This window comes from Sciurus carolinensis, chromosome 17 (assembly GCF_902686445.1).
Source record: "Sciurus carolinensis chromosome 17, mSciCar1.2, whole genome shotgun sequence".
Taxonomy (NCBI): Eukaryota; Metazoa; Chordata; class Mammalia; order Rodentia; family Sciuridae; genus Sciurus; species Sciurus carolinensis.
The window spans coordinates 35,736,229-35,880,407 of NC_062229.1; the positions used below are offsets into that span (position 1 = coordinate 35,736,229).

Here is a 144,179-nt window from a genome sequence, read left to right on the forward strand (position 1 = left end):
GGGGAGGGGAGACAGGGGAGGGGGTTCCAGGCAAACAGGAAACATTAGCCCTCTCGGCACGGCCAGCTTTTGTGTGCTCCCTCCCTCCTCCCACCAACCTCCTCCCTTCTCCAGGCCGCTGGGGAGATGAACGCCCCCAGGCTTCAGTGTGACGACCTTTGAAACCTTCCGAGCGAGGAGCAGAGAGCGACTCTTCCGTTTATTTAAAAAAGAAAAGAAAAGACTTCATTCTGAATCCCTGCCTCTACGGAGGCTGATATCCACTGTCCCAGGGATCTGGGTTTCCCCCTTACCTTTTCTTTTTTTCGCTTTACATTGTCTTAAGGATTCTATATCTACATCATACAGTCGTGTGCATTTGGATGCGTGGAATTAAACGAATCAGAATCCCGATTTTGAGTTTTAATGGGGGAGGGGGCAGCTGTTAAGGGGAGGCGACCCGGACGGCCCCACAGCCATCTGGGTGGTGCCCAAGACTGCCTGGGCGGTTCTAGGAAAGGAACTTGCGTGGCCTTGGAAGGAGCCTGACGTGGAAGGGCCAACAGGGCCACTTAACCAGGATTTAGGTAGTGTCTGGCCCAGAGACCAACAAACAGAACAACTGTCCTGTCTTCACACTGTCTCGCTGTTAGTGACATCTTGGTCCTATTTAAACTGGCGTAGGCAACAATCTAGATGAATTTCAAAACATCATGTTGGGAGAAAAACCAAACACAAAAGAGTTCATACCCTATGATTTCATTTACGGAAAAATTCTAGAACAAGCAAAACTAAACTATGGGGAAAGGTACCCTTGAGAATGACGCCTGACTGGAAGAGGATATGAAGGTACCTTCTGGGCTAATGAAGTAAAAATACATCGGTGTATACACTGGGCAAAACTTATAAATGCCATTTAAGATCTATGCAAAATTTCACTGTAAATTATTTCTCAATGAAAACAAGTTTTTATAAAAATTTGGTTTTCAATCTGAATCACCCTGCCTGGAGCATAATGATGGGGTAGAAATACAATATATAGACCTCTCTGATTTTGTCATCAGAATCCAGGTATAGATCAGTCTGGAAAGAACCCTTAAATCAACCCAACTAAACAAGTGTGCTGAAGAGACAGCCCTGGGAGGGGCCCAGGTGCAGAGGATAAAAAAACCTCCCCCTGCAAAGAACCTGGCAGCCCCTCTATAAAGGTGCAAGTCCTCTGCTGCCCTCCGGAGCACCCGCGTCACCTCCAGAGCAAAGCAAAGATCAGTGCCCATCTGCAGTTATGTGTGAACAGTAAACTTGACATAGTAAAGCCACAATAGAACTCCTTCTCTCCCAAGTGAAGAAAACTTTTTTTAATTTAAAAATTAGGGACTGGAGGGCTAAGCTCAATGGCACACACCTGTAATCCCAACTACTTGGGAGGCTGAGGCAGGAGGATGGCAAATCCCAGGTCAGCCTGGGCAACTTAGCAAGACTATGTCTCAGAAATTTAAAAAATTGGGGTCTGGGGTTGTGGTTCAGTGGTAGGGCTAGCATGGGTGAGGCACTGGGTTCGATCCTCAACACCACATAAAAATAAATAAAGGTATCGTATCCGTCCATCTACAACTTAAAAAAAAAAATAAACTTTTTCATTTTTTTTAATTTTAAAAAGGACTGGGGATATAGGTCATTGGTAGAGTGCCAGTACTAAGAAATTAATAAATACAAATTAGAGGTTGGAGGTATAGCTCAGTGATGGAGCTCATGCAAGTGAGAGTTCCTTAAAAATAATAAATAATAAATAAGAGAAGCCCACCACTGTGGCCCATACCTGTAATTCCAACAACTCTGGAGGCCAACCTTACCAACCTAGAAAGATCCTCAGCAACTTAGTGTGATCATGTCTCAAAATAAAAAATAAGTACTGGGGATGTAGCTCAGTAGCTAAATGCCCTCAGCTTCACTCCCCGGTACCAAAAAAAAAAAAAAAAAAAATCTCATTCCATCATCTATTTCCAATACAAGTCTCTTTCATAGTAATTTGAGACCTGTATGTGAACAAGTTCCCACTCACAAGTAAATCTATGCACAACTCTAATTTTCTACCATACTAGCTTTACTCCAGAGTTTTTGTTTGTTTGTTTTCCGTTTTTTCCTTGTTTTTAATTCTTTGTTTTAAATAAGAAGAAAACAGATGGGGGGAGAGCATTGCCAGAAGGAAGATGGCCCCGAGGGTCAGAAGGGAGAAGTCTCAGACCTGCTGCCTCCCTCTTGGCTTGGCCCCACCCACCACCGAAAAAATCTTAAAAGAAAGAAAGAAAAAATGACAAGAGAAAAAAAGAACTAACAGTCCTCCTGATACGAAGACTCAAAATGTCTTGATAGCTGAGGTGAAAAGTCAGCAGAGCCATGAAGGAGGAGCAGGAAGGCTGTAACTTCAGAAAGAGGAATCAAACTTGACAGCTGTTGGTAGGCCAGTTTCCTGGGGACAATTGCTCAGAATAAACCAAAAAGAAAAGAGATAGAGAGAGAGAGAGACTCTGCTGCGGGAGGTTTGATTTCTCTTCATGAAGTAGCTTCCCTTCTCTGTTTTCTTGAATTAGCGGCACACTACCAGAAAGCAAATCTGCAGCGTAAATTGTTAAATTAACACATTCCTATTTTCAGTGATTCATCACAGATAGGAAAGTAGAAAATCTTTACATTGTCAAATTTAACTCCAATTATATAGAAATACATTTATCATGATCTTTTTCAATGTGGTATTGTAGTAGATAAATAATAAATTAGTATTAGAACCTAATAAGGATTAGCTTATCCATGAGTAGAGGCAGATCTTCAGATCTGTGCATCCAGGGGAAAGGCCAAAGACACAGTCCCCTGCTGTAAACTACCTTGTATTAAAATTTTCAGTACCATCTTAGCCATAAACAAGCAAGAGAGGAATAAGCAGCCTCCTGTTTTTCCTTCACTAGTTTACATTGGAAAGGGAGTCTATATACCTTCCCAAATCCTGAAAATAAATCACCTTGTATTTTAGTAAATAACCACTTTTTAAAGGAAGTCAGTCCTGAAATTACATAGGCAATAAATTTGCATTCTTTCCTGAATGCATCTGTAATCTTCTTTTTTATTTTCCAAGATGACACCGGAACCAGCCCCTGACATCCTTTCAGACCATGGGTTGGGGGTTAGGCTATATTTCCATCAGAGTGACTTGAATCAGCTTTTTCATCATCTGATTCTTTAATTAAATATGTGATGCATTTGCCTTTTTTCTTTTTTTTTTTTTTCAGCAGTGCTATGGAACCCAGGACATCTTAGGCAAGCAGTCTACCACTGAGCTGAGCCACATTCTCGTCTCTACCTGCTTGTTTTCATATCAAAATCATACCTTTCATTGTCTTTCTCGGGGTACACTCCCATAATTTCTTTTTTTTTTTCTTTTTATTAGCAGAAATAAAGTGTTTTTATACACAGTTTATACACACTGCATTTCCTTTTTTTTTTCCTTCCCCCCATCCCTCCCACCCCTCTTTTCCCTCTATACAGTCCCTCCTTCATCCATTCTTGTCCCCCTCCCACCCCTCATTATGTGTCATCATCCACTTATCAGTGAGATCATTCGCCTTTTGGATGTTTGAGATTGGCTTATCTCACTTAGCATGATATTCTCCAATTTCATCTATTTGCCTGCAAATGCCATAATTTTATTATTCTTTAGAGCTGAGTAATATTCCATTGTATGTATATATGTATATATATATATATATATATATATATATATATATATCACAGTTTCTTTATCCATTCATCAATTGAAGGACATCTAGGTTGGTTCCACAATCTGGCTATTGTGAATTCAGCAGCTATGAACATTGATGTGGCTGTATCTCTGTAGTATGCTGATTTTAAGTCCTTTGGGTATAGGCTGAGGAGTGGGATAACTGGGTCAAATGGTGGGTCCATTCCAAGTTTTCTAAGGGATCTCCACACGGCTTTCCAGAGTGGTTGCACTAATTTGTAGTCCCACCAGCAATGTATGAGTGTACCTTTTTCCCCACATCCTTGCCAACACCTATTGTTGCTTGTATTCTTGATAATCGCCATTCTAATTGGGGTGAGATGGAATCTTAGGGTAGTTTTAATTTGCATTTCTCTTATTACTAAAGATGTTGAACATTTTTTCATATATCTGTTGATTGCTTGTAGATCTTCTGTGAAATATCTGTTCATTTCCTTAGCCCATTTGTTGATTGGGTTATTTGTATTCTTAGTGTAGAGTTTTTTGAGTTCTTTATAGATTCTGGAAATTAGTGCTCTGTCTGAAGTATGAGTGGCAAAGATTTTCTCCCACTCTTCATATTGATGATAGTTTCCTTTGCTGAGAGAAAGCTATTTAGTTTGAATCTATCCCAGTTGTTGATTCTTGCTTTTATTTCTTGTGCTATGCACTCCCATAATTTCTAAGTGCATAAATCACCAGAGTGCATGTTTTTTAAAGTACATTAAATAAACTTTATGTCATAATTTCTATTTCTTTTCTTTTCTTTCTTTTTAGTACCACAGATTGAACCTGGGGCACTTAACCAGTGAATCACATCCCCAGCCCCTTTTTGTATTTTATTTAGAGACAGCGTCTCTCTACATTACATCAACTTAGGGTCTCTAAGTTGCTGAGGCTGGCTTTGAACTTGCAATCCTCCTGCCTCGGCCTCCAGAGTTGCTGGGCTTACAGTCACTTTCTTTGGGGAGTGTTGCAGGGGAGGCTGGTGCTGAGGATTGAACTCAGGGCCTCATTTATGCTAGGCAAGCCCTATACCACTGAGCTGCACTCCCCAGCCCCACATATTTACTTTTTAAAGAATCATTGGCATTCAGCAGAGGGATTTACAAACTGCCTGACTACCTACCCTTAGGTCTGTCTTTGCCAAATCACTACACTCTGCTGGACCACACCAGGGATCACATCCGTCCTGTCCTCCATGAGAGAAAGTTGCAGTCTTGCCTCAGTCACTCCCAGCTCAAGCCCCCATACCTGTTGCTCCTATGGTTAAAGCTAAGATCTCAGTCTTTATTTTTTAAAATGTAGCCTGTGTCTTTTATGATCAGGGGAGAAAAAAAAAATCAAAGTTGTTTTTAAGATTAATATGGTGGAAAAATCAAATGATAAATAAATCAAGACAGGTTCAGTTCTGCACACCTGTAATTCCAGTGACTCAGGAAACTGAGGCAGAGAATCGAAAGTTAAAAGGCCAGCCTCAGCAACTTAGGCCCTGTGCAATTTATCGAGACCCTTTCTCAAAATAAAAAATAAGGGCTGGGGATATAGCTCTGTTGGTAGAGTGCTTGCCTTGCAAGCATAAGGCCCTGGGTTCAATCCCCAGCACCACGAAAAAAAAAAAAGAAAAAAGAAAAAAGGGCTGGGAATGTGGCTCAGTAATAGGGCACCCCTGGGTTCAATCACCCCAGTACTAGGAAAAAAAAATCACAATAAAAGAAAAAGAGTTAGGGATGTAACTCAGTCATAGAGTGTCCCAGCATTCAATCCCCACAACCAAAATATACATATATTGTGTATGTGTGTGTGTGTGTGTATAAATCAATACATGCTGTTAATGCCTTACTTCAAATGTTCTCTGATTTTGCAGCTGAAAAGCTATGTCTTGTGTTCATCTGTCTCTCAGCCTAACTCTTTCCCTCCATCCTTCTACCTGTTCGCACATGCAAGGACTCCCTCTTGTCTAGAAAAGCTGGCTCAAGCTGCTTAATCCAATCTGCCGAGGATTTCTCACCTCTGCCCCAACATTTTTCCCAATGTTACTTTTCTACATAAACCCTGCCCACTACCAACCTATACCCGGATTAATTGCTCAAGACCCCTTGTAGCTTCTGCCTGGCAGCGCCCACTCAGTCTTTTCCAGGCTCCTGGGCTCTCGTTGGGAGGTGAATTCTGTTATACTTCCCCTAAAATCTGGACTGGTCTGTGACCACTTTGACCAAGGAAATATGGCAGAAGTAATGCTATGCTAGTACCCAGCCCAATCTTTAGGAGGACTGGTGGCTTCCACCTTGTACTCTTCTATTCTTAGCCATCATGTAAGTTGGACTTCCCTTCAAGACAGACCCCAGGAGAAGGCCCAGAGTCTAGCCTGCGAGTTGTCCATGCCAAGGTGACAGATGATGAGTGAAACCATCTTGGAACATCCCAACCTGAGTACAACGCAGCCCAGTAGTCTGAATTCCTGATCCACAAAATTGTGAAATATAATAAAATGATTGTTGTTTAGAGCCACTAAATTTTGGAATCATTTGCTAAATAGCAATAGATAATTGGAATACCCCTCTACTCCAGCCTATCTGATCTACTGTGCTAATTAATGCCCCCAGTTTCTTTCTTTTTTATAAACAGCCTTCATGGAAAAATAATTGACATATAATAAAGAAACTTTGTAAGTTTTGGAAAATACTTTAGTTGTAGATGGACACAATACCTTTATTTTGTTCATTTACTTTTATGTGGTGCTGGGGATCCAACCCAGTGCCTAAGGATCCGTGCTAGGCAAGCACTCTACCACTGACCTACAAAGCCAAACCCAGAAACTGCATCCGATTAAGGTACAAGATTTGATAAGGATTGTGTGTGTGTGTGTGTGTGTGTGTGTGTGCGCGCACGCGTGCGTGCTGGGAATGGAATCTAGGGATGCTGTACCACTGAATCTCACTCCCAGTCTTTTTTTTTTTAATTTTTAATTTTTTAGTTGTCAATGGATCTTTTATTTTATTCATTTATTTATATGTGGTGCTGAGTATGGAACCCAGGGCCTCACACATGCCCAGCAAGTGCTCTACCACTGAGCCACAACTCCCGCCCACTCCCAGCCTTTAATATTTTTTATTTTGAGACAAGTTGCCCAGGATGACCTTGAATTTGTGATCCTCTTGCCTCAACCTCCAGAGTAGCTGGAATTACAGAAAAGCACCATCACACCCAGTTTGATAAATTTTGATACAAGGATACTCCTGCGAAGCATTGACCACAACCAAAGGAATGGAAAAGTCATCACTCCCAAAGGTATAAGGTCCTCCAATCCACACCTTTCTGGGCACCCACGGATCATCACCTTTCTGTCACTATGGATTGGTTGGCATTTTCTAAAGCTTTATATAGGGTTAAAAAGTCTCAGCTCAGTGGTAGAGCTCAGCATATTTGAGGTCCTGTGTCCAATTCTTGGCACCCCAAAAAACAAAACTCACAAAGCTTTATATAAATGGAACGGATTTACATAATCCATAGTCTTTCATACAATTTGCCTTTGGGGGCTGAGGGGGGTCCCACTGTCACTCAGGATAATGACATTGTTGCTAATCTGTGCGTTTGTGTGGATCAGTAATTCATCTCTTTTTATTAGATAAAAATGAGTAATTATTAGTAATATTCCATTGGGTGGACACTACAATTTGTTTATCCATTCAACAGTTGGTGAACGTTTGTGTTTTTAAATCTTGTCTATAACAAATAAAGTTGCTATTAACCTTTATTTTATTGCGGTGCTGGGGACTGAACTCAGTGCCTTATGCTTGTGAGGCAAGCATTCTACCAACTGAGCTATATCCCCCGCCTTTTTTTTTTTTAACATTTATATACAAGTATAATACCTAAGACTAGAGAGGCAGGATCATATGGTATTTGAATGTTAACTTTCAAGAAACTGCCAAATGCTTTTTGTTTGTTTGTTGTTGTTGCTGTCGTTTTGGTACTGAGGCTTGAACCCAGGGGCCCTTTCCCACTGAGGTACATCACCAGTCATTTTTATTTCTTATTTTCGGACAAGGGTTCGCTATGGTGCTAAGGCTGGTCTCCAGCTTGCGTTCCTCCTGCCTCAGCCTTTATCATTGCTGGGATTGCAGACGTGTGTCATCAAGCCTGGCTTGTTTGTTGTTGTTATTGTCGTTGTTTGTTTGTTTGCTTTGAGGTGTTGGGAACTGAACTCAGAGCTTCTCCCCTGCTAGGCAAGTGCTCTGTAACTCAGCTGCATGCCCAGCCCCTGACAAAGGATTTTGAATAGGCTACCCCACACTTTATACTTTACTAGGCAGTGAATGATAATTCCATTTTGTTCACAAGGCCTCCAACTTACATACTCAGTTTTTTCTTTTAGTCATTCCAATAGGTGTGTGGTAGTATCTCATTGTCTTTTAATTTTTGCATTTCATTAAAGTCTAATGATGTGGAGCTTCCTTTCCTGTGTTTATTTGCAAATCATAGCTTTTCTTTGGTGAGGCTTTTGTTCAGAGCTTTTGCCCTTTTTTTAAAAATTGAGTTTGTTGTTGCTATTGTTTGCTTGTGATATATATATTTAGGGGCCCGCAGGGGGAGTAGTGGTTTGGGGTGCTAGGTATCAAACCCAGGGCCTCTATCACTGAGCTACATTCCTAGCCCCTAAATAATTAAAACATTTTTCCAGTTGTATTGAGATATATAATTGATAAATAAAAATTGTAGCTGGGTTGCAGTGGTGCATGCCTGTAATCCCAGCAACTCAGGAGGCTGAGGCAGGAGGATTGTGAGTTCAAAGCCAGGCTCAGCAACTTAATGAGGCCCTAAAGAACTCAGCCAAACCCTGTCACCCTGTCTCTAAATAAAAAAAAAAAAATACAAAGGGTTGGGAATGTTGCCAGTGGTACAATCACCCCAGTACCAAAAAAAAGCTGTGCATGGTGGCACATGCCTATAATTCCAGAGACTTCAGAGACTGAGGCAGGAGGATCATGAGTTCAAAGCCAGCCTCAGCAAAAGCGAGGTGCTAAGCAACTCATTCTGTCTCTAAATAAAATACAAAATAGGGCTGGGGATGTTGGTCAGTGGTGGAGTGCCCCGGAGTTCAATCCCCAGTACCAAACAGATAGATAGATAGATAGATAGATAGATAGATAGATAGATAGATAGGACTGAGGATATAGCTCCATGGTGAAGCACCTCTGGGTTCAATTCCAAGTAATTAATTAAAATAAAACTTAAGACTGGGATGTAGCTCAGTGGTAGAGAGCTTACCTAGACCCCGAAGGTCCTGCACCACAAAACAAAACAATAAACAAATAAAATTTTAAAAAATGATTGGGCATGTAGCTCACCAATAGAACACTTGCCTAGCATTCACAAAACTCTGGGGTCAATCCCAAGTACTATAAATATGTGTGTGTGTGTGTGTACCCGCCTACACGCAGACACACACACACACACACACACACACACACATTATGATACACAACGTGACTTTGTGTGTGTGGTAGGTAGGGTACTGGGGGTTGAACTCAGGGGCACTCTGTCACTGAGCTCTTTTTTCTTTTTCTTTTGAGATAGTGTCCCTAAGTTGCCCAGGCTGGCTTCAAACTTGTGATCCTCCTGCCTCAGCCTGAGGGCCACCATGCTCTTTTAAAGCCATTTTTGGGGGGAATGGATAGATCCCAGGGCTTTATGCATGCTAGGGGAATGCTCTACCACTGAGCTACATCTCCAGCCCTTAGACATGGTCTTGCTATGTGCCCAGGCTGGCCTCCAACTCCTGGGTACAAGCAGTCCTCCTGCCTCAGTCTCCCTAATAGCTGGGATTACAGGTATGTGCCACTGCACCAAGTGACAGTATGACATTTTTCTATATCTATATATTGTGAAATGATTTCCAAATCAAGCTAATGAACAATATTCACCACTTCACGTACTTACTTTGTTTTCTCCCTATGAGAATATTTAAGACCTACTCTCGGCAAATTCCAAGTATACAGCACGGTGTGAACTGCAGTGGATTAGGGATGTAGTGCAGTGGTAGAGGGTTTGCCTATCGTGCACAAGGCCCTAGGTTAATCTCCAGCACTGAGGAAAGAAAAAGTAGCTGGGTGTGGTATGGCAGCCAGTAATTCCAGACCCTGGAAAGATCAAAGTTCGAGGACAGCCTCAGCAATTTAGGAGACCCTGTCTCAACAGAAAACAAAAAATACAACTAGAAGGTCCTGTGCTTGATCCCCAGTACTGCAAGAAAAGAAAATAGTAAAACCATGGCTGGGGATGTGACTCAGGAGCAGAACACACCTAAATATAGTCACCATTCTGTATATTAAATCTCCAAAACTTTTTTTCTTTTTTTCGTACCAGGGATTGAACTCAGGGGCACTTGACCACTGAGCCACATCCCCAGCCCTATTTTTCTGTATTTTATTTAGAGACAGGGTCCCTAGTTGCTTAGTGCCTCACTTTGACTGAGACTGGCTTTGAACTCTCGATCCTCCTGCCTCAGCCTCCCCAGTCGCTGGAATTAAAGGTGTGCACCACCATGCCAGGCTCTCCAAAACTTTTTTATCCTGCATAACTGAAAAAAATATATAATGATAAGTGACTGTGCTCACTTAGGCAGCACATACACTAAAATTGAAACCATGTAGAGAAGATTAACATGGCCCCTGCGCAAGGATGACATGCATATGTAAAATAATAACTGACCGACATCTTCCCTGTTCCCACAGCCCTGACAACTATAATTCTACTCTGCTTCCATTAGTTCAATTTTATCTTTCTTTTCTTTCTTTCTTTTTTTTTTTTTTTTTTGGCATTGGGGATTGAACCCAGAGGCCGTTAGCACTGAGTCACATCCCCAATTCAGAGACTTATCTCACTAAGTTCCTTAGGGTCTCACTAAATTGCTGAGGCTGTCTTCAAACTTGTGATTCTCCTGCCTCAGCCTCCTGAGTTGCTGGGATGTAAACAGGTGTAAACTCAACCTGTCCCTGACATTTTTCACCAAGCATGGTGTCCTTCAGGTTCATCCACTTTGTCACAAATGACGGCATTTCCTTTCCCTTTAAAGGCTGGATAACATTCCATTGTTTGTGCATATTATATATTCTTTAGTCATTCATCCCTCAAGAGATACTTAAGAGGGTCCCATATCTCGGCAGTTATGAATAATGCTGTAATGACATGGAAGGGTAGAAACACCCTCAACGTGCTGATTTTCTTTCTTTTGCATATATACCTGAAGTAGGATTACTTGAAACGATAGATCTATTTTTAATTTTTCAAGGAGCCACTATAATGTGTTCAATAATGATGCTACAGATTTGTACTCCCTCCAACAGTGTACAGAGGTTCCCTTTTCTCCATATCCTGGGGTATGTTTCTGGATGGACCCTGCCCCTGGGACTTCAGGCTGAGCCCTGATGTGGGAGCATGCAGGCTCAGGTGAGAGGCAAAGCCCTTGCACAATCCCACCTTGTGCTCTCAGGCTCCGGGCTGTTTACCAGCCCCTCACCTTGGGCTTTGCTCATTCCTGACCTCTGTGCTTTGTTCCCCACATTCCGGCTCTCTATCTGTACCACGTGACTTTCCCCGCATCCCTGGCAATCTCCTTCCCCAGATCCCATCTCAGAAACCCTAGCCTTCTCCAAGCCTTTCTGCAAAGACTCACCTGTCCTGTCTCCTATCTGATGTTTTTCAGCACCCTTTTTGCACGATATGTTTTTGCTGAAATGTTGCTTGGTAATTGCATATGGTCTTCTCCCTCCACGGCTTTGCAGACTGTTCCCTGTTTCATTGCTCACAACTCCCTCCTTGGATTTCCACTCAGTCTTCAAAACCTACCTCAAGGGCTGGGGATATAGCTCGGTTAGTAGAGTGCTTAGGGCTGGGGATATAGCTCGGTTAGTAGAGTGCTTGCTTTGCAAGTACAAGGCCCTGGGTTCAAATTCCCAGCACTGAGGGGGGAAAAAAAGAAAAAAGAAAAAAAAAAAAAAAAAAAAAACCAAACACTTACTTCAAGCAGGGCCAGGTGGCTCATGCCTGTAATCCCAGTAGCCCATCAGGAGGCTGAGACAGGAGGATTGCAAGTTTGAGGCCAGCCTCAGCAATTCAGCGAGGTCCTAAGCAACTTAGTGAGACCCTGTCTCAAAATAACAAACGAAAAGGGTGTGGGATGTGGCTCAGTTGTTAAGCGCCCTGGGTTCCAACCCCAGTACCAAAAAAATAAAATAAAATAAAATAAAAATAAAAAAGGGTTGGGGACCCAACATAAAAACAAAAAAACATTTTAACACTTGCTTCAAGACTGGTGATGTGGCTCATTGGTGGAGTATTTTCCTACCATACTTGAGGCCCCTGGGTTTGAACCCCATTGCCACATATTAAAAAAACAAAACAAAACAAAACAAAAAAACTGCTTCGAGTGTCACATCTTCTGGGAACTAAGTCAGTCACTTCTGGGAGGTTCCCTCCCTGGTCTGAGAATCACACTCCCACATTCATATGGCCATCACAGTTCCTGTGGATACTTCCCCACAGTAATTTTCACACACACACCTCTCACCCCATATTGGGGAATGAATCCAGGGTTGCTCTGCCACTCAGCAACATCCCCAGCAGCCCCGCCCACCTCATCCCACCCCAGTCTTTTCTCTTTTTTGCTTTTTTTTTTTTTTTTTGCAGTACTGGAGATAGAACTCGGGGCCTTGTGCTTGCAAGGCAAGCACTCTACCAGCTGAGCTATCTCCCCAGCCCTCTTTTTTGCTTTTGGTCCCAAGGATTGAACCCAGGGGCGCTTAAGCACATCCCCAGCCCCTTTTAATATTTTATTTAGAGTCCGGGTCTCAGTGACTTCCTTAAGGCCTCACTAAATTGCTGAGGCTGATCTCCAGCTTGCAATCCTCCTACCTTGGCCTCCTGAGTCTCTGGAAGCGTGCCACCACACCCAGTAACAGAGGGGGGGGGCTTTCAATAATATTGAACGCTGGTAGTTGAGTACATGGATCACCACAAGTTTTTAATTATTGCCAGCAAATCCCTTAGGTCTCCCCACTTTGGTTACAAGCCTCTCTTGGAGTGACTTCTACTTCTTGTGCAGTCTGTGAGCACCTATCTTAGTACATGACTTGGCAGGATGAAACCAACAAATGCTCAGACATGAACTTTTATTTCCCTATCTGCCCCCTTTCCTTCCTTCCTTCCTTCTTTCTGATACGGGGGATTGAACCCAGGGATGCTCTACCACTAAACTACATTCCCACACCTTTTTATTTATTTATTTATTTTATTTTGAGACACGGTCTCACTGATTTGTCCAGGCTGGCCTTGAACTTGTGATCCTCCTGCCCCAGTCTCCAGAATTCCTGGGATTCCAGGCAAAGTTCAAAGAATTCCCATATACCCCTACCTTGAATACCCATTTTGCCTGATTTACCTTATCACTCCTTCTCCTTCCCCCACCTATTTATGTACATATTATTATACATACACACATAAAATGTTGATATTACATGCCCATGATATAGATGCATTAGGCATGTGTATATGTGTGTGTGTCTATACACACTTTTTTTTTTCTCTCTGAACCATTTGGGAATCAAGTTGTGGATATGATGCCCCTCTGTTCCTAATCACTTCCTCGTGCATTTCCTAAGACCACGAACATTATCTTATACAACCAAAGTCCAGTTATCAAATCAGGAAATTTAATGTTGTTACAATACTATTATCTAATCCACAGCCTGTATTCGCATTTCACCAGTCCCCCCAATAATGTCCTCTCTGGGCAGATTTGGTTTTCCCTGGCAGGGTGAAGCCCAGGATCACAAGCTCTGTCCCTGGTCCAGTTCCTGGGGTCTCCAGGGGCCACAGTTCCCCAGGCCTCCTTTGTCATTCAGGACCCTAACATTTGTGAAACCTTCAAGCCAATTGTTTGGTTTCCTCACAGATTTAAAAATACCCTCCTAAGATTCTACCTCTCACCATGTTGTTGCCAAACTCTCTTCTCCTCCAGACTTAGGGGAGGGACTCTTTGCAGGGCCTTGTAAAACCTTAAATAAACTGCAAGAACAAATTCCACTTTGACCACTATCTTGTTAAAATTCCTTAAAAAAGTTAACTCATTGGGCCCAAAGTACCTTAACAAAAGCCAGGCTGTACTTCTCCTGGGAGTCACTGTTCCTCAAAGGGTTTTATGTGCTGTTTAATGATTTTTCACAAATAGTTTTTCTTGCCCTTAAAGTTGGATTAATTGAATTTTAATTCGGCAGGATCACTCTCTAAAAAGAGAAACACTGACTGTGCAGGTGGAGTTAGGGTTGCTCCACCTAATTAAGGCCTTTCCCAAGCACAGTAGGATTCTTCTTTTCTTTCTTTATTTTCAGTAGTGGGGCTTGAGCCCACGGGTACTCTACTACTGAGTTACACCCCGGTTCTTTTTATTTTTCATTTTCAGACAAGGTCTTGCTAAATTGCTGAGGTTAGCCTCGAATTTGCAATCCTCCCGCCTCAGCCTCCAGAGTCTCTGGGATTATAGGAGGGGGCCACTGCATCCAGCCAGAGTAGGATTTAAAAAGTGGAAAATTCCGTGTCCTACATATGACACCTTAAAGTCACCTTTACTTTGGATCATAAAAGTCCATTTTATGCCAGGCAGAGTGGTACAGGCCTGTCATCCCAACAACTTGGGAGGCTGAGGTAGGAGGACTGCAAATTCAAGGCCAGCCTGGGCAACTTAGTAAGACTCTGTCTCAAAATAAAAAATAAAAAAGGATTGGGGATATAGCCAATAGTACAGTGCTTGCCCAGTCTGTGTGAGAAAAATCAACCAAACAAGCAAATGAAACCCCAAAAAACTCTTTTTTCGTTGTCTGTAAAGTAAAACCTGAATGATCTAAGGAAATCGCCACTTTAGCTTTCCCTGGCTCCATCTACTCACACTCTCAAAATGGGTTATTCTTTCTACCCATGATTCAGTGGATTTAAGAATATGACCCTAAGCTAGGCACAGTGGCCCATGCCCGTAATTCCAGTTCAGGAGACTGAGGTAGGAGGATCTTGAATTCAAAGTCAGCCTCAGCAACTTATTGAGGCTCTAAGCAACTCAGTGAGACCCTGTTTCTAAATAAAATATAAAAAAGGACTGGGGATGTGGCTCAGTGGTTAAGTGCCCCATGGGTTCAATTCAGGTAACTTCCCCCACAAAAAAGAATATTTCCCTATGGCCCAAGTTACCCCCATTTGCTCCATTTTCTTCCATTTATTCCCCCTGAACCTTTCTGAACTTCATTCTCATTAAAAACAGTAACAGGGGCTGGAGACATAGCTCAGTGGTAGTGTGTCACCTAGCATGCCTGAGGCCCTGGGTGTGATCTCCAGTACTGAAAACAAAGTACTTTATCATTGTTATTATTGTTATTATTTTGGTACCAGAAATTGGTACCTTAATTCTGTTTTTGTTTGTTTGTTTGTTTGTTTTTTAAATTTTGCTCTCTCAGGTTTCCAGGGGCCTTGGATTCTTTTGTCCTATACATTTTACTGAATGAGTCAGTGAATGAGGGACCACCAAATTTATTTCTTCCCCGAATTCTGTTTCTATGATTAGTCTAACTAGATTTTAGTAAAACGTAGAGAGAGTAACCCCTACACAGAGTTATATAAAACATCAGCTTTTAAGTGGAATGGACGCTTATTCTAGAAATACTGGTTTAGCCAACCATTCACTGCACTTCTGTGGCCTGTGCCGGGCTGCTGACTGCATGGAACTTCAGATTCCTGATCCCTGAGGTCTCCACTGAGGTTTTCACACTGTTCTAAAAGTCTCTCTCCTTCCTTCCTTCTTTCTCCTTCTCTCCTCTCCTTTCCTCTTCTCTTTCTTTTTTCACCTGCAAGAAAAGATCTGGAAATGTCTAGGGCAGCAGACTGGGGAGCGGATACAGGGAAGCCACTTCCTACCTATTCCTGTTACCTATAGCTGCTACCATCCCTAGCAGGCTGGATTTTCACAGGGAGAAATAGAAAACTCAGGAAACCGTTCCCACAACATTAGGGGCCATTTACCTTGCAGCCTAGGCTAAGGAAGCATTCTTCTGTCCCTCTGCCTTGCAAAATGAGTATTACCTTCATTTTACAAATGTGAAAACTCAGGCTCAGAGAGGCCAAGTAGCCGACACAAGCTACATAGTCACGAAGTGGCAGAGTGAGGATTTGAAACCAGGTATGTCTAACTCCAAAAGCCTGTGTCTTTTCCATTGATTCGTCCTATTTCCTTTCCAAGGATGGAGGAGAGGGCTGGATTCAGGATTTCTGTGCAGCATTAATAAAGGGCTTCTGGATGTACCTAATTTATCTTCCACTGATCTCGTATTTACAAGGTGCCAGGAATTTTTTTTTTTTTTTCTATTACTGGGGATTGAACTCAGAGACACTTAACCAGTGAGCCACATCCCCAGCCCTATTTTGTATTTTATTTAGAGACAGGGTCTTGTGGAGTTGCTTAGCGCCTTGCTAAATTGCTGAGGCTGACTTTGAAGTCGATCCTCCTGCCTCAGCCTCCAGAGCTGCTGGGATTACAGGCATGTGCCACCATGTGCTGCAGGAAACACTTCTTGTACCACATTGAGGGCTGTGAGCCTGTGTGCGGAATGGAATCATGCCTGGATAGTGTCATCACTGGGCCCCGTTGCCAGCCCTTCTTGGTCAATCATTTCCCAGATCCTTGGCCATCCCACTTAGGAGGGCTTTTGGCATGGCAGCATGACTCACTGGTCCAAGGACGAGTTTTTTTTTTCTTTTTTTTCTGGAGTGCTGGGGATGGTCCCTGGGACTTTGTGTATGCAAAGCATATTCTGTACCACTGAGCTACGCCCCCAGCTCTTTTAGTTTTATTTAGAGACAGGGTCCCACTAAAGTGCCAAGGCCAGACTGGAACTCTTGCCTCAGCCTCCCAAGTAGCTGGGATTTCAGGCAAAGGACCCTCTTTCTGTGTGTGTGTGTGTGAGTGTGTGTGTGTGTGTGTGTGTGTGTGTGTGTGAGTGTGTGTGTGTGTTACTGGGGAGTGAACTCAGGGGCACTCTACCACTGGACAACATTTTCCGTCCTTTTGACTTTTAGTTGTAGAGGGTCTTGCTAAATTGCTGAGCTGTTGAGGATGGCCGGGAACTTGTGATTCTCCTGTCTCAGTCTCCCAGATTGCTAGGATTACAGGTATGCACCATGGCACTCATCTGAAAACCTGCTTTTTATCTAAATGCGAACACAGAAATTGAATGGGTCTTACCCAGCATGCACAAAGGGCTCTTTTTTATTATTTATTTTATTTTTGTGATACTTCGATACTGGGGATTGAAACCAGGGCCAGGGACCTTGTGCGTCCTGGGCAAGAGCTCTACATCCCTATCCAGGGCGCGCTCTTTCTTTTTTTCCTTTCTTTTTTCTTTTTTCTTTTTTTTTTTGTGGTGCTGGGGATTGAACCCAGGGCCTTGGCTTGTGAGTTGTGAGGTAAGCATGCTACCAACTGAGCTATATCCCCAGCCCCATCTCGCTCTTTTTTTCTTTCTTTCTTTTTTTTTAAATACTGGCGATTTATCTCTGAGCTACATCCCCATTCCTTTTTATTTTCTATTTTGAGACAAGTTCTCACTAAATCGTGGAGGTTGACCTCAAACTTGTGATCTTCTTGCCTTCTGAGTAGCTGAGATGACATGGGCGTGCCAGGGCCCCCTTTTAGATAAGAAGTTAGGGATGGGGCTATAGCACAGGGGCAGAGCACTTGCCTAGCACGTGTGAGGCACTGGGTTCGATCCTCAGCACCACATAAAAATAAAAATAAATGAATAAAATAAAGGTATTCTGTCCATCTACAACTAAAAATATTAAGAAAGAAGAAGAAGAAGAAGTAGTAGTAGTAGTAGTAGTTAGGAATGAAGATGTGGCTCATTGATAGAGTCCTTGCCTAGCATGCTGTGCCCCAGCACAGAAAGAAGGGGGAAAAATATATATGTATGTAAATTTATATGTATGTAAATATACATGTAGTATATGTACATATATATTATATGTTCACGTATGTGTGTATACATATAAACACACACACACATACATATATGTTCTTTTCCCCAGTAAAACCCAGAGGATCTTCCAAGTTTTTCATGCAGTCATTTACAGAAAGAAAGAAAGGGGGGAAAAAAAAAAGGAAAGAACAGAACCAAGTATGTATTAATGTACTGCATGAAAGCATTTTTTTGGAGGGACAGGTACCGGGGATTGAACTCAGGGGCACTCAACCACTGAGCCACATCCCCAGCCCTTTTTTATATTTTATTGAGAGACAGGGTCTCACTGAGTTGCTTAGTGACTCACTTTTGCTGAGGCCAGCTTTGAACTTGTGAACCTCCTGCTTCAGCCTCCAGAGTCGCTGGGAATACAGGCATTCGACACTACGCCCAGCTGCATGAAAAAAATCTAACCTTTCTTTTTTCGTTTAAATAAACTCCAGAGGAACTGGGCTTCTAAAGCACCTTTAATGTTTGCCTGATATCTGTTTTAGCAATAATTTATTTTACAACCTTCTGACTCAACAAAGTAAATAAAAGTATATTTTATCACTGTTGAAAAAACCACCCCACTGATGGTTTCTGAGGAGGGGTCCTTCAGGTGCAGGGAAGGGGCTTGTGGATGAAAACAGTGGGCTCTTCCCTGTAAAAAGCAAACAGTGATCCAGAATTCATCAAGAAAGTTCCGGTGGAAGAAACTTCTCTAAGGCCTCTGGCCTGGAGCCCTCAAAATGGTCAGTATCACGGACGCCAAAAAGGTTGAGGAAAAGGTTCTGAATTAAAGACTACATAAAACTTAAGACAAGCACTGAGAATTTGGGATCCTGAATTAGATTCTAGACCAGGGGAGAAAACAGCAACAAAGAGTATATTGAGGGCTGGGGATATAGCTCAGTTGGTAGAGTGCTTGCCTCTCGCACACAAGGCCCTAGGTTCAGTCCTCAGCACCCCAAAAAGAAAAAAAAAAAAACAAAAAACAAAGAGTATATGGAGCCTGGTGTGGTGTCACATGCCTGTAATCCAGTGGCTCAGGAGGCTGAGGCAGGAGGATCCAGAGTTCAAAGTCAGCCTCAGCAAAAGTAAGGCGCTAAGCAACTTAGTGAGACCCTTTCTCTAAATAAAATACAAAAATAGGGCTGGGGATGTGGCTCAGTAGTCGAGTGCCCCTGAATTCAATCCCTGGTACCAAAACAAACAAACAAAACTTTGTGTGATGATTTATGCCTGTAATCCCAGCAACTCAGGAAGCTGAGGTAGGAGAATCCTGAATTCGAGGCTAGCCTCTGTCTCCAAACCCAAAATAAAAAAGGTCTGAGAATGTAACCCAGCGGTACAGTGCCCCTGGATTCCAATGTCTAGTAGCACGAAAAAAAAAAAAAAAAAAAAAAAAAAGATACAAGTGTATTTGTGTACAAGACAGAAAGAAGAAACCAAAATATGCCAAACTCAATGTTGGCAGAGTCAATTGATGGAACTGAAAAGAGTGTTAATGTGATTTAGGGCACTAAGAGGTTCATTAAGCCACTTTTGAATCATTTCTATATATTTAATATTTTTCAAGTAAAAAGTGTGAGAAAATAAGGTGAAAATTTAGATATGCAATTCATAGTGTATTTTGGTACTAAAAGTACTGTGCTGCCAAATTTTATTAAAAGGTGAATCATCTTCCCCACTCCCCAAATGACGCATAACACCTACCATACCATGCCATGCTTGGTCTTTTTTTTTTTTTTCTTTACTAGAGGGTTGAAACCAGGAGTGCTTTACCATTGAGTCACAGTCCCAGCCCTTTTGTATTTTCTATTATGAGGCAGGGTCTTGCAAAGTTGCTGAGGCTAGCCTCAAACTTGAGATCTGCTGGGGAGATAGCTCAGTTGGTAGAGTACCTGCCTTGCATGCACAAAGCCCTGGGCTCAATCCCCAGCACCACAAAAAAAAAAAACCAAAAACAAAAAACTCCATTTTGGGCTGGGGAGATAGCTCAGTTGGTAGAGTGCTTGCCAGGCCCTGGGTTCGATCCCCAGCACCGCAAAAAAAAAAACAAAAAAACAAAAAACAACTTGAGATCCTCCTGCCTCAACCTCCAGGGTCTGGGATTTACATGGAGCCTGATCGTATGGTATTTTCTTAGTGATGTGTGTTTGTTACGACTTCTAACTAAGGCCCTTCCGTGGAACCCACAGAACCATAGGGTTTGGGACTTCCCTGACAAATGACCCCCTTGCCCACTTCAAATTGCAGACAACTCCCTCCAGCATGAAACTTTGCAGTTTGGCAGATCTTTCTTGTTTTTGTTTATCTGGAATATGCCCTCGTAGTAGTCTCTGGTCTTCTCTCTCTGCCCCTGAAATGATACCTCAAATCTTTGGGTCCTTGTCTTCATCCCTAGGAAATTTTTTGTTTTGTTTTGTTTTTGCAGTGCTGGGGATTGAACCCAGGGCCTCATACATGCTAGGTGAGCGCTCTACCACTGAGTTACATCCCAGCTGTGACTTGGAGTTCTAGAAGTTAGGACCCTATGGTCCCCTCTTGACTTCTATCTTGTTTACTGGGCAAATACGTCTTGCTCAGAACACATTGGATGAGTTTTCAAAATCTGATTGACCTAACTTATTTTTTGACATTGTGTCAACCGGAGAAATATGCAATAATGATATTCAGTCAATTAACAGATTCTTTCCTGGCCCAATGATGACCTAAATCCTTGTCTCTGACTTTTGGATGCTTCATGCTTCAAATTTAATTGTAGAGATGAGACAAACGCCATGGATAAATAGCTGACACGACTTGCTTCTGCCATTTGTCAAAAGTCAGAGGCAGAAAAATATGCAAACTCCAAAATAAGATGAAAAATGTTACATTTTTCTATCGCCCACAATTAAAATAAATTAAGATATAATTAGTGAAACCAATTAATTAAAGGAGGAAGAGTAAAATTTTAATTAAATAATGGAAAAATAAAAACGAAATGGATCAATAAAACAAATTCAAGGGCTGGGGAGATAGCTCAGTCGGTAAAGTGCTTGCCTTATAAGCACAAGGCCCTGGGTTCAATCCCCAGGAACCCCCCCCCCCAAATAAATAAATAAATAAATAAAACAAATTCGATAAAATGAAATAAGTGAAATAAAGTGAAATAAAACTAAAACAAAATAATTAAAGTAAAATAAATAAAGCGAAATAAAAAAGAAAATGAATAAAATGCAAGTAAATGAAAGTAATGAAAGCAATCACTGGAAGCAACAGAGTATTGGTGGAGCAGGATTCTGCTTTTCTGTCCGGCGTCTCTGGGACCCGAGTGTTGGCGGCTCAGCTCCAGGACCCGATGGCGCCCGGAGCGCGGTGTCCCTGGTGTGGGGCGGGTGGTCACGCCCGGCGCTCTGGAGCCTTGTTGCAGGGACGCGGCCCTGGGCTTCACTGCATCCCCGGGTTTTAAAGCGGGGATCGCCGAGCCGACCGTGCAACCGTTAGGTGGCGCCCTGAGTCCCAGGTCCACGCGCGACGCTGTGCGGCCGCCAGGACGGCCACTTGTCAGCTGAGCATTTGCGTTTAGGGTGGCCTTGTGGTGGGGCCACGGACGCCCCCTTAGCCCTTTGGGTTGTGTCTCTTTCATTAAAAATGTGCGTGGTACAACTTCTCCCTTCGCCGCGGCCCCGCGGCCTCTCGGATGCCCACCAAGAGGATGGACCCTGTGTTGCTCAGTTTGGAGGTCCCGGTAAGTATCCCAGCAAACCGCACGGTGCTCGCCACGAGAACTGAAATGGGGATGGTTCATCGAACGCCTTGCTCTTCCTCGATGGAATAATCCTACGTTGTTTCATATAAAATAACTCCAAGTGTCCATATCTTAAGTATGCATTCACCTGCCTGCTGCCTCTGGAGAATCCATTCAGAGAGTAAGCTACCTGTGGCTTTATTGGGGATTAAGTGATGGCAGAGGACATTTGCAGGCGGCCTTTTCTTGTGTCCCAGAAGTCCCCAGCAAAGCTGGGCTGGGGGAGGGGAGATATGGGGGTGGGGATGGGGACAAGGGCCGCTCACATGCAAATGCAGCTGTGACAATCCGGCCGGGCGCCTCTGCGCCTCCGGGAGGCCGAGGCTGGAACAAAGCATTAGCATTTTCTACATGTGAAAGGCCCGCATTCCTAGGCCCGGAGGCCGCGGGGGCACCGCCCCCCTCCTCCCATTCACACTCGGGACCACACAGAGCGCCTCTCGCGCCAAATGCTGGAAGGTTCGTTTCAGCTTTTCTTTTGACCCGGGCGATGCATACGAAATGTAGATATTTCCCTAAACGCCGGCTTTGACATTTAATGCGATCCTAAGTAGTCTGAAATGTGGACGGGATTAGGAGGAGGCTGGGGGCCCACAGGGACACTTGGCCAAATCCCCCTAAATCCTCCAGGACAATTGTTTGTCACCACACGGATTCTCTTAGCCCCAAATGAGGGGGCTAATGAACTTCGCTGCCTCCTCCCGTGGCAGCCCCACTCCCACCCCAGAGCTAGCAATTCTCCCCTGTCCTTCCCAGAGAGAAAGGGAAGATGAATGTGTAAATTGCTGGCTTTGTGCAAGGGTTTATTTACTTTAGGCTGGGCCAGCTGAGTTTGACCAGTAACTAACCCACCCATCCTGGGCTGCTATTTAACTCTCACTCTGTAAGGCTCAGAGGGTCAAGGGTGCTGAGGCCCTGTGAACCTGGGGGTTACGTTAATAGGCCATCTCCACCTTAAGGTCCTGTGTAACATTGCCAGACTTGGAAACACCACCAAATATTCTGTGCAGCAACCTTTATTGTTCATCTAGAAAAATCCACACACTATAATGCACAGCCTGTCCTGAAAGGTAGAATCCAGGAGGGAAACAGTTGACAAAGAATGTGTCATGAAGGATGGGCTGTAGATCCTGCTTGCAGATTTGCCAAGTTACTACTGGGTCTCAACAACAACAACAAAAAAAATCTTCACTGGTCCTCAGTAAGCATGCGTGAAAGGAAGAGCTAGTGCACCAGAGGACTCTCTTTGGCGGAAGTTAGAACCACGGAGAGGCAGCATGAGGTGACTGGGATGCTGACAAGTGAAACTGGGAGAAAATAGTAGACTGAAACAGTGCCCTTATGGTGGGAAATGGTGACTTCTTTTGGAGATGGCAGAGAATCCAGTTTGGGGAACACATGGGATGTAACAGAGCTAAGTAAGCTAAGGTGTCTTAGAAGCTAAGTAGGGAGGGTGATGAGTTACCCTGTAGAGACCTTGAAGGTCACCCTATAGGAACCCTGGGCAGGAGTCACAGCTGTGCTACTGGAAGTTACAGACTGGCGAGGAAAAAAGGAGGGGAGATTCAACCTGAGGCTGGGAGACTTAGGACTTTTTGTCCTCAAAGAAGATGGTATGTGCAAGGCAGGTAGGAATAGGATGAGAACATAAGATACTGATATAGTAGCCGGGTGCTGTGGTGCATGCCTGTAATCCTGGCAGCTCGGAGACTGAGACCCTGTCTTAAAATAAAAAGGGCTAGGGATGTGGCTCAGTGGTTAAATGCCCCTGAGTTTAAACCCTGGTACCCAAAACAAACAAAAAAGCCAGTATATACTAGCAAAACTATCATGCACCAGACACTGTACATAAATATCAAAAGTGAAGGATGGGACTGGGGTTGTGGCTCAGTGGTAGAGCACTTGCCTAGCATGTATGAGGCACTGGGTTCAATTCTCAGCACCGCATATAAATACATTATTTAAAGAAAGGTCCATTGGCAACTTAAAAAAAAAAAAAGGTAAAGGATGTAGTAATTTATTGCAAGGATGACCCCTCCCCAACCACCAGTCCCCATTGCAGTGGTTCAGGGAAGTCCCTTGTTACCACTTTTACATCACACATGAAAACTATGGAGTTCTTTTTTAAAGATTTGGAGTTCAAGGCACATTGGGCAATGGAAACCACGGCCAGGCCCTTAAACTTCATTCCAACCCCATGAGGTAGGTACACTTAGTATCCCCATCTTTGAAAAGGTAGGCTCCTGGGTGCAGTGGTGCCTACCTGTAATCCCAGTGAGTCTAGAGACTGAGACAAGAGTATTCCAAGTTCAAGGTCAGCCTCAGCAGTTTAGTGAGACCGTGTCTCAAAATAAAAAAATAAAAAGGGCTGGGGTAGAGCTCAGTGGTAGAGTAACCCTGGGTTGGTACAAAAAAGAAAAAAGAATGAAAAGCAGGCTCAAAGAAACTACTCTACCCCAAACTTGTCCCAGTGAGCTAGTCATGGTGGCACACACCTGTAATCCCAGTGGCTAAGGAGGTTGAGACAGGAGGATGGAGAGTTCAAGGCCAACTTCGGCAAAAGCAAAGTGCTAAGCAACTCAGTGAGAGGCTGTCTCTAAATAAAATACAAAATAGGGCTGGGGATGTGGCTCAGTGGTCAAGTGCCCCAGAGTTCAATCCCCAGTAACTGCCCCCCCCCCCCAAAAAAAAAGCACAGACTGAGTTAACAGGTTCTGCTATAGGCAGTAGGAGGGATAAACAAACTCATCTGTATCATTTGCCTCAGCCTCCCTAGTAGCTGGGATTACAAGCATGCCTCACCAGGCCCTGGTGTGAAAAATATTTTAATTCAGAAGTTCTACATATTTTTCCATGCATGAATGTCACTCCCTAAGTCTCTCTTATTGATTTCAGGGGTACACAATCACTGAGCCACATCCCCAGCTCTATTTTGTATTTTATTTAGAGACAGGGTCTCATTAAGTTGCTTAGTGCCTCACTTTTTCTGAGGCTGACTTTGAACTCGAGATCCTCCAGCCTTAGCCTCCTGAGCTGCCAGGATTATAGGCATGTGCCACCTTGCCTGTCTTCTCTTATTTTTTTGGTATTGGGGATTGAACCTAGGAGTGTTTTACTATTGAGCTACATCCCCCCAGCCCTTTTAAATTTTTATTATGAGATAGGGTCTCACTAAACTGCTGAGGCTGGTCTCAAACTTGTGATCTTCCTGCGTCAGCTTCCTGAGTTGTTGGGATTACAGGCATGTGAGACCATGTCAAGCTCAGGGCTAGCTATCTGTTGATTAATGAAGGCCACGGTAGCCTGAGGATCCTGAGAACTGAGAAGACCAGAACCCATCTTGAAATCACTGAACTGATACAAACCTTTCTATACCCACCCCTCACCAAATTTCCTTTAAAAGAAGAGCTGAGAACCCCAAATCCATGTCTTTCACTCTGGAGATGACTTGTAGTCTCCCTTGAATATGTATTCCTTGCTTTACCCTTAAAGGCACCTCTCTCCTGAGTTACCCTTTCTCCCTTGAATATGTATCTGCTTTCCTAAATAAAACTATCCCTCCCACTGGCATGTACTGAAATTCTATTCTGTCACTTAAGGCAAGGACCCTTTTGGTCCTCAAGTTCCTCTTTCTCTCTGCAGACTCTTCGGGTCCTTCTTTGGAGACACCTCTTCCCCAGTGACAACACAAAACCTTTTTTATTGCCAGTTGTGGTGGTTCTTGTCTGTAATCTCAGCTACTCAGGATGTTGAGGCAGGAGGATCACAAATTCAAGCCTAGGGACTTAGCTTAGCGGTAGAGCATTTGCTGTCAAGCAGGCAGCCCTGAATCAGTAATTAAACAATGATTGTTTTTCCTCTCACTTGAGATGGGTGTACAAAGGTAGCTGCTGGCCTTGTTTCTAATGCATATATGCTCCTGTGTACATATGCACATACCCAGTACTGCAACAACAAAAAAGTATTGAATAGCTCATATAATTTAGTGATCATTGTACTCAAAGTGAAAAACAATAAAATCTTTATTATTTTAAGCCATCATTCTCTTTTTTTTTTTTTTTTTTGCACCAGGCTTAAACCTGGGTGTGCATAACTACTTAGCCACATCCTCAGCCCTTTTAATATTTTATTTAGAGATAGGGTCTCGTTGAGTTGCTGAGGCTGGCCTTGAACTCTGATCCTCCTGCCTCACCTCCCGATTATTGAGTGTTTTTTACATTTTTCCCCCCTGTAATGCTTGGCTAGGAATGTAACCCAGGACTTCCTGCATAAGAACTGTCAGCTTTTTATTTCCTGACAGTGCAGGAGAGGGAACTGTATATACTGTGTATATTAGGCAAGTAATCTATCACTGATCCTTCAGCTTTAAATAAATAAATAAATAAATGCCAGCCTACACCTTCATAAAGCTGAAAAATTTTAAGTAGGACTTTTGTAAATCAGGGACAATCAGGCTGTTTTGTGTTGCTGAGCCATGATGCTCAGTAGATTAGGTGTTTTAAATACATTTTGGACTAAAGATATTTTCAACTTCTGATGGGTTAACTGGGATATAACTCATTATAATTTCAGGAGCACATGTGCACACTAGAAATAAAGCCAGCAGGTACCTATGTACACATGCCTCAAATGAGAGAAAAACAATCATTGTTTAAATTATTGATCCAGAGCTGGGCATGGTAGCATATGCCTGTAATCTCAATGACTCAGGAGGCTGAGGCAGGAGGATTGCAAGTTCAAGACCAGTTTCAGCAACTTAGCCAGGCTCTAAGCAACTTTGTGAGATCTTGTCTCAATAAAAAATAAAAAGGGCTAGGGATGTAACTCAGTGTTGTAAAGTGCCTCTGGTCAATTGCCAGTATAAATGAACAACATTCATTTTTTGCTACTTAGTGCCAGATCACCAAATGTATTTTTGTGTGTGTGGTGGGGATCAAACCCAGGTCCTCATGCATGCTAGGCAAGCTCTCTACTGCCAAATCACATCCCCAGCCCACAAATGTATTCTTGTATAATATGGGGCTTACCCAGTCCTTCATAGGTATTCCTGTTTCCCCATAAACCAATCAGCAAGTAGAACAAAATTCTAATTTCCTAAGATTTTTCCAAAATTTTCATGCATCAATTACAGGCCTTTTCCCAGTTCAGGAGGACTCTGTGGGGTACCAGTACTTTATGAAGTCTGTGCACTCACTCTCTAGCCCAGGCTAAGCTACTGTCCCATCATCCTGCAGCATTTGAGAGGGTCCCACAGTGCTGTTGTCAGTCAAAGGCTAGGAAAGCCAGGCTGCAGACCTGGATCAATACTATCCTAAGGGTTTTATTAGCTTTGTATTACTACAACAAAACACCATAAAAGAAAAAAGGTTTATTTTGGCTCATGGTTCTGAAGGTTTTAGTTCAAGATTGGGCAGCCCCATTGCTTTGGGCCTCTGGCGAGAGTGCTGAATGACAATGGTGGGGAGCACGTGAAGGAACAAATTGCTTATATCTCAAGAGTGAGCTAAGAAGCAGGACAGATTGGGGAACAGTGGGGTCCCACAATTACCTTTGAGGGAACCCCCCAGTGTCTAAGGACCTCCCATACCACCATCTCCTAAGGGAGAAAAACTGCCACCTTTCAACGGTGCCTCCCCGGGGGCCAAGCCTTCAACACACTGACGTTTGGTGGGGGTTGGGGGGTCACTCTCCGTGTTCATACCAAAGCAAAGGTCCTACCTATTCTCATCTTATTTGCAAAAGACTTTAAGAAGCCTAAGGAAGCTAGGTCATCTCTGTTTTTCTTTTTCTTTCTTTTTTAAAATTAAAAGACAGAGTCTTATTAAGTTGCCAAGACTGGTCTCAAATCTGTGATCCTTCTGCCTCAGCCTCCTGAGCATCACTATGCGTGGCTGTGATTTTTAAGCAAATGATTCCTAACAGATCAGTTATCTCTTTCTAACTCAACTGTACAAGTTCTAACCAAGCGCTGTCAATATTGTCATCATCCCTCCCCACCACTGCCTTGCAGTTCTGGGAACTGAACAGTCTCACACAAGCTAAGCAAATACTCTACCACTCAGCTATACCCCAATTCCTTTCCATTTTGAGACAAGGTCTCACCGAATTGCCCTGGAACTTGTGATCCTCCTGTCTCAATTTTCCAAGTAGCTGGGTTTACAAGTGTGTGCCAGTTTCATGTTCTTCTCTGTCAGTATTCTTTTTTTTTTTTTTTTTTTTTTGGTACTGAGGATTGAACCTAGGGGCCTTTAACCACTGAGCTACATCTCCAGCCCTTTTAAAAAATTTTTTTTTTTTTTTTGCGGTGCTGGGGATTGAACTCAGGGTCTTGTGCTTGCAAGGCAAGCACTCTACCAACTGAGCTATCTCCCCAGCCCCCTTTTTTAAAATTTTAAGACAAGGTCTCACTAAGTTGCTGAGGCTAGTCTTAAACTTGCAATCCTTCTGATTCAGCCTTCCGACTTGCTGGGAATACAGGTGTACACCACCGACTCTGACTCTGTCAATTTTTTAAACTTCAGTACTAAATCTCAGATGTTAAAGTACTCTTTTTTGTTTTTGTTTTTTTTTGGGTGCTGGGGATCGAACTCAGGGTCTTGTGCTTACAAGGCAAGCACTCTACGTTAAAGTACTCTTAAACAGTTGCAAGAAAGACTACCAAGACTATTCTGATAAGACCATGTTTTAATTGCTATGACACAGATACATCATATAATGGTTCAAAATTAATTGTTTGGCAGGGGTTAAAAGAAAATGGCTGAAAATGAGTTTGTGAATCCTTAATTTTAAGTGAGTGGCTGCCAAAAATTTCAGGGGTAGAACTGTCTCAAAATTGTATCTTCAAAACTAGCACCCGTTACCATCTGTCTTTCATTCATTTTGTTGTAATACAACTAAGAAGGCCATAAATGCTCCCCCTAGTCTCAGGTAACAGTTTCCCAAAAGCAAAATATCACTTCCTCTGCACAGTGGTGAAAGCTGGCATTTGGATGGGCTGGATCGGGTGGACAGGCTGAAACACTGGCTTCTTTCTCATTTCCGAGTGTGTTTTCACTGTAGGGAGCAGCTGATTCCTTTTGATGATCTGTAAGGCCAGCTGGGTATTACCTGTAAAAACACTTTCCATTAAAACACACACACACACACACACACACACATATATCAAAGTACCACCACTCCACACAAAGCAGGTCATCAGAATCCCACAAGGGAGGTAAAAGATGATCTATAAGTGTCATGGTCTGCAGCCTTGACTGGATACTGGTATCACACATCCATCCCATCCACAGAAAAAAATGTTTTTCAACAATTTATTTTTTTGTGGTAATGGGGACTAAACCCAAGGATGCTCTAGCACTGAGCTAGATCTCCAGTCCTCTTTACTTTTTATTTTAAGACAGGGTCTCACTAAGTTGCTCAGGCTTGAACTTGTCATTCTTTTGCCCCAGCCTCCCAGGTAGCTGTGACTATGGGCACGCACCACCATATCAAGGCTCCATCTCCAGAAATTCTGATTTAAAATGGGAGCCTGTAATCCCATCTACTTGGGAGGCCAAAGGAGATGGATTCCAAGTTTGAGGCCAGCCTCAGCAATTTAGCAAGGCTATATACAACATAGCAAGACCATGTCTCAAAATAAAAAAATAAAAAGGATTAGAGAATGTGTCTCAGTGGTTAAGCGTCCCAGGATTAAATCCCTGGCAGAAAAATAAATAAATAAAATAAAAATAAAAAGGGCTGGATGTGTCCCTGGGTATCATTAAAAAAAAAAAAAAAAAAAAAAAATTACAGAATCAGGCCTCGAACTCTGATCTTTCTGCTCAGCCTCCCAAGTTACTGGGACTATAGGTGTGCATTACCACACTTGGCCTCTCAATGGACTTTTTCTGTAGTATTGGGTATTGAATCCAGGGCTTGGTGCAGTTCTGTATTTTCACAGATAAAAGGAAATACTCTTAATCTGTAAGATACCACAACTCCTTAACTATGACATTTTCACTGGAAGAACTTGATAGGCAACATCTTTAAGGAAGGTATATTTTCTCCCCCTGGTACTAGGGTTTGAACCCAGGGGGAACTCTACTACCACTGAGCTACATGCCCAGTCTTTATAATTTTATTTTGAAATAGGGTCTCATTAAATTGCAGATGCTGGCCTTGAACTTGCCATCTAACTGTCTCAGGCTCCTAGATTACAGGCAGGCACCACTATGCCTGGACAAAGTTTTTTTTTTTTTTTTTTTTGTACTGGGGATTGAACCCAGAGGTGTTTAACCACTCAGCTACAACCCCCAGCTCTTTTATTTTTTTTATTTTGAGACAGGATCTCACTAAGTTGCCTAGGACCTTACTAAGTTGCTGGGGCTGGTTTTGAACTTGTGATCCTCCTGCTTCAGCTTCCTGAGTCATTGTATTTATAGGTGTGTACCACCATACCCAGCCCAAAGTCTTGATTTTTAAGAGAAAAAGCAGACAAAAATAACCTTGGGCTCTTTGAGGGGATACAGTCCTAACTATAGGGAAATACTCACCATTCTGCAGTTCGAGGTAGACTGCCAACAAGATGGCCTCAGGGGGCACCTCTTTTGGATGGATCATTGAAGCTGCCTTTGTTCAAAACAGAAAGACACCCATGAAAACCAGTAACTTAAGATACAAATTCCAAGCAACAACAACAACAACAAAATAATTTTTAGTTAAACTTTGTCCTGTAGAATCCACTATTTTTTTTTTTTTTTTTTGGGGGGGGCGTGGTGGCGTGGTGGTGGTAACCAGGGATTGATCCAGGGATGTTTTTACTACTATCCCCAGTCCTTTTTTTTTTTTTTTTTTTTTTTTTTTTTTGGGGTGCTGGGGATCAAACCCAGGGCCTTGTGCTTACAAGGCAAGCACTCTACCGACTGAGCTATCTCCCCAGCCCCACCCTAGCCCTTTTTATCTCAAGACAGGGTCTTGCTAAGTTGTTTAGGGCGAGGATTTTTTTGGTACTGATGATTGAACCTAGGGGTGGTTTGCCACTAATCCACGTCACTGGCCCTTTTTATCTTTTTTTTTTTTGGTAACAGGACTTGAACTCAGGTTCTTAATTATATATCTTGTCTATAGGGGACACCCCTGACTCTATTATCACAGGTCCAATGTCTGCTGGCTGCTCTGCACCACAGATACAGCTGTATTTACATGAAAATCTGCATTCCCATGTTTTCCTAAGTGAAATTTCAATACTATAAGCTGCAAGTTGCCAATGTCAGGAACAAGGTAAAACTTAAACAGCTGACAATACACAAAAAATGCCTCATTTAGACTGTATAATGCCCAACACCAACACCCCCTACCCCTGTACTGAGGCTGGAACTCAGGGGGTACTTTTACCACTAAGCTATATCCTGCGTCCTTTTTATTTTTTGAGATAGGAGGATCTTGCTAAAATGTTGAAGCTGGCCTGGAACTTGCCATCCTCTTGCCTCGTCCTGAGTCACAGGGATCACAGGCATGCACTACTGCACCAGGCGATGTTCTCATTATTAAGGACTAAAACCTCACAGAAATTAGTCAAATAAATTCAGTAATAAGGAAGGAAAGCCTGGGTTGCTCTGGTCCAAGCATTATAGTTTTCATTACTCAGTTGGGTTTCTTTGGGCTGCAGTCTTTTCCTCACCTTATCAACTTATATTTCCCCATCTAGTGTCAGTTGCTTACTGCTTCCAGACTGTTCTGCTTCTTCCCTTAATCTAAAAGGATTAATAGTACTTCTACAAATATTTATTGAGCAGAGGTAAATGTGGGATAAGACAAAGGCTTCCTTTGACAATAATGCATGGAAATAACGACCAGATTTACCTAATGCTAGGAAGAGAGGCTAAGTGAAATGTGCAATGAAAATGAAAAGAAAAAAAATGCCCCCTCCCCCTCCCGGGGGTTATAGCCAGGATGTTCCACCACTGAGCCACATCTCTGGTCCTTTTTATTTTATTTGAGACAGGGTCTTGCTAAGTTTCTTAAGGCCTCGACAGATTACTGAGGCTAGTCTCAAACTTGAGATCCTTCTGCTTTAGTCTCCAGAGTCATGGGGATTGCAGGTGTGTGTCACCATACCCGCCTCGAGAAAGATTTTTTCCCAGTGCTGAGAATTGAACTCAGGGCCTCACACGTTATAAGCAAGCACTCTACTACTGAGTTACTTCCCCAGCTCTCCAGTCCTTGAAGAAAGGTCTGTTTTTTAAATTAAATTTTTTTTTTTGTGGTGTTGGGGTCTTGTGCACATTGGTAAACACTCTACCACTGAGATACACCCTCAGTCCTAGAGTAAGTCCTTTTGAATCAGGAGATGTGGGAATAAGGGAGGTCTGTCTTAGTGCTTGCAGGTAGGGATCTGGCATAAAATGGGGGGAAATGGTATTTATTTATCACAGTACTGGGGACTGAACCCAAGAGCACCTGACAACTGAGCTACATTCCCAGTACTTTTTGAGACAGGATCTTGCTAAATTGCTGAGGCTGGCCTGGAACTTGTGATCCATCTGCCTCATGTTCCAGAGTAGCTGGATTACAGGTGTACATCACCATGCCCAGTTCATGGGAAAATGGCATTGAAACAGGAGGCCTGAATGCAGGGTTTTGTGAGGGGACTAGAAACTTGCATTGGGTCAGTTCCTGGCATACTAGGAGAAATCCCAGGCTAGGGGGGAGCCTCATATAAAGAGCTTATGACCTTACATTGGGGTAGGGAGCCTTTTTTTGGTGTGTGGGGGTTACTAGGGATTGCACCCATGGGTACTATACCACTGAGCTATATCCCCAGCATGTATGCATTCATTTATTCATTTATACTAGGGACATAACCCAGGGGCGCTTTACCACTGAGCTACATCTCCAGCCCTTTTTTATATTTTGAGACAAGGTTTTGCTAAGTTGCTTAAGGCCTCAACAGATTACTCAGGCTAGCCTCAAACTTGTGATCCTACTGCCTCAGCTTTCTGTGTGCCACTCTGTGCCTGGTGTAAAGAGGCTTTTATTCATCTTACATCATTGAGATATAACAACTTAGTCCAGAAAAGATTTCTATATTTATAGGCCTACCTTTATTATAGGCAAGAGCATGGTCACCATTTTGTGGATATTAAAAACTCTTTCCCTGCAAGTGGCTAGTAAACACAGGATGTGCTATTCTTTGCATTGACCACAGTCTGCAACTTTTTTTTTTTTCATAAAATACAAGAATCCAAGGCTACAACATTATGAGGTTTAATGGCATTTTGCCTACTAGTGGCTCAGAATGGTCAGTGGTGGGCAGGCTATCTTGGAAACATCTACTTGGAGGCCTTTCCAACTCCTCATGTCATTGTTCTGTCCTCCTAGGCAGGGTGGGCCTCCCAATTAACAAAGATCCAGTCACTGGATTAACCTAAAAACCAAGGACCAAAACAAAACCCTCTCAGACCTCAAACCAGGCCTGACCCCATCTGTCTCTCCCAGCGTGTCAGCAGCCATGGCCACCTGCTATATGAGAACCTGAACTGGACTGTACACACTGTAACTTTAGATCAAAAGCCCTGTTTGCTGTAATTAGGGTGCAGGGGCACTTCTATTTTTTAAGTTACTTTTAATATTTTGTGGCGCTGGGTGTCAAAACCCGGGTCTGTGCATGCTAGGCACATACTTTATCCCCAAGTCCCAGGGACACTTTTAAAAGGGTTGTTAAAATACCTTAGCCTTGCTACTGAGAACAGTGAGACATCTTAACTTTTACCGGTTTAATTCATACACTCAATTCCTAGATAATATCAAACATGCTTCCCTGGATTGTGTGTCACTTTTGTGATTTTGGATCAGAAATGCTCACTAGGGTTGGGCATGGTGGTGGTAGCAAGCCTGAAATCCCAGCAACTCTGGAGTCTGAGGCAAGAAGGGTCACAAGTTCAAGGCCAGTCTCAGCAACTTCGTAAGACCCGTCTCTAAAGTAAAATATGAAAAAGGGCTGGGGAGGTGGTTCAGTGGCCAAGTGCCCCTGAGTTCAATCCCTGGTACAAAAAAAAAAAAAAAAAAAAAAAAAAAAAATGTATATACATACATACATACATCAGGCTGGGCTCAGTAGCCCATGCCTATAATCCTAGCTGTCTGGGGAGGCTGAGGCAGGAAGATCATGAATTCAAGCCATCCTCAGCAATTTAGTGGGGCCCTAAGCAACTTAGCAAGACTTGGTCTCAAAATAAATTATAAAAAGGAATGGGGGGCTGGAGAGAGAGCTCAGTCGGTAGAGTGCTTGCCTTGTAAGCACAAGGCCCTGGGTTCAATCCCCAGCACCTCCCCCCCCCCCCCCCCCCAAAAAAAAAAAAAAAAAAAAAAAAAAAAAAAAAAAAAGGAATGGGGATGTGGCTCACAGGTTAAGCACCCCTAGGTTCAATCCCTGGTATTACCCCCTCAAAGAAAAATAAATCATCAGGAAACACTTTCCATGAAATGTGTATGTTCATTTGCAATGCTGATCAGTTATTTACCATTCAAGAGTATTTGTTTTTGGTACTTGAAATTGAACCCAGGGGCACTTAACAACCGAGCCACATCTCCAACACTTTTTTGTATTTTATTTTAGAGGCAGGGTCTCTCTTGCTGAGTTGCTGTGTGTCTTGTTAAGTTGCTGAGGCTGGCTTTGAACTTGCAATCCTCCTGCCTCAGTCTCCCAAGTCAAGAATATTCTTAAACTTGAAAATAAGATTCCAATTTAACAAACTGACCAAAAGCCTCAAACAAACAAACAAACAAACAAAACAAAAACAAAAAACAAATGGTAATTCTCAAACCATTTGCTGGCTGCTTTACAAGAAGGTTCAGCTTTACCCACTGTGGCCTTACCTGGTGCAGACATTTTCGTGCTTTGTCATATTCGCTCCTTAGGCAGTATGCACTGCCAAGATTGAATAGCATCACTGTCCTGGCAGAGTTGACAGAACTGGGGTAGCACTGAGGGGCCCGCTTCCCAGCTGTGGAAAGACCATGGACATAGTGAAGAGTCTGTGCTCAGGCCGAGGGAGCAGCCCAATCTACAGCCCTGAGGAGCCACTCAGTGAAGCACAGCACTACTTCTCAGGTAGGCAAAGGACAGAAGATTTAGGGTCTAGAACTTGGGGATGCAGGACAGGCTATTTAAATATTTACATAGCTTTTTCTTTCTTTTTTTTTTGCAGTGCTAGGAACTGAACCCAGGGCCTCATGCATACTAAGCAAGTGCTCTACCACTGGGTCACACCCCCAGCCTTCAAAACTTCTTACTTACAGGATTCCATTGCTTCATTTTCGCCCTTGTCTGATCCTACAGAGACATGAAAATAAATCTAAGGGACAGGGCAACAAAGCATATTTTTTAAAAATCTAAGTCTCCTTATAAAGTAGCAACTTAATATAAAGTAATTAGTCACAATATTTACTATTAATGTATTGGAGGTTCTATTAAAATATGTCAGAATGCTACCATCTACCACCCCAATCCTGAGAGCTCAACTCAAATAAAGGAATGCGGGCCACATAATTTCACTTCTTCAAAAGCTTAATCACAACTTAAAATTAACTTTTGAAAATATTTTCCTTCCCTCATGGATTCGAGATCTGCCCGAAGTAAAAATACAGACTCAAAATCAAACCCAAATGAATCCTCTAAGCTGGGTGTGGTTGCAGGAGCTTGTAGGTCCAGCTACTCTGGAGGCTGAGACAGGAGGATCCCTTCAGTCTTGGTTTAAGACCAGCCTGGGCAATGTAATAAGACCCCATTTCTTGAAAGAAAGGGAAGGAAAGGAAGGAGGACCCCATTTCTTTATAAAAAGAAAGGAGAAAAAAAATCCTCTTAACATCAGTCTTTCAAAATTAAGAATTTAGACCAAATGACCAACTCATAGGATCACTTAACAAATATTACAAAGTAAGTATAACCCAAAATATAGAAAGCCAGTCTGATACTTTCTTCCCTTTACAACCATACCCTTAAGTTTCTACACATCCTGAATTACGACAGGAAGGAAGTAAAAACAGTGACCAATTTTGATCGAATGTGTCCTCATTAACCTTGGTCCTGCTCATTTGAAGAGATCCCTAAGGAGACATCAGTGACATTCTCTGGGTTCAAGTGAGTAATAGCATCGGATATTCTGTCGAGAGAGATGAGGGCTTCTGCAGCATATAAATGGCCTAAAAACCTAAAATGAAAAAACATATTCCAAACTGAAAAGTAGGTCATCACCAAAATGCCCAATAAGTAATATTACCAGGTGTATTATATTACTTTATAGTGAGTATGTTTCAAATATTTTATATCCTTGAATTAGGAAAAATAGATCAACTGAGGGTTAAATTTTCTCCTTAAAAACACCTTAAAACTTACAGTAATGTTTATTTTAGTCAAATGAAACAAAGCACACATACATCAATTAAAAATGCAGTTTAAACTGGCCAATTTGTGCTCTTTTTTTTTTTTTTTTTTTTTTTCAAGAGAATATTAACACAAGAAGGTAATAAAGATCCAAAAATGAATGCCTACTGTGTGGAGCATCAGAATCAGATTATCAGATTTCTGCCAGGTACAGTGGCGCATGCCTGTAATCCCAGCAACTTGGGAGGCTGAGGCAGGAGGATCAAGAGTTCAAAGTCAGCCTCAGCAATTTAGTAAGAACTTAAGGAATTTAGCAAGACCCTGTCTAAAATAAAAAAAATAAACAGGGTTGGGGATATTGACTCAATGGTTAAGTGCCTCTGGGTTCAATCCCTGGTACCCCCTCAAAAAAAAATCAGATTCCTTCAGTCTCTGCTGCTGGAAAACTAGAAAGTACCAGGGTTCCAGATCAGACATTTGCTAGACAAACTTTACCTCTAATCCAAAGATTTTCTGCTTTCCATGCCACCTATTTTTATGCCCACTAATGTGATATCAGAAGAACACCTGCCTGGCTTATAACAGTCTGCTTCTTCCAGTTTCTTACTTTGAGTCATTTCCCGCATCATCACCTGACTGATTTTATAAAGCCTTAGATATATAATACTGTAGCTCAAAAAAAAATTTTTTTTTTGTGTGTGTACTGGGGATCAAACCCAGGCCTTGTACATGCTAAGATGCTGTCCCACTGAGTGACACTTGCAGCCCCTGATCAAACTTTTAATGACTTTTCCTACATGAGAACAAAACAAAACAAAACTAAGCTGTTATAGTTTCTTTGGTACTGGAGATTGAACCCAGAGGTGCTTTATGACTGAGCTACACACCTAGCCCCCACTGTACCTTTTTTTGGATACTGGGGATTGAACCCAGGGGTGCTTAGCCACTGAGCCATATTCTCAGCCCCTTTTTCAGTTTTAGACAGGGTCTCACTAATTTGCTTAAGGCCTTGCAGGTTGCTCAGACTGGCTTTGAACTTGAGATAGGGTCTCCCTAGTGGGGTGAGCTGGCACATGCCTGTAATCCCAGTGACTCCAAAGGCTCAGGCAGGAGAATCCCAAATTTGAGGCCAGCCTTGGCAACCTAGTGAGAACCTGTCTCAAAAATAAATAAAATAAAAAAGAGTTATGGAAGTGGCTCAGTGGTAAAGTACCCCTGGATTCAATCCCCAGTACCAAAAAAACAAAACAAAAACAAAAACCTCAAAGACAGGGTCTTTTTATATTGCCCAGGCTGATCCCAAACTTGCAATCATCTTGCTTCAGCCTCCCAAGCTGCTGGGATCACAGGAGTGGGCTACCACAGCCAGCAGTTGTATTTCATTTTGAGACAAGGTCTTGTTAAATTGTTTAGGGCCTTGCTAAATTGCTGAGGCTGGCCTCGAACTTGCAATTCTCCTGCCTCAGCCTTCCAAATTGCTAGGATAACAGGTGTGCAACACTGTGGTGGTTTAAATTTCTTTTTTTGCGGATCTTTTCTCTGAGGACTTGCTGTATTTTGGGGCCTAATGTGTTCCAGTCAGACCTAGCAGCAGATAGTCCCAAGTTTGGGTTTTTTAATGTTCAGTACAGTAAATGCCATTTCCATTAATCCTTGAGGTGCAATAGGTTAAAAAAAAATACTGCTAAGAAGTAAGAAAAATTGTAAGCTGTTATTTTCTCCACAAATATATATTCCACTGGAGGAGTAAAAAGGCAACATGTACCAGAAACCTTGAAACAAGACAAACCAGGTACATGTAGGGTAAGTCACACTTACTTAAGAGATCCTGACAGTTTAGGCTGCTGAAGAAGTTTATCTGCATGATTCAAAGCCATAAGGTTATCACCCAAAGCCAGAGCCACATAAGCACTGCAAGCAAGTATGGAACACCTGGAACACAGAAGAGAAGGGACAAAAACCTGAGTTAAAAAACAGACAATGGTTATATTTGCTAAATAGCAAACAATGTCTAATTACAGCTGTAACAAGCTGGGCATGAGAAGAGAGAAGGCCATGACATTAATGGTAAGAATCAGAATGATGGATAAAGCTACCATCCAAAGCAGTTTGATTACTATGTAAATATCATCTTTACTTTCCATCCAACTGACTCCCATCCACCAAATATAACCAAATAGTTACTAAAGAATTCTCTTAATTTAGCTTAGTGTGTGGTACTGGTTTAAAAAAGTCTGGTATTAAAAAGTCTGTAGTTCATAAAAAGAAAAAAAATACATAAAAATACATATGTGTGTATATATATATTTTAGTTGTATAGACAAAATACTTTGTTTTTATGTGGTGCTGAGGATTGAACTCAGTGCTTCACATATGCTAGGCAAGCGCTCTACTGAGCTACAATCCCAGACCTGTAGTTCTTGATAAGTAGTAGTATCAAGAATAATTTTAGGGCTGGGGAGATAGCTCAGTCAGTAGAGTGCTTGCCTTGCAAGCACAAGGCCCTGGGTTCGATCCCCAGCACCGCAAAAAAAAAAAGAAGAAGAAGAAGAAGAATTTTAAAAAGTCACTTATACAATTATTATCTTAAATGAATATTCAAGAAAAAGAACCCAGTTTGAATAAACATACATGAAGATAAAATTTAAATTACATTGATTTTGCTAAGTTGGGGTAGAAACCTAAATTTGCTTGGTTTTCAACTTAATGGGCAGTTCATTTAAAACGGATCTAGCTAAAGACTTGACACTAATAGATTGCTTGAATGTTAAACAACTGTTCCACAAAGCAATCTTAAACCCTTGTCAAATACAAATGAGGTCTGAATGGCCAACCACAAATGACCAGACTCAGAAGCAGGATTTTGAGTTATATTTACAAATTACAAAGTGCATCTTCTTATTAAATAGCTTTTTTAGTTGTCAATGGACCTTTACTTTGTTTATATGCGGTGCTGAGACTCAAACCCAGTGCTTCACACATTAGGCAAGCGCTCTACCACTGAGCTACAACCCCAGCCCCTACAATGTATATCTTATCATTAAAGTGCATTCATATAATTTCAGTCTAAGGAAGAATATAATGATCACAGCATCAGTTTCCTAATGTTCTGAAATCCTCTGACTAGAAATGGTCCTATTAGTGAAGCAGCAGAACTGGGCAAATTCAGAAGTAGTCAGGTGTTTACTCTTCACTAGCTGATAGCTGGTTGCTAGAATCTTAGAAAATGATCCACTAAAGGAAACAGTCTCCCAACACAGAAAAATAGATTGGTCCTAGAGAAGGCACAAGGAAATTAAGATAATGGCCGTGGGCTACTATGGCAAGGCTGAAGACTGTCTAATGCGGTTCCTGGTTTTATCAATCTAGGAACTGAAATTCAAAGTGGTCAGATATATTCTCTAGCATGGAGTGTGAAGTTAGTCAGGACTATCATTCAACACTGTAGACGCCCAACCCACTGCTCTTCCAGTCCTACCATAAGACTGCTCTAAATATAAGTATTTTTGATTATGACTTTCCTAAGTTCTAGGTGTGTGTGTGTGTGTGTGTGTGTGTATACTCTATCCAATCCTTTTATGAAAAACAAAATAAAATCCAAATAATACAGTTTTTTATATTTCAATATTGTGCATGTGATTTCAAATCTGAACTCTGAACTCTGTTCGCAAAAGAGTAATTTGAAAGCAGGCAAGAAAAACCACTTCCAAAGGGATTTTCCTGATGAAATACTATCAATATCCTGCGGTATCCAAAAACTGGAGTCACTGCAAGCCTGGGGCGAGGGGGGAGCTCTCCCTGATGGAGGACTCATGGGACCAGAAGAGGGAGGCATTGGATAATTAGCTATCTCCTATCTTTGCCAGTAGTTAGGCCTGTATGACAAGATTAGGTGACTTAAAATTTCTCCTATTGCTGTATTTGTAGTTATTTTAAAATGGAAATGCAGCCAAGGTGCAGAAGTGCACATCTAAAATCCCAGCAATGTGGGAGGCTGAGGCAGGAGAACTGCAAGTCTGAGGTTAGCTTGGGCAACTCACCAAGAACCTGTCCCCACCAAAACAAACAAAAACCAACCAAACAAAAACCCCAAATGAAAACAAAACAAAAAAAATAAAAAGGGTTGGGGATATAGCTTGGTAGTAAAACACCTCTCTGGGTTCAATCCCCAGTATTAAAAAAAAAAAAAAAAAAAAAAGTTCAAAAACAAACTTAGGTCCTACATGAATGACAGCCATGATGTTTAATCATCCACTTTCATCTGTGACTTTGCTAAGAGTCAAGGCAAAAAAAAAATAAGCACCCTAAAAGCAGTAGCACCTACTGTTTACTAGACTCACAGCCATTTTTCAACATTCTGTAGTAGTTGCTTCATATGTACTTACTAAAGAACACAGGTTTCAACCTTTTAACTTAGGTTCTGCAGGTACCCAGACCCCAAACTTTCCTGCTGGTAGACCTGCCCTGTTCCTGGCTCCCACAGCCAGGGAACTGCATACTCTAGGTCCTAGGGTCTAGGACAAGGCCCACCTCAGTCAGGCTTGCTGGGAAAAGTCTGCCCTGGCTTCTCCTGACAGTAGGTGGGCTATTACTGCTCCAGTCCACTGTCAAGCCCACTTTGGGTCGAGAAATCAGTCATGTAAGATCTGCAGCAGGATTCTATTTCCCAGTAAGCGCAAACTACAATGATGAACAAGCAAGTGAAAATCTGTTTTCTTCAATTTTTTTTTTTACTGTAAAGTAGTACATTAAATCATAACAGGATGAAAGGCTTTAATAATAATTCTATTTTATAATACCTAAATATGTGAATACAAAACATTGGGGGGGTAGGGGTTATAGCTCAGTGATAAAGTGCTTGCAAGTCCTGGGTTCAATTCCCAGTGCAAAACAACAACAACAAAAAGTCTAGGTTTGCACTTCATTCAAGGGCCACTGAGATTAAGCGACTTTTATTAACCACACGCACACCAACATTTATGCTCCTTCTCTTGGTGCCCTCCCCCCTTTTTTTTAAACAGCTTCTGGTTTTCAGCATTGGCACTCAGATGGCTCTTTGTGCCTTTGTAATCCATCCCAACTCACCTCTTAAGCACCCTCTCACAAACAGCCTCCTTTTCCTCTTAGAAAATAGTAATTCCTGCAGACTGGGAACATTAGAAACATACATGGTTCTATCTATAGGGCTGTGGAGAAATCACTTTACTTTTGATTATTACCGGTTAATATATCACCCCCCCACCACTTCCTGGAGTCACTGTCCAATCTGCTTTACCAACCACTCAGTGGATCTGACAGTTCATCAGACTGGAAGAGCTATACCTCAAGGGAAGAGACACACTAGCTTCTCCCCCCTGTGGAGGACCTGACAAAACCCCACATTCTCCCCCTACATGCTGGACGAGCTAGCTGTAGGTCCGCAGAACACCAACCGATAAAAAAGAAGAGAAGAAAGAAAGAAAAGACAGGAATGGGGATTCTATTTTTTCCCCGTTTAAGTACCAAATTACAATAAGCTACGCAAGACTGGGCATTAAAATTTGTCAAGTCACATATTCTATGAATTACATGAATCTATCCAAGTATCTGAAATATTAACCCTTATTAAAAGAAGCTAAAATGAGTGAAATGCAATCAGTTACCGTTTGTCGGAGGAAAATAAGTCTACGATGAAATCTCAAAGTAAAAATTATTTGAAAAACTGGCTAGCCGGGCGCGGTGGCACACACCTGTAATCCCAATGACTTGAGAGGCTGAGGCAGAAAGATCGCAAGTTCAAGGCCAGCCTGGGCAACTTAGCAAGACCCTGTCTCAAAAAAATAAAAATAAGGAGGCTGAGGCAGGAGGATTATGAGTTCAAAGCCAGTCTCAGCAAAAGTGAGGCACTAAGCAACTCAGTGAGACTGTGTCTCTAAATAAAATATAAAACAGGGCTGGGGACGTGGCTCAGGGGTCAAGTGCTCCTGAGTTCAATCTCCAGTACCCACCCCCACCAAAATATGAAGAGGGCTGGGGATGTGGCTTATTGGTAAAGCACCCTTGGGTTCAATTCCTAATACCAAAACAAATAGGGAGGAAAAAAGAAAGAGAAAAGAAAATCTTAAAAGTTTGATTTGTTTTTCACTTCCTGTCTTCTATTAACATTTTGCTTTCTTTGCTCATTTTACTTTCTAGAAAGTTTTGTGGGCTGGGGATATAGCTCAGTTGGTAGCGTGCTTGCTTTGTAAACACAAGGCCCTGGGTTCAATCCCCAGCACCGCAAAAAAAAAAAAAAAAAAAAGTTTTGTACAAAAGGAATTTTACTTCCAAACACATTCCAAATCCAACACAAATAGAAGTTCAGCCCAAGGAAGCTACAAAAGTATCTTCAATAAATCTAGTATCCCAAAGAGCTCAGTCCTATTCCATGGAGCAAATAAAATACAAAGTCAAAGAAATTTCACATTTTATAGATGGTCAGGACCTTGTTATCATCCAATGCAATTCCTTTATTTGACAGAAGAGGAAAGAGAGGCCTAGAGTTAAATGATTTGTCAAAGGTCAGCTGCAACCCTGTGGGATTTCTGTGGAGCCATGGAGAATTACTTTAACAGGGGCTTGTTATCAATTTGATCACCAGTTCATCTAAATCAGATCCTCAGAGGCAAATGTGAATCACACCAAGGTGAACACAAATTACTTTTTTTTTTTTTGCGGGTCTGGGGATTGAACTCAGGGTCTTGTGCTTGCGAGGCAAGCACTCTACCAGCTGAGCTATCTCCCCAGCCCACAAATTATTGATAGTATGAAGGTGGGACACACAGGACCGTCCTTTGGTAAAGCTTATTAGATGAAGTTTCAGTAGGATCACCCTCAGTCAAAACACTGAAATGAGGTTGGGTCCTGAAAAAGTGAAAAGAGGTACAAAAGATTTTGAGACATCGTGTATGTCTTAAGAATTATAACATCACCACGGGGGTAAGACCAAAAGAAATATAATTCCTGAAGTACACTAAAACTGGTTAAAATTTGTTATCAACTATTTGTTTGCTTCATTATCTTCTATAAACACTAGACTACAGAGGGTCCCTTTTAACTAAGTGGGAAATAATTCACTGAGTGTCACATTAGAGTCTGAAGGAACTAATTACTTTTCACAATTTATACTTGAGAAGTAACTTAGCAGGGCTTAATATATTTGACCCCAATGTTCCCTTTTACCCATTTTGGGGGTCTCCTATTAAAAAAAAATTAAATAAATTAAAATTTCATTAAAAAAAAATTATAGTTGTCCATGAACCTTTATTTATTTATATGTGGCGCTGAGAATAGAACCCAGTGCCTCATGGATACCAGGCAAGCGCTCTACCATTAAGCCACAACTCCAGTCCCTAAAATTTCATATTTATTTGGAATGCTTTAACTTCTGTGTACATATTTCCCATGTTGGTCCAACATTCTTTTTTTTTCTTTTAAACATTTTTAGTTGTAGATGGACATAATGCCTTTATTTTTTTAATGTGGTGCTTGGGATCGAACCCAGTGCCTCATGCATGCTAGGCAAGTAGTCTACTACTGAGCCACAACCCCAGCCCCCAACATTATTTTCTGTCATTTTTAGTTCTGCTGTACTCTTCTAGATTCTGGAGTGTTATGGTTTAGATTTGTGGTGTCTCCCAAAAGCTCATGTGTTAGAAAATGCAACAAGGTTCAGAGGTTGAAATGATTGGTTATGTGAGAGCCTTAACATCATCAGTGCATTTGCTGATAGGGATCAAGTGGGAGGTAACTGAAGGCAGGTGGGGTATGGCTGGAGGACATATAACTGTGGGTATACCTCTGGGGGTATATATTTTGTCTCTGGTGAGTGGGAGCTCTGTTTCCTGAATGTTATGTCCTGAGCTGCTTTCCTCCACCAAATCCTTCCACCATGATGTTCAGTCTCACCTCCAGGCCAGAGCAATGGAGTTAGCCATCTGTAGACTGAGACCTCTGAAACTGAATCCCAAATAAAAAACTGTTCTTGTCAGGTCTTTTGATCATAGCAGCAAAACAGCTGACTAAAACAAGGAGTATCCTTCATTTAAACTTTATTTTTTATGTTGTGCTGAGGATGGAACCCAGTGCCTTACAAGTTCTAGGCAAGCACTCTACCACTGAGCCACAACCCCAGTCCTAGAAAATAGAATTTTTAATATCAGCTATCCAGGAGGCTGAGGCAGAAGGATTACAAGTTCGAGGTCAGCCTGTGCAACTTACTGAGACCCTGTCTCAATATAAAAAAATAAAAATGGCTGGGGAGATCCTTCTGTGGTAGAGCATCCCTGGGTTCAATCTCCAATATGGAAAGAAAGGAGGGGGAAAAAAAAAAAAAAGGCACGTTGGGTTAAATACATTAAAATCAATTTCACCTACTCCCCCCACCCCGCCACTGGCCCCCCCGCATACTGGAGCTTGAATCCAGGTGTGTTCTACCATTGAGCTACACCACCAGTCCTTTTTACTTTGAGAAATGGTCTTGAACTTGTGATCCTCCTGCCTCAGTCTCCTGAGTCTGTGGTATTACAGTCAGGTACTAACCTGTGAGAAATGGAAAGACTGGTGGTCCACTTTCAGAATACAGTATTCAGCCTAAATTGTATCCGAATGAAGCCATTTTAATTATAGTCCTTCCTTTTTACTCACCCTAATTTTAAAATTAGCCTATCGCATAGATTATACTTAAGTCCTCCAATCAGGATGAAGGACAGCGCATGGTTAGGTATAACCAAGGGACTGCCCCCCAAGGGAAGTTTGCTAGTCAGGTTCTGTAACATGCCCTTCTGTCAGAAGTAAATGCCTTGCCCACCAACTTTTGAGCATGTGTTTGATTTTTTGTGACATATCAATATTTCCAACAAGCCGAACATAATCATCCAAAATATCATTTCAATCCTAATCAGAATTAGATATATTCCATTTGTATGTCAAAAAATAAAAAAATTCAACATATAATCAATATAACTTATTGATATATTTTATTTTAATAGTAAGTTCTGAAAATATGGCATGTATTTTACACTTGAGCAACACAGTTAAGTTCTTACTAGGCTTTTTTCTTTTTTTTAATGTGTGTTATTGGTGATTGAACCCAAGATGCACTCTACCACTGAGCCTTTATTTTATTTGGAGACAGGGTATCACTAAATTTTTCAGGCTAAACTACCTCAGCCTCTAGAGTAGCAGAGATTGTAGCTCATGCTGACCACATTTCAAGTGCTTAGAAATTACATGTAGAAGAGGTAATGGATAGTGCAGCCTGTGTGAGAAATATATGTCAAATACAAGTAGAGTTTCTTTTGGGGGGAGAGGACCATGGACTGAATCTAGGACTTTGGGGGTCTGCCACTGAGATACACCTGTTCCTGAGAAATTTTTTATTTGTTCTTAACAAACTAAGTTTTGATGTCATGCCACTTCATAAATGAGAGATACATGAGACACATGATACATCAATTATTCATGGTTATGTTCCATATATATATATATATATATATATATATATATATATATATATGAAGATTGCCCCCAAAATATTTTATAAAGTTTTGGAACTCAGTATTTTACCACTGAGCTAGAGCCCCAGTCCCCCCTTTTTTGGGGGGTACAGGGGATTGAACTCAGGGGTACTCAACCACTGACACACATCCCTAGGCTTATTTTGTATTTTATTTAGAGACAGGGTCTCACTGAGTTGCTTAGTGCTTCGCTTTTGCTGAGGCTGGCTTTGAACTCCCAATCCTCCTGCTTCAGCCTCCCAAGCAGCTGGGATTGTAGGTGTGTGTCACCAAGCCTGGCTAGTCCTAGTTCTTTTTGAGACAAATTCTCACTAAGTTGCTGAGGCTGGTCTTGAACTTGTGATCCTTCTGCCTCAGTCTACTAAGTTGTTGGGATAACAGGCCTGCACCACAATATCCAGCTGCCAGAAAACAAACAAACAAACAAAAATGTGTGTATGTATGTGTGTGTGCACACACATATATAAAAATACACACTCCCTCCACCCTCTGGGTTGTGTGTGCTGCTAGGGATTGAACCCAGGGCCTGCACATGCTAGGCAAGTGCTCTTACCACTGAGCAACATGCCCAGTCCTTTTTTATTTTTTTGAGACAGGGCTCATTAAGTTGCTGAGACTGCTCTAGAACTTGGGATCCTCCTGCTTTAGCCTCCTGAGTCCTGGGATTACAGGCATGTGCCACCATATCTAGCACCTTTTTTTTTTTTTTTTCTTAATTTAAACTTTTCCGTGGTACTGGGGATTGAACCCAGGGAGGGCCTGGAGGCTGCCAGGAGAGTGGGCTACCACTTAGCTTACTCTGTCAAAAAATTATTTTAAATCATTAATTTTGCAAAATTTCAAGAAATTTGATATTTTTTTCTTAAATTTTCATTTTCTTTTCTATTTTTTAGTGGATTTGGGAGGTGAGGGTAGGACTTTGCATATACTAGGCAAGCTCTCTACCACTGGCCCTTGTTAGTTTTATTTTTGATAAATAGTCTTAAGCTGCTTAGGTTAGCCTCAAACTTGTAATCTTCCTGCCTCAACCTCCTAAGTAGCTGGGCTTATAGTAGTACACTACCATGCCTGGCTACCTTAAACTTCTAACTGAGGTATACTAATGGAAATTAAAATTCACCATTTAAGGTGTACAGTTTTGATGTGTTTAAATATATGTTGTATATTTAACAACCAACCCATTTAAGACAACTATTTCTATCACTCCACAGTTTCTTCCCAGTCATTTCCCCTAATTGTTGTTCTGGTTATCATTAACATAAATTAGTTTTGTCTCTTCAATAGTTTTGTTGTATAATGGGATTCACAGTATGTGCCTATGTTAAGACATAAAAATGTCTGATATATACCCATGTTAAGTTGTACATTAGTACTTTGTTCCTTTTTAATAGCTGAACAGTATTCAATGTATAGCCTCCTGTTGCTGGATATCTGGGATAAGTCCAGTGTTTATCTACAGTTCCTATGAAATTTTTGTGTGGACAATTTTTCATTTCTCTCATGTAAATACCTAGTGATATAATCACATTAAAATTTTAAAGTCACAACATTTATTTAATAACAGGTAGGAGAGGGACAGGGAAGAGAGGAGAGGAAAGAGAACGAGAGATTCCTAACTGAATGACATTCATGGCTTGGAATAGCTTTAAGTGGTTCAGGAACCAAAGCAATATTCTAACAGTGTCATTATGTACATATACCTTTCCTGAACCATGATTTTGATTGATTATAGTGCCAGGGATTGAACCCAGAGTCTTGCATGTGCTAGGCAAACATTCTACCACTGAGTCACATTCCCAGCCCTATTTGGTTGACAAAATGGGACATATTTCTAATTTGGGGATAAATTTTTGTTTCAATTGTGAGGGTATTTTTTTTTTTTGAAAGCTTCTTTAATATAGAACCTCACAACTGCATGAGTTGTTACCTGCCTTCAGAAAACATACTTTCACTTGGTTAGAATGAATTCAGACTCATCTTCATTTATGTACAAATGAAATAACTATAAATACTCAAAGAAACGATGAACTCAGATCATAAGTGGCCATCAGAGGCCAGGTGCGGTGGCAAATGTCTATAATCCCAGTGTTTCAGGAGACTGAGGAAGGAGGATTGCAAGTCCAAAGTCAGTTTCAGCAACTTAGCAAGGCACTACACAACTTCTGGAGACCCTGTCTCTAAATAAAATATAAAAGAGGGCTGGGATATGGTTTAGTGATTAAGTGCTCCTGGGTTCAAACTCCAGTAACAGCCTCCCCCCACCCCCCGAAAAAAAAAAAAAATCACATCTTTAGTCCTATTTTTTATTTTTTCTGGTGGTACTGGGGATTGAACCCATGTCCTAGTGCACGCTAGGCAAGCACTCTACCAACTGTGTTATATCCCCAGTCCTCTTTTTTTATTTTGAGGTAGGGCCTTGCTAAGTTGCTGAGGCTGGCCTTGAACTTACCATCCTCCTGCCTCAGTCTCACAAATTGCTGGGATTAGAGCTGTGCACCACTGTGCCCAGTTCATTGTGAGTTTTTAGTTTTAATAGCTTTGAAAATTATGACACAAATCCAGCACCCCTTTCCTTCATTATCTGTCCCTACATTACCATTTCTATTATCTTTTTGTGGGGAGGGCCAGTATTGGTAATTAAGCCCAGGGCACTTTACCACTTGAACTATATCCACAGCCCTTGCCACCTTCCTGCCTCAGCTTCCTAAATTTCTGGAATTACAGAAGTGTGACACAGCTCATTACCAACTGCCCAGCAAAGCAATTTTTTTTTTTTAAACCAATCTACCCTAAGGCAGCTTCTACCTGTTTCCATTTCCTTTCTCCCATCTGCTCCATAAGAAAAACAAAACAAATAAACAAACAAAAAAAGTTAATATGTACCAGAAAAGCCATCTTTGCCTCATTTTATGATGATGGAACTCTCTATGAAGATTTTATGCCACTTTCTACAGAAAGAGGAAAGTAATTTTATTTTCTTTGAAAATCACCAGTTTTCTTCCTAGGACACATGGAAAGCAATAGTTGTGCTTTGAAAGTTGCAAGACTTTATGAGAGGAATACCCTGTCTTATACACACCTTGCTTCAATGTCATTCTCAGAAGGTAAAGTTAAATTACACCACTACAAATGTTCAACCATAATGGGATAACATACTTAAATTGCATGCATAAATGAAGCAATTTCGTGGTTAGCAGTCATTCAGATAAATTTGTAAAAATCAAATCAAGTGCCCAGCTAGATGCAGCGGTGCATGTCTAGAATCCCAACTACCCAGGAGGCTGAGGCAAGATTGCAGGTTCAGGACATCCTTAGGCAACCTGGTGAGGCCCTGTCTCAAAAATTTAAAAAGCGCTGGTAATATATCTCAGAGGTAGAATGCTTCTGGGTTCAATCCCTGGTACTGGGTGGTGGGGAATCCAGTTTGCAAATTTGTTTCAAATACTTTCTTCATTAAGGATTCTACTTAAATGCATACAACATATTCACTGTAGTATGATTTGTAACAGCAAAGAATGAAAACATTATGAATTGCTAAACATAAAGGAATGCTATACAAATGTCATTCCATATAATGAAATTCTATGAAGCCAACAGAAAGAATGACTCAGAGCTTTGTACTGACAGATAATCTGTAAAGGTATTTTTAAAAAATTAGCCAAGCATGGTGGCAAACGCCTGTAATCCCAGAGACTCTGGAGGCTAAGACAGGAGAATTGAAAGTTTGAGGCCACTCTCAGCAATTTAGCAAGACTGTCTCTAAAAACCAAAAAGGGTTAGGGATACAGCTCAGTGGTACAGCATCCTTGGGTTCAATCCCCATTACCCCAACCCTCACAAAAGACATGCTATTAAATAAGAAAAGGTAATAGAGCAATGTGAATGATATGAAATAGATGGTGTAAAAAAAACCACTACACAATGATGCTGGGATAGTCACCACGACATACAAGAAAACAGTCAGTGGTTGGGCACAGTGGTCCACACCTACAATCCCAGCAACTGGGAGGCTGAGGTAGGCAACGTGCAGTTGGAGGCCAGGCTCAGCAATTTAGCAAGACACTTTCAAAATAAAATTTTTACAAAGAAAGGACTAGGGACATAAGCTCAGGGGGACAGGACAAGCTACACTTTATATTGTATAACCTTTTATACTACTGTATTTGGACAAGATCTGAGCATCATGACTTTACAGCTGAAATTTGACATTTTTTTTTTTTTTTGGGTACCACGAATTGAATTTAGGAACTTAGGGGGGCACTCAACCACTGAGCCACATCCCCAGCCCTATTTTGTATTTTATTTAGAGACAGGGTCTCACTGGGTGGCTTATCGCCTTGCCATTGCTGCTGGGATTACAGGCATGCACCACTGCACCTGGCCAAATCTGAATGCTTTTTAAGATTCGATTATATTTAACTCATAAACAACATTCTTCTACTGTATATTTTATTTTCTGTCACTATTTTACTGGTAATTTGTCAGTATTTTTCATTTCTTTTTTTGGTACCAGGGATTGAACTCAGGGTTACTCAACTGAGCACCCCCATCCCAACTATTTTTGGGGACAGGGTCTCACAAAATTGCTTGGGGCCTCACTAAATTGCTCTGAGGCTGGCTTTGAACTTGCAATCTTCCTGCCTCAACTTCCCAAGCTGCTGGTGTGTGCCATAATGCCTAGCTCTCTCTCTCTTTTTTAGTGCCAGGGATTGAACCCAAGGTCTTGCCCATGCTGGAGAAGTGCTCTATACCCTCAGGGCCCATTTTCTTGTTATTTTATAGTTCATATAAGAAATAAAAATTCAACCTATAATTCCAGGATTTCAGGAGGATGAGGCAGGAGGACTACAAGTTTGAGGCCAGCCTGGACAATTTAGTAAGACCCTGGCTCAAAAAAAAACAAAGTGGGGGGGGGGGGTCAGGGGTACTAGGGATGTAGCTCTGTGGTAAAGCATCCCTGGGATCAATCTGCAGTATTCAAAAAAAAAAAAAAAAAAAAAAAAATCAAGAAATGTTCACAAAACTGAAGATAATTTAAATAAAACATTTTGGGAAAAGTTTAAAAATACTAAAATACTACTTTCAAAACAATAAAATATCTACCATATTTCTAACTAAATTTGAGATGAGTCATTTCCTTCATATCCAAGGTTAACTCTTTTCTTTTGGCTTCAGTGGGGGACTACATACACAAAACCCAGTATACAAAGGATAGTACAGAAAATTGGACTTATGGTATTCTTTGACAGAAATAAAATACGAAAGAAAAAAAGACATTTTGTTGAGCAGGATGCCTCGAGGTCTGAGCCTGCTGACAGCAATGTGAACACAAGGACCTGACAACACATGATCAGTCAAAGGCACGTGTGCTGGCCAGCCTTTTCCCCAAAGATACCAAATTGTGTAACAAAGAGCACAAATAAAGACAGGAAAAATATATCTGATAAGAAAATTAAAATCATTGGGGAATTCTGCTCTTTATGGACAAGAACTATGAAGGTTTTGACAGATTTTGCCTGATACTTTATGCATACAAAAATATATGTTATAAAAATGAAAAGCTAAATTGTTTTGACATAAGACCTTAGCATTTTGTAGTTGCCTGATCTGTATTTTCAAAGAGTTAAATGAATTTAACCAAATATTACAAAATAAGGATAGATTTCTAACTTATTTGCTTATATAAAATATAGAGGAAACAAAAATTTAAATTGATAATTTTGGTAGTATGGCAGTGAAAGCACTAGAAAACATGCATAAATTATTTTTAAAATCTTGAGTCTAGAGGTGTAGCTCAGTGGTAGAGTGCTTGCCTAGCACACATGAAGCCCCAAGTTCAATTCCCAGCACTGCAAAAACCCAAAACCCAACACCCAAAACTCAAACCCAAACCAAACAAAAAAAGACATTCTTTTGCTGGTTGTGGTGGCACACACCTGTAATCCTAGCAACTCAGAAGGCTGAGGCAGGAGGATGACAAGTTTGAGGCCAACTTAGGCAACTTAAGGAGATCCTGTCTCAAAAGGGCTGAGGCAACTCTGAATGGGTATAATCCCAGAGGCAAAAAACAAAATAATAACAACTATAGGTGAATGATCAATGTCGGTATCAAACTAAGCACCTTTTCATTAAAAAAAAAAAAAAAAAAAAAAAAGTTGTAAGAGATAACCCCAAATCTCACCCCATCAACCTAATGATGACTATAATTTTCCTTTCTTTCTTTTGGTTGTACTAGGGATTGAACCAGGGGTGCTGTACATCTGAACTGCATCCCCAGCCCTTTTTATACATTAAAATGTTGCAAAAAATATGAATAAATGAAATATTTCCCATAAGTTAAATGCCAATTTACAATGCCATCAGCTTTATAAACTTGTGATTCTCCTGTCTCGGCCTCCTGATGCCTATGCAATTTCATAGGCAAATAAAAAAGGCTCTTCCATTTGCAGTCCCATAACTGAAATCATGCTTAAAAGTGTTAAAATTTATAGGACAACTTTGGTTTGAACTGAGTTCCTCTGCTAGATCCAACAGACCAAATGAAATGGGGGCCATTCATGCTAAAGTTCCAAGTCACCAAGCAGAAAGTGATTTATCTGATCAAAGAAATAAGGAGAGCAGGTGATAACAGCTAAATCCCCACCCAAATAAGTCAGTTTTAGCTAGTATGTATATATTTTTTTTGGTGGTGGTGCTGGGAAGGAACTCAGGGACCTCCTGCATGATAAGTAAACATTACCACTAAGATACACCTCCACCTTCCCTCTGCTTTAACCTTTATAGGAAAGGAATTTCGAAACAACCAATCTGCTCTTTATTTTCTATTTCTGCTTTCCTTGGTCCTTTCTATCTATGAAACCAATCTCCCTTGCTTGGTTCATGGGAATAATACATGCTCTATTTTGTAGAATGAGATGTTGCCTAATTCTAGAATTGAAAAAAGAAAAAAAAAATTAAATTTTTTGCTTTTTTTTTGGTACTGGGGATTGAACTCAGAGGTGCTTTACCACTGAGCTACAACCCCAGTTGTTCCCCCCCAACTTAGGTACTGGAGACTGAATCCAGGGACTCTGTAACAGTGAGCCACATCTCCAGCCCTTTCTTTATATCTTATTTAGAGACAGGGTCTTAATGAGTTGCTTGGGGATAAATTGCTGAGGCTGGCTTTGAACTTGCAATTCTCCTTTCTCAGCCTCCTGAGCCACTGGGATTACAGGTGTGTGCCACTGCACCTGGCTTTCAGCTCTTAATCATTTATTTTGAGCCAGGGTCTTGGTTAAGTTGCTTAGGGTCTAAACTGCTGAGGTTGGCCCTGAACGTGAACCCTCCAGCCTCAGCCTCTCCAGTCACTGGGACTATAGGTGTGCATCATCTGCCTAGCTTGCCCTGTCTTTTCACAAGAGTACTGCTATATATTATGACTGGCTTCAAAAATAATATAAAGAAATAATGATAAAAAAATCCCAATTTGTTGAAAGAAAAATTTATATATTTAAGGAAGTTGGCTAATCCTAAATAAGATTAAAAACCAAAGAAAAAGCAGGGTATGGTGGCACAGGCCTGTAATTCCAGTGATATGAAGGCTGATCTTAAGTTTGAAGCCAGCTTTAGCACTTAGCACAACTGTCTCAAAAACAAAACAAAACAAAACTGGGGATGTAGCCTCTGGGTTCAAACCTCTCCAAAATAATCAAAACCCAAAAGAAAAAAATCACACTTAGGTGCATAATAGTCTTACCTGTTAAATAACAAAGAGAGAAAATATTTTTCTTTTTTTTGGACCTGTGATTAAATCCAGGGATGCTTGGTTGCCACTAAGTTATATCCCCAGTCCTTTTTTGTTTTTTATCTTGAGACAGGTCTTGAATTTTCAATTCTCCTGCCTCAGCCTCTCAAGTTGCAGGATTACAGGTAGGCACCACCACTCCCACTTGAAAATAAAACTTGATAGAAAAATGATAGTTTCTATAGAATGACTGTGAACTTGTGATTAGAAACAATGAAGGCCAGAAGACAGTGTATCAAGGAGGCTGGAAGGCCTAAGAATAGGCATCTGGTTTAAACCTTAAGGCATGTAATTCATGATTTTTAACAGTATAAAGGAGATTCTAAAACATGTGCTTGTTTCCATAGATACAATGCTCATTTTGTTTAGATACTCACTTTAAGTTTTCTAATTCTTGTTTCCTCAATGGAGAAGAAGGTGGAGCTGCAATGAATTTATCTCCGTCATGGCTTTTACTGCTGAAATAGAGACAGGCTCTTAATTATGAGAAGAAACAATAATTAAATGTAACATTTGTTTCCCTATCCCCACTCCTATTGTTATGACAAAAGTATAAAAGTCAAAACATCGAAAATACTTAGAAATTTGGTTATGAGGTTTTTTAAAGAAATTTAAGAAAGTTGTTACATGTTAAAATTATGCTATATATTGGTTCCTTTTCCCTCGTACGAAATACCACTTTTTAAAAAAATATCTAACTGAAAACATCTCTTTTATATAAAGGAAATAACTTCAATATTTTGGCACATTTTTGATTTTCAGATTGCTTTTTATCAATATAGCAGAACCTAACTTGTTGATGGAGTAATGAAAAAAACCTCAAAATTTTGTTTCAAATTTTCTATAAAAAACATTTTGAAATTATAATTAAAAAAATGCCAGGATGTGAGACAAGAATTTTATTAAAGGTACCACCATGTGTATAAAGCAAACTTTATATATATACATAATAGTGTTTGTTTTATTACTACTAGGTAAACTCTTTAAATTTCTTTGGTGACATAATTTTTCTTTCTTTCTTTTTTTTTATTATTGTAAACAAATGGGATACATGTTGTTTCTCTATTTGTACATGGAGTCAAGGCATACCATTTGTGTAATCATAAATTTACATAGGGCAATGTTGTTTGATTCATTCTGTTATTTTTTTTTCCCTTCCCCCCCACCCCTCCCACCCCACTTTTCCCTCTATACAGTCCTTCCTTCCTCCATTCTTACCACCCTCCTTATCCCTAACCCTAAACCTAACCCTAACGCTAACCCCTGGTGACATAATTTTTAACTTACACTATAAAACTAGAAACATTCTGGTGGACCGTGGCTTATAGTATGTTAAAAGGCAGAGGATTAAAAAAATGAGAAATTTCAGAATTTAAGTTATTTATTGTAATAAATGTAAAGATGTAGTGTTCTAATAACCATGGTACTTCTTGTAAACATCACTATCAGTGAAAAGCTATTCCTTTCCATTTTCTCTTTCAAAGATCTCCACTTAGCCTTCCTTTTATTTCTTTCTTCTAGAAATATTAGAAACATAATCTCCTTTGTTATGGTTTAAAACAGAATTTTGGAAATTCAAGCTGAAGACTTTGGGAATTTATCTAAAGGACAATGAAGTTAACTAAACAAATCCTGAAGGTATTTTGCCAAAGAAGGTGACAGGGATTACAATACCTGCAAGTTTCACTGCTCTCATTGCTTTCTGTGTTCCCTCCTAATTGACTGCTATTTTTAGACCCGTTTTCCTGCTTTGGATCTTGCTGTTCTTCAGGTAATAGCAACAAGGCATTTCTGAGACATATGGCTGCAAATTCCATACTGGCTACAGGAATGGCTGAAGACTGCCCATCACTTAAAAGAAAAAAAACAAATTAGCCAAGTAGATAGCACAGAAATAATAAGACTTTTCTATTATCAGGAGTAAAACCAACGAGTTGTTAGTGAAAACACTGTCCTCTTTTTTTTCCTTTTTTGGTTTTAGGGATCAAACCCAGGGGTATTTTACCATTGGGATATATTCCCAGTATTTTTTTTAGACAGTCCTTTCATTTTATTGTCAAGGTTGGCCTCAAACTTTCAATCCTCCCTTTGCTTCTATGTGGAAAACCTGGATGCTGGGGATACAGCCCTGGAAAAACTTTTAAAAATGGTAAAAAAAAAAAAAAAAAAAAAAAAAGAAAAAAGCAAGCATCTACTTTTGCAAAGTCTTAATTACTTTAGAAATAACAGCAACTCCAACTGGGACCTTTATTCAAGATACTTCAAATTCAAATTTATTTCTTATTTTTGGAGTTGTTGATGGATTATTTAATTATATGTAGTGCTGAGAACTGAACCCGGCGCCTCACATGTGTTGGGCTCTACTACTGAGTCACAACCCCAGCGCCGGCCCCCCTTATCCTTTTTTGATACCAGGGATTGAACCCAGGTGCTTTACTACTGAGTCACATTCCCAGTCCTTTTTATATTTCATTCAGAGACAGAGTCTTGTTGAGTTGCTCAGGGCCTCTCTAGGTTGCTGAGGTTGGCTTTGAACTTGCGATCCTCCTGCCTCAGCTTGTTGAGCCACTGGGATTACAGGGGTGTGCCACTGTGCCCAGCAAGTTATTCCTATTTTAAAAGTAGTTCAACTGAAGGTTGTATATGTGAAAACTTCTAATATTGCTTTGGTTGCTTTATTTGTTAGTACATACTCTCTCCTAATATTAGGAATTAGCTTTAAAGTATTTCCACCCCCCTCAGTGTCTGGGATGGAACCCAGGGTTTTGTACTTGCTAGTTAAGTGCTCTGCCACTGAGCTACAGCCTCAGCTCCTGAAAGTACTCGTTTTTTTGGTACTGGGGGATTGAACTAGGGGCTCTTAACCACTGAGCCACATCCCTAGGCCTTTTTATTTTTTGAGACAGGGTCTCACTAAATTGCTGAGGCTGGCTTTGAACTTGTGATACTTCTGTCTCAGCTTTTGGAGTTGCTGGGATTACAGGCATGTGCCAGAGTAACATTTGCAGTCTTTTTTTTTTTTTTTTGGAAGTGCTGGGGACTGAACCCAGGGCCTTATGCATGTGAGGCAAGCACTCTATCAACTGAGCTATATCCCCAATCTAATATTTGCATTCTTAAGGATTAAATAAGCCAGAGGTTGGGTTGCATGCCTGTAATCCCAACAATTCAGGAGGCTGAGGTAGGAGGATCTCAAGTTTGAGGCCAGCCTTGGCAACTTAGTGAGACCCTGGCTCAAAATGAAATCAAAAAGACTGGGAATTTTACTCATTGGTAGAGTACTTTGGGTTTAATTCCCAGTACCTGGGGTGTGTGTGTGTGTGTGTGTGTGTGTGTGTGTCAACACAAATAAAGAAACAAACAAAACCCAACTAAATGAAAAGCATTACTGATAAACAGAACTCTACAGCATCCATGGGGAATTAATTTCAGGGCCTAGTCCACATACCAAAATGTGTGCATGCTCAAGTCCTTTATATAAAATAGTGTGGTATTTGCATATAAGCTATGGATATCCTCCCATATACTTTAAATAATCTCTAGAGTACTTATAATACCTAATACAATATAAATGCTATGCAAATAGTTGTTATATTATATTGTCTGGGATAATGACAAGAAAGGCTAGACTTGATCAGTATGGTTGCACTATTTTCCTTCTGAATATTTTTTTTCTTTCACAGTGCTGGAAATTGAACCCAGGGCCTTGGATAAGATAGGCAAGCATTCCATCCCTAGCCCTCTTATGAATATTTTCAATCTGTGACTGGTTGAATCCATGGATTGGGAACTCAAAGATGTGAAGGGCCTACAGTTATCATGGAATCAATCCCACACCTTCACAGATATGGAAATAACTGTATGTAAAAAGAGATACCAAGATGCCCTCTTCTGGATATTCTGAATAATTGCCCTGAATAGACTAGTTTCTCATGGCATCAACAGTTTCAGCACCCAAGTATATAATATACCAAAAATCATAACAAGTTAGACAATGTTCATTATGAATCCATGTTTGGAGGACTGTTTATTTAAGTAGCAATAAAAACCTACTTACAAAGTAGTTCCTCCTATAAAATAATAAGTCCTAAGCATACTTCTATAAATAAGTACTTTATGTGAAATGGCATTAAATATGTACACTTTACAACTTACTTACTTGTATACTGTATTCTGTATGGACTGTGATGCCAGAACTATTTTACGATGATAGCCTTGACCAACGATAGACTGTACAATTCCCTTTTTGCTTGGAAGACCTTTAGTTTCTTGTTCAGAAGTCTAAAAAATACAAATAATTTCAAATAAATGTAAGGCAATTATACGATTTATAAAAAATGATCAAATACTTTTCACAATTATTCTAAATTTAAATAACTTAAAGATCTGTTCTTAGGATCTGTCAATGAGGATGCTTTCTTTTTCTTTTTTTTCTTTTTAATGGTGGTGCTGGGGATTGAACCCAGGGCCTTGTGCTTGACAGGCAAGCACTCTACCAACTGAGCTATATCCCCAGCCCCAATGAGGATGCTTTTGATGTTAAAGGAAATGTGCCTGGTATTAGAGAAAAAGAGTCCAATCGGATGAAAACCTGTGATATGTACTGTACTTTTAATATGAGATTTGAGGCAATTCAACAGAAAAAAGCCATTCAAGAATGACTTAAAATATTTACTTAGCATGGTGTGTTTAGAACATTCTACACCTCAGCAGCATGCTGCATGTTATGAGTACTTTGACATCAGAGTAAAGAAACGTAAGTAAAAAATGCAGAGAAAAGGAAAAGGGAAGCAGTTCCACTTCCTAAAACAGATATCTTCCTTTTTAAATGGAAATATTAAATTGTTAACAACATATGAATCATAAGAGGCTATATACATGAAAGTTTACACGGGCACAATTCTTGCCTTCTAGGAAATTAAAATTCCTAAAACACAAAATCAGTAAACGTTTAAATTGAAAATAGTAAAGGTTACTTACATACATATATAGTATTTTAGCATATTTTACCAAGATATTATTTCACCAGAGGACTTTGAGAATGCCAATTATATTTATATTCTCTCTTCACTCTAGTCTCTAACTTACCTTCAAAGGAAATCCCAACCAGTCGTCATATAAAATTGCCCAAATTCTCATTCATAGAAACAAACTGGAACCAATCAATAGGAACTTGCAGAACTAAACTCTGCCCTGCAGTCTTTTCTCTAAACAAATGTTTTATTGTTCCTTAGTAGTATTACAATAAATTTATATAGCTGTACTTTCATTTTTTTTTAATTTTTATTTTTATGGTAGTGGGGATTGAACTCAAGGGGACATTCTCAACCCTGCACCCTTTTAATTTTGAGACAAATTTTTAAAAATTGAGGTTGGCCTCAAACTTGTGATCCTCCTGTCTCAGCCTCCTGTAACCCTCCTAGGATTACAGGCATGTACACTGCACCTGGCTCCATACGTGACTTTTTTAATAAAATGGCTCCACTCTGAATTAATTTTGTGTATAGGTGGTGGTTAAGCAATATTAATGAAAAGAAAAAGTGGGCATTCTAAATCATTACTAGACTCGCATTCCAAATTCTTTTCCCAGGGGTGGTGATACATTGACAATGACTCATCCATCCATACTCTTTACTGATGCCTAAAGTCACACAAACTGATTGGATGGCTGTATCTGAAGATGTAACTGGTGAAATCTGGCCTGTGATGGAATCAAACTAAAATCTCACGATAATAAACCGTATCTCCAATAACCAATCACCAGTATGACAGGTCAATTTTAATGTAAAAGGTTCACACACAATTATGACACTGGGTCAAGGTACTTTATTTTTTTGGTCCTGGAAATTGAACTTAGGGGCACTTAACCACTGAGCCACATCCCCCAAAAACCCTTTGTTTTTGTATTTTATTTAGAGACATCGTAGCACCTCACTAAATTGCTGAGGTTGGCTTTGAACTTCCAATCCTCCTGACTCAAACCACCCGAACCACTGGGATTACAGGCATGTGCCACTGCACCCAGCAATTTTTTTTTTTTTAAGATGTTGACCTTTATTTTATTCATTTATTTATACGTGGTGCTAAGATCGGAACCCAGTGCCTCCCTCATGCTGGGCAAATACTCTACCACTGAGCCACAATTCCAATCCTCAGCTATGTTTTTTGTCTAGAAGATTTTTCCTCATACTGCTCAGGTAAGCACAAACCCTGTCTTTGTCAAGAAGTCTGAAACAATAAATACCAAATAAAAAAAGGAAAAGTGAAACTAAAGGACGAATGATCTAACTGATAAGCGGATGAGGACATATAATGGGGGGTGGGAGGGGTTAGCATTAGGTTTAGGGTTAGGTTTAGGGTTAGGGATAAGGAGTGTGGTAAGAATGAAGGAAAGAAGGACTGTATAGAGGGAAAAGAGGGGTGAGAGGGGTGGGGGGGGAGGGAAAAAAAAATGAATCAAACATCATTGCCCTATGTAAATTTATGATTACACAAATGGTATGCCTTGACTCCATGTACAAATCGAGAAACAACATGTATCCCATTTGTATACAATAATAAAAAAAAATAAAAAATAAAAAATAAAAAAATAAAAAAATAAAAAAGGAAAAGTGACTTCCTTTTAACAATTAAGTTAGTTTAAATTTGTCAGGCATAGTTGCATACACCTGTAATACTAGTGACTTGGGAGGCTGCATAGTGAGGCCCTAGGCAACTTGGCAAGACCCTGTCTCAAAATAAAAAATCAAAAGGGCTGGGGAGTTGGCTCTAAGGGTAAGCACCCCTGGGTCCAATACTGGTTCCCCCCAAAAAAACAAACAAACAAAAACCTTTTTTTTTTTTGGCAGCGCTAGGAATTTGAACCCAGGGCCCTGTGCTTGCGAGGTAAGCACTCTACCAACTGAGCTATATCCCCAGTCCCAAAAATCTTGTTTAAATTTTTTCAGAAACTGATTTGCTCAGCATTCCTTTGTCCTGACTAAATAAAAACAAGTTTATGAAATTTTATTTGGAGTTTCTAATTTTCTTGTTGGGATTTTGTGCTGTGACTTTATTTAGTAGTGATTTGGGGATGATGTTTTTACCATCTTCAGGTTTCCTCAAATCTTTGGTAGGAAGAGGAAAAATCAGCCAAACACAGAAAATTATTTTATTTTTGTAGTGCTGGGGACTGAACCCAGAGCCTTATTACATGCCAGGCAAGTGCTCTACCACTGAGTTATATCCCCACACAAGAAAATTATTTAGGCCAAGTTTCCTGGTAGCAACAGGCACTGTTTGTGTTCTGGCATCCACCAAGTAATAGCAACCAAATATCACTTTTACCATTTTTTAAAAAATTAACAAATGGGCTGCAGTTGTGGCTCAGTGGTAGAGTGCATGCCCAGTATGTGTGAGGACCTGGGTTCAATCCTCAGCACCACATAAAAATAAAAAATAAAGGTCTTGTGTTCACCTACAACTAAAAAATATATATTAAAAAAAATTTAACAAATTTAGCAGGGTGCGGTGGCATACATCAGTAGTATCAGAGACTCAGGAGGTTGAGGTAGGAGGACAGCAAGTCCAAGTCTGTCCTCAGAAACTTAGCAAGACCCTGTCTCAAAATAAAAAATAAAAAGGAATGGGGATGCAGCTCTGTGGTAAAGTGCCCTTGGGTTCAATTTCTAGTATCCAAAACCACAAAAAAACAAAACATGTTTAGAACTGTCCAGAAGATGATGGAGGACAAAGTTCTATGGTGCCTGATGAAATCCAGAGAATAAATATAATCCTACAAATACTATTCATAAAAATAAGTAACTTTAAAAGAAAATATTAAACTTTACTATATTTCTCTAGTCTTAGAAAGAAATATCTCCCTAATTTTCAGAAGTGCACAAAGGGGTCTCAATATTTAGAATTCACGAATGGAATAAACAGAAAGGCAATTTCTGGAGATCCCCTTCTTTTTAAGAAGTATAAATTCTGACTAAAATTGTTGATCAGTTAATTTAAAAATCATCCAAGAGAATTGGAGAATATCATGCTAAGTAAAATAAGCCAAGCCCAAAAACCAAAGGTCGAATGTATTCCCTGATAAGTGGAGACTGATATATAATGGGGGGTGGGGGTCAGGAATTACAGAATAATGGGGAAACTTTAGAATATATAGAAGGAAATGAGAGGGAGGGGGATATGAAAAATGGTGGAATGAGACAGACATCATTACCCTATGTACACGTATGATTACATGAATGGTATGAATCTACATTATGTACAACCATAGAAACGAAATTATGTACCCCATTTGTGTACAATGAATCAAAATGCAGTCTGTAAAAAATTAAAAGCTAAATAAAAAAATAAAATAAAAAAATTATCCAAAAGCTGGGGTTGGTAGAGTGCTTACTAGCATGTGTGAGATACCGGGTTCAATTCTTAGTACCACATATAAATAAAGGTCCATCAAGAACTAAAAAAAAAAAAAAAAATTTTTTTTTTGCGGTGCTGGGGATTGAACCCAGGGCCAGTGCAAGGCAAGCACTTTACCAACTGAGCTATCTCCCCAGCCTGAAAAGAGAATACTTTTAGCAAAAAATAAAATAAAAATTATCCAATAAGAAAATTAAAAAAAATGCTTTTTAAAGCAACATACAATTAAATACATCATTAAAAATTTTCAAGGGCTTGGATTGTGGCTCGGGGTAGAATGCTTGTCTAGCATGTGTGAGGCACTGGGTTCAATTCTCATCCCTGCATATAAATAAATTAATAAAATAAAGGTCTGTCAAAAACTAAAAAAAAAAAAAAAAAAAAAAAACCTTTCAAAGATACCACTGGTCTCTTCCTCTTTTGGTATATTCAAATCATAAACTACTTGAATACTGTGTGTGGCAGGCAAACATATACTACTACTTCTCCTTCTTTTTTTTTTTTTTGGTGGTGCTGGGGATTGGACCTAGGGCATGCCAACTGAACCATATCCCCAGTCTAGCAAACATATTTCTTTAAACCCCTTAGTTCTTAATTCTTGTAGCTGTTTTAGCTGTTTCTCAGCAAGAAAGTGTTTGCTTAGCAGAAGAGCCTCCATATCCTGTATTCCCTATGGCAAGCTTGAAGACGTCACACCTTCCCAACCTTAACACACTCAGAGCATGTAAAGGGTGGGGGAGGGTAGGATTTGGGGGGATACAAACATCTGATTATTCTGATTCTGATATAACCTGTCCTTTCCCTACCTCCTACTAACTTTTCTCAACTTGAGATCTAAAAAGCATCCATCAACTTCCACGTGGAGATAATTACTATCATCATTTATTGAAATAGAAGTAAAATCCAAAGCAATGAAGGAAATGTGCAGTTTAATGTAGTTTGTTTTTGTGCATGGTACTAGGAATTGAATCTAGGGGTACTCTACCACTGAACCACATCTCTAGCTCTTTTTATTCTGAGACAGGTTCTTGCTAAATTGCCAAGGTTGGCCCTGAACTTGCAATCCTCCTGCCTCAGTCTTCCAACTTGCTGGGATTATAGACATGTGCCATCAGGAAGTTGTCTCCACACTCTATTATCAATCCTTCTCTAATCACCTGGTACCCACAAAACATCATCACATCACCAGATGGCATAGCCTCACCCTAGCAGCTAGCAGATCTCTATTCCAACAAATATGGCCTCTTCATGGGCTTCCACTCCTGAATGTTGCCAAACTTACCAAGAATCAGTGTTAACAAATGACTTTTAAAACAAAATTTCTCCCCAACTATTAAAAAGCAGTAGACTATCTTTACAAATTCAACAAAGGTTGAAGAGGAAATCAGGCTGGGCAAGGTGGTACATGCCTGTTATCCCATCTACTTGGGAGACAGGAGGATCACATGTTCAAGGATAGCCTCAGCAATTTAGTGAGACCCTGTCTCAAAACTTAAAAATAAAAAAGGCTGGGGATGTAGCTCAATGGTAGAGTGCCCCTGGGTCCATCCCCAGTATCAGGGGAAAATAAATACATAAATAAATACATTTATTTTTTAAATTTTTTGGAAATGAGGTCTTATATGTTCTGAAGTATTTTTTTGCTTTCCATGTAACAAGTGTTGAGGAAGAGAAATGGGGGTTCAAAATGGCACCCAACAGCACTCACCCCCTTATTGGCAGCAATGCAGCACTCAGCCAGCCGTAGCCAAAGGCGGGGATTTGCATGATAAACCTGAACAGCTTCAATCAGACACTCAAAGGCAGCAAGAGGCCTTCCAATGTGAAGAAGCTGAATTCCACAGTTATACAGCAACTCATACCTCTTGTTGGTTAGTAACGTACACATGGGTCTTCCTGAAAATTTTTTGCCTAGTTGTAAAAATTTGATGAGAATAAATCATTAAAGTAACAGTTACATTGAAAACATTTATTACACTAAGTACTTAAACACTACCATGTTTAATACAAATAACCTCTCACCAATGGGAGTTTCCATCCCCAACCCCATAAATATTCTCTAGACTCATCTCAGTTGTCTAAGCTGGCAGGGCCAGAGATATCTCCACTCATGTGCCAGCTTCTCAGGCAGTAATACTCCAGGAAGGCAAAGATAAGACACAGGAACCACTCTCACTCCTTTGAACTTTATGGCACCTTTCCACATTTTCAAAGCTTATAAGAAGATTCTATTTTTTTTTAGTTTTATTTTCTGCTTTGTTAATCTTTTTATTACATGAATCACTTATTCAATGAATCAAAGTCAGTAATAAAATAAGAGCAGTCTGGGCGTGGTGGCACCTGCCTGTAATTTCAATAATTTGGGAGGCTGAAGAAGAAGGATTCCAAATTCAAGGTCAGCCTCAGTAACTGAGTGAGACCATGTCTCAAAATAAAAAATAAAAGGACTGGGGATGTGGCTCAGTGGTAAAGTACCTCTGATTCAATCCCCAGTACTGAAAAATAAAAAAAAATAAGAGCACTTGTCGTTTAAAATACATTTTCCATCAATTAAATAGGTTTTTATTATTTTAAGAAGTAGGTAATGGTTTGATTTTAAGCATTTCAGATCAAGAACCCATATACTATGAATATTAAAGGATAAATGTCAGGAATTTGCTTAAAGCTGTCAGTTATTTCTAATGGTATTCCATGTGAAACTCCACAAAGAACCTGTAATAAAGTTAGTTTGGGACAGTCAAGAGAATTAATTTTAGTGGGGTGTGGTGTAGCACACCTGTAATCCCAGGAGGCTGAGGAAGGAAGATCCTAAATATGAGGGCAGCACGGGCAATTTAGACCCTATCTCAAAAATAAGATTAAAAAAAAAAAAAAAAAGGTGGGGGGCACTGGGGATGTAGCTCAATGCTTATGTGTTTGCCTAGCATGCATGAGGCAGTGGGTTCAATCTCCTGTGCTGCAAAAAAAAAAAAAAAAAACAACAACAAAAAAAACCCACTTAATTTTGAGTACACAAATATAGTTTATATTACCATGCAGAATTACAGATTTTATATTCCATGAAAAACTGAAGGTAGCTTAGGTTTTTTCTTTCTTTTTGTGGTACTAGGGATAGAACCCAGGAACAGTCTACTGCTACTAAGCTACATCCTCAATGCCCCCACCCTCATGCTGCTTTTTTATTTTTATTTTATTTACTTATTTATTTATTTTTGTGGTATTGGGGATCGAACTCAGGGCCTTGTGCTTGCAAGGCAAGCACTCTACCAGCTGAGCTATCTCCCCAGCCCTGCTTTTTTATTTTTAGACAAGGTCTCACTAAGTTGCCAAGGCTGTCTTGAATTTGTGATCCTCCTGCCTCAGCCTCCTCAACAGCTGTGTCACTGGGCTCAGTTTGTAACAAATTTTTTTAATTACTCCAAACACCGTGTTATTCAAAGTATAAGTATCTAATAAAAAGTCCCAGAGCCAAATTTGTTGGGCAGGATCAGTGTTACCTGTATGTGGGTCCACATAGCACATAACATATTTTGACCAGATGCTAGCTCTTTAAATCAGTAGTAAGATACAAAATGCCCACCAGTGCCGGGCTTACCTGGATCAGTGCTACCTGCACTGAGCTGTGCACAGACATTGTCATTCTCCTGAAGAGCCTTCTTAAAGTAGAAAATTCCCAAATTGTGCTTGCTCATGGCAAAATGGATGCAACCAAGATTATTCCAGAACATGCATCTCAAGCATTCACCTGAGAAAAATACAAATAAATCTGTCTACAGAACATATTTTACTCTTGATGTCCCTCATGAAAGAAGCAGGCTCACAGAGTATAAGTTAATTCTGTAATTCTATATTTGAAACTTAGGAAATACTTGAAAAGAAATTAAACTCCTTTTCTTTTTTTAGTACTAGGGATTGAACCCAGAAGTGCTTTACCACTGAGTTACATCCCTGGCTCATTTTAATTTTTATTTTGAGATAGGTTCTCCCTAAGTTGCTTAAGGCCTGGCTAAATTGCTATGGCTGACTTTGAACCTACAATCCTCCTGCCTTAGCCTTCCAAGTCGCTTAGGATTACAGGCGTACACCACTGTGCCCAGCTTCCACTATTATTTTAATTCACATCTCTTTAAATAAACATGACTGTGACTGACCATCTTCTCATATGTTTGGTGGGCGTTTGTATTTCTTCACCTGTATATTACCTCATCTTGTCTTTTACCTGGTTAAAAATTTAGTTACAGATGTTTTTCCCATCACTTACCAGCTGACTTGCATGTTATAGAAACCTTCTGTCACATCTGTTTCAAATATTCCTGTCCACTTCTATTTGTCATGTTTTGTGACTGGTTCAATATGTATTGTTTGTTTTTAATCATAAAAGTTAAGCATTTTTATGTGATTAAAATCTCTAACAATATTTTCTAAACTCTATAATTCTTGTATGATATTGAATCAAGCACTCTCCACCACAAAATTAAACTATTCATCAAAGTTTTCTTCTCCTGTTTTTTATTTTTATATTTTAATTCTTTGTCTCAGTGAAGAATTACTTTGGTGTAATGAAAGTGATCCAAGTTTTAGTTTCCTTTTTCTAAATGGCTCCCCAAACATTCCAAGATAATTTGCTGAATAGTTCTTATCTTTTTTCTTAATCATACACCTGATCAGAATGACAAATTCATAATCAGGACATTTATTAGTTAACACTAAAAATTAAAGGTTGTCTTCTGGTACAGTTTTAAATTAAGAAACAACTATGTACATATATATTTTACACACACACACGCACATTTTTTTTTGGCGGGGGATATTAGAGATTGAACCCAGGAACAACCACTGAGTCACATCACCAGCCCTATTTATATTTTATTTAGAGACAGGGTCTCGCTAAGTTGCTTAGAGCCTCACTAAGTTGCTGAAGCTGGTTTTGAACTTGAGCTCCTCCTGCCTCAAGCCTCCTGAGCCTCTGGGATTACAGGTGTATGACTCCTCGCCTGGCAAGAAATAACAATATTTTAAAAAAGGAAAGGAAGCCAGGTGCAGTGATGCACACCTTAATCCCAGTGGCTTGGCTCAGGAGGCTGAGACAGGAGGATCTCATGTTCAAGGCCAGCCTCAGCAATTTAGGGAGGTCCCAAAAAACTCTGTGAGACCCTGTCTCAAAATATAACATAAAAAAGGGCTTGTTATGATTACACAAATGATATGCCTTTACGCCATGTACAAACAGAGAAACAACATGTATCCCATTTGTTTACAATTAAAAAAAAAAAAAAAAAAAAAAAAAAAAAAGGCTTGGGATGTGGCTCAGAGGTTAAACATCCCGGTTCATTCCCAGTACCAAAAAGAAAAAAAGAAAAGAACAGAGAAGGAGGGGGGCAGGGAGAGGAAGGAGAGACTTAGCTTAGTGGTAGAATATATACTTATTAGCGGGTCTTGAGGTCTGATCCCCAGAATTAAAAAAAAAAAAAAGGAAAGAAAAACTAGGCTTAGAAAAAGTAGGAAACATTCTAAAATTCTTCAAAAGAAGATTGCTTCTGGATAAGTAGCACTGTATACAATTTAAGAAAAACTTTTCCAAATATTCTCTAACAAACATGCTTTATCACTAGCAAAAAAAAGTTTGTATGTAGGAAGCAAATTAGAGATTTCAAAATAAACACTGATCAAAAACATCAGTACACAAAATACAAGTGTAACTATACAAATATCAACCCCCCAAAAATCACCATGACTGGGTTGGGGTTGTGGCTCAGTGGTAAAGCACTTGCCTAGCACGTGTGAGGCACTGGATTAAATACTTAGCATCACATTAAAAAATAACTAAATAAAATAAAGTTAAAAACAGTGTTAAAAAAAAAAAAAAAAAAAAAAACCATGACTGTTGACTAGTCAACTACATACCCTGATCCGGATTCCACTTCCCTCTCCCTCCCCTCCCCCTACCCTCCCTCTGTCCCTCCCTCCCTCCTTCCCTCTCACCTCTCCTTTCTCACAGAGGATTAAACCCAGAGTTGCTCTATCACTGAGCTACATTCCCAGCACTTTTTATTTTTCATTTTGAGGCGGGGTCTTGTTAAAGTATCCAGGCTGGCTTTTAATTTGTGATCCTACTGCCTTGCCTCCCCAGGAGTTAGAATTATGGGTGTGTTCCACCATGCCTGGCTCCCATACATTATTTCTAAGCCACTATTAAAAATGAAATGAAAGAGCAAGTGAAGTTAAAGAAAAGAAATGAGTCTTCTTCTAAAGCAGAAGCAAGCCATAAACTAAAATTCCTGCAGCAGAAATATTAAAACATTTTCATTTGTAAAACTGGCAAAAATCACTCTCAAGAGCATCCCAAGGGAAAACAAAACAAACAAAAAGCAACAGGGGATTTAAGAGCCAGGAAAAAATAAAATTTCACAATTGTATTTTACCTGTTTTCATGAATCCTGGATGCTCAGCAATGTTTGAACTATTTAATAGTTTCACAGCTTTCCGATAATTGCCCCGTAAGTACTCGAAATTGCTTTTAAGAAACAGAGAGGGCGCAGACTGTAAAAAAAAAAAAAAAGTTATTCAAAGTTAGTTTTCAATACCTAATGCAAGATCATAAGATCATGATTATATTGCATAGGTAGGTGTTCTAGACTATATATGAATCAGTTAAGTCATGGTCACAAAAAAGTATTTTTTTTCTTTTTCCAGTACTGGGGACTGAATATATGGCATGCTGCGCAAGTACTCTACACTGAGCTGCATCCAGAGACCCACAAAACTGTATATAACTAATTAGAACAACAACAACAACAAAATGTATTTAGTCTCTAAATTTTTCACTGCTTTCTCAATCTAAGTAATTCAAACCTGTCAGATAGCAAGCACTTTGTAAAAAGGATGATTAAGGGGGTTGGGGTTGTAGCTCAGGGGTAGAGCACTTGCCTAGCCTGTGTGAGGCCCTGGGTTTGAGCCTCAGACCACATAAAAATAAATAAAATAAAGGTATTGTGTCCATTTACAACTAAAAAAAAAAAAGGATGGTGAAGGCTCTACCTAAAAATGTAAAAAGGATGATTAAGGGTGTACCTAAACAAATTAGTACAACATGTGTATGCATTAGAATTCAGTCTGTAGGGCTGATGATATATAGCTCAGGGGTAGAGTGCCTAGCTGGCTTGAGGCCCTGAGTCCAATTCCCATTACTGGGGGAAAAAGAAAAAAAAAGGAATTCAGTCTATAGTTAGGCATGGTAGTACATACCTACCATCCCAGCTAGTGAGGCAGGAGGATTCCAGTTCAAGGCCAGCAGGGGCAATTTAGTGAGATCTTGTCTCAAAATAAAAAATAAAAAGGAAAGACTAAGGATGTGGCTCAGTGGTCAAATGTTTGCCTGACATGCATGAGGCCCTGGGATCTCTAGCACACCAAAATAAATAATTAAAAGGGTTGGGTATGCAGCTTAATGATAGAGCACCCATGGATTCAATCCCGTGTCACAAAGGTGTGGGGAGAGAGAATAAAGGCTATAAAGTATCAACTGTCTGTTTCCTTTCTTTTCTTTTTTTTTGCGGTACCAGGGATCAAACCCAGGGCCTCAAGCACTCCACCAACTGAGCTATCTCCCCAGCCCTCAACTGTCTGTTTTCATCCACTATACTACTAATTGTAAACCAATTTACGTTTTTGTTTTAATTTTTTTAGAGACAGGGTCTCACTGTTTTGCCTAGGCTGACCTTGAACTTGTAGGTGCTCCTTAAAGCACCACCACCACTGGCTTAACTGGAAGCCAAAGACAGCACAAACTAGCTCTTCCATTTTAATGCTTATGAAGGGTTTAGTTATTTTCCTCATTTCTTAGGATACACTTTTTGAATAAATACTTTTACAAATTGGGAAAAAAAGAAAAGTCCTTCTATACATAGAAGAATTTTCCAACAGAAAGCCTTGTTTGTAAACACTAAAATTCTGCTATTCCACCCAAAATAGCCAAAGCAATCCTGGGCAGGAAGAGCGATACAGGAGGTATTACAATACCAGACCTTAAACTCTACTCTAGAACAATAGTTACAAAAAACGGCATGGTATTGGCATCAAAATAAGACAGGTAGATCAATGGTACAGGACAGAAGACACAGATGTACCCAAGTAAGTACAGTTACCTCATACTAGACAAAGATGCCAAAAACGTACAATGGAGAAAACAGCCTGTTCAACAAATAGTGCTGGCAAAACTGGAAATTCGTATGTGGTAAATTGAAATTAAGCCCCTATCTCTCACCCTATACAAAACTCAACTCAAAATGGATCAAAGATCTAGGAATCAGACCTGAGATCCTTCACCAAATAGAAGAAAAAGTAGGCCCAAATCTCCATCACATTGGCTTAGGATCAGACTTCCTTAACAAGACCCCCACAGACTTCCTTAACAAGACCCCCAGAGCACAAGAAATAAAAACAAGAATAAGTAAATGGGATAGATTCAAACTAAAAAGTTTTTTCTCAGCAAAGGAAACAGTCAATAATATGAAAAGAGAGACTACAGAGTGGGAGAAAATCTTTTCCACACATACTTCAGACAGAGCACTAATCTCCAAAATTGGTAAAGAACTTAAAAAACTTTATACTGAAAATACAAAGAACCCAATTAATAAATGGGCTAAGGAACTAGGCAGACACTTCACAGAAGATATACAGGTGATCGACAAATATATGAAAAAGTGCTCATCATCTCAAGTAATTAGAAAAATGCAAATTAAAATCACCCTAAGATTTCATCTAACTCCAATTAGAATGGCTATTATCGAGGGGTGGGGGAGAAGGGAAAAAAATGGCAGAATGAATCAAACAACATTACCCTATGTAAATTTATGATTACACAAATGGTATGCCTTTACGCCATGTACAGGCAGAGAAACAACATGTATCCCATTTGTTTACAATAAAAAAAAAAAGTGATCTAGGACACTTATCAATAACAACATTGAACACTTAAAAAAAAAAAAGAATGGCTATTATCAAGAACACAAGCAATAATAAGCGTTGGCATGGATGCTGGTGGAGTTGCAAATTGGTGTAGCCACTCTGGAAAGCAGTATGGAGATTCCTCAAAAAACCTGGAATGGACCCACCATTTGATCCGGCTATCCCACTCCTTGGTTTATACCTAAAGACTTAAAATCAGCATATTACAGTGATGCAGGCCACATCAATGTTCATAGCTGCTCAATTCACAATAGCTAGATTGTGGAACTAACCTAGATACCCTTCAGTTGACAAATGGATAAAGAAATGGTGGAATATATACATATACAAAGGAATATTACTCAGCCATAAAGAAGAATAAAATTATGGCATTTGCTGGTAAATGGGTAGAGTTGGAGAATATCATGCTAAGTGAGATAGGCCAAGTCCAAAAAACCAAAGGCTGAATGTTTTCTCTGATAAGTGGATGATGATACATAATGAAGGGGAGTGGTTGGGTGGCAGGGAAGAGAAGAATGAAGGAACTTTGGATGGTGTAGAGGAAAACAGGGGGGAGGGGTGGGGGAAGGAAAGATAGTAGACTGAGACAGACAGTATTACTCTATGTACATGTATGATTACACGAATGGTGTGAATCTACATTGTGTACAACCACAGAAATGAAAAGTTATACCCCATTTGTGTACAATAAATCAAAATGCAGTGTGTAAAAATGAAAATTAAAAAAAAAAAAAAGTTGTGTTATTCCAAAGATCATATTTTGGATTGCATGTCACCTTTAACCTTTAAGACTCCTCATGGTGGCAGGTCCCCTAAATAGTACTTCTTTGGAGCCCAAAGGCACGCAAAGATTTGAACACTATAGTAACCTCCATCTAGGAGGCCATCTGTAATCCTTACCATCATTTATTCACTTAGCTTAGAAATAGGTTTCCCTTCTAAATCCTACTTTTTCCTCTGCTCTGCTTCCTGTACACCCCAGAGTTCTGGTCACTAAGGAAACAAGGTTTTTCTTTTTTTTTTTTCATTCTGCAAATTGATGTTAATTATTTTCAAAGCTCAGGCTTATGTACAAAACATATGAGCATTAATAAAATAAAAAACAGACCTAAAATGGCCTGGCTGCTGTGATCAGCAGGCCCCATGTGGCAGTGGCCCTCCTGGGACTGTGTGGCTAGTGCACTCCTGGTGACCTGCCAGTAGCCTCAGCCTGGCACTGTGTGGCACATCTCCTGCCATTAGGCACCGCAGCAGCCTGCGACTCTTTTGTCATCCACCTGGATTTATAATTGCTCTGGCAGAGTTTGGAGCAGAGTCCCTGGTCCTGTCACAGAGGTATAGAGTTGCCAGGAGTGAAAACAAGGGTTTTCAAAACTTATTCTAGGTGGCAAGACTTCTTCCTAACATTTTCCCCAATTCAGGTATGACTACTGTACTGCATTCCAATCATTTATTTTCATTTGTCTCTTGACTATGCAGTAGTTTTATATGTACATACACACACACACACACACACATATATATATATACACACACACATACATATATATATATATTTAGTTGTAGGTGGACACAATACCTTTATTTTTATGTGGTGCTTAGGACTGAACCCAGGGCCTCACACGTGCTAGGCGAGTGTGCTACCACTGAGCTACAGCTCTAGCCCTGTCTCCTGACTATGACTATAGCTTTCTTTATGGCAGGCTTATGCCTTTTATTAAAAAGCAAAAATAAAATACAAAGAAAGTTTGATAATGGCTGGCTAGCTAGCTATTTAGAACTTTCCCTCTTAGCCTTCAATTGTTCTATAACAGTTGTCCTCACAGTATATACCAGAGTCTATCCCAGGGGCTAATCTGGATCCTGCTTGAAATTTCAAACTGTATCTCCTCAGGATTTCATAGGTCTAAGTTCTGACAATTCTGTTTCTTTCCTACACCATCTTAAAAAATATTTATTAATAAAGTAATATGGTGAGGAGAGACGAAAGGAGTAACTATATCTCAAATATTCTAGTATAAGTCGAAAATTTAAGGTATCATCAAGTGAAAACTCTTTTGGAAGGGACAGGTTTTCATTATAACTTGACTGTGAAATCTTTAATAAAGGTTTTGAGTATAACACTAAAAATTCTAGCTGGGTGCAGTGGTGCATGCCAGAAATCCCAGTGGCTTGGGAGGCTAAGGCAGGAGTTCAAAGCCAGTCTTAGCAATTTAGCAAGGCTCTAAGCAACTTAACAAGACCCTGTCTCAAAATAAAATATAAAAAGGGCTGGGGATGTGGCTCAGTGGTTAAGTGCCCCTGGGTTCAATCCCTGGTACCACAAAAACAAAACAAAACAAAAAAACCCAATAACAAAAACCACAAACATAAATGCCTAATATTAGCAAAATGTTTAAGTAAATTGTGATAAACCAGTAATTGAATATCAGGCAGCTATTTTAAATGGAGATTTTGAAGGCTACACACAAAGGGAAAATGCTTGTTGTAATTCTTGTTTTTAGTAGAGCTGGGGATTAAACCAGGAGTCTTGCACATGCAAGACAAGTGCTCTGCTACTGTTACACCCTCTGCCCATGGTTTCTTTCTTTTTTGTGTGTGTGGTACTGGGGATTGAACCCGGTGAAGCTCTGTCACTGAGCTCCATCTCCAGCCCCTTTTTAATTTTTTTTTTGAGGTGCTAGGAATTGAACCCAGGGCCTTGTGCTTAACAGGCAAGCACTCTTATGAACTGAGCTATATCTACAGCACCCTTTTTATTTTTTGAGAGAGGGTCTCACTAAGTTTCTGAGGCTGGTCTTGAATTTGCAATCCTCTTGTCTTACTCAGCCTCCTGAGTTGCTGGGATTATAGGCGTGCACCACCACGCCTGGCTCAAGTTGCTGTAATTTTAAGTGAAAAATATATTAAACTATGGAGACAGTATGATTGTTACTGCCCAACTCTATAGTATCAAGGTTTATATCTAATAGTATACATAATAGACTAAGATAAATTATTGATTTGGTGCAAGTTTGAACTAAGGTCCTTATACATGCTAAGTATGTCCTCTACCACTGAGCTACAAACCCAGTCCAAAATAAATTATTTAAAACTGATAATTATTCATAGACTAAATAATAATGCCACAAATGGAAAAGAGTCCAGAAAAAACTTACATTTCCAGCTGTGTTCATGACTGATTTGATTTCCCTTTTGCATGCCTTCAAGGACTTCATCTGGATATAAGCTCTTACTTTATACTGTCAAAGGAAAAATGATAGTATTGAAGAAGTAAGAATAATTTACACATGCTAAAGTTTTACTTTCTACTTAAGGAAATTAAACTCAACCTGGTTTTTTTTGTTTGTTTGTTTTTTGTTTTTGCGGTGCTGGGGATTGAACCCAGGGCCTTATGCTTGCAAGGCAAGCACTCTACCGACTAAGTTATCTCCCCAGCCTTAAACTCAACCTGTTTACAACAGTCATACCAGTTACTTGCAAAGACAAGTTTAAATTTTTCTTAAATATTCTATTTTGATTGTACTCTTGGAATATATTCCAAAACACTAAAAATGATAAAATTTACTTGAGTTCCAAGTAAAAATCTTATGAATTCGTATCTGCACAATTAACAGTGATTTTTAAAATCCCACAAATTAATTTTATCATCTAGTATATTCCCAGGTTATTTATCTCAAATTTTTGTAGAATAATTTAAATTATATTATACTATTATCTAGAGTAAAATGTATTTGGAAGAAAAAATGTACTTCTAAACTAACTTTTCAAAGCCAAATAAATATATGTGCATTGAATTATACACTGCTTTAATGATTTTTCACACAGTTTCATTATTCATAACAAGTAAATAAAGATAATGTATAGCCATCCTTTAAAATTTACCCTACCTGATGTATCTTTGATTTTGCGGCTTCTATCAGAGCTCCACTTTCAGCTTTATGATTAGATCCATCTTTGTTGGTACTATTACCAGTCTGCAGGATGATGAAACAAAGTTAATCAAAATCATACATTTTTGGTAATAACTGACTTCCAAGTGAGTTAATATAAGTATGTAGAAAGTATTTTAAAAATGCAGCCAAGTGCATTGGCTCATGCCTGTAATCCTAGCAACTCAGGAGGCTGAAGCAGGAAGATCACAAGTTTGAGACCAGCCTCAGTAACTTATTGAAACCCTGTCTCAAAATAAAAAGGCTAGGGGTATAGCTCAGTGGTAGAGTACGCAGTACCACCGCCCCCTACAAAAAGAAAAAAAAAAAAAAAAAGGCAAAATCCCAGGTCCCACTCCCAAAGATTCAAGTTCAGTAGTCTGAAATGCGTGACAAAAAACTACTTAGGAGAAGTTCACAGTTGAGCATAATTATGAACTTGTTTTAAAAAGCATGGGTAGGGGCTGGGGTTGTGGCTCAGTGACAGAGTGCTTGCCTAGCATGTGTGAGGCACTGCGTTCAGTTCTCAGCACCACATATAAATAAATAAAGGTCCATCAACAACTAAAAAAATATTAAAAATAAATAAAAAGCATGGGTAGTATCAGTGGTGCATGCCCAGTGACTGAGGCAGTGAGAAAGAATTGCAAATTTGAGGTCAGCAACTTAATGAGAATTTCGAAATAAAAAAAGGTTGTGGATGTAGCACAGTGGTAAAGTGCCTGAGTACCCCTGAGTTAAATCCCCAATACCCTGTCAAAGCATGGGTTTAATCAGACTATTTTTCTAAAGTCCAGATCACGTCACTGCCTTCTTGAAACCTCTGCTATAGACACTGCCAACATCAAATCTTAGCTTATCCTAGAAAACTGCTCAAATTTCTTCAGGCTATGACCCATTCTTATGGTCAATCTCTTCTCTTGCTGCTCTTCATTACATTTCTCAGAGGCTACTCAATTTATTACCAGAAATTTCTGTAGCACACCAAATACACTTATTGTTTTGTTTTCTCTGCCAGGACTGTTATCTCACTTTACCCTTCCTGTTTCATTTGTGAGACCACTCAATGTCCAAATCAAACAAACGAACTCCTGTGAAACATTCCCTAATCTCTTTCCTCCCTGTCCATGAATTGATGTTACTCCATCTACATCTCCCCACTCAAGATCCTCAAAAGCAAGAACTGTAGTTGTCATCATTGTCACTCTAGTACCTAGAAGAACATGCAAGCATCTGCTGAACTAAATTATATTTCAGCAAACAGAAGTACTGAGTATAAAAATAAAATATTTTGAATACACAATGCTTAGGAATAACATTAAGATTACTCAACTGAAACTCCTTACATACACACATTTGGGAAGTTGAAAAAAAAAGCAAAACATGCTAGATGCTTATTTTTAAACCTTAAGAACTGGTTCAGGCAGAACGGTACTGACCATCTGTTTTCTTACCCTTTTTTTTTTTTTTAAGGGGTAGGTATGGAAGATAAAAAGAGTTAACCCTTCATAACCAACTACACAAGCAAAAGGAACACAAGCCCAGGATGCTTTTCTTTCTTTTTGTTTTTGTGCTCAACCACTAAGCTATATCTCTAGCCCTTTGTATTTTTTGTTTTGTTTTGAGACAGGGTCTAAATTGCTGAGGCTGGCCTTGGAATTGTGATCCTCCTGTCTTAACCTCCAGAGTTGCTGGGATTACAGGCATGTGCAACCAGGCCTGGCAGGATCTACTTTTTTCTTTTTCCATATATATATATATTTATATATATATATATTTATAGATATAGATATATATATCTATAGATATATCTATATATATTTGATACCAAGGATTGAATCCATATATATATATGGAATCCATATTGACTATATTGAATATATATATATATATATATATATATTTGATACCAAGGATTGAACCCAGGGGCACTTAAACACTGGGCCACACCCGCAGCCCACTTTTTATTAATTTAGAGACAACTTTCACTGAGTTGCTTAGGGCCTAGCTAAATTGCTGAGGTTGGCTTTGAACTCTTGATCCTCCTGCCTCAGCCTCCTGAGTGGCTGGGACTACAGGTATGTACCACTATACCCAGCATTTTTTAAAAAATATCTTTTTAGTTGTCAATGGACATTTATTTTTATTTATTTATATGTGGTGCTGAGAATTGAACCTGGTGCCTCACGCATGCTAGGCAAGTGCTCTACCACTGAGCTATAACACCAGTCCCATTCTTCCATATTTTTTGTTGATGTATTATGGCTGTACATAAAGGTGGGATTGTTACATATTCATACATGCATACAGTACAGTTTGGCAAATATCATTCCCCAGTATTCCCCCTTTTCCTCCCCTCTGCACTCTCCCTAGAGCCTTTTCTCTACTGATCTCCCTTTGTTTCTCCCCCCATGAAGTCTCTTAGCAGAAAATGGAAAAGCTTAATTGTCATAAATGTATGCTCTTTGTGAAGAACTTAAATGATGAAATTTTCTCTAATGATAGCTACACTGTTTATTTAGATTATGGATATTTTTGTTTGTTTTTGAGGTGGGATCTGGCTATGTCGCTCAGGCTGACTCCTGGTCTCAAGTTCCACCACTCAGCATCTCAAGTAGTTGACACCACTGGTACACTTCACAATGCCCAAGTTCAGATTATGGATTAATTCATTGTCTCAATTCCTTTTGTTTGTGGTACTAGGGATTGAACCCACATGAGAAACATGCTCACTCCTTTTTGATTTCTTCTAAGACTGGATCTTGCTAAGTTCCCAAGTTGGTCTCAAACCTGTGATTCTCTTGCCTCAGTCTCCTGAGTGGTTGGGATTATAGGCATGTGCCACTTGCCCAGTTAATGCTCAATGTACACCCTTAGTTAGTAGAGAAATACAAATCAAAACTATAAGAAGACACCACTTTGAACCCACTAAGATGGCTAATTTTTTTTTAAAGAGACATTAAGTGTTGGCAAGAATATGGAAAAATTATAATTTTCATGAATATAACACAGTGCAGACACTTTGGAAAGTCTAGCAGTTTTTCCTAAGGCTAAATATAGAGTCACTGTATGACCCAGTGATTCCACCTTTAAATATATACCTCAAAGAACTGAAAATATATGCCCACACAAAAATCTGTATATGAATGTTCACAGTGGCATTATTTATAACAGCATAATAAGTGAAAGAACTCAGTCATGAAAGGCCACATATTATATGGTAATGTCTAGGCCTGGGAAAATTCACAGAGACAGGAAATAGATTAGTGGCTGCCAAGCTGTGAGGAGGGAAAAATGGAGAGTGACTGCTAATGAATATAGGCTTTCTTTTTAAGGCGATGAAAATGTTCGGAAATTAGTGATAATAAAAGACCAAACTTTAAATTAGTAGTTCACTGGGTTTGGACAATGGGAACCTTAAAAAAAAAAAAAGAAAAAGAAAAAAGAAAAAAAAAAAGGCATTTATGTGAATTACATCTCAATAAAGCTGTTAGTTAATATTTCATAACCACAAATATTAATCATACTTTAGTCTGATTATCTCAGAACACTCACCTCATTCTTCCCATTTTTGTTATTGTTACCCTGTGAAATCATTTTTTCTAGGACGGCAAGAAGATGCAAAGCTTTCTCAGCCTGGTAAGTTAAAATATACAGGTCTACAAGCAAAAAACACACTGCTTGGGCAAATTTTTCTTCTGGTGGGGAAAAAAACAAACAGGAAAAGTCAAGTTGAAATTCAAAGAGAAGCACACATCTCAGACCACCCTCCAAAACAGGATACAAAGCTCTAAAGAGTAAAAACCTAAATCTTTACTCAAATGAATGCACATCACCTATAGTCATGAATGAAAGCAATTTGTTATGCCAACAATGCCATCCTATCAGGCATCTTAAGTCTTCTCGCTTCAAGGATTCAGTGACTGCACCTTCTATGGTAAAGTATTCACTGAACAACACAGCATATGCAATGAAGAATATTACTTCAGGTGAGAAGAGATGTGAATTTCAGTACCTGCTCTGCTAGTTATTTAACTTTTTAAGACCTCAGCTGGCTGGCCCATAAAATGGGAGAATACCTGCATGAAAGCGAGGATCTCTTGAAGTTCCTTTTTTACTATTTTGGTACTAGGCAATGAATGCAGTCACTGAGCTACATTCCCAGCCCTTTTTAAAAGTTTTTGGGTTAGAGTTTCACCAAGTTGCTGAGGCTGGCCTTGACTTTGTGATCCTCCTGTCTCACCCTCCTGAATTGATGGCATTACTGGTATGCGCCACTGCTACCCAGTTTTCAAGTTCCTTTTAACTTAAAAGTTCTATGACTTATGAAATAGATTTCTTTTCTTGGTCAGAGATGGAAAAAAGAAAGAACTGCCTACTGAAGCAAAGGATGCAAGGTGTGAACTGCAGTATAGTAGAAAACAGACTGCCAAGAGGAAAATAAAAAGACAGATCTTCAAAGAAGGACAAAAGAGAGGAAAGATTACTTGGTGTAACACAAAACTATTTTCTTTTCCTTTCCAAAAAGAAAAGGAAAATAATAAAAGAAATGTAAAGTCTAAAAGGTAACTTCCATAAGCAAGAGCAGAAGAGTTCAAAAGTGGAATCCATTTTCAAGAGTAGAATCCATTTAAAATATGAAATCAACATCTCCGAGGGTTTCTCAACACATCTGACGTAAGACCTTACCAAGGTTACAATGCTTTACTGTTCTGCTCCTGACTAGTACTCCCTGCACCACTTTCTTGTGAAACTAGTGTCCCTGGCTACTTCTCTTTATTTTCTACCAGTTCTCCTAACCCAAGCTGCAGTCAGAATGGCCTCTCTGTTGCCCTCTTGCCAAACATCATCACTCAATTATTCTGGCTAGAATACTTTCCCTCTCAAGAATCACATGACTCACTTTTCTTTACTCAGATCTCTTTTCAAATACTGACTTATTCCACAAACTGTCTGATTACCTTACCTAAAATTAACATCCCCAATCTCTAAACTCTTACCCAATTTTAGCTTTACTTTACACAGTATTCAACTACCTCACAATACAGACATATATATTGTATTGCTTTTTCTATCATTACAAATTATGCCTAATGAGGGTAAAGACTTTTCTAATTTTGTTCATTGCAATATCCCCTGATCCCAGAATGCTGTCTTGCCCACTGCATTGGGCCATGTGCTCAATGACTATACTGTATAACAAATCTGAATAGGTCCAGGGTGTGGTGGCGCACACTTGCAATCACAGCAAGGAGGCTGAGGTAGGAGGATTGTAAGTTCAAGGCTAGCCTCAGTAACTTAGCAAAACCCTGTCTCAAAATAAAAAATAAAAAGGGCTGGAGATTTAGCTCAGTGGTATAATACCCCTGGTTTCAATCTCCAGTCTCAGCAAAATAAATAAATAAATAAACAGAATTGGTGTAATTCCAATTTTGACATTCTGGAAAAGGTGAAACTATAGAGATGATAGATGGTAAAAAAGATAAGCAATAGTACGGAGATGGGGGATGAATGAGCAGAATACACAGAACTTTTAGAACAGTGAAAACATGCTGTGTAACACTATAATGGATACATTTATCCAAGTCCACAGAATGTATAGCACTAGGAGTGAACCCTAAGGTAAACTAAGGACTTTGTCTGATCATGATGTGTCTACCTACATTCATCAATTGTAACATATTTATTGGTACATTTACCAATGAGAGACACTGGCAGTGGAGGAGGATACAGATGGGTGGGAGAAGGCATGTGAGAAATCTTTGTACTTTCCTCTCAATTTTGCTATGAACCTAAAACTGCTCTAAATTTTTTATTTTTTGGTACTGGGGATTGAACCCAGGGGCACTTAACCACTGAGTCACACCCCCAGCCCTTTTTCATATTTTATTTAGAGACAGGGTCTCACAGAGTTGCTTAGTGCCTCAATAAATTGCCAAGGCTAACTTTGAATGCATGATTCTCTTGCCTCAACCTGCCAAGTTGCTGGGATTGGCAAATGCCACCATGCCCAGCTTTTAAAAAAATTTTTAATTTAAAATGGAACTGAAGTAGTGAAATTATAACAATTGTAAAAATTATGACAATTTTATATAATTTATAACAGAAAAATTTTTTTGTTTGTTTTTTGTGGTGCTGGGGATGTGAACCCAGGGCTTTGTGCTTGCGAGGCAAACACTCTACTAACCGAGCCATATCCCCAGCCCCAATAGAAAAAATTATAAAAATTTTCAAAAAAGAAGATGGATTTGCGTACTACTGATTGCTGTATTCTCTTCAGTCACAGTATAGATTAACAGAATTTTGTGAACTGTTTCAGAAATTGGACAAAGCACAAATAACAGTAGCTTTATAGAAAAGCACAAGTAAAAAAGAAAAGAAAAGAAAAGAAAAGCACAAGTGAGCCATAACTTTGACTACTAGTTACATATAAGAAACTGGTTGCTAGTTACACGATCCTTCCTACTCAACCTCCTTTCCTGCCTGTTCAGTCACCAAGCCGTCAGGATAGGGGGAAAGAAGAGAAGTCCCTCAAAATGGCCTTCTGGAGTCACAGTAAGCAGCTGCTCAACCAGTTGTCAGCAAAAGGAGACCCCACAGCTCCTCTCAAGGCACCACAAGAGTGCCTTCACACCCTACCACTTGTCCTGTGATATCCACATCAGAAATCAGGTGTTCAAAATTAGGAATTTCCATTTATATTATGAATTTAAAAGAAAGGAACTCTGGAGAAAAAAAGGCAATGTAAATCACAAATGAAATCAGACTGCTTATGAGCTGGAAATCAACAGCCTCTCTAATAATGACCCCCTGTGTCCAGCTTTCCCTATGCTGCTTATTAGATCCTGTTTTCCTTTGCTGTGACCTTTCTTACAATTCTAACTTGAGGTCAAAAGTGGTAGCTAGTCAAGATAACAGAAAAGATCACTTATTTCTATACTATCTATGATTACCTACAAAAATGTAAGCAACAGACAAAAATGAATTACTATGCTCTCCTCTAACATTCCAAATACTCCTTTAAATTAAGCATGAAGGTAAAAAAGGATCCAGTTCACCAAGGTCATGTTTAAACAGCAAAGTCAGTCAGTCTTTCCAACATTTTCCAATACTATTTGTAAGTTATATTTAAAAGCTGGCTAGAAAGGGGTGCTAAAAAACAACCCCAGAATAATTTAAATGTCATTTTTAAAAATCTATTCTAACTATTAAGAAAAATGGACAGTTTTTCTTTAAATAATGACATGTGATTCTCTGGTTTAGGTTATCTAGGTAAAAATACCAGAGAATTTTACAAGTATGAGAACAGAAGGAAATTTGACTTGACAGATAACATACCAAAAGGTTCTATGAACTGATAAAGCTTTTCACCAACTGATATTGCTTCTGTATACTGCCGCAGGTGATAAAGAATGACTGCTTGATTATAGTACAGCATGCTGTTTTCAACATCATCTAATCCATCCATTTCTTCAACAGCTGAGTGGACCTATAAAACAACCAATGGAAAACGTGTTCTAACAACAGTAAGGAATAGAGAGCAATAGTGAAAGAATTTATATGAGTAAACAGGAACACAGAGTTGGGTACAGTGGGGCATGCCTATAATCGCAGCTATTCAGTAGGTTGAGCTGGAGGATGGCCAAGTTTAAGACCAGCCTGGGCAACGTAGTAAGATCCTGTCTCAAAAAATAAAAAGGGCTGGGAATATAGCTCAATGTTATGCACCCCTAGGTTCCATTTCCAGTAGGGCAAAAACAAAACAAAACAACAAAAAACAGGAAGACAGGTCAATATTTCTTTTTCTCTTACGGTGCCAGAGTTTGAACCCAGGACCTCACACATGCTAGGTAAGTGCCCTACCACTGAGTCACATCCCCAGCCCTTAATGACATTTCTTACTTGAATTTTCTACTATCAACAATACCTCTGATATTTAATTACCCTCATATCTACAAATTATTTACTCATCTGTTTCAAACAGAGTAAAATTCTGTTCTGTCAATCATTTTGATGAGAACTTATCAAGTATCCAGGACAGGGCAAGGCAGTTTGCTTCCTTGGCATTGAAGATATCTTCCCTTTATTAACAGCCAACATGACTTCTGAGTGGGATTCCCACTTTCTAGCCTCATGAGTTGTAAAAGGATACATAGGGAATGGGCAAAACTCAAAATGACCTTTCCAATAACAACAGTATACAGTGTGCATAATTTGATTCCATTTTCTAAAAACATAAAATTTAAACATTAAAAAAACAATAGCTAACCTCTTATGTGTCAGGCTTGGCACACTAAAATCTTTTAGGGATAAGAATACAGCTCAGTGGTAGACTGCTTATTTATCTAGCATGTACGATGGCCTGGGTATGATGCCCAGCACCAAAAGAAAACAAACGAACAAACAAACAAACAAAAAAAAAAACAAGAAAAAAATAGTTTTTATAGCTTAATCCTTGCTAGAACTCCAGAACATAGATATCATAATTTCCATTTTTTAAATAAGGAAATGAGCACAGTAGTCTTATCTTGTCTAACACCATATGGTTAGGAAGTATATTTTCAGGTTTTATTACCATAATGAAAAAACAATAGATTTTTAAAAAGTAACAGACTAAAAAGTATATACCATCACACGATGGTTAGAAGAGTTTGTGTGTGTGTGTGTGTGTGTTTATACTGGAGATAGAACCCAAGGCGCCTCGTGCATGCCAGGCAATTTCTCTACCACTGAGCTACAACCCCAGATCTTTCTGAGATAGGATCTCTCTAAATTGCGCAGACTAGCTTCAAATTTGGAGATCCTCCTCAGTCTTAGCCTCCAGAGGAGCTGGGATTACAGGAATGTGCTGTTACCGTGCCTCACTAAGAGCTTCTTATTCTAAAAAAATAATTTCAAGGTTGACTTTGTACTCCCAAGACCAAACAAATCTGTTGTAGAAAAAACAGTGTGTGTGCATTATCTATGATATCAGCAAACATAATCTTTCCTTTGATTTTGAAACTCCAGATGAAGTCATGGGTACCAATACTGGAGTAATAATGAAATCTGATGATGTACAAATTTATGAAGATTAGAAACAGAAAGTCAGCCAGGTTCAAACCTTGCTCTTAACATTTTGCTACTCCCTTACTAGATGTACAAAATTACAATTATTAAACTTCTTATACTCTATGTTTAAAGATGAAATAACAAGTACCTATCTCAAGGGTTGAATATGAGACTGTACGAAATAAGATATAAAAAGCACTTAATAAAGAATCTGGTATCAAGGAAGCATTCGCTAAATGTTGGTTATGACTCTCCTTTTCATTTAAGTATTCTGTTTGTTTTTTAAACTGGGGATTGAGCCTGGTGCAGTAGTGCACGCCTATAATCCTAGAGGCTTGGGAGGCTGAGGCAAGAGGATCATGAGTTCAAAGCCAGCCTCAGCAACTTAGAAAGGTGCTAAGCAACTCAGTGAGACTCTATCTCTAAATTTAAAAAATACAAAAAAGGGCTAGGGATGTGGCTCAGTGGTTGAGTGCCCGAGTTCAATCCCTGATACCAAAAACAAAACACACAAAAACAAACACACCAAAAAAAAGCCCCCAAAACTGGGGATTGAACCACAAGTGCTCTACCGCGGGACTATGGCCCCAATTCCTTTTATTTTTTGAGACAGGGTCTTGCTAAATTGCTGATGTTGGCCTCGAATTTGTGATCCTCCTGGTCTTAGCCTCCTAAACTGCTAGGATGACAGGTATGTGCCACCATACCCAGCTTTGTTGAAAATTTTAACAGGACTTAGAAGTGACTTTGACCCTAATAAAGAATTATGAAGAACCTGAATGAATTACTTATTTCAGTGTATCGTATTTTAGGACAATATTATATAGTATAAAAGTACTCATTACTGTAGGACAGCAGCTCAAATGGGTGTTAAGACATCCTAAAACAAAACAAAACAAAACAAAAAACCAAAAAAATGACACCCCATAGCATTAAGCAGTAATTAAAAATGCCAGCTTCGAAGTCAAAAAGAATTGGTTTATGTAGCTCTTAGTGCCTAAAAGCTTTATAATTGTTGGACAATTTACAATTTACCTAGCTATTTTCCCACCCATTAAAAAAAAAATATATATATATATATATATATATATATGTATACACAGACACACACACACACACACACACACACATAGGTAGAGAGAGAGAGAGAGTAGCTGCTTCACAGGGCTATTGAGAATAATAAATGAGGCATTACATACAAGTTCTTAGCAAAGCCCTGCCACAGTACTTCACGTGTGGCTAGTTGATCCTATCAGTACCATCAGTATCATCCCTCTTGAATATCAAAAACCTAGCCCTGTGATGTGATGTGATAAATACTGCTGTTATGACCAGAACACTGACCAACTGCCGCCCAAATCACCTCCTGATGCAAATTGCTAAAACAATTTGACATTATTACAAGATATATATATAAAAAAAGATACATCCCATATAGAAGCTAAACAGATTCCAAAGATACATTAAAAACAAAAACAAAACAAAAAAAACCCAGCAGCTAAGGTTCTTCATATAGTTCTACTTTAATTCTTCCTTAAAATCCCAAAGTTCATTTAAATTTGGCATATTAGTCTATTCTGTTCAAGTTAATTAAAAACTCAAAAAGAAAAAAATACAACATACCTTTAATTTCCTGGAATAATTTTATACAAATAAAATTAATAACAACAAATGCTTCAGATACATTAGAAATTGTGCTGGCAATATAAGACAAGAAATCACATTTGTTTTCCTTAACTGTTTGTATTTTGCAAATTAACACAATACTTTCTTATAGTTAAATTCATTTGTGTATCACCTGATTCTTCAGCTGGTTAAGTGTTTGTCTCAAATTATCTGTTGTTGTTTGGTTACTTTTAAAAAACTCAGCTACTGCTGTATTCAAAATTATTTTATAATCATCTTTGTTTATATCTTGTAGACAGGCAAGGTGTTGCAGACAGGCATCATAATTTCCAGACTAAAAAAAAAAAAATCACACATACACACACAAAATTACATACCAGCTTTAAGAACATCATTTCCAAATATATTTCACTAAGCTTTACCTTAAAAATTCTTAAAAAGAGAGTCCCCCTGAATATACTACTTGAAGTCATTAGATAAAGCAATATTCATGTCAATTAAGAATCTATATTTATTTCCTAGGAGTCAAACTCTGACATTGACACATACATTATACCTACAAATACGTATATACTTATAATAAATATACTGGTATGTATGTGCATATATTGGTAACAGGGTTAAATAACTAAGTCTAGACAAAAAAGGTAATACAATTATTCCAAACTTCAATTTCATTAAATATACTTTGAATATGCCAGTTATCAAATTCTTTGACTTATAAAGTTTCCTTTCATATTATTTAAGGTCAGAAAAGTTAAAATTCTGACAATAAATTCTGGGGTTTCCACTTTAAAGTACATTTAAGACAAAGAATTGAACATAGTAGCAGAATGAAAAGACTGACCAACATAATTACAAACCTATATTTAAAAGACTTACAACAGAGTGAGAGTTAAAACATGTTTATGAAAACACAAAAACTTGAGAATGGCTCAAACTACTTTCATTCTTTTTATCATAGTTAAAGTGCTAGAATGTTGTAAAATTAAAGCTACTTCTCTCTACACTTAATTATTACAGAAAAAAATTATAAATTTAAAAATTCACTGTGAAAAGTCATATTTGACAGTCAATTTGAGCAGACTGAAAGAGAAGCCATTTCTTACTGTGAAAGCCTGGAAAGCACTGGTGGATAACTCCTTCTCTTGATCAGTGATCCCAGAGGACTGACCTGCCCCTTCATGTTTCTCTGCTCCCTGATCTGCAAACACAAAAGTGACATATTTTTTGTTTCGTTTTTTAGAAATGCTAACCATGTGTTATAATCACTGAGCTACGCCTGCAACCCCTCATTCTTTTTTTTTTTTTTTTTTTTTGCAGTGCTAGGAATTGAACCCAGGGCCTTGTGCTTGCAAGGCAGGCACTCTACCAACTGAGCTATATCCCCAGCCCGAACCCCTCATTCTTAATCAAGTTGCCACAGTCAGAACTCTCTCAACACTGGCTCATGAGTATTACGTGAAGCCACTCCCTTGAAAACTTGGAAATGCCTACCTCGGCAATGGTAAAACACGGTAAAAACCTGCATGCCTACTGAGGTAAGGACTACAAGCTATTGACTGAGACATTCAGGGTGAGAATGTGCTCCCTTAAAAATATTAGATCTGTCACCCAGCAATAATCAGGAACCTGACATATTGAAGAAACTATGCCGGGTCCTGGAGACAGAAGGAAATTACAAATACACTCACAATGCCTTCAGATGATTTATAATCAAAGTGGGAAGCAGTAACATTTAACAAGTAGAAAATGATACAGGTAAGGGCTCACAGTTAATTTCTAAAGAATGCTTCCCCAGGCTTAGAAATCTAAGTCAATGATTAACAACTTTCTTTCTTTCTTTTTTTTTTTTTTTGCGGTACTGGGGATCGAACTCAGGGCCTTGTGCTTGTGAGGCAAGCATTCTACCAGCTGAGCTATCTCCCCAGCCCAACAACTTTCTTAACTCAATTAAGTGTCCATACGTGTCCTGATTAAAGATCAATGATTCTGAACTGTGCCTGGTGGCACACTTCTGTAATTTTGGCCTACTTGGGAGGTTGAGGAAGGAGGATCACAGGTTGGAGAACACCCTGGGCAATTTAGTGAAACCCTGTCTCAAAATAAAAGATAAAAAGGGCAAGGGATTAATAACTCAGTGGTGCTTGTCTGGCTAGTACTGGTTCAATCCCCAGTACTAATCACCCCCCAAATTAAATAAATAATAAGTATTCCCAATTAACTTTATCTACAGTTATTAAATATGTATCTGATACATCAAAGAGTCAAAGAAAGTTAAGCTGGGCTGACCATGGTGGTGCATGCCTGTAATCACAGCATTCCGGAAGGCTGAGGCAGGAGGACTGCAAGTTCAAAGCCAGCGGTGGGGGAAGTGGCTCAGTGGTAAAGTGCCCCTGGGCTCAACAATCCCTGGTACCAAAAACAAACAACAACCAAAAAAACCATGCTGGGTCTTAGGGTCAACTAGTGCAGTGCTATACCCTGGCTTTAATCCCCAGTACCACCACCACCAAAAAAAAAGTGAATCAAGCTTATATTCAGGAAATGAATTATCTTTTGGTGTTTGTTTCTATTAATACAAAATCCCCTTCACCAGAAATCAAGTGAGATTTAGATTTTTTTGTCTATCTGTCCCAGGAGAAGGTAGACATTTAGTTTGTTGCTGGTAGTAATAATAAACATCAGACATTTAACAGTATGCCACTACTTGGGAGTTTTATGTAATTACCAATAGTCACTACATCCAGCATAAATAATGAAATTACATCATCTGCAGGAAAATGGATGGAACCTGAGAGTATTATGTTAAGTGAAATAACACAGACTCAGAAAGCAAAGGGTTGTATGTTTTCTCTCACTATGTGGAAGCTAGAGAAGGGGGAAAAAAAAGAGGTGGAGGGAGATTTTATGAAAATAGAGATCGGTACAGGGAAGGGTCTGGGGGAAAGGAGAAGGGTAAGGTAAGTAAAGGGAACAAACAGGAAAATAAAAATGACAAAATTTTGTTATGTGCATATATGAATAAGTAACCACAAATCCCACTATTATGTATGCTTAAAATGCACCAATAATAGTAATAATTTAAAAGGTATTCTGGGGCTTGGGTATAACTCAGTGTTAGAGCTCTTGCCTAGAATGCACAAGAATTCATAAAGCCATGGGCTCAATTCCCAGGACCCCACAAAAAAGTTATTTTCCCCATAAGGAAGGGTAATAAATTGAAACTAAATGCACAAAATTCTTGGATGGCCATTCAGTTATCTCCATACCATCTTCTAAAATATACGCTCTCCAGATTAGACATCATTCTTTAATGGGATTTCTGGTCCCAATTATTAGAGAGACTTAGAAAGAGAGATCAAAGGGAAACACACCCAATAATTTGTCAAGGAATTGAAGATTTTAGGTTTCTACTTAAAGTGGAGTGGCACAAGTAGCCACAACTGCCATTATCCCCTAGGAAAGGTTAAGAATCTCCTAAAATTCTCCAAGTAAAGAGAGAAGCCAATTTCAAGATAAACAAGCTGGACTTTAAGGTTGACAAGAGACCCTACAAATCCCATTTTTACTTACTTTTCAGAGAACTAAGCTCGATAAATAACCTTCTACATGTTAACTAATAATTATTTTACCTACATTCTTTTATTTCAGGATAACATTTAAAAAAATACACTTCAGTGAGATTACCATTTTTTCCTTATTATGTTTGTATACTTTTCAAGTTTTCTATGAAAAAAATGGGTATTGTATCAGTTTTTCAAATGTTTTAAAAACATTCACTATTTCGAACAGCTGACTTCTTACCAGATAGAGTCTGCACATAATTCCACAGTGTGTCTTTATTTGTCCAAAAGTAGTCTCCATTGCCGATTGAAAGTGTATATGATCGTTCATCCATAAGCTTGACTTTCCTTCTACTTTGGCTTAACAAACATGGTTGACCTTCTAGGTGTGCAGAGCTCTTTGACCCACAAACCTTGACACTCTTTAAGCCAATAGACTTCATTTCTAACCAAAGAGTTAGCAGCCTCTAGGTTTCAACAAAGTAGATGAGAAATGTACCACTTTTTCAAAACTGTAAAAGTCAGTTAACTGAAAGCACAGATACATTCCAATACAGAATGTTAACAAATCAAATATGATTGGAGGATGACTACAAGCTATGCATTCAAACTGTAGCCCCAATAATGTTGAAGAAGATTTTTCCAAAAAAAAAGAAAAAGAAATGTGAAAAGACCTAAGCAATCAACTGCTATTGTCACAAAATTTCTATGATACCTTTGTGTAGCAAAGTTTTTAACAAGGATTCTTTTCCAAAATAATAATGAAAATAATTCAGGCTCACTAAAGTCCACAAATAGCTGAGTTTAAGATATCTCACATGTGGTTTCTTTCTTTTCTTTTTCTTTTTTTTTGTACTGGTGATTGAACCCAGGGGTGTTTTACAACTGAATTGTGTCCCCAGTCCTTTTTTAAAAATTTTGTGACAGGGTCTTGCTAAGTTGCCCGGTTGGCCTCAAACTTGCAATCCTCCTACCTCAGTAGCTGGGATGACAAGTGTGTGAAACCATGCCTGGTTCACATGTGGTCTCTATCATCATCAGAAGAAAGCTGACTTATCAAAATCCCACATATAGGGCTGGGGAGATAGCTCAGTTGGTAGCACAAGGCCCTGGGTTTAATCCCCAGCACTGCAAAAAAAAAAAACAACAAAAAAAACCCCACATATAGTCGGGCATGGTAGTGCACACCTGTAATCCCAGTGGCTTGGGAGGCTGAGGCAGAAGGATCGAGTTCAAAGTCAGCCTCAGCAAAAGCAAGGCTCTAAGCAGCAACTCGGTGAGACCCTATCTCTAAATAAAATACAAAATAGGGTTGGGAATGTGTCTTAGTGTTCAAGTGCTCCCAAGTTCAATCCCAGTACTCAAAAAACAACAAAAACCCCACATATAAATGGCTGACTTCTATGCAGCACAGAGAAATAACACAGAACCAAAGAAACTATCTTCTACAGCCCCAATCTTTCCTTTTTAAGCTAGTCTAAAAGTCCAAATTCTCTGGCAACTTCAAACCTAGAATTTTGTGACCCAGCTCCAGCTACTTCCTCCTTTGAAATAACCATAAAGATAAGGTCAAACAAGTCAACCTAAAAGTTTGTTAGTATTTCATTAGTCAAAAATGACACAGGCTTCACACCACTCTTCTATGTCATACAGGAACACAAACATGTGAACCTTATACTGCCTCTTTCAATCTTTGTCTTTCGTTGAAATACAACTCTGGGTGTGGGATTTGCTGAGAAATCATACAACCCAGAAAAAGTGAATTAGTTCCTTCTAGGATAAGTTTTAACTAAATGAGAAAAAGAAATGGGAGGAAGTTGGATAGATAAATCATCTCTCCTTTCTGTCTCCTATGTATTACTCTCAAGTTTCTCCTGAAAAAAACTTACAGAAAAGTACCACATACAAGCAACCTGCATCACCCTTCGCCTTACTTCTCTCCTTTACTTTCGGTACTCTGGGCATCCACCCCCCAAAAAAAGGGGTTCTGCCTCCAAGAGGATGTGTGCAAAAATACACACCTTTCATCATTTGATCCTCAAAAGCTACAATCCTCTGAGGTAAATAAGGGTATTAGGATTCCCATTTCACAAAGAAGCTGAGTTGCTCACCTAAGACCCCTTCCCAAGGAGCTCCACTTTCTGTTCATCTTCTGTACCCAGTCACCAAAGTCTGATAATTTTACTCTAAACATTTCCTACATCTGCCTCTGTCCATCCTACCATGACCCTAAAGTAATATTAGCCAGCATTTAAAAACATCGGTGCCTGAAATTATCTTATTTAATCTTTTACCAGTTCTGTAAGGTAGACATTATTATCATTCTTATCCTACACATGGGAAAGCAGCTCAGGGAGCTTATATTCAAGGGATCTTGTTGTTGTTCTTTAAAATATTTTACAACCAGAAGTGTTGCATGTTTCTTGCTCCTTCTACCAGTATCATTCCTTCCCCACATAGTTCTTTATCTTTACAGTCTCTCTTCAAATGTCAACTCTAAGAGAGCTCTTCTCTAACCAATCCATCTAAAAAACAAGGTCCTTACCCTCGTTTGTCTTTTATCTTCTTATTTAATTAGCCCATTTTCCATTGCCATAACAAAATATTTGAGGCTGGGTACTTTGTAAAGAAATGAGGTTTAATTAAATCAGTTTTGGAGACTAAAAGTCTAAATTTGGGCAGCCACATTTTTCAGTCACTGGTGAGGACCCCTTAACTGTGTCATATGATGGATGGTATCATGGCAAGAATACATGAGGGAGAGATCACAAGGTTAGAAGGGAGTCAGAGGGTAGGGAGGGCTCAGGTTTGGTCTTTCATAACTTGTTCTCACAAGAATTGCCAAGGTCCTATGGGAACGACCTTAAATCATTTCCAATGGCAGCACACCCCAATAATCTAATCACCTATTAGGTTCCACCTCTCAAAGATTCTGTCACATTTATTTGTTTGTGTGTGCTGGGGATTGAACCCAGCATCTCATGCATGCTAGTGCTCATCGTCTCTAGTAATTAGAAAAATGCAAATTAAAAATCACCCTAAGATTTCATCTAACTCAGAATGGCTATTATCAAGAACACAAGCAATAAGTGTTGGCATGGATGTGGTGAAAAAGGCACACTCATACATTGCTGGTGGAGTTGCAGATTGGTGCAGCCACTCTGGAGCAGTATGGAGATTCCTCAGAAAGCTTGGAATGGACCCACCATTTGACCCAGCTATCCCACTCCTCGGTTTATACCCAAAGGGCTTAAAAATCAGCATACTACAGTGATGCAGCCACATCAATGTTCATAGCAGCTCAATTCACAATAGCTTGATTGTGGAACCAACCTAGATACCCTTTAGTTGATGAAAGGATAAAGAAACTGTGGTATATATACACAAAGGAATATTAGCCATAATGAAGAATACAATTATGGCATTTGCTGGAAAATGGATGGAGTTTGAGAATATCATGCTAAGTGAAATAGGCCAAGCCCAAAAAACCAAAGGCCGAATGTTTTCTTTGATAAGCAAATGATGATACATAATGGGGGCGGGGCAAGAGAAGAATGGAGGAACTATGGATTGTGTACAGGGAAATGGCACGGGAGGGGATGGGGGAAGGAAAGATAGTACACCGAGACATATTATCACCCTGTGTACATGTATGATTACATGAATGGTGTGAATCTACATTGTGTACAACCACAAATGAAAAGTTGTACCCCATTTGTGTACAATGAATCAAAATGTAGTTTGATAAAAAAATTAATAAATAAAAGAGATAAGCAAAAAAAAAAAAAAAAAAAAAAAAGATATAGACTTTGTCTTGTTTCTTGCCCAGTGCCTAAAGTAGTGGCTGGCAAAGCAGACTGAATACAATGTCATCACAATATTAGCTGGTCTCAGGTGGGTCTGGCATTTCAGTGTTGCGTTACTTAAATCCATCATCTACTATACACAGTGTGATCCAGTCACTTATCTTTTGCTTATTTTTTTAAAAAGTTTTTTTGTGGTGCTGAGACTCAAACTCAGAGCCTCACACATGCTAGTCAAATGCTCTATACTGTTTTCAGTACCTTGGTCACTTACCTTCTTAAATCCTTTCATGGCCCCCTTTTGTTACCTAATGGAGAACAAACACACAAGACCCTCCATGACAAGGCCACTAACCTCAGGAACTCAAAGAGGAAGCAGCATGTAAGGCCTGCACTCAAGATTTGTGAATGAATGCAGCAGCAGAAGGCTTTTTGACTGAGGAGGACTTGAAAAATGGACGAGTTGTGGGTCTAAAAGGATGAGTCTGAACAAATAAGTGCAACGGGATGGGCATGTAGAAATGGTAAACTTGGGGAACAGAAATTAAAAAGGAGGATGTTGATTCCCTTTTCCAGTCTCTGACAAGCCTGTCTCTAACTTTCCTCCCCATTTACCTCTCCCTATTCCATATGGCTCACTTCTTCATTATGTTCAATTATCACCTCCTCCATGGCCTTTTCTGATCAACCTATCTAAAATTCTGTAACACATGCTACTACTCTCATTTTCTAATTAGTTTTTGTTTTCTTCTTAGCAGATTAATGAAGAGATGCTCTAATTTTTTTTTTTTGGGGGGGGGTGGTAGTGGTGCTAGGGATTGAACCTCAGGTACCTGTGCATGCTCTACCACTGAAATAGGTCCCCAGCCCTGTTTTTATTGATCTGTTCCTGTATTAGGGTCAGCTGACTTGAATCTCAAACCGAAGTTCATTTGTCAGTCGTTGAGATAAAGATCCATTAAAATCTACAGCCATTTAGATTTCTTTTCTTTCTTTTTTTTTTTTTTAGTACTAGGGACAGAGACACTCCATCACTGAGTTACATTGCTAGTTTTTAATTTTCATTTTGTGAAAGAGTTTTGCTAAATTGCAGAGGCTGGCCTCAAACTTGCAATCCTCCTGCTCTAGTCTCCCAAGTAAGCGGGATTACTGGCGGGCAGCGCCCGTCGAGATTTTTTCTGTTCTTAAATTAAACGGCACTGTAGAAAAGTGTGATGACCACTTCTAAGTTCTGTCGTTTAAACTTCTTCCAATAAAACGTCGATGCTAGAGAGAATATTAATTTCTTGCAGGGCACATGTGCCTGACTTTAGCAGAAGTGGGCTGGAAAAGTTTTATAGTCCTTACTGGGGAAGATTCTAGGAACGGGGAAAATAATTCATAAGTAATATCGAAATTACGTAATTAATCTTGAGAAACTGGAGAAAAACAGGTCCTGAACAGAAGGTATCAGCACAGAAAGCACACCGAAACATCGTGCCTATCTAAATAGTGGTTTTCACAAAATTAATTCTACAGGACATCGCTCAAGTGGTTGAAATAGCCCAGGTGACATGAATGCACCTGAGTATACCGAGACGAAGCCCTTAGTCTTCCTTTCTCATTGGGAAGTCGAAAAGCCTGAAGCGGCAAAACAAATTTAAGTAATTTAGGCGAGAGTTAATTTTGGACACCCAGTGCAGAGGCGGTCAGTAAGGGCTTCACACTTCGCTTGAGTAGAAAACTATTGGACCTGGGGCCCAAAGACTCACATAAGCCACCGCGAGGCAGAGGCTGGAGGAAAGAAATGCACGCCCCAAAGTGAAGTCGTCCTGGAATCCCCACCCGCTAGTTCCCACCCCGGGCGCCGCGGACTCCGCGCGCAGGGTCTATCCACCCCCGCGGGTCCCGCTTCCTCACCGCAGCCGGCGCCGACGCCTCACCTGCAGCCTTGTCTGCAGCCATCTTCCCTCCTCGGCTCGGGTTCTTCCCGGCAGGTGGCGTGGCCCCGACTCCCGCCGCCGGGCTGGCCGCTGTACTGGACCTCCGAGGTCAACTCTGAGCCCACCGCAGTTCCGGGCCCCCTTGTTCCGGCCTGGGGAGTGGGCAGACGGCGGGCTGAGGAAGTGACGAGGACTAGTTCGCGTTGTCTAGCAACAGCAACAGCGTCTCCGCCCTGGCAATGCCACAGCCTCCCGCCATCCACAGCTTCCGCCCTACGGCGTCTGGGTACACATTACTTCCGGGGGCCGTGTCCAACCGCGCCTGCAACGCCAGCGTGGGAACTGCGGATGGCCCCGCCCCACGCCGGCGTTCCTTCCTCGCCCCGCCCCCGGCGGCACGGGCGCGCGAGCCGGCCTGACGTGCGCGCGCTGGCTCGCATCTCTGCAAGTGCGTGAAGTAGAACCGTAGGCGGCTGTGCCAAACTCCCGCTTGCTTATCTTGATTGAAATACCAAAGTGTCGGATCTGCTGACCCTCATTTTACACCAAATCACTATAATCACACCTGACGTTTATGTGCCAAGCCCTGAGCCTTCACTTGGCCTGGACTATCGCACTAATTTCTCACAATAACCTTATGAGGTGCTACTGCAGTTCCCTCTTAAACAAACCCGTTTTAATTTTAGAAGTTTTAGATTTGTAGAAAAGTTGTAAAGATGATTCATAGAGCTCCTGAGTACTCCGCATTTAGTTTTCCCTATTGTGAACGTCTTAATTATTAAATTACTATGGTATGTAGGTCACATCTAAGAAAACAGTGGTGCATCACTATTAACTCCACACTTCATTTAGATTTCACCAGTTTTCTGTCGTTTTCCTGTTCCAGGCTCCTGACATTGCATTTATTCAAGTTTCTGACCCGGTCTTCTGGGATGGAACCCAGGGCCTCTCACATGCTAGGTGCTCTACTGCTGAGCCATATCCCTAGCCCTTTTCCTTGTTTGTGAAAAGTACTTTTGAAAAGTACTGGTAAAATATTTTGGAGAATGTATCTTAATTTGGGTTTGTCCAATGTTTTCCTCATGGTTACGTGATGGGCGGACAGATCTGGTTCCATGAGAATGTTATAGGCCAGACTCTTAAGGGAAATGACTAAACAGACTCCATTTTGCTCTGAGACTCCATGTTATGTAGGAAATAAGCTTTTCCCATGGGAACACCCTGCCTCTGTACCTAGTGGTGACATGTTTAGCAATACAAAATGACAATTGTTATGTAATGAAAAATTGCTCCTTTTGATTCCTGTTGCTCCTAAACAATGTACCATGTGAACAGTGATTGTGTGGATGTTAGTAACCATTCTTTAGTTTGTACCTAGGTAAGGGTCATTTTGACCCACTTCCCCCTCTGTCGATGATTTCATGATGTTAGTTTATAACTTCAAATCATAGCAACAGACACTTATGAATGATGTGATTTATGGTATAAGAACTCCTACAACCCTATGGTCAGAGCTGTTCTCCCAATAGCCATTTTTTGGGGAATTGTGTGAGACAGTCAGCCAGCTGGCTTAATAACGACTCTCAAGTTTGGACTTCTCAGTGGTGATGGGTTTGTTCTTAAGCAACGCCCCATAACAGTTAGACTGAAGTCATGTGGTTTAAGAAAGTTTTCAGAGGTAACTGGCCATTCTCATCACATCTAATCAAGGGTATATGCTATCAAAATGGCTAATCACTGATTGTGTTTAGCCTTTATCATCTCTTTGAGCTGTTTGCTAGGTTTCATTGTAAACTTACTACCCCTTACCCTTCCACACTAATCTTTGGAAGCAAATCGATAAATGCAGCCACACTCAGGACAGGAAGGAAGATGTAGAGTGCTGCCTCCTGCAGTGGGGAATAGGTAAATAAATTTTCTTCTGGGAAGATTTGCCTCTTCTCTCCTCATGTAGTAATTTGCTCAATCTCATGCTTATATCAGTATGGTATCATGGATTTATTTATGTATTTATTTGCAGTGCTTGGATCAAACCCAGGCCTTGTGCATGCAAAGCAAGCAAGTACTTTACTGCTGAACTACACCCCTAATTTCATCTACTTTTTTAAACTTAATGTAAATAATCATAATATAATCATATGTATATGTATGTGTGTATATATATATATATATATATATATATATATATATTTTTTTTTTTTTTTTTTTTTGTACCAAAGATTGAACTCAGGGGTGCTTAACCACTGAGCCACATCCTTAGCTCTTTTTGTACCTTGTTTAGAGACAGGGTCTCACTGAATTGCTTAGGGCCTAGCTAAATTGCTGAGGCTGGCTTTGAACTCTTGCTCCTCCTGCCTCAGCCTCCCAAATCACTGGGATTACAGGCGTGTGCCACCACATCCAGCTCATGCAATATATTTCATTTAGGGTCTTCATTCTTTTCCATGCAGACATCCATGTTCTTTTTAAAAAACACCACATTTTGGAGTGCTTTTTTTAGCAATAGATAACTGAAATAATGTCTCCCAATTCCTCATTTCCCTATCTAGTTCAAGTGACAAACTAAAGTGTATAGATTTTCCTTCTTTGATATGATAGACCCTTCCATTCTCACTGCCACTTCACCCTTCTCTCACAAAAGCAAAAAATATAACAAATCCCATGTGTCCACTCCCCCAGTTTCAATTTGCCATATATTAGTTTCATCTAACCCCTTCCCTTTTTTATGTTTGTGACTTGAGTATTTTACAGTAAATCTCAGACATCATATCACATCACCTCTGAACACTTCAGTATGCAACTGAAAAAGAAATATGCAAATAGTTTCTTGCATATTTCTTGCAATGCCATTATCTCATCTAACAAATTTCAAAATAATGTCTTAGTATTATTCAATACCCCAACCATACTCACATTTCTTCTATTACATATTTTTTAAAAACCTCTTTATAATTTAGAATCAGGATCAAACAAGAGTGATTTATTTAACTTGGTCTTATCTTTGTGTTTAAGTTTTATGTTTCTCTTAATCTAGAACAGTACCTCCTAACTTTATTTTTTCCTGCATCGAATTGTTGATGAAATTGGAGTCGACTATAACATCCCTCCTTTGAGATTGATTATATTGGTTCCTTGTGGACCAAATCTTTTATGCTCAATATTTCCTTTGTACTAGAAGTCAGTTCTAAAGGCTCTGATTATTATTAAAAAATATTTTTCCTGAGAATTCCTTGTTCATGGTGTTGTATGCTTTCTACATCCTTATCAGAAAGCATATTGTGTTAATTGTCTTACTTTTTGTGATTTTAAGATTGATTTTTGTGTTCAAGTAATGATGACCTGATTTTGTATACTTTCTGTTGGTCTTTCAGGTTGTGATTTATTTTAAAAATTTTTATTATTTTTGTGGTACAGGGGGATCAAAAGCAGGGCTTCATGCATGTTGTAGTGTTTGCAAACACTACAACTGAGATACACCCTCTGTCCTTTAATGCTTGTGGTTTTAGAAGCATTAAGCGTATTCTCTGAACCCATTTTTTCACTAATGACTGAAATGATGTTCCAATTTGGACAAGTCAGCATTGGTTAACTAGAATCAAGGTTAAGTGAAGCCTCCTTAAATTCTATATCTTAGACATCCCCGTGCTTCACCTTATTCCCAGCCCTATCTAGAACTCCTCTGTACTAGAGAACTTTTCCTTATCTTCAGGGCTATTATTCAGGTACGCTGAAATTTACTTTATAACAGAAGGGCAGGATGAATGTTTAATTCTTTTCCTGTAATTATCAATTTTCAGAGGAACGAGTTGACGTCCCAGCAATCCCCAGGATTCTTCCTTTTCTAAAAAATTATTATGAACCATGGCTTTTTGTATATTGAATATGTTTTATTGTTTTATTTGCTTTGAACATGGGATGATTTCCCATTTATTTAGTTAGTTTTTTTTTTTTTTTAAGGACCTCATCAAGATGTCAAGGGGTTCATTAAGTTGCTGAAGCTGGCTTTGAACTTGTGATCCTCCTGGCTCTGCTGCCTGAGTTCCTGAGATCACATGTGTGTGCCACTGCACTTCTGGGCTAAAATTTTTGGCTAGAATTTCCAGTACAATGTTGAGCATAAGTAGTGAGAATGGACATTCTTGTCTTGTTTCTGAACTTAGGGAAGTATCCAGTCTTTCACTACTAAATATAATGATAGCTATGGGTTTTTTGTAAGTGCTCCTTTTTGTTTTTCTTTTCTTTTCCTTCCTTCCTCCCTCCCTCCCTCCTTCCCTCCCTCCATCCCTTCCTTCCTTCCTCCCTTCCTTCCTTTCTTCCTTTCTTCCTTTTTTCTTTTTTTCTTTCTTTCTTTTCTTGTTATTTTTGTGGTACTGGGATTGAACCCTGGGTGAGTGCTATCAGATTGAGGAAGTTCCCTTTAATTCTTACTTTGTTGAGTGGCTTTTTAAAAAAATTAAAAAGGTGTTAGGTTTTGTCAAATTTTTCTGGCTTTCGAAATGATTATTTTTTTCTCTACTGATATAATGAAGTATAATAATTGCTTTCTGAATATTAAACCAAGCTTCTATTTCTGAGCTAGAATCTCCCTTGGTTAAGCCTCTACTGTTGCTCCTCAGGGTAGAAGCCTGCATGCCCCTGGTCACCCTGGGATGTTGACAGTAGTTCAGTAGGTTTTTTTGTTTGTTTTGTTTTTTTTGGGTGCTGGGGATCAAACCCAGGGCCTTGTGCTTGTAAGGCAAGCACTCTACCGACTGAGCTATCTCTCCAGCCCCTGTTCAGTAGTTTTTACTACCTTCTTCCGTTCCTTATTGTGGGAGTCCAATGTTATTTTGTTTGTTTATGGCACTGGTGATTGAATACAGGTGTGCTCTACCTCTAAGCTACATCCCTAGCCCTTCCTATTTTTTTTTTTTTTTTTTTTTTTTTTTTTTGAGACAGGGTCTTGCTAAATTGCCTAGGCTGGCCTTGAACTTGATCACAGGTTGACCTTCCTGCCTCAGCATTCTGAGTCACTGGAATTACAGGTAGGTACCACCACTCCTGGCTAGAATATGTATTCTTACTAGAACATAAAATAATACTTTAAAACTGGTGGGGTGGTGCACACCTGTAATCCCAGCCTCTTGGAGGCTGATGCAGGAGGATCACAATTTCAAGGCCAGACTCAGTAATTTAGCAAGACAGTGTTTCAAAATAAAAAAAATAAAATGAACTAGGGATGTAGCTCAGTGATAAAGGGCCCCTTGAATTCAACTCCAGTATTAAAAAAAAATACTTTAAAACTCCTTCCCTTTAAAAAAGCATAAAAATATATGTAACGACTATTGGCTATAGTAAAGTACTCACACCATACTATACTGTTCATTTTTTTTATACCAAATCATCCTCTGACATTTATAGAACCATACCTTAAAAAGAAACTTTTTATTTTTAACTAACTTCAGACTTAAAGAAAAGCTGCAAAAATAGTTCAAATAGTTGCCATATGCTTTCACCCAGCTGCGTCTTACATAACCAAAGTACAGTCATTAAAAGGAAATTAAACTTGATGTAATACTATTACCTAAAGAACTTATCTGAACATCACTAATGTTTCCACTGATGTTTAGTTTTCTCTTCCAGGATTTCACACAGCATTTAGTTATTATTTCTCCTTAGTCTCTTCTAATCTGTGACAGTTCCTCAGTCTCTCCTTAATCTTGACTGGTTGTTTTGTTTTGTTTGCTGCACTGGGGATTGAACCAGCCTTGCATATACTTGGCAAGCACTCTCCCAACCTGATGGTCAGTTATTTAGTAGGATGTCCCTCAGATTGTTTGGCTGAGATTATTCTAATGGCAGTTTGTTTGATGTTTCCTCATGGTTAAAATGGGATTATGCATTTATGGCAAGGATAATACAGAAATGATTTTGTGTCCTTCTTAGTATGTCATATTAAGGAGTTGATGATGTTGATATGCCATGTTATTATTGCAAGTTGATGTTAACCTTGAGCATTTAATGTGATGTTTGTGTGATCACTGAAAGGTTATTTTTCCCACTGCAATTAATCAATGTCCCAAAGTGGATAATATAGGATTATTGAAATATCCTGTTTCTCCTCAAATTTTTATCCACTAATTCCAGCATTCATCTTTTCTGCAAGAATTGGTACTCTAGTATTTGCCAAATATTGATTTTTCTATCCTCTTCTTTCCTTCTACAGGCATTAATTGGAATTCTTCTGTAAGAATTCTTTTCCAGGGGCTGGAGTTGTGGCTCAGTGATAGAGGGCTTGCCTGGCTTGTGCAAGACCTTGGGTTTAATACTCAGCACCACCTAAATAAAGAAAATAACAGATCCATTGACAACTAAATATATATTTTAATAAAAGAATTCTTTTCCATGTATTTATTGATTTTATGGATTGTAATCCAACACTTCCAGTATTTTAATACTGAGATTATTCTAAAGTCAGTCATTAGGGACTCTTTCAGGTTGGTTCCTGTCTTTTCTGCAAGTTCCCATCCTTTTGTGAGTGTTTCCTTACCTTGTGGCACTGAAATATATTCTGGACTCCTGTTTTCTCTGTCCCAACCCTTGAATCAACCACTTCTCCAGGGAATCCTGGTTGTTTTCACTGAGGAATGTTGTCTAGAAGCCAATATCTAAGTTCTAAATGTGCTCATTGCCACTGGAGTCTCTCTACTTCTTGACTCTTTCTGTGGAAAAAGTGAGGAAATGCCAGGCAAGGAACCAACGCTTGTAATCGCAGTTACTCAGGAGGCTGAGGCAGATTGCAAATTCCATGCCAACCTGGGCAATTTAGTGAGACCCTGTCTCAAAATAAAAATGAAAATAGGGCTGGGGATGCAGCTTAGCAGTAGAACATTTGCCCAGTATGCATGAGGCCCTGGGTTCAATTTCTAGTCCTGTTTAAAAGAGAGACAGACAGAGGAAGAGAGAGAGAAAGAGAGAGAGAGAGAGAGAGAGAGAGAGAGAGAGAGCTATGAAATATACATACTTATACTAACACACGCACATACATACACACAAACATCTCCCAGAATTTCTCTTGTATTTCTCTATCCTCTGCATATTGAAAAACCATGATTTTATGCCAATACCTCTGATTCTAATACAATACCACGGGATTCCTTATTTGTAACTTTTTTTCTCCAATGGTGAGAAATCAGGCTCTCCCTTGTATACAAATATTTACTTATTTATTCAGTTGTAGCATACGTATAAAGCAGTGCTGGAATTACTGACCCACACAGAAAACACATTCACCAACTAGATTATAGCATTGTGTAGTTTTTGTCTCTAATTTTGCAGTATCCAGACAAGATATTGTTTTCCAAATTTATTATTATTTAAAAAAATTTTTTTTAGTTGTCAGTGGACTTTATTTATTTACATATGGTGCTGGGAATTAAACCCAGTGCCTCACACATGCTAGGCAAGTGCTCTACCACTGAGCTACAACACCAGCCCCTCCAAAATCATTAAAGGTAGTTCTTGCTTGTAATCCCAGCGACTCGGGAGGCTGAGACTGGAGGATAGTGAGTTCAAAGCTGATCTCAGCAATGATGAGGTGCTAAGCAACTCAGTGAGACCCTGTCTCTAAATAAAATACAAAAAATAAGACTGGGGATGTAGCTCAGTGGTCGAGTACCTCTGAGTTCCCCTGTACCAAAAAAAAAAAAAAGGAGGTCTTTGCTTCTTCACCCACCCAGGGTGGTAATATTCTTTCATTTAAAATTTATATTTTGAGGTACTGAGGATTGAACACAGGAGTGCTTTACACTGAACTATATAACAAGACTTTTTTATTTTTTATTTCGAGACAAGGTTTGGCTGAATTGCAGAGGATTGAACTTGGGACCCTCCTGCAATAAATAGCCTTTCAGGTAGCTGGGATTACAGGTATGCTCCACTGTGCTCAGCTAATATTCTTATTTATGATACAGTTAGATCAACATGTTACTGTTTGTGTTCCATTTTTGTTTTCCTCCACATTTTGGTTGGTTTGAATTATTTATTTTTTTGAGAGCGTGAAGGGAGTATGAAGTATTAATATGGGTCTAAAGTCAGAGCTACACAAAATGGATTTGTTTGTTTTTAGTGCTAGGGATCAAATCCAGGGCCTCACACATGCTAAGTGACCTATACACCACAAAAAGTGTTATTAAAAAATGTAAGTTGGATGGCACACACTTGCAATCTCAGCTCAGGAGGTTGAGGCAAGAGGATCACAAGTTCAAAGCCAGCCTTGGCAACTTAGCAAGGCTCTCAGAAACTTAGTGAGATCCTATCTCAAAATGAACAATAATAACAACTAAAAAAAAAAGGACTGAGGATGTAACTCAGTGGTAGAGCACTCCTAGGTTCAATCTCCAGTACTACAAAAAGAAAAGAAAAGAAAAGAAAAGAAAAAAGAAAGAAATGTAACTCTACTGTTATCCATAATTTCCCTTTCTTCTTTTCTTTTTTACCCTTTTTCGAACTACCTTTTGTAAAGCAATTTCTTAAGTTTCTGAGAACTGTACTTTCTCCCTACATTTTAATAAAACATTTATATAGCCAGGCACAGTGGTACATAGCTGTAATCCCAGCAATTCGGGAGGGTCCCAAGTTTGAGTTCAGCCTCAGTAACTTATTGAGGCCCTAAACAACTTAGTGAGAACATTAACTCAAAATTAAAAATAAAAAGGGTCGGGAATGTGGCTCAGTGGTTAAGCACCCTTAGGTTCAATCCCCTATACTGCCAAAAAACAACAAAGCAAAAAACAGTGATATAGCTGGGCACAGTGGCTCATGCCTGTAATTCCAGTTAATTGGGATACTGAGGCAGGAGGATTGCAAATTTGAGGCTTGTTCAGGCAAATTAGTAAGACCCTGGTTTTTTGTTTGTTTGTTCGTTTTATAAAAAAGGTTTTATATGAACATATCTGAAGTAGACTGTGAGCTACCTATCCCAACATCTCTTCATTATCCTCAGTTAAACAAACTCTGGTTTTAGCTTGATGTATAACCACCTGGATAAAACACTTCCGTTCTCCTAGTCTCCCTTGCAGCTGGATGTAGCTATATGACCAAGTTCTTTCTCATGAAATGCAAGAAGAGTTGAATGACTACTTTTGGCAGAGTACTTTAAGAGACTGCTGGCACATCTTTTTCTCAGTCCTCTGTTTTGTTGCTTGGAATGCAAATATAATGGCTGGAACTCGAACAGGTATCTTAGACCATGTAGACAAGGATCCTAGGGATGGAGGAGTGGAAAGTTTAAAGTACCCATGTTCTTGATGATTTCTTAGGCTCTCCATTGCTAGTTTCAGACCGTGTGTATTTGTGTGTATATGTGTGTAAAACCTTATCACATGCTTCAGGGGGGAGCCAGACTATCTGGCTGTACAAGTCACCTTAAAGAGTCTAATTTGTTTCCTACCCCACAAGAATCCTCCATCACCTCATGTTTAACGTCTTGAAAACCATTGTTTTTCATATACTCTGCCCTTTTGTTTTGTTTTCTATTCTTTACTGTAACAGTTACCTAATGTTCTATGATCTATGTAATCAATCTTCCACAATGACTATTGAGATAGTTTCCAATATTTTGCTATTTCAAAGAGAATTATAACCAGCACCTTTAGACATGTACCTTATCTCTTATTTCATAGCTGTGTAGACATATGTCAACAGAGGGATCTGATGGAAGAAAGGCCAAATGCAGGCTCCTTTTAGGTTAATTAAATAGAATTTCTTTCTTATGGTCATTTCCACCCCCCCGCAGAATCTGCTGTCACTAACTCCAGTCCAGCTTCCTTTAGGGACTCCCAGTTTATTTGGCAGGTCTGTACCTATCCAAATCCTAGTTGTGAATTATTTTGAGTTATTTCTTTGTGTTTAGAACTTTAGGGCCTTTGCAAGTTAAGGGGTAAGTTTAAGTCACTGTTGTAAATATCCCTGAACTGTCAATGATAATTAATAATTTCCCTGAACCCCCATACAAGAGGAGGCTGAACTGTCTCCAGGAGCCTCATTTTCTCACCCACTGCTTGGCAGCTGTATTGATTAATGCCAAAAGTTGACTCCAATTGAAGAAAAGCCAAGTCCAGTTACCCCATTGGGTAAATTAAACAGATTTTTACATGCCTAAGGGATCCAGAAAGAAATGAGCAGAATCAGAAAACGACAAATTGATCAGCAGTATTCTTTGGAATGCAGTTGCAAAATTAAATTAAAAAATTAAAAAAAAAAATCTCACCATGGGTGTTAGTATGCTTGGTGGTGGTGGAGTTAGATAGTTATAACTAGGTAAGCTTAGGATCACAGCAGACTTTCAGGAAACTCTACTGCCAACTCCTAGGCCCAGTCTTCTGTTTATGGATCAGCCTGTGTATGTGCTAGGTCTGATGACCCTTATCATACCTGAAGTTAAAACATATACAATAGGACTATGGGGCACCGTTCAAATGCTCTCAAATACTCTCTACCTGAACAGTCTTTATTCATTCCCCTCCCTGATCTCAAGCAAACACCTGGTCCAGAACATTCCTAAATTCAGAGCAGTGCACCTGTAACAAAGCTCAGTGCCACAGGGTCTCTGGGATCATCTAAAAAATTCTTAGATGAGCTTAAGGGTCAAGATACAGGCTTCTAGGGTCAAAACCTAGAATCATATTTTACAATTTTTCCTCTGTTGTGGTCAGTATCCCATATGACAGCCACTGCTGCCACCACCTATTCCAGGACCTGACATTCAACCTCAGAATCGACCTTGGAAATGCCCTCCACTGTGCCAGGTTCTCTGCATACCTTCCACACTTGTGGCTTGCATTACGTAGTGTTGAACAGCACTGGGCTCGTACTTGGGTGACTGCTATGCACTCCTAGCTGAAAACATAACTTACTATTGGCCACTAGGTGGTACCATTGCACAAATTATACTACATTTAGGGTAGGCTTTTTAAGATGGTGTCTTTGAAAGTGTTTGATCTGACCAATAGTGTTAACTTGAAACATTGTGGATTCAGTACCAATATGAAATTTAAAGAACTTAGTTGAATAATATACGTAAGCATCTTCACAGTGTGACTGGCTAGGTTATCTCAGTTTCTCCATTCAGTATGTATTTGTTGAATGTCTCTTGTGGATTAGTCATTTTCTATAAAAATGACTCTTCTATTACCTGTTTCTGTCTGGACTACCAAATATCTGCATGTGCTTTCCCTCCTCGATTCAGTTGTTCTACTCTCACAACTTTTCCAGCTGTGGGTACACTGTCTACCTTTGTCCTTTGATTTATACTAAAGCAGAACAGGGCTGACGAAAATGCAGACCTAAGGAAGTAAGGATGGGATAGATCATGGCCAGGGTGCACCATGGAGTGGAAGAATGGTAAAATTTCAGGTCTTCAGGTAGGCCTGCCATTGCCATGACTGACTCCCCTGGCAGGACTTTGCATTCCATGGTCTAGGCAGGGTGGTGAGAGTGTGAATCTGCTAGGTGTAAGACTCTCGTGTCCCCTCTTCTGCTGCCTGCTTTGCATCTGCCACTGCCATTCCCAGTGTCACCTTGAGTGTCGTGGACAGATGCAGTAGCAGCCCATTAGCTAAAGAGTTAACTGCAGAGACATCAGGCCTCTGCCTATCTCCAAGGCACCATGAATGCCATCTCTGTCCTTGTCACGTCTCCAAGCTCCATGGCTCCCTCACTCTCTTCTGCACAGAAGTTCTACATATATCTCTGCCCCAGGACACTGAGAATGGGGATAATCAGGCCAGGCAGAGCAGGATAAAGAGGATGAAGTCCATATCCAGAGGAGCAGCTGGGTCAGTGCCCACAGTCCAGTTCAAGGGCAGTGCTGGGTCCACCAGCACTTTTTTTGGGTCCCAAAAGCCCGATATGTATGAGGGCTGCTGTTTACTTGCTACAGGACACCTGGGCTGTATGAGCCACAATAAAGAAATCTTGATGAAGAACATCAGTCACAGACCCCAAACCATCCCAGTTCTTTAGCATTGTCCACCTGGCTATGAAGGTCCCATCTTCTTTGGGGACAAGGAGCATGGTTTTGTGTTCAGCCACACCTTCTTCATCAACAGCAGCCTGGCCAGGAGCTTCCAGTGCTGGTACAGTCATGGTAAAAACCATCTGTTGTGCCCAAAGGCTTGAGACCCCACAAGGACCACCAGAGACCACGATCAATGCAAGCAGCAAAGAGTCATTTATTAGCGAGTTCGAACCCGGTCCTCTGCGTCCTTAATCAACGACGCTAGGAGAGGCCCCGAGCCCTCGTCAGCAGGGTTTTTATAAGGAAAAGCAAGCAGTTTTACAGTGTTCTTCTAATTGGCTAACATTCGAACAGCTAAACCTCCCCTGGTTGGGTCCGGTCAATCTATTTGATTTTCATTGGGTCCGGCCAGAACTGGACGGTCCTAGAGGAAGAAGGGAGGAGGGAAGGGGTGAACTATTCAGGAGCTGAGTCGGGGCTAGGCCCTGCTCTCGTCCTTGACGGATAAGGTCTCCAGGCAACTGCACATTCCTCGGACAAATGTCTCTTAACAACCTTGGTAAGCACAGGGGCCCAGCAGTCCTGTTTGTCCTTGAGACAGTTAGCAGCACAGATACCACCCTGCTCTCAACACATCATGATGCATTTATCTCATCAACTCCTGGCCCTTTCTGCTGGGAAAGATCTGAGGGATCATTGATAAGCTCCAAGGTAAGGCCCTCAAGGTAACTGAGATGTAGCAGTCAGATGTCCATGGGCCAACCCAGAAGATGAACACCCTTCCTGAACCAAAGAAATGACAATGCTGCCAGCTGGCTTTGTTGATCAGCAACAGCCTGGGAGGATCTTCACACCACTGTAGCCTGACTCTCAAAAGCCAGAGGCAGCCAACTGACATAGAAGCTCCTGGAGGTTATGCCAAAGGATACCTAGGTCTAGATGGAAAAGCTCACCAACTTAGAAGAGGAATCAGAAAGCGGGCCCAAGTTGGGCTGAAGAGAAGGAGAAAGCCCTTGTGCTGCCAGAGGGTATGGAACAGCAGGAGCTGACCAAGTGCTTGACAGATTTGTCCTTACTCTCAGACTGTGAATAGTGGAAATTCCAAAAGCTGTGAGTGTTCAAGTCCCTTCAGCACATGGGACAGGTGCTGGACGCCCCTGATTTTTGCCTGTTGATTTGTATGGGAACCAGGTGATCTGGAAAAGCAGAGGTACAGACTTGGTCCAATCAGTATTTGAAGTTCTTTGAGCCATGCAGCATCTGCATCATCCCATACAGCGGCCAGTGCCAGGAAGCCTGCTGGTCATCTTCCTGGGGCTTAGTCCACACATGCAGATCCCCTCCCACATGCTATCTTCAGATTTGTGGTCATTTTGGAGGCGTACAAAACCACACCCTCCACCCTCCACCTGGTCAGGTACTAGAACAACCAGTCTCTTAGCAAGTATGAGTTTGTGGTGACTAGCAGGAGCCCTATAACTGTGGATGGAGTTGACCCCACCATCCTGAATAAGATTGAAGCAGCTCTGGCCAATCAGAACCTGTCTGTTGATGTGGTGGCCCAGTGCCGTGTCTGCCTCAAGGCAGGGTGAGTGAACAAAGTGAAGATCCTCTTTAAATTCACCAAGGCGGACATGCAGAAACTCTGGAGCATTCTTGGTGCCTCTGAGGAGGACAGTGTTAACCTGCTTAAGTTCTGGATGACAGGCCTGAGCAAAACCTAATCACATCACCTGTTCTTGGTCTGCAGCTTCACAGCCCCAGAATCTCATAACCACCTGTGTGTGTTACCTTCTGGAAAAAGGTGGTACCAGTCCAGCGACTGTCCTCCAGCTCCACAAAAGGAGGGACTGCTGTTGAGTTTCTGATCTGCTGGGATGGAGCCCTGTCCTGGCAGGGAATGGAAGCTGCTGGGGGCTCTGCCCTCTGTGAGTGGTTCTTACCATTATCCCATATCTGTTGAGTTGTCCCACCTAAAAAGGCAGTGGAGACCCATGGACAATAGGATGGTTTGCAATGTGCACTCATGAGGGAGACAGTCAGGAGGACTAGGATCTTGTGCCTGGTAAGGATTTCGATCTCAGAATTGACAGGAGGAACATGGTGGACCAGTCCTGACTTAGATCTTTCAACTATAATTATTGTGTCCTTACTTGGAGTTTATTAGTACACCTTCCATTTTGAAATTCCCCAAAAGTTTTCTGGAATTTGTGTTTGAGTTTGCGTTTTGCTCCATTTGTGAGTATTCAGGACATAGGCCAATCTGTAGTCAGTTTTGGTAATCTGCTTTTGAGTTAGGGCCCTGTATAGGGTTTTGCAGGTGAAACAGACATTTTTTTTTTAAATACTTTTTTAGATGTTGATAAAACTTTATTTTTTCCATTTATTTATATGTGGTGCTGAGAATTGAACCCAGTGCCTCACACATGCTAGGCAAATGCTTTACCCTTGAGCTACAACCCTGGCCCCTAAAACTGACAATTTTCTTGTCTCTGGATCCTTTGAAGTTTTCTGTTCTGAGGTCGTGTGGGTCAGCTTATGGACAGTTTCTCTGTGGCTGCCTGCAGAGCTAATCTGTGGCTACATGATGGAGCCCCTGGTCTCTGGACACAAAGATGAAACTTTGCTGAAGTGTCCCATCACCACTAGACTTGCCCAGCTCACAGGTGAGCTGAGATCCACCATGACTTTATTCTGTGTCAATTTCCCTTGCTGCTTTCAGCATGTATGATGTGTGGCTGCTAGTAACCAATTTCAGAGTCTGGATATCTAAGGCAATTTCATCATCTCATTGTACAGTTTTAATGAGGATTCATGAATTGGAAGGGGTTTCTGGCAGTTTTCCTGGTTTACTTGTAGTTTTTTTGTTTGTTTGTTTGTTTAATTTATTTTATTTTTTATTTTTGATACTTGGGATTGAACCCAGGGGCGCTTAACCACTGAGCCACATCCCCAGCCCCTTTTATTTTTTTATTTTGAGACACAGTCTCACTAAGTTGCTTAGGGCTTCACTAAGTTGCTGAGGTTGGTATTGAACTTGTGATCCTCCTGCCTCAGCCTCCCTAGTCACTGGGATTACAGGTACGCGCCATCATGGCTGGCTGTGCTCATTTATATTTAACATGAAGACTAAATTTTTTTTTTTTTTTTTTGGGTGCTGGGGATCGAACCCAGGGCCTTGTGCTTACAAGGCAAGCACTCTACTGACTGAGCTATCTCCCCAGTCCCCTGAAGACTAAATTTATTATGACTAGATCTCAGCATAATGCAAGAACATTGGAACAATGCAATACAATAATATGTATTTCTGTTTTAAAAAAAGGAAGAATGATAGGCACAAATTCTTTTTCTTAGGGCAGGGCAAGGAGGCAAGGTTGTACTAAATGTATAATTAGAATGCACCAACAAAAAATGTGGAAAAAAATTCAACCGAATTCTCCCTACATGTAGTCCCAAAGCACTTGCAGATAGCCAAGGCTTGTTTTCTAACTTCCTTTCCACCCCCTTGTACCACCTCCCACCCTGGGCTCTGGTAACCATCATTCTACTTTCTCTACTTCTATGAGTTTGGCTTTTTTAGATTCTACATATAAGTGAGATCATGTTTGTCCTTCTGTGTCTACCTTTTTTCACTTAGCATTGTGTGCTCTGGATTATTCATAGAGTGAGTTGCAAATAATCATTTCTTTTTCTTTTCTTTTTTTTTGTTAAGTGTCTGCAGAGTATTTTCCCATTGTACATATATGCTACCTTTTTTCTTTTCTTCTTTCTTTTGTGCTGAGGATTGTCCACCCACACTCTTGTCCACCCCAGTCATTTTCTTTTTCCATTTATCCCTGAGGTATTACCTTGCACCTGTTAGAAAAACTACTATCAAGAAAATGAGAGATAACCATTGGCCCTGATGTGGAGAAAAGGGAGTTTTTGTCCATCGTTGGTGGATATGTAAATTAGTAATCATTATGGAAAACTATATGGAGGTTCCTCATGAAATTAAAAAATAGTATTACCCTATGACCCAGCAATCCCTCTTCTGGATAAACACTCAAATGAAATGAAATCGTACTGCAGCTCATAAAGATCTACGTTTCCATGGTCACTACAGAATTATTTGCATAGCCAAGATATGGAAACCACTCATCATTCTTGATTAGAAATATTTATTGGCTCTAAGTACAGCCTTTGTTTATACTTTACACCTGCTAGCCTGTGGAAAACTTCGCCTTTGGCAGAATATTATACAATGCAGAAGACTGGAAGTTGGAGGAGGAGCAATTGACAGGAGGGTGGCTTCCGTGAGGGATAGCAGAGCCCTGGTAAATAATGGAGAGGCCAGGCTGGGGTAGCCCAGTGGCATAGCACTAGCCTAGATTGCACTGGGCCCTGTGTTCAATCCCCAGTACCATAAAAAGACAAACAAAACCAGAACCTAAGGTGGGAGGCACCTGCTGGTTTGGATTCTGTTTAACTTTTGCAGGGAAACAAGATGAGAAACCAGCAAGGTACAAAAAGATGCTTAGTGTTAACCTACTTTTTGTTTTTGGGATTAAAAATGAACCAACCTTGTTCTCTGCTCATAAAGCTCAGATGTTTTGGATGTGAGGTGTCCCCAAAAGCTCATGTGAGACAATGCAAGAAGGTTCAGAGGAGAAATAATTGGCTTGTAAGAGTCCTAACCCAATCAGTGAATTAATCCCCTGATAGGGATTAACTTTGAGGTAACTGAAGTGGTAGGGTGTTGCTGCAGAGATGGGCATTGGGGCATGGCTTTGGGTATATATTTGTATCTGGTCAGTGGAGTCTCTCTCTGTTTCCTGATTACCATGTGAGCTGCTTCCCTTTGCCACACTCTTCAGCCATGATGTTCTGCCTCATGTTGAGCCTTGAGAAATGGAACTGGCCTTCTATGGACTAAGAACTCTGAAACTGTGAACTGCCAAATAAACTTTTCCTCCTCTACAATTGTTCTGGTCAGATCATTTAGTCACAGCAGCGAACAAGCTGACTAAAAAAGCAATTTGTATACTTACTACAGAAACTATATAAGACTCTGGCTTTATTTAGGGTGTGGCAAAGAAAATGATAGGGGCGGAAATTAGCTATGTGTAAGTTACTGTCACCCTGATCCAGCGTCAGAAGGAGACTGACTGATGGATGATATCCGAATTGAAAAGCAATGGCGAGATGGCTCCCTGGATGCCAAACTGTGCAACAAGGTCATTGGTCCCTTCCAGGGAAGTGGCAGCCCTGTGACTCTGGGTGGGTTGGAGTGCAGGTGGTGAGCATGTCCTGTGACCAGTCACGTGGGGTCTGCCATGCAGGCACTGAGTCAGCACCTAGGTGAAGCCAAGGCACACTACTGACCTGTCATCCTTCAGTGCACTCGCTGCAGAAGCCTGCTCCATGCAGCACTGCAACCCCATCGAAGGACCTCAATCTCCTGCTTCCTGACCTGCCACAAGAAAATGGAAGTGGGGCAGATGGGAATGAAAGTTGAGACTCAAGATTTAACCAGTAGGGCTGGGAGTGTAGCTCAGTGGCAGAGTGCTTGCCATCTACAACTTAAAAAAAAAAAAAGAATTAACCAATAGTGTTAGTATGTTTCAAAACCCTACTTAGCATAAGTTTGGACCAATAGCAGTGAACCAAGTGCTATATAAGCCCCTTGGCTAGTACACCACATCAGGTTACCTTCTACAGGGTCCCCTTTTGCTCAGCAATAGTTCTGTTCCTGTTTCCGTTAATCAGTAAACCCTACTCTTACACTCACTCAGTTTGTTCTATGGATTTCATTCTTCAAATTCGTGAGACCGGAACCCTGAAAGAAGAAGAATTGATGATGAGCTGTGGGGGTCTGCTGCAACAGTGGAAGGCATGGCCCACCATTAAGCTGCAACACTTCTTGGCTGCAGAGGTCTACAGCTTGGGCAGGCCCCACCTGCCAGCAGAAGCAGTGAATTGAGTTGCATCTTAAAACTCCAGTTTTGATGGGTCAATGGAAAGGGTCATGGGATGTGGAAATAAAGGAAAATTGTGTTGATAAGAGAATATAAGAGGTCAAGTTTAGAAGCACAAGTCTGGTACTCTCCTGAAGAAGCAGGTGCCCTGAGCTTCAGACAAGATTGCCCCTCTTTGCAGTATAATATAATGACTGCTATTTTCAACTGGGCTTCCTTTGCTTTATTTGTGAATAAAGCAATTAAATTAGACAACATAGCAAAAATGTGAAAGATGTTGAAGTGGAGTAAAATGGTTACCTGGTGTCATCAATGGGAAAAGTAGGTTGACATTACATAAGCACAGCCTTGTGAGTTATATGATTTTATGGGGTCTCTATGCCTTTCCTTGCCTTTGAGTTTCTTTGTAATTCTATAAATTATAGATAATCATTCTTGTCTATAGACATATAAATAAATTTTGATTCGTGAAATTGCAATTAATTCTTTCCCCATAGAATAGCCAATTTTGCATCAATTTGTAAATTCATTTTAGCGTTATTGACTGCATAAATATGTGTGGTTGTTTGAATTAGCCTTTGAACCAATTACACCATCTTATTAGTCCTCTAATTTGTTAATAAGTTAAATAAAATTTTTGACCTGTTTTCCTTTCATACTTGTATGAGTCATGATTATGCTTGCTTTAAATATTGTCATTGCTGGGCACCAGGGTACATGCCAGCAATCCCAGCTACTCAGGAGGCTAAGGCAGAAGGATTCCAATTTCCAGGCCAGTCTCAGCAACTTAGTAAGACCCTGTCTCAAATTAAAAGGAGGAGGGACTGGGATTGTAGTTAGTGGTAGTATGCTTGCCTAGCATGTGTGAGGCACTGGATTCCATCCTCAGCACCATATAAAAATAAAGTATTGTGTCCATCTACAACTAAAAATATTTAGGAAAAAAAAATAAAAGGGGAAGGCAGGCTGGGGATATAGCTTAGTGGTAGAGCACTTGTGTAGCATGTGTGAGGCCTTGGGTTCAATTCTCAGAAATACAAACAAACACATTGGTCTTCAATAGGAAGAGCTAAAAAAAAATTATCACAAGATATTTAGTAACAAAACTATACTTTTTTTTTTTAGTAGACTTGGATGGCAAAAATGATTAATCACTTCCAAAATGGCTTAATTTAGCCAATGGTTATAATGATACATCAGTAACACATGGATAAAAAAGATAATTCCTAGAGCGTAATGGCTTTACCAAATACCCCAGGATTGTGCTTCAAGTCATGAAGAAGCTAAAGACTCAAGGTGCTTTCTGAGCAAAAATTTTATTGACCAAGCTTGCACCTGAAACTATTCCAAATTAAAAGTCTCTTCTACCACAGGAAACCTAGACAGTGTGCCCTTGTCTGGGTCTCTGCTATCCATGTCACTCACTTGAGGACATTCTCTTGACAGAAGTAGCTACAGTTTACCATGCTGAAGTGGTCTTAACCACAACCACATTGTAAAAAATTGTGGTGAAGTGAGATTCGGGCCTCGAGAGAAAATGTGTGTATGGGAGAGAGGATTCTGGAAGGAATCTTCATGTCTGCATGAATAAACCTTATTCTTTCCTTTGTTGGTGTTACTGTTTTGGCAGTGCTGGGAATTGCATCCAGGGCCTTGCATAACAGGCAAGTTTTACCACTGTGCTACACCTCCATCCATTTAGTGTATTTCTTTTCTTTTTTTTGGGGGGGGGTACTGGGGATTGAACCCAGGAGCATTTAACCAATAAACCATGTACCCAGTCCTTTTTATTTTTTATTTTATTTTGAAACAGGGTCACACTGAGTTGCTGAGGCTGGCTTTGAATTTGCAATCCTCCTGTCTCAGCCTCCTGAGTTGCTGGGATTACAGGTGTGTGCCACAGTGCCTGACTAGTATATTTCTTTAATGACCTAATCCTATAGCCTTGGAGATGAAAAATATTTACAGAAGACAGGCATGATGTCGCTTGCCTATAATCCCAGCTACTTAAGAGACTGTAGCAGGAGATTGCAAGTTTAAGGACAGTCTTGCAACTTAGACACTTTCTCAAAATAAAAAAGATAAAAATAAAAAGAGATGGGGGTTGGGGATCAGCTCAGTGGTAGATCAATTCCCAGTACCACCAAAAAAAAAAAAAAAAAAAATACAGATACAGATTCCTCCAAAACCAGAACTTAGCATTAAATATGGTGGGTGAAAGTGTTTTCCTTGGAACTGTAGCCCCAGGTGACATGGGTGAAAACAGAGATGGAGGAAAATATCAGTAAAGATGCATTATCAAGTTGGACTATCACTAAGGGATACTGTTGACCAATCCTCTGAGAAGCCTTCTGAAATTAACATCAAAACTGTCCGATTGTGGCTAGGGATGTAGATCAGTGGTAGAGTGCTTGCCTAGTATGCACATGGTCCCGAGTTCAATCCCCAACACCACCTAAACAAAAAACAACTGTCCAACTTGGGAATGAAAGGGGAAACACTTATCCAACAGGTCCTGACTCCTGTTAAACAAAAGGTGCTCCCTTAGCAACAGTGTTCATGGTTTACAGAAGCCAGGACGGGAAATGAGAAGCTTGTGGGGGTGTCATCATTGCATCTGTGGCTTAAGCCAAGCTTAAGCTAAGGTGGTAGTGTGTGAGTAAATACTTAACAGCCAGTTTCCAAAGATGGGAGGAAGCTCTGATTTGTAGCATTTGTTAGTTTGCAAGGTATAAATATTTCCACAGTCGCCTGTGCACAATGGACTTTTTTTTTTTTTTTTAAGAACCCAGAGTCAGGGTCACTTAACCACTGAATCACAGTGGTTAAGTGACCTTTTTTATGTTTTATTTTGAGACAGGGTCTCACTAAATCCTTAGGGCCTTGCCAAGTTGCTGAGGTTGGTCTCAAACTTGCAATCCTCCTGCCTCAGCCTCCCAGGTCACTGGGATTACAGGTGTGCACCATTGATCCCAGCATGTGACAACTCTTATTATTTATTCAGGATTCTTATGGTTACAATTCAGATTAGCTTAAGCAAAGAGGCAATTTATTAGCCCACATGGTGAAAAGGTGCAAAGGTGGAGTTGACCTGATTTAGTTGTCGATGTGATGTAGTTGAGATTCTCACATCATTTATCTCTGCTTTTGTTCCTATTGTCTTCGTTCCCTGGCAGTCTCATCCTCTGTGTTGTCAAAATAGGCATCAACAACCTCAAGTTTACATGCTACCATTAAGGCTTCCTTAGCAGAAAAAAAGTTCTTTCTCAGTAGTTTCAGGACTGAGAAAGCAGGGAGCCTAAGGTTTTTCTAGATTTGACTATAATTTTGGGGGCAGCGGGTACCAGGGATTGAACTCAGGGGCACTCAGCCACTGAGCTACATCCCCAGCCCTATTTTATATTTTATTTAGAGACAAGGTCTCATTGAGTTGCTTAGTGCCTCATCATTGCTGAGGCTGACTTTGAACTCACGATCCTCCTCTCTCAGCCTCCCAAACTGTAGGGATTACAGGTGCGTGCCACCATGCCGCACTTGACTATACTATTTTATGACCTACGAATACAGTGGTCCGTCAGTATCCACAGAAGATTGGTTGCCAAAATCCTCAGTCCATTATACAAAGTCACTATTCTATTTTTTTTGTATGGGATTTTTGGTCTTTTTCTTCTCTAGGTATTTCCTAAATATTCCCCTCTGAAAAAGTATAGAAACAGTGACCAACCCAGTATAATGGAATACCTCTCGTACTCACAGTGTGATTTTAAAGATCATTTCACATTGGGAAAATAAGGTTCTTTGGGGAAAACGGTTGCATCTGAGTCTGGGACAGAAGATAAAAGGTACAAGATCAGCCTGGAGCATCTTGTCATATCGCTGTGCAAGGAAGCTATCAAAGAAGTTGGTGTCAAAAGTATTCAAAAATCAATTTAACCCCAGGCATGGTGGCATGTGCCTAAAATTCCAGTGACACAGGAGACTGAGGCAGGAGGATCTCAAGTTCTAGGCCAGCTCTGGCAATTTAAATTTAGCAAGGCCTGTCTCAAAATAAAATTTAAAAAATGGGCTGGGGAATGTAGCTAGATGGTAAAGCGTATTTAGTCATTTTTGCAGGATATTAGTGAGTTAACTCATTTGGAAGGCCTGAAAATAAAGGTGAAGAGTCTGGTGTATATGTTGCCTTTCTAGGACGTCTGCTTGGTATGTACATCTAGGTAACCATGATAGTAGATGAGGCAAAGTGTTCTTTACAGACATATTCCAGCTTAAGCATGAAAAAGAAATGAAAAAAAAAAATAGGATATCTCTATATTTAAACAACTCACGGAATAATGGATCTATTATCAATCATTGTAAGAGACATAGTCATCTTGTTCCTCTTATTTGAAGAACACCATATGACCCAAGAAGTAACAGTCTTCCAAACAAACCAAAAGCCCCAAAGCAGATTAAGTCTCTAGAATTAACTATAGGACACCCAGAAGACAGAGGAACATGTTAAATACACCATGAGGAATGCAATCTGCAAATGGAGCCAGCACTACGTAGTAGAACTTTGATGATGGAAATACACCATATTTACACTGTCCAGTGTGGTTACCACTTTGTCAACATAATGTACAGACCTCTCTGTAAACCAAGTTCAAAGCCAGTCTCAGCAACTTGGTGAGGTCCTAAGCAACTTAGCAAGACCCTGTCTCAAAATGAAAAATAAAAAATGACTGGGGATGTAGTTCAGTGGTAAAACACCCCTGGGTTCAATCCCTAGTACTTGGGTGGGGTTGGGAAACTTAAATATAAAATACCTTGTGACCTAGCGATTTTACTTCAAGGTAAAATATATAATCCCTAAATACTTATACACTGAGTATAGATTATACTTATAAAATTTTTTATATGCTTATAAATGCTTGTAGCAAGCTGGGCATGGTGGTGCACACCCATAATTCAGTGACTTAGGGGGCTGAGGCAAGAGGATTACAGATTTAAGGCCAGTCTCACCAGTTTAGTGAGGCCCTAAGAAACTTAACAAGACCCCGTCTCAAAAAATAATAAGGGCTGGGGATATAACTCAGTGGTAAGCCCTACTGGGTTCAATCCCCAATAATACACACACATACACACAAGAACTCCATTGTTTTAGTCAGTTTTTTGCCTCTGTGACCAAAAGATCTTATAAGAACAATGTAGAAGAGAAAAGGTTAATTTTAGCTCATGGTTTCATAGGTTCAGTCCATTGCTTTGGGCCTAAGATAAGGCAGAACCTCATGGCAGAAGGGAATGGTGGAGGAAAGAAGTTCAAGACTTGGCAACCAGGTACATTGTTCCATCAGAGAGAGCTCTGCTCATCAGGAACACAATACACACCCAAAAGGTACACTCCCAGTGACCTTCTTCCTCCAGTCAGATCCTTCCTGCCTATAGTTACTGCCCAGTTAATCCATATTACTGGATTAGTCCACCAATAAATTACACCTTTCATAATCTAAATCATTTCACCTCTGAAAATGCTTGCATTTTCTCACATGTGAGTTTTTTTTTTTTGGGAAATACCTCACATCTAAATCATAACATTCCACTCCTGACCCCCCAAAGCTCATACCCATCTCACAATGCAAAATATGTTTAGCCTATTACCAAGAGTCTCCATAGTCTTAAGAGTTCTAGAATTACCCAAAAGTTCAAATCCAAAATCTCATCTGAAACTCAAGGCAAACTCTTAGCTTTGAGGTAAAGACCAAAATCAAGTTAAATGTATCTAATATATAATGGCACACAGTAAATATTGCCATTCCAAAAGGGAAAAATAGTGGCATAGAAGGGAGTGGACCAAAGCTAGACCAAAATCCAACTGGAAAAACAAGTTCTGTAGCTCCACATCCAGCATCTGGGACACATGACATTGTGATGTTCCCTCCAAAGGACTTGTGCAGTTCTTCTGTTTGCAGCCCACATGGCCCCTCTCTTGGCTTGTTTCTGCTCCAATCTTACAGCTTTCCTTGATAGACATCCCACATTACTGTCATCTCTTATTCCTGGGGATCTCTACTGCAGTTTTGGCTCCCTTCTCACATTTTCATGCATCACTCTCTCAGGGATAGCCTGTAGGGACTCCAACCCTGCTACACTTTGACCTCTCAGGCTTTCCTTTGAAATCTTTGTGAAATTCTCCTTGACCCCTTAACTCCAATGTTCTGCATTCCTGCAGGACCAGCACCATGTGGTTGATGGTCTGTCACCATCTTGAATAGTAGCCACACCTCCTGCAACTATGGCTATAGCAGCTTCTGAGTGCCTTGGAAGCTGAACATGGTGAAAAAACTTCCCAGGCCCCCTTGTGCAAGGAACTTTTACTTTTACATCCTTGAGTGTGAGAAGAATGTGGTCTTGCCAATTCCTGAGATGCTCTTAAGCCATCTTTCTCATTGTTTTGGTGTGCAGTACTCAGCATATCTTTAGTGGCTGTAATGTCCTTAACAACCACAACTTCCTTAGCCCCAGTTTTACTCACACTTTTTTTTGGTCAAACTTCAAGTGTTTCAAATCTTTCTGCTTTGCTCTCTGCTCCTGATTGTCTTAGTAAATTTGGCTTAAAGCCACCAGCAATATCCATGCTACTGCCTGAATGCTGTGCTGCTTTGAAATTTCCTCCACTTGATTAATTAGTATATCACCTTTAAATTCAGCCTCACAAAAGTCTCAGGACACGGGCTAAAATGTAGAAAACTTCTTTGCTAGAACATAACATGAATGGTCTCTAGATCAATTTCTAATAAGATTCTCTGAAACCTCATGAGTGCAGTCTTTACTGTCTAAGTCCGATTGACATTCTAGTCTTCTGTGCTCCCACCAGAATTGCCCATTAAGCTCTGCTTAGAATATTCTAAAGATTTTCCAGCCAGTATCTCTAAACTTTTCAAAATGTATCTCCCCTCCAACCAGTTCTAAAGGCTTCTGAACCACATGTTCAGGTTAGTCATGGTAATGGCCCCATTCTGGATCCCAATTTCTATTTTAGTTAGCTATATACTGCTTGACCAAAGACCTGACCAGAACAATGTAGGAGAGAAAAAGATTATTTTGGCTCAAGGTTTCAGAGGTTCAGTTCATGACTGGCTCACTCCATTGCTCTGGGACTGAATGAAATAGAACACATGGTGAAAGGGCATGGTAAAGGAAAACAAACTCAGGACTTGGCAACCAAGAGAGAGAGAGAGAGAGAGAGAGAGAGAGAGAGAGAGAGAGAGAGAGAGAGAGAGAAACTCTTCTTAGCAAGGACAAGAAATACTCCCCCAAAACACACCTCTAGTGAACTTCCTCCAGCCACATCCCTAGCTACTTACAGTTACCACCCAGTTAATCCCTATCAACTAATTAATTAATTAAGCACTGATTAGGTTATACCTCTTATAATCTGATCATTTCACCTCTGAAAATCCTTGCATTGTCTCACACACGAGCTTTCAGGGGACATCTGTCCTGAGTTGAGGTCTCCCTCTGTGGAAAATACTTAGACTTCCTCTGTGACAATCCAACTTTCATTCACTAGTTTTAGTCCATTTATGATTTTCTGAATCCTCTATAATATTTAAAAAATATTTTTTCTAGTTGTCGGTGGACCTTTATTTAATTAATTTATTTACATGAAGTGCTGAGAATCAAACCCAGTGTCTCACACGTTAGGCAAATGCTCTGCCACTGAGTCGCAACTCTAGCCAGAATCCTCTATAATTTAAAATGGCTTGTTTATACTCAGACTAGAGACTGTTTAAATATATTCTTACTCTAAGTAGACAATGGAACCTTTTTTTTTTTTTTAAAGCAACTCCTGAGTATCACTCCTTTTTGAGTATATACCTCCTGAGAAGCACTCAGGTTAAGAAGTTTGACACAAAGAATTAAAAAATAGCAGGGTGCTTCTTCTTTCTCTTCTCTTCTGTTTTGAAATGAAAGCTGTGTCTAGACATGGAAATAAACACACTATTGTTCATTGTAATTATGTCTATTGTTTATGGGGCTGAATCAGTCTGGTGGGGGAGGATTGATTAATGAAGAGGTTAACAGTATTTCCTCCTTCCCACTCAAACACAGATTGGAAAAAACACAGCTTTGGACACGTAAAATAATGTTTTCAAGGTCTTTATTAAACCCATCATTTGATTTCCTTTCATTGTGGTGCTGGTGATAGTGGGTGGGATTTATGGTGGTTAGTGGCTCAGGAGACGCAGGGAAAATAAAACGCTACAGAAGAAAATGATTGTGCTTCCTTGACATCACAGAAGCACAGCTTCTTGGTTACATGCAATCCTAACTTTAGCTTCCTTTTTTTGTGGGGGGAGCAGGCGGCGGCTGGGGTACCAGGCATTGAACTCAGGGGCACTTGACCACTGAGCCATATCCCCAGCCCTATTCTGTATTTTATTTAGAGACAGGGTCTCACTGAGTTACTTAGTGTCTCACTTTTCCTGAGGTTGACTTTGAACTCGAGATCCTCCTGCCTCTGTCTCCAGAGCCACTGGGATTACAGGCATGTGCCACCAGGCCAGGCTCTAAGCTTTCTAAGCCTCAGCATCCTTATCTGAAAAATGGGGGTAGTATATTAATCAATCCTTTTTTTTTTTTTTTTTTCCGGTACTGGGGATTGAACTCAGGGGTGCTCTACCACTGAGCTACATCCCCAGCCTTTTTTACTTTTTATTTTGAGACAGGGTCTCAGTAAGTTGCTGAGGCCAGCCTTGAACATGTGATCCTCCTGCTTCAGCCTCCAGAGCAGCTGCAATTACAGGCATGCACCGCCATGCCCAACTCAACCTATGGATAAACAGATATTTGAAGAGTTTGGCTTCTCCTAAGTACTCCTCAGTGTTTGCTATCATCATCAAGATACTTGAGCAGTCTTAACTGGGGGTAGGTTTATTGCAGTGCCAAATATTTCTTCAGTGCTTGACATTGGACCCAGGGCCTCCCATAAGCTAGACAAATACTCTACCACTGAGCTATGCTGCCAGTCCTGCAGTGACAATATTGTTAGGAGAAAGCTTACAATAGCCAGACTAAGTGCTCAGGCCTGAAATCTTAATCCTACTGCCTATTAATTCCCCCAGTGTAACCTCATGCCTTTCCCACTTTGAATGACACGGCAGCTCCAGATGTTGTCAATTAGAAAACAAATGGCCTGAGGATGTGTTCGCTGTCCTGAACTGCCTGGAAGGGAAAGGGGTGTAGGCAACAGAACACGTAGCTTTAGAAGGATGGCTAAAGGTCTGGCCATCACACCAAAATGCCTGGCTTGCCAAGTGTGGTGGCAAACATCTGATATCCCAACCATTTATGAGGCCGAGCCAGGAGGATTGAGTTCAAGGCTAGTCTGAGCAATTTACTAAGACCCTGTCTCAAAATAAAACATTAAAAGGGCTGGGGATGCAGCTCAGTGCCTGGGTTCAATCCCCAGTACCAAAAAAAAAAAAAAAAAAAGAAAAAGAAAAAGTCAGCCAAAACCAGACATGCATGCAGAGTCTGCTCTATTGTGAAATAATATTAGAGACTTTCCCAGATGGAAGGACAAATTCTAGGTGCTGAGGGATGTGATGGGCTGACAGATCTGACTCCATGAGAATGTTACAGGCCAGACTCTAAGGGAAATGACTAAACAGACTCCATTTTGCTCTGAGACTCCATGTTATGTAGGAAATAAGCTTCTCCCATGGGAACGCCCTGCCTCTGTGCCCATCATCAGTTACTTAGTGTGACATGTTTAGCAATACAAAATGACAATCCTTATGTAATGAAAAATTGCTCTCTTTGATCTCTATTGCTCTTAACCAGCGTACCATGTAAACGGTAATTGTGTGAATGTTAGTAACCATTCTTTAGTTTGTACCTAGGTAAGGGTCATTTTGACCCACTTCCCCCTCTGCTGATGATCTCATGATGTTAGTTTGTAATTTTGAATCATAGCAACAGACACTTATGATTGTGTGATTTTTGGTATAAGAACCCCTACAACCCTATGGTCGGGGCTGTTTTCCCAATAGCCATTTTTGGGGGCACTGTGTGAGACAATCAGCAGGCTGGCTTAATAAAGACTCTCAAATTTGGACTTCTCAGTGGTGATCAGTCTGTTCTTAAGTTGCGCCCCATAACAAGGGACAAACACACTGAAGTACAGTCATTAAAATAACCCAATTACTTTTACCTTATTAGCATAGTAAAACACACACCAGAAAAAAAATGATCTGTTAATTGATCTGTTTAACTGATTTCTTTATTTTCATAAAGAAAACACCGCCCACTTTTTTTTTTTTTTTTTTTTTTTTAATTTGCAGTGCTGGAGATCGAAGGCAGTGCTCTGCCATTGAGCTACACCTCCAGTCCAATAGTCCTTTCTTTTAAACAATGCTTTCTTGGGAGCTCTGTTGGTCCGGTCACTAGGTGGCGCCTGGGTGGGTCCAGAAGTAAAAAACAAGGAGCCTGAAAGACATCTGATTCAGAGTTGCTTGTTGTCAGATGGATCGGTAAATGAGATGAATTTGGTCTGCAAGGAATTCACAAAATGTTTTAAAACTTTACTTAAGAACATTTAAAAAATCATGAGATTCCATTATAAAAACTTGATTTACAGTCTCTTAATAAATTGCAAGATTTTGCAACCCCAGGCCAGCAGTCCAGCAGCACAACCTTTTGGGGTGTGGAGCCCCCTTCCATAGAGTTGGTGATCTCCAGTGCAATACAACCTCACTGCTCACGGGCCCTCCTGCTTCCCCTTTAGCTCCTCTAGTCTTCTGTGTTGGGTAACTCCTTATTGGTTCAATCCTTTCCTTTTTGGATGTGAAGACTGAGAGGTTTTGCAGAAGAGCAGAGAACTGGAACTGCAGTCTTACCCCTCACACCAGGACTCCAGTGCATGTCTTATGTTGTTTCTTAGAAATGGGTTAAAACATCCAAGCACTGTGGCACACAACTGTAATCCCAGCTATTCAGAGGACTGAGGCAGGAGAATCACAAGTTCAAGGTCAGCCTCGTGAGTCCCTAGTGAGATTTTATCTTAAAAGTCTCTAGTGAACTGGGTGCGCTGGTGCACACCTGCAATCCCAGTGGCTCTGGAGGCTGAGGCAGGAGGATGAGAGTTCAAAGTCAGTCTCAGCAAAAGCAAAAGCTAAGCAACTCAATGAGACCCTGTCTCCAGAGAAAATACAAAATAGGGCTGGGGATATGGCTCAGTGGTCAAGTGCCCCTGAGTTCAATCCCCGGTATGAAAAAAAAAAAAAAAAAAAAGGTCTCTAGTTAGTGAAACTTTATCTTAAAAATAAATAAATAAATAGGGTTGGGGATGTAGATCAGTGATACAGTGCTCGCATAGCATGAGAGAAGCCCTGAATTCAACCCCCAGTACTACAAAACAATAACAAAAATAAATAAACAAAACAAAATAACAGATAAGACATGGGAAGATACATGGAGAGTTTTAGGTACCATTTAGTTGACTAAAGTAAGATATGGATGAAAAGGGAGATTCATAGGACTCCTTTTCTTTTTTAATAATATATATATATTTTGGGGGGAAAATGATACATGTTCAAGTGCAGAAGATTCAAACAATACAGAAAAATACAAAGAAGAGGGTAAAGATTTCCCCAAATTCAACTTTTAATTTATAACTTCCATTAACATTTTGGTGTACATCTTTTCTGCCCCACTCTGTGTTTTTATAGATAAACTTAATATAGCATGATCTGTGCCAGGGAATACCTGGGAGTGTGGGGCTTTAGGGTTCCCACATAATCCTCATCAGTTTATCTCCATTCAACTCCTGCTATGACCAATCAGGAGATTTTAAAAGTTATATTAAAGTGCCAAGCAAATGCAATATCTGAGCCTTTTTTTTTTTTTTTTTTCTTTTTGAGTGCTGGTGATCGAACCCAGGGCCCTGTGCTTACAAATCAAGCACTCTACCTACTGAGCTATCTCCCCAGCCCCATCTGAGCCTTTTTGCTCACCCAAAGTTGCTTCCATTTAGATAGTTATTCACACACCCAGCCCATTGAGATAGAAATTCTGGAGTGGCCAGAGTACATGTTTGAAATTTTCATGAAAGAGAACATAGAAATTGCATGGTAACTTGTTTTTTTTTCCCCCACCAATAATATTCTAGAACATCTATCCTAAGTTTATAAGAACAGATTAAAAAAAAAAAAACCTACAAACAAATCTCACCTTTAAATCTCAGCATCTTCAAGACAACTAGTTAGTCTCTTAAACAGACTTTGCTCCATCTGACTGATGACTAGAAAGATGGAACCAGCTGATTGCAACCCACTGTGCACATTCTAACCCGTGTGATTGCTCACAGTAGGCATCGCTGGGAAGAATTCCTTTCTTAATTATTGCTGCCATAATGTTGCATAGCAAACCACCCCCAAATCTCAGTGACTTACAAACACAAATATTTATTTTTCACTCCCTGGTCTCCACACTGCATGTGCATTGGCCGGGCTTGCCTGGGCTTGGATTTGGGTCTACTCCATGAGCATCTTATTCCAGGACCCAGGCTGCAGAGGCAAAGTCTGCCTGGGACATTCTTTCCTCATGGCATAGGGCAGAAATATAGGAGGTCATGCCAAATTTCACCAATTCATATGAAGCCTCTGGCTAGAAAGTCATACCCACCCATATTCCATTGACCAAGCCCATAGGAAGTGTGGTGAAGAAGCATACTCCACTCAGAAAAAAACACAGCAATGATGAGAAAGGAAGAAAAAAAATTGTAAGACAAAATACTGTGTGCCACTGGGACCCCTCAGGATGGGAAATAACATGCAATTTAGGTTCAGTCCTGCTGTTGAGGCTTATAAATGCAATTTGAACTCATGCCTCTCAAGAGCCACAACAGCTTCATTTCATGTGTCCCTAAAGTCTCTTGATGAAGGTTCTCTCTGATCATTCCCATTCTGCCATTATACTGTATATACTTTATGCTCTTTACAGTTATGAAGACCCCATATGAGTAGTTAAAAACAAAAAGATTACTCTGCCCTATAAATTTTTGAGTGTTGAAAAAATATTTTTTCTTTTCTTTTCCCTGCCAAAGTTACACTGATCAGCAAACATCTCTGAAATTTCCCTGTGAATAAAAACAAAAGTATTGTTGCCAGGCAACAAATAAAAGGAGAGCATTATTTTTATGCTTTTTTGGAAGGTGTAGTATCTTGCCCCACAGTTTCCATGGAGAATTTCAATTATTGAGATTAATTGGGTGCTGCAAAATTGAAATTAAGGAAAAGAGACTAGCTTTAGTAAGCCATTACCTATGCAAGAGGACAACTAGGAGAAATATTTAGATTAAACCTCCTACCACAAATCAAATCAAGCATTATCCCATGGCATTGTCTCAAGTCAAATATTTCTGTGTATCAACTACTTTTCTAATTCTGTGTGTATGTGTGTGTGTGTGAGTGTGTGTGTGGTGTAATACTGGAGAGTGAACCCAGGACTTCTTGCATGTGAGACAAATGCTCTACCACTGAGCTATATTCCCACTCCTTTTTATTTTATTTTGAGGAAGGGTTTTACAAAATTGCCCTGGCTGGCTTCAAACCTGTGATCCCCCTACCTCAGTCTCCAGAGTAGCTGGGATTATAGTGTTATGGGGCACAACTTAAGAACAGACTGATCACCACTGAGAAGTTCAAATTTGAGAGTCTTTATTAAGCCAGCCAGCTGATTGTCTCACACAATGCCCCAAAAAATGGCTATTGGGAGAACAGCCCCGACCATAGGGTTGTAGGGGTTCTTATACCAAAAATCACATCAGTCATAAGTGTCTGTTGCTATGATTCGAAATTACACATTAACAGCATGAGATCATCGACAGAGGGGGAAGTGGGTCAAAATGACCCTTACCTAGGTACAAACTAAAGAATGGTTACTAACATCCACACAATTACTGTTTACATGGTACATTGGTTAAGAGCAATAGAGATCAAAAGAGAGCAATTCTTCATTACATAAGGATTGTCATTTTGTATTGCTAAACATGTCACACTAAGTAACTGAGGATGGGTACAGAGGTGGGGTGTTCCCATGGGAGAAGCTTATTTCCTACATAACATGGAGTCTCAGAGCAAAATGGAGTCTGTTTAGTCATTTCCCTTAGAGTCTGGCCTGTAACATTCTCATGGAGTCAGATCTGTCAGCCCATCACGATAGGTGCAGGACATCATACCTGGCTTCTTTTCTAATTTTCATAGGACAATATTTCATCAAAATCACAATTGACAAGTACTTAATTTCCAGTAGAAATCTGCTGGGAGTCATCTATGGACCCTGTGTGTGAATTGAGCAATGTTGGAGCCATAGGCAGGGAAGTTGCCATCTTAGGAACCCCTAGGCAGAAATCTCCTGGTGTGAGACTGCCTACTTCATGCTGGCACCTCACCTGCTCACTGCTCAAGTTTAAGCACAGCCTCTGGAGCTGGGTGTAGCATGCCAAACCCCAATCAACCTGTTCACTGCAAGACCCCCGCCACCCGGCGAACCAAGCCCTGAAACAAAACTCCTCCCACCGGGACCTTATCCCTGACTTTGATGTGCTCCCCTTAACTAAAGAATTGGGACCTTTTTCAGTGGTTCAGTTCCAGTTCCTATCAGGAGTGGAAGACCCATCAGGTGCTCCACTTTTTTTTGTGTGTGTGTGCTGGGGATGGAACCCAGGGCTCTGTGCTTGCGAGGCAAGCACTTTACCAACTGAGTTATCTCCCCAGCCCTAGGTGCTCCACTTTTTATAGCTAATCTTTGTCTTTGTCTTTAATCTCTGACTGATTATTTCAGACTTTTCATTTTCTCAGGTAGCTCACACCTCCTGAGCAGGAACTTACTTGGTCAGGGTGCTGGCCACTCCATCATAGAAATCGCTGCTGGATGTTTAGAGTGTGTATTATAGGGAGAAAAGTTATATTTTTTCCTCACTCATCTTTTGTTCAGATTCTTAGTTTCTCTGTGACATTCTTTCCCTCCTGGAATAGAGGACTCCTGTCACATGAAGACTTCAGGGCAGAAAGGAAAGAGAAGGTTGGAGAGTGGAATCCATTACGTTTTTTTAAAAAAATTTTTGTACTGGGGTTTGAACCCTCAAGATCATTTAAACCCTGAGTCACATCCCCTGCCATTTTTTATATTTTATTTTATCTGTAAGGAACAGATAAGGAATGATTATAAATAATGATGTCTCTGTTTTATTAAAATGGCAATGGGACAATTTCTAATGTTCTAATTGGTTCCAATAGTATCTAAAAGAATTAATGAAAGAGAATACCTAAGATATTTCAGAAAAAGTATAGGAAATGTGAAGAGCATGGGATTTGGAGAACAGTCCTACCAGATATTAAAACATACATGAAAGATAAGAAAGAAGTCGTGGCTCTGATGAAATAATAATCAAATGGCATAGAATGGATAGGTATGATAAAGAAGACATAAAAAAACAATTGGGGGGTAGATATATGAATAGCAACTAAGCATGTGAAAAGATGTTCAATATCATTCACCATCAGGGAAATCAAAACCACAATGAAATATCACTTTACACCCTCAAGGAAGACTATAATAAAAAGTGCCAGAAGAGGTGGCACATGCCTGTAATCCCAGCAACTCAGGAAGCTGAGGCAGGAGGAACACAAATTTGAGGCCAGTCTGGGAAATTTAGTGAGATCCTGTCTCAAAATAAACAAATGAAGAGTTGAGGATGTAGCTCAGTGATAGACCCTCCCTGGGTCCAATCCCTAGTATTAAAAAAAAAAAAAGAAAGAAAGAAAGAAAAAAAAGACTCAATGGTGGAATATTTTTCTATCATGTGCAAGATCCTGGGTTTGCAGTCCTCAGCACAGCAAAATAAAAAATAAACAAAGAAACAGGTACAGACGAGAGTTAGTGAGGATGTAAAATGGATGCAAACAGGATCCCACACTGTTAGTGGAAATATAAAATGGTACAACCACTTTGCAAAAGTCTGGCAATTCTTCAAAAAGTTAACATAGAGTTATCATTTGACCCAGTAATTCTACTCTTGGATACATATACCCAAAATAATTGAAATGTGTTCACACTCATACACAAATGTTCATAGCAGGGTTGGAAATGTAGGTCAGAGGTACAGCACATGCATGGGTTCAATCTCCGGTACCCGAAAAAAAAAAGGTTCATAGCAATATTATTCATAGTAACCAAAAGTATTGCACTGATGAGTTGATAAATAAAATGTGGTATACCCTTGCAATGAATATGATTTGACTATAAAATGATTGAAATAATGATACAATGTACAATACTGATAAACCATAGAAGCATTAAGATAAATAAAAGAAGGCAGTTACAAAAAACTCACAAGAGATATAAGACAAAATAAATTGTGTCCCATTACTACCACACAGCTCCTAAAACTCTTGGAATTTCTGGAGTGATGAGTGTATCTTGTTTCAACATAATCTTTTTTTTTTTGGTACTGAGACTGGAACCCATGGCCTTGTGCTTGTAAGGCGAGCACCTTACCAACTGACCTATCTCTCCAGCCCCTTCTTGATTCATACCAATGAAATAACTGGTGACTGGGAACCTCTAGTTAGCTTCAGGATGGGGCAGGGGGTGGTTTGGTAACCAGAAAGACGAAGTCACAATTAAAGAATTGAAATTTTCAGTCCCACTTTTGACCTCCCCTCCTGGAACAGCAAAGGAGTAGGAAATTGAGTTAATCACCAGTGGTTGGTGATTTGTTTATTTACCTATTTTTATTTTTGGTCCTGGGGATTGAACCCAAGGATGCTTTTACCACTGATCTGTACCTCCAACCCTTTTTACTTTTTATTTTGAGATGGGTTCTCACTAAATTCTGAGATGATTTTGAACTTGCTGGATACATTTCCAAAATAATTGGGACCCAGTCATGACCAGTCAATCGAGCAAATCAAGAATTCAATCCTGGGACTGGGGAGATATTTCATTTGGTAGAATGCTTGCCTCACAACACAAGACTCTGGGTTCAATCCCCAGGACCAAAAAAAAAAAAGAATTCAATCCCAAGACTTTGTTTGAGTTGCTATGGTGCTGGGAGGCAAAGGTAAATTAGAGGTAGTGGTGGAGATTACGGTGGGTGGGAGCCAGAGTAAACGGACACTGGGAAAAGGCATGCTAGTGACATATGGAACGCTGACACACTCATCAAAGCTGTATCTGAACTCTTCTTCCTCCACTTTGTTTTAGGAGGGAGACAACCCAGGCAGACCCAGGGACTCCAATCCTTCACATCGCATTTACCATAGTGTTTTCACCTACCTTCCCTGGCTTCTACATCATTACAACCAAGCAAGCCAGTTCTTCACCCAGAACCACTAACGAGGAAGCAGCCTGGTATTATCTTGGAAAAAAAATAAATGTGAATCAACGTAGGTGCCTGCCAAATTTGCCTCTAGGTCAAATATAAGAGAATATGGCTTAGATGGGATTTAAAAAAAATCAGAATAAACACTTCTGTAATCTCTTAGGAGAATAAAAATTATGAGTCTTTCCTGGGAACTTCCTATTTAGTAGTTAGATGTTTAATTTTTCCACATTTCCTTTTCCTAATATTTTATTTTTATGAGCGATATTCATGTAAATTTAAGAAAGCAATATCAAAAAATTCAAGTGCACCTCTTGCCTTCTAATCCTACTCTTTAGGAATGATGGCATTCAATACTTCTATTTATTATTTTTCATTAGTTGCATATTTCTAAATAATATGTTTATTTTATTAATTTCTTAGTTATCAAATTTAGACATTGTTTGTAACATTGTAAATCAATCAACTTCAAGTTAGAAAAGTAAAACTCTCATCGCAACACTGGGCGGCTGTCCGGAGGAAGAGGTGTGTGGCTGGTCTCTGGGTCTCGGAGTTATTGTACAGGGCTCCAGGTGGCGGCTCAGAGGAGGGGCCGCATAGCCAGGCGATTAGGTGCAGAGCAGGGTCCCAGGACCTAGGCGGCTTCTTGGTGGAAGAGCCACACAGAGACACGCCTAGGGGCAGAGCAAAGTTTCCAGGACTGCGGGCAGAGTCTCTGAGGAGAGGCAGCCTAAGGAGACTCGTCTGCGAAGGGTGAGGCTCCCAGGCCCAGGAGGTAGGTCCGGGCCCCTGGGAACGTTGCAGAGGAAGACAGCCCAGTCCAGGCAGTAGTTGTAGATTGAGGGGAACCTCTAGGAGGGGAACTGACCAGCGAGACCTAGCCACCGGGTGAGTCTTCCCTGCCGGGTGAGGTTTTCCCACAAGGACGGTAAAACCAGAGACACAGGCACAAACAGGCCTTGCCTCAGCCTGCAGCCTAGTTCCCCTTTGGATGACCATTAGTCAACAAGTGGAGGCACCTCTGCCCACTAGCAGGGAATATACCCCACCTGAGGGTCACCACACCTAGAGAGGCAGCTTCCTTGTGGAGCACTGCATTATCAACTTCCTCCAAGACTTCAGGCTACTGAAGGATAAGAGGGGATATACTAGCAATCTTCAGGGACATTATAAGTCAATAGAGGAAATCTGCAATATCTTAATGATCCACTGATTCCTGAACAATATGAGAAAACAAGGGAGAAAATGCCCCAAACAAATCTAGATGTTACATCAATAAAATCCAACGACAGCATGGCAGAAGAAATGACAGAAAGGGAGTTCAGAATGTACATAATTAAAATGATCATGGAAGCAAACGATGAGATGAAAGAGCAAATGCAGGCATTGAATGATAGCACCAATCGACAGTTAAAAGAGCAAATACAGGAAGCAAAAGATCATTTCAATAAAGAGTTAGAGATATTGAAGAAAAACCAAACAGAAATCCTTGAAATGAAGGAAACAATAAACCAAATTAAGAACTCCATAGAAAGCATAACCAATAGGATAGAACACCTGGAAGACAGAACCTCAGATATTGAAGACAAAATATTTAACCTTGAAAACAAAGTTGAACAAACAGAGAAGATGGTAAGAAATCATGAACAGAATCTCCAAGAACTATGGGATATCATGAAAAGGCCAAATTTGAGAATTATTGGGATTGAGGAAGGCTTAGAGAAACAAACCAAAGGAATGAACAATCTATTCAATGAAATAATTGCAGAAAATTTCCCAAATCCGAAGAATGAAATGGAAAATCAAGTTCAAGAGGCTTATAGGACTCCAAATACACAAAATTACAACAGACCCACACCAAGGCACATTATACTAAAAATACCTAACATACAAAATAAAGACAGAATTTTAAAGGCTGTGAGAGAAAAGAACCAAATTACATTCAGGGGGAAACCAATACGGATATCAGCAGATTTTTCAATCCAGACCCCAAAAGCTAGAAGGGCCTGGAACAACATTTTTCAAGCTCTGAAAGAAAATGGAGCCAACCAAGAATCTTATACCCAGCAAAACTTACCTTCAAATTTGATGATGAAATAAAATCATTCCATGATAAACAAAAGCTAAAGGAATTTACAAAAAGAAAGCCAGCATTACAGAATATTCTCAGCAAAATATTCCATGAGGAAGAGATAAAAAACAAAGAAGCAAATCAGCAAAGGGAGGAATTATCCTAAAGGAACTGTCAAATAAAGGAGGAACCAAGTTGTGTCAAAAAAATAAATAAATAAATAAAATTTAAAAAATGAACCAAATGACCGGGAATACAAATCATATCTCAATAATAACCCTGAATGTTAATGGCCTGAATTCATCAATCAAAAGACATAGACTGGCAGATTGGATTCAAAAGAAAGATCCAACAATATGTTGCCTGCAAGAGACTCACCTCATAGAAAGAGATACCCATAGACTAAAGGTGAAAGGATGGGGAAAAACATACCATGCACATGGATTCAGCAAAAAAGCTGGAGTATCCATCCTCATTTCAGATAATGTGGACTTCAAGCCAAAGTTAGTCAGAAGGGATAAAGAAGGACATTTCATACTGCTTAAGGGAAGCATAAATCAGCAAGATATAACAATCATAAACATCTATGCCCCAAACAGTGGCTCATCCATGTATGTCAAACAAATCCTTCTCAATTTTAGAAACCAAATAGACCATAACACAATAATACTAGGTGATTTTAACACGACTCTCTCACCACTGGACAGATCTTCCAAACAAAAATTGAACAAAGAAACCATAGATCTCAATAACACAATCAATAATTTAGACTTAACAGACATTTATAGAATATACCATCCAACCAAGAGTGAATACACTTTCTTCTCAGCAGCACATGGATCCTTCTCTAAAATAGACCATATATTATGCCACAAAGCTAATGTCAGCAAATACAAGAAGATAGAGATACTACCTTGTATTCTATCAGATCATAATGGATTGAAGTTAGAAATAAATGCAAGAGTAAAAAACAGAAACTACTCCAACACCTGGAGATTAAACAATATGCTATTATATGATGAATGGATAACAGAAGATATTAGGAAGGAAATTAAAAAATTCTTAGAGGTAAACGAGAACAAAGAAACATCATATCAAAATCTCTGGGACACTATGAAAGCAGTACTTAGAGGAAAATTTATTTCATGGAGCGCATTTAATAAAAGAAGTAAAACTCAATAAATAAACGACCTAACACTACAGCTCAAAGCCCTAGAAAAAAAAGAACAGACGAACACCAAAAGTAGTAGAAGACAGGGCTGGGGAGATAGCTCAGTCAGTAGAGTGCTTGCCTTGTAAGCACAAGGCCCTGGGTTCGATTCCCCAGCACCAAAAAAAAAAAAAAAAACCAAAAGTTGTAGAAGACAGGAAATAGTTAAACTCAGAGCTGAAATCAATGAAATTGAAACAAAAGAAACAATACAAAAAATTGACAAAATAAATAGTTGGTTCTTCGAAAAAATAAACAAAATTGATAAACCTTTAGCCACACTAACAAAGAGAAGATGAGAAAAAACCCAAATCACTAAAATTCAGAATGAACAAGGAAATATCACAACAGACACAACTGAAATACAAAACATAATTAGAAGCTATTTTGAAAATCTATACTCCAACAAAATAGAAAATTTCGAAGACATCAACAGGTTTCTAGAGACATGAATTGCCTAAACTGAACGAGGAGGACATACACAATTTAAATAGACCAATTTCAAGTAATGAAATAGAAGAAGTCATCAAAAGCCTACCAACAAAGAAAAGTCCAGGACCAGATGGGTTCTCAGCCGAGTTCTACAAAACCTTTAAAGAAGAGCTCATTCCAATACTTCTCAAAGTATTCCAGAAAATAGAAGAGGAGGGAACCCTCCCAAACTCATTCTATGAAGCCAATATTACCCTGATACCTAAACCAGACAGAGACACATCGAGGAAAGAAAATTTCAGACCAATACCCTTAATGAACATCGACGCAAAAATTCTAAACAAAATTTTAGCAAATTGCATACAAAAACATATTAAAAAGATAGTTCACCATGATCAAGTGGGTTTCATCCCAGGGATGCAAGGTTGGTTCAACATCAGGAAATCAATAAATGTAATTCACCATATCAATAGACTTAAAGTCAAGAATCACATGATTATTTCAATAGATGCAGAAAAAGCATTTGATAAAATACAGCACCCCTTCATGCTCAAAACACTAGAAAAAATAGGGATAGTGGGAACATTCCTTAACATTGTAAAGGCCATCTATGCTAAGCCCATGGCGAATATCATTCTAAATGGTGAAAAACTGAAAGCATTCCCCCTAAAAACTGGAACAAGGCAGGGATGCCCTCTTTCACCACTTCTTTTCAATATCGTCCTTGAAACTCTAGCCAGAGCAATTAGACAGACCAAAGAAATTAAAGGGATACGAATAGGAAAAGAAGAACTCAAACTATCCCTATTTGCTGATGATATGATGTTATACTTAGAGGAACCAGGAAATTCCACCAGAAAACTTTTAGATCTCATAAGTGAATTCAGTAAAGTAGCGGGATATAAGATCAATGCACATAAATCTAATGCATTTTTATACATAAGTGATGAATCTTCAGGAAGAGAAATTAGGAAAACTACCCCATTCACAATAGCTTCGAAAAAAATAAAATACTTGGGAATCAATCTCACAAAAGAGGTGAAAGACCTCTATAATGAGAACTACAGAACACTAAAGAAAGAAATTCAAGAAAACCTTAGAAGATGGAAAGATCTCCCAAGTTCTTGGATAGGCAGAATTAATATTGTCAAAATGGCCATACTACCAAAAGTGCTATACAGATTCAATGCAATTCCAATTAAAATCCCAATGATGTACCTTACAGAAATAGAGCAAGCAATTATGAAATTCATCTGGAAGAATAAAAAACCCAGAATAGCTAAAGCAATCCTTGGCAGAAAGAGTGAAGCAGGGAGTATCGCAATACCAGATCTTCAACTCTACTACAAAGCAATAGTAACAAAAACGGCATGGTATTGGTACCAAAATAGAAAGGTGGATCAATGGTACAGAATAGAGGACACGGACACAAACCCAAATAAATACAATTTTCTCATACTAGACAAAGGTGCCAAAAATATGCAATGGAGAAAAGATAGCCTCTTCAACAAATGGTGCTGGGAGAATTGGAAATCCATATGTAACAGAATGAAACTAAACCCATATCTCTCACCATGCACGAAACTAAACTCAGAATGGATTAAGGACCTCAGAATCAGACCAGAGACCTTGCATCTTATAGAAGAAAAAGTAGGTCCAGAGCTTCAACATGTTGGCTTAGGACCAGAGTTCCTCAACAGGACTCCCATAGCACAAGAAATAAAAGCAAGAATCAATAACTGGGATAGATTCAAACTAGAAAGCTTTCTCCCAGCAAAGGAAACTTGCAATTTCTTTGCAATGCGAAGAAAGAGCCTACAGAGTGGGAGAAAATCTTTGCCAATCATACTTCAGATAGAGCGCTAATCTCCAGAATCTATAAAGAACTCAAAAAACTCTACACCAAGAATGCAAATAATCCAATCGACAAATGGGCTAAGGAAATGAATAGACACTTCACAGAAGAAGATCTACAAGCAATCAACAAACATATGGAAAAATGTTCAACATCTCTAGTAATAAGAGAAATGCAAATCAAAACCACCCTAAGATTCCATCTCACCCCAATTAGAATGGCAATTATCAAGAATACAAGCAACAACAGGTGTTGGCGAGGATGTGGGGAGAAAGGTACACTCATACATTGCTGGTGGGGCTGCAAATTAGTGCAGCCATTCTGGAAAACAGTGTGGAGACTCCTTAGAAAGCTTGGAATGGAATCACCATTTGACCCAGCTATCTCACTCCTTGGCCTATACCCAAAGGACTTAAAATCAGCATATTACAGAGATACAGCCACATCAATGTTCATAGCTGCTCAGTTCACAATAGCCAGGTTGTGGAACCAACCTAGATGTCCTTCAATTGATGAATGGATAAAGAAAATGTGGTATATATATACAATGGAATATTACTCAGCCATAAAGAATGATAAAATTATGGCATTTGCAGGCAAATGGATGAAATTGGAGAATATCATGCTAAGTGAGATAAGCCAATCTCAAAAAATCAAAGGACGAATGATATCACTAATAAGTGAATGATGACACATAATGGGTGGTGGGAGGGGTTAGTGTTAGGGTTAGAGTTAGGGTTAGGGAGGAGGGCAAGAATGGAGGAAGGAAGGACTGTATAGAGGGAAAAGAGGGGTGGGAGGGGTGGGGGGGAAGGGAAAAAATAACAGAATGAATCAAACAACATTACCCTATGTAAATTTATGATTACACAAATGGTATGCCTTTACGCCATGTACAAACAGAGAAACAACATGTATCCCATTTGTTTACAATAAAAAAAAGAAAAGTAAAACTCTCATCAGATTACTTAAATTACTATAAGTTATAAAGGGGTTGAAACTGTAGTTTTCAGGTGGGTGCTTTTGCCTTCTAGGGAATATTTAGCAATATCTACAGACAAATTTGTCACAACTGAGTGGGAACTATTGATATCTGATGGGTGGAGACTATTTAGGGATGCTGTCAATCATCTTATAATAACAGTTAAATGCTCCAATCCCAATAAATTATCCAATCCAAAATGTCAATAGTGTTGAAGTTGAGAACACCTCAGTTAGAAAATCTTAGAAGTCTGACCAGGGGAAGGGGAGGCAACCCTAAGATTAGCAATTGCAGGAAGCCACTACCATCTCCACAACCCAGTGGGATGGCTTGGCAGGACCAGAAAATCTAGAGAGACAGAGGAGAAGCAGTTACCCAAGGCAGAGTGGGACAAAGAAACTCCTGGCTTGTCCTTCGCTCCAGTTCTCCAATCTTCAACTACTATATCCCTTTGGCTGAAACTCACCCAAATTCAGTCATCAAGATCTGAGAAGTATAGTTTACAGGAGTAAGCCCTGTGCAATATGAGCCCAGGAGGGAAAAGACAGGGAATGAATTTGACAGCAAATAAGCAAATACCCAGCACACTCTCCCTTTATATATTATAAAGTCATCCATCACTTAACAATGGAAATACAGTTTGATGAAAGAATCATTAGACAATTTCATCATGGCACAAACTTCACAGAGCACACTTACACAAACCTAGATGGTAGCCTCGATATGGTCTACCCTACAACCTGTTCAACATGTTACTGTGCAGAATATCATATGCAATTGTAACACAATGTCAAGTATTTATGTATATAAACATGGAAAAGGTGCAGTAAAAATACTAGGCCATGGAAAATTTTCAGTTCCATTATAAATCTATGGGACTAATATGGTCTGTTGTTGACCAAAATGTCATTATGAAGCTGGGAGCGCATGCCTGTAATACCAATGACTCAGGAGGCTGAGACAGGAGGATCTTAAGTTCAATGATAGTCTCAGCAATTTTGGGAGACTCTAAGCAACTTAGAACCTGTCTCAAGACAAACAAACAAACAAACCAAAAGTCATTATGAGGTGCAAGACTCTATATTTAATGTTTCTAATCATAATACATTGAATAACATTGTTTACCCATGTACTATGTGTTAATCATAATTATACGCCTTTTCTTGTATGCCATTTTGTTTTTCCTGGAGTTAACAATAGCTTCTTTTTTGTTTGTTTAGTTTTCTGTGTATATATTACTAGTTATTTCCAAGTTGCCCATTATGTGTTTGAAATTTCTTCAATATTGTGTTTTTTTCTGGTACATTTTGTCAAGTGCACTAGAAAGTCTGTTAGTTCATTCAGTAATCTCCTTCCTAGAACCCTTTTTTCTTTAGACTCTGCTCTTTGAAAACATCCATAAAAGTTTCCACATTTTTAGTTTTTTAAAAAACATGTTTTAGTTGTAGATGAACACAATACCTTTATTGTATTTATTTATTTTTATGTGGTGCTGAGGATTGAACCCAGTGCCTCACATTTGCTAGGCAAGTGCTCTACCACTGAGCTACAACCTCAGCCCACACATTTTTACTTTTAAAGAAATTTGACCTCTGTTGGTATCTTTCAGTTAATTACACCATTTTCCCCAGAGAAACAGTCACACAATAATCAATCTCTTTGTCCCAGAATCAGAGGTAGTCCCAGGATGCCCAGCCAGTCTTGGGGTGGGAAGTCCTGAACTTAAATCACATTCAAGTAGCTTGCCTTTATTATTGTAGTGGTATCAGACACGGTTGCTGTTCTACCTTGGTTCCCTTTACTGCTGCTCACATCCCCAGCTATTGAAGTGTTGCTTGCTAACGACTTAAATTTATACCCTTCTCTGGAGAATCGCTGTTGGCCAATAGGAGTCACATTGCCTAGAAATGCCTGGGAGGTTATGTTTCTCCTCAGAGCATCCTGTAGCCACTGGCTGACTGACACGGAGGGGGAGGTGGTACAAAAACTGAGCTCCCTTACCTCAAAGGGGACCACCCTGTGGTCATTCACACTCCGGCGCTCTCCAGGGAATCAGGCTGTGAACCCTCATCTTTGTTTAGCCTCTTCCCCTGCTCTATTCTGCTTCCTCACCTCCTTACAGATTTCTCCTGAAAGCACAATGTCAATATATCTTTAGGACCAGAATCCCTGCCTCAGTTTCTGCTCTGGGAATTCAATCTAAGACAATTATGAACATTTGATATTTTTTGGTCTCCTAGCATTATTCTGCCTTCCTAATAGTGTGAGTTTCTTCTTTGCTCTTTTCTTTTCTTTCTTTTTCTTTTTTTGAGGAAAAAGAAAAAGAAATTTTATTGCTTTGCTAGCAAATGAGAAACACAGGGAATTCTTGTCCCAGAGGCTGTGACTCTGCCCATCAGCAGGAACGGGGGGTGGGGTGGGGGGGTGGCTTTTAAAGAGGTGATTCAAAGGCTACATCCATGTGTTCTCTGTTGGAGTTTTAATTCACTTGTTAATTTGGGAGCTAGTCATTTTTGAGATCTTCTGGTGCCATCCCCGAAGTCTGGATTACTTCTATTCCTATGGTGGGTGTGTACTCAGGGACAGATAAATCTGCCTAAAATGGGGAAGAAAGGTAACCTTGTTTCCTCTGAGATTGGGGATGGGGAGAGATTAGGCAGGATCAGGGAGAGAAGAGAAAGAAACATATCCATTTTAAAAATCAGTTGCAATGGCAGAGCAGCAAGTGCTGTATTCAAAACATAAGTGTACCACTGTTGCATTTCCTCACTGTCAATTTCTACATTCCATTTCTATGGAAAAATGGGCACTGACATCTCCAAGCTGCTTCCTGCTGGAAGAAGGCAAAGTTGGGGGAAGTAACCCAAAGTTCTTGTTCTCTATCAGGTGTGGTCTGGACAGTTAAGGGTATTCAACACTAGAGCAGTTTAGAGGTCCACAGTGGCAGATGGCAGGTGACTGGACTGGACAAGGCATACATAGGGCAGGAATCATGCTGAGACAACAATAAACAAGACAGCAAAACATTACTTTTTTGTAAACAACTAATACAAACGCAATTAGTTTTTCAGCCAGTTTCTAGAAACCATGAAGACAATAACTCATAATCACAACAGTGAAAAATAGAGGTATGAATTTATTTTGGGGAAATAAATCCCCTGTCCATTGTAGACAGTCTTGATGTGGCTGTAACTCTAGGTACCTGTCTTTTCATCATGGAAACTGAGAGGTTCCTGGAGACTGTTCCCTCTTACTAGCAGGCCCAGGCATATGACTCATCTCAGCCAATCTGACACTCTCTCCTGGGATTATGAATCTTCCATGAGTAATCCAAAGACAGAATGGTTCATTAAAATTCATTGATTTCAGCACAGACTCCTTCTGGATCTTTCTGTTCTTCCTGCCCTCTTCTCCTTTCTCTCCTGATCTTTCTTCTCTTCTACCACTGACCTGCGTTTTGCAGGCTCCTTTTTATATATCTTGTTATCCAGGCTAACCTGAAGCTTGTGATTTCCTGCCTCATCCTCTGAGCAGCTGGGATTACAGACAGGTACGGTATGGCAGAGCCCATCCCTGCCTCTTAACTTCTAAAGCTTTGGTTCCTGCCCATTTCCAAGCTGTTTGGTTGGCTAGCCTTTTGTAAGGGCCCCAAATCCTTCAGTAAATCTTTTGCATAAGGAAACTTGAGAGAAACTCAAGTTCTCCTGCTTATAGTCAAAAGAAATCAGAAGTAATGCAGCTAACTAACTTTTTGGGTAAAAAAAGAAAACATCTGAGACTAGACAACTGATTCAGAAGAGGGCAGACTCAGGGCTTCTGATCCTGGCAAGGAGGTGCCTACTTGCTTAGTTCTTGCTCCAGTGAAGAGGTGAGAAGTCACCGAGATTCTTACCTGGGTAAAGTGTACTTTGATCTTACATGAGATGCTGAGCCAATTTCTTTTCTTAGAAAGCCAGTGTCTGGCTTTCGGTTTCAAAATATACATCGCCATCTGAAATCTCCCCTAAGCTGGCTTCCCCCACCCCTTTTCTTCCATGTTCCTGCAATAGCCCCGAAAATAGAGTGATTCCACTGCAGGGAGACAGTTGCACTTCCTAATAAAAATATCTTCTGGAGGAAAAAAGCTTTCTTCTGAGTAAAAATTTTCTCCAAAAATTGTTCTGTTTTTGGATCATAGGGAAGAAAATAAGCTCAGCAGAAAAATCAAAATAGACACACATGATCCCAGAGAAATCTAAAGACCACCTTCTGGTCTGAGTTACCAGGCAACTGTCTCTCCAAGGATGCTATCATTTTGATTTTACAGAATAATCAGTTGCCTGAAAATCTGACTCAAGATGTCCTAGGATAATAATGAATTCATCTTTTATAATCATAATAAAGTATAAACAGAAACTTCTGCCTTGCTGGTAATACTCATATCACTGTTTTTTTTTTTTCTTTCACAGTATCTTTGTTACATGTCTTCAGAGCAAAGAGTTTTTTGTTTGTTTGGAATGTTTTTATTGGTGAGAACAGGAAGGGATGGAAAACCACTTAGGGCATTGATTTCTAGCTGCTTTAGTTTCTGATCCTATGGTTATTAAGATACTGCATCTATAAGGAGCAAAAGAAAAAAATATTCCAGTTAGACATTTAAGTCCACAGTCATGGGAAACTCAACCTTATGCTTAGAAACAAGGTCATTGCACATGACTAAACAAAATATTGTCAGAAAGTTAAAGAACTGTTCAAAGAAAAGGTACATGGAAGAGTGTTTTATCGCACTCCCTGCCCGCAGAGAGATAAGACACAGGCCTGGTTCTTTTGAGCTCTTTATTTTGCGTGCTTCTTCCTCATAGTTCTTTCTTTGTTCTCTTTTTTTTGTGGAACTTACACTCCAATATATACAGTACTTGTAACCAATCAGCATTTTCGCACGAGGGGAGAGCATTAACAGATACAGGCAGCGAAGGCAGGCATATAGTGGACCTGTACTGTCCATCAGGGAGCTTAGCCAATCCCTGGAACTTCCTCAAAATAATGTCAGTTGTTTGTGCAAAAGTTAACTGCTCTGGCTCACTGCCAGGCGCCATCTTAGCCTTGCCACACCTAGGGCCAGGGGTCCGGCCGAAACCCCGACAGTTCCCCCTTTTCTCTTTTAAAAAGAAAAGCTCGGGACCAAGCCTGTCTTAGGCGGAGTGGTCAACTACCGTCCTTACCCGTCATCGGATAACTGTAGAGCATGCTACAGCTCCTGTCTTAGGTCGGTACGGAGTTACCTACTACCTTACCCGTCTGGTCAATGGTCCAGCCTCGCGAGCCACACTTGTGGGGAGCTGCCGGCCTCTAGGGCAGCCATGGCCTGATGGAAGATGATATGATCTCTCGCTTGACTCTGGCGCACACGCATGATAGTGCGTGAGAGGAAGATAACAGTAATGATCATAAGCATGCATAATGCTCCCGTACCAGCCCACTGCTTAATAAAACTGAAAGAAGAGGATAACCAATTTAGCACTTCAGACATTGGGGCTACATTAACTCTAGTAGCATTGAGACTAACAATTTGAGATCTAAGAATAGCAGTAAGATTATCAAATTCGTAAGACCAGTTTGTTTGTAGCTGAGCAGACAAGATTCTAGACAAGTTTGCTGCATAGCTGAAGTTATGGTAAGCTACAGGTGTAACGCACAGTCCCGCCAGATGATAAATACATCCCACGTTTAACAGTTCCTGTAAAATGTCCATTTGTTCTTGAAGTAAGTCCACTCGCTGGTTCATAAGGAGTATGCCTGCTGTTAGATGTTGGTTTAGGGTCTCTTTAGTCTGTAAGGCTGCAGCTATATTTTCGGCCAAGTGATTGACTGCTGTTGCTGTAGGTATGGCAGTTGCTAGTGCTGCTGTTGCAGAAACCACTATTGCAGTGACCATAGCCGCTGTGATGTCAAATTCTCTCCTGTTTTTTGATAGCAACACTGGCAATTTTGCATCTGTAACAGAGACTGGGACTGGTAGGAAGGTAGGAACACACATTAAGTCTGCCAGCAGGAACCTAGAAGCATTTTAACATTGAGGGATAGCACAAATCTGAAGTACAATTGAGAGAAGCAGTTGTTTTGTTACATAGTTGAACTGTTCCTCCTAAGAGACTAAAAAGAGGTAGTAAGTTAGTTTATTCCGTGGAAACACACAAACTGAGCCGCAGCTCCAGTAAAGCACCAGGTTACCCTTATTACCCAGAGTTAAAAAAAAACCCCAAACAAAGAGACAAAGAGAAAGTTTATCTTTAGGGGACCTGAAGGTCTCCTCTATTCCCCCTTTTTGTTTATAAGGAACATTTTTGAGGGTGAGATGTGTATGTTCAACAATACCTTGTTTTTGTGGGTTATAAGGTACATCTGTGGTTAGAGTTATTTTAATTTTAGTGAGGAATTGGTTTTTACCAATTTTAGTTTTTAAAGGAAAATTTAGACTTTATAACGTAGTACAAATTTTTAACAGTTGCTTAACCATAATTGTATAAACCCCTATTTTTAATAAAACTTAAGAGACACAAAGTTAAGAATGAATTGGTGTTTCTAAGAAATCCTTGTCATTTTACCATGTCATTTTACCATATAGATTAAACTTTGGCTTATATCAGAACATTAGTATTTCACCTTAGGAAAAACCTTAAATAGCTTTAGCTGTTTTACATACACACAACCAACTTAGTTACACACAGACTTGTTGAAACTTGCCCTTTGTTACACACAGACTTTTTTATCCAGAAACATATATTTTTTTTTATTAAATACATAAAAATAAATACCTTTTATTTTTTCTTTTCTATTTGTTGACCCCTTTTTGTTCACATACTGAAACAACTCTTATGAAATTTTTGAATTTAGATAAATCACCCTATTTAATAAGATTAAATATTTTGTTGTTTATAGTACTCTTAATTGAAACACAGTTGAAACTTTTGGGACCCTTTATATATAGAATTCCACTTGTTAGGATATAACTCTTAGTAACCTTGTTTTTAGTTTAGTGATGACACAAAGCAAGTTTAAACCCTTTTATTTACCAACCTATGAAAACACCAATAATGTTTAAGTATGATACCCCATGGAATTTGAGGAGTTAAGAGTACTTGATGTTATTTAACAATTAGCATTTTAACTTTGTAAATTAACCAGACGTCTCTGCAAACACATTTGAGTAATCCCATACATGTTAACTCCAATTTATTTATTTTATAAAAACCAAGATATCAGACAAGTGTCCTGAACAGGATCCGTTGTCTCTTTCCTGCTGAAGAAAAGTCCTAGAAGCAATTGATATTAGACATTGTTTAACATTAACATTTTATTAGTTTGACCACCTGGAGACTTGTAAGTTATTTTTAAAAATATTTTACTTTTATTAGTTTACCCAATTTAAATTGAACCCTTTTAAATCACGTGAATAAAAGTATTTGGATCCATTTTTAAATTTTAATTTTAAGAGCTCTCAGTTTTGATGCAGATAAGACATAACACCAGACAGTACGACATACAAATAACACAAAATCAAAGGCCTTGTAATTTATAGGTGAATGTTCATTGCAATGAAACAGCTGTTTAAAAAACTTCAGTTGAATAAAAAATAGAACTGATCAAAAATAAAATCATTAACCTAGGTATGTAGGATCAAAATCATGAGCTCAAAAATACAGCATTAAAGAAAAAACAAAACAAAACAAGAATCCTGAAGAATAAGTTAGTTTTTTGTTTAAAACGGAGTTTAA

The 144,179-nt window shown here is 39.8% G+C and overlaps 1 protein-coding gene, 3 non-coding genes and 1 pseudogene across 14 annotated transcripts; 3 read left to right on the forward strand and 2 right to left on the reverse strand.

Moving 5' to 3' along the window:
• Positions 1–10,363: 10,363 nt before the first annotated feature.
• On the forward strand, positions 10,364–10,475 carry LOC124969641 (U6 spliceosomal RNA). Its single transcript, XR_007106014.1, has one exon. It is a non-coding gene; the product is annotated as a U6 spliceosomal RNA (small nuclear RNA).
• A 10,332-nt stretch (positions 10,476–20,807) lies between these two features.
• On the forward strand, positions 20,808–20,887 carry Trnai-uau (transfer RNA isoleucine (anticodon UAU)). The gene has a single exon. It is a non-coding gene; the product is annotated as a tRNA-Ile (tRNA).
• Positions 20,888–28,258: 7,371 nt separating this feature from the next.
• On the reverse strand, positions 28,259–94,831 carry Cnot10 (CCR4-NOT transcription complex subunit 10). Of its 11 annotated transcripts, none has more exons than XM_047532222.1 (19): positions 94,553–94,830; positions 86,371–86,465; positions 85,434–85,595; positions 81,923–82,073; positions 78,140–78,282; positions 74,543–74,629; positions 73,811–73,894; positions 68,108–68,225; positions 65,281–65,430; positions 63,394–63,596; positions 57,430–57,551; positions 54,945–55,121; positions 53,648–53,725; positions 37,767–37,880; positions 35,645–35,775; positions 34,863–34,898; positions 34,442–34,569; positions 30,118–30,193; positions 28,259–28,693 (listed from the first exon to the last, which is right to left on the reverse strand). In XM_047532222.1, the coding sequence occupies exons 1-19, from the start codon at positions 94,572–94,574 to the stop codon at positions 28,539–28,541; spliced, it is 2,232 nt and encodes a 743-aa protein (XP_047388178.1). In that variant the 5' UTR covers positions 94,575–94,830; the 3' UTR covers positions 28,259–28,538. The 11 variants fall into 11 exon arrangements, with proteins under 11 accessions (XP_047388178.1, XP_047388177.1, XP_047388174.1 ...); XM_047532221.1 differs by having other exon boundaries at positions 53,648–53,728; positions 94,553–94,829; XM_047532218.1 differs by lacking the exon at positions 94,553–94,830 and adding an exon at positions 89,069–89,270 and having other exon boundaries at positions 53,648–53,728.
• Positions 57,712–57,784, reverse strand: Trnad-guc (transfer RNA aspartic acid (anticodon GUC)). Its single transcript has one exon. It is a non-coding gene; the product is annotated as a tRNA-Asp (tRNA).
• Positions 94,832–105,918: 11,087 nt separating the features above from the next.
• On the forward strand, positions 105,919–108,274 carry LOC124968262 (folliculin-like; annotated as a pseudogene).
• The last annotated feature ends 35,905 nt before the right edge of the window (positions 108,275–144,179 follow it).

What these genes read in the sequence shown, in the direction of transcription:
- Cnot10 (XM_047532218.1), bottom strand. Translation starts at nt 89,270, where the DNA reads ATGAAGTCTATTGGCTTAAAGAGTGTCAAGGTTTGTGGGTCAAAGAGC. An exon ending in GTGCTTTCCAGGCTTTCACA is followed by an intron (nt 85,596 to 86,370) that starts GTAAGAAATGGC and finishes TTTTTTTTTTAG; the next exon opens with TCTGGAAATTATGATGCCTG. An exon ending in AAACTGTCAGGATCTCTTAA is followed by an intron (nt 35,776 to 37,766) that starts GTAAGTGTGACT and finishes TTTTCATTTTAG; the next exon opens with GTTTTTAGGCCATTTATATG.